Source organism: Bubalus kerabau, chromosome 18, assembly GCF_029407905.1.
Source record: "Bubalus kerabau isolate K-KA32 ecotype Philippines breed swamp buffalo chromosome 18, PCC_UOA_SB_1v2, whole genome shotgun sequence".
In the NCBI taxonomy this organism is placed as follows: Eukaryota; Metazoa; Chordata; class Mammalia; order Artiodactyla; family Bovidae; genus Bubalus; species Bubalus kerabau.
Window position 1 is genome coordinate 35,495,012 of NC_073641.1, and position 144,179 is coordinate 35,639,190.

General features: G+C 39.2%; 3 protein-coding genes across 8 annotated transcripts; 2 read left to right on the forward strand and 1 right to left on the reverse strand.

Annotated features, from left to right (window-relative positions):
* Window positions 1–256: 256 nt before the first annotated feature.
* Window positions 257–28,885, forward strand: PRKAA1 (protein kinase AMP-activated catalytic subunit alpha 1). Of its 4 annotated transcripts, XM_055555311.1 has the most exons (10): window positions 269–401; window positions 1,621–1,744; window positions 11,134–11,275; window positions 12,946–13,039; window positions 17,063–17,207; window positions 19,391–19,478; window positions 21,472–21,696; window positions 23,644–24,130; window positions 24,241–24,367; window positions 25,902–28,885. In XM_055555311.1, exons 4-10 carry the CDS (start codon window positions 12,980–12,982, stop codon window positions 26,144–26,146), a joined length of 1,377 nt encoding a protein of 458 aa, XP_055411286.1. In that variant the 5' UTR covers window positions 269–401; window positions 1,621–1,744; window positions 11,134–11,275; window positions 12,946–12,979; the 3' UTR covers window positions 26,147–28,885. The 4 variants fall into 4 exon arrangements, with proteins under 4 accessions (XP_055411285.1, XP_055411286.1, XP_055411287.1 ...); XM_055555310.1 differs by lacking the exon at window positions 1,621–1,744 and having other exon boundaries at window positions 257–401; XM_055555312.1 differs by lacking the exon at window positions 269–401 and having other exon boundaries at window positions 1,621–1,752.
* Window positions 28,886–34,067: 5,182 nt separating this feature from the next.
* On the forward strand, window positions 34,068–65,686 carry TTC33 (tetratricopeptide repeat domain 33). Of its 3 annotated transcripts, none has more exons than XM_055555275.1 (5): window positions 34,068–34,218; window positions 37,316–37,537; window positions 53,055–53,136; window positions 54,803–54,934; window positions 57,916–65,686. In XM_055555275.1, exons 2-5 carry the CDS (start codon window positions 37,317–37,319, stop codon window positions 58,267–58,269), a joined length of 789 nt encoding a protein of 262 aa, XP_055411250.1. In that variant the 5' UTR covers window positions 34,068–34,218; window position 37,316; the 3' UTR covers window positions 58,270–65,686. The 3 variants fall into 3 exon arrangements, with proteins under 3 accessions (XP_055411250.1, XP_055411252.1, XP_055411251.1); XM_055555277.1 differs by lacking the exon at window positions 34,068–34,218 and adding an exon at window positions 34,227–34,287; XM_055555276.1 differs by lacking the exon at window positions 34,068–34,218 and adding an exon at window positions 34,275–34,414.
* A 7,298-nt stretch (window positions 65,687–72,984) lies between these two features.
* Window positions 72,985–86,109, reverse strand: PTGER4 (prostaglandin E receptor 4). Its single transcript, XM_055555274.1, has 3 exons — window positions 85,545–86,109; window positions 84,160–85,087; window positions 72,985–74,908 (listed from the first exon to the last, which is right to left on the reverse strand). The coding sequence occupies exons 2-3, from the start codon at window positions 85,042–85,044 to the stop codon at window positions 74,315–74,317; spliced, it is 1,479 nt and encodes a 492-aa protein (XP_055411249.1). The 5' UTR covers window positions 85,045–85,087; window positions 85,545–86,109; the 3' UTR covers window positions 72,985–74,314.
* Between the last annotated feature and the right edge of the window lie 58,070 nt (window positions 86,110–144,179).

Consider the following 144,179-nt stretch of genomic DNA (forward strand, 5'->3'; position numbering starts at 1 on the left):
TCGGCAATCCAGGAAACCCCCTCCCGCGCGCAGGTGGGCGGGCGCCCCTGGCCACGCGGAGGCAGAGCGAGGAGAAGGGGTACCGGTGGCCCTCCCAGCGACCCCCGCCAGTCCCGCCAGGGGGAGCGTCTGCGCCCGACGGCCGGCGGCTGGGACCCGGCGGGCGGTGCAGGGCGGCGGCTCGGCGGCGCGGCTCCCCTCCCGCGTCCCCACCCCCTCCCCGCCCGCCCCCGGCGCGGCCCTGCCCGCCCCCTCCGCCCCCTCCCGCGGCGCCATGCGCAGACTCAGTTCCTGGAGAAAGATGGCGACAGCCGAGAAGCAGAAACACGACGGACGGGTGAAGATCGGTCACTACATCCTGGGGGATACGCTGGGGGTCGGGACCTTCGGCAAAGTGAAGGGTGAGGACCCCCGGGGCAAGGCTCGGCCCCCCGCCCAGGATCCAGGAGATTTCCGCCTTTCGCACCTCTTCATCCTCCCCCGCCCCTTGCGTTCCTGGTCTCCCGGGCTCCGCAGCCCCTGTCCTGCTCCGGCGCGAGCAGAACCCGAGGCCGCCGCGGGACTGCGGCGCAGCCCCCCGCCCGCTGTCCGCGGCGGGTGGGGGTGAGGTGCGGACTGGTCGCCATGGCGACGGTGCGGCGGCTGGAGGGGCTTGTACGTGAGAGGGGCGGGGATGCGGAGGTGCTAACTTTCCCAGGCCCGACAGTCGCGGGCAGCGCTGAGTGCTCCCTTTGCTGGGTCCGGGCGCTGGGGTCTCGGCGGGGAACCCGGGAGAGGCGGCCTCCTATTCGACCCGGCTGTGGTTCCTCGGATCAGGGCCAGCCCATCGCCTCCCTGGCCGTCCTCGGCACTGTCCGTATTTCTGTCCTCTTCAGGAGACTGTTGGCTTACCTGCCCTAGCTGGCTGACAGGTGTGAAATGTGTACGCCCCCGAAGTAAGGTTGCTTTGGAGGTAGTTCACAGAATTTATTAAAAAAAAAAAAAAAAAAAAGGCCGTCTCGTCGGAAAGAATCACTGATTCTTTTTTTCGCAGCGGTTAATGATTATAAATTGGTCCTATATGTATTTGCGATCTATGGTTTATGGTCTGAATGCACACCCGGTGTCCTCAGTGTTTCTTAATTACCAAACCCGGTAGGCAGATTTTTCCTCCGGATAGTGTTTATTCATTGATGCAATTCGCTTCCGTTTATTTTCACAAGATATTTATATTTTAATGAGTAGTTTAATGTTCATCTGAATTTTTTTTTTTTTTTTTCTTTTTTGAAGAAAAGTGGAATCGCTTTTTCTTGTGTTTCAGTACTGTATTCTGGAAATAACAAACTTGCCCTTCAAGTCACCAGTTCTGGCACAAAGAGTTTAATTGCAAATTTTGTGAGGCATAAATATTTTTTCTTTGAAATAGTTGACTCTGCTATTAGGAATGTAGAGGAAGGAAGTATGGAACTGATAAAAATTATTATTCATTGGCTTTGAATAAAGAATAGCCTGTGACTTGCATATAATAAGCTCTTGGTAAATATTTGAAAGAGAAAATAGTTTGTGAAAGTCTGTACAGTGAATTAACTAACCGAGCCTTGCTCTATCGGAGCTAAATAAACATTTTCTGATTTTATCTAGGGATGGAAGAGGAGAGCCCTTTCTTCTCTTGCTCTTCCTGAGTCATAGAACTGGAAAATTGCTGTATAGCCCACAGGGAAGCAACTGCCTAAACCTTCTTAAGAAAATCAGCAAGGCCAACAATGTAAGAAAGTAAGAAGCAAATGCCAGAATAGGGTAATTACAGCTATTAGGGTGGGTTTGTTTTGGGGGCCAGTAAGATGTTTCTGTGCTTTTGAAGTTACTTATTTTTGACGATGTTGTTTCTTTACTTGTTAGCCATTACAGACTGCTTTCAGTTTGTAAATACTGAAGTACTCACTATTGCCCCCCAAATAGTAATGACAGCTTTGTTGCCTTCACTCCACCCAGGGTTCTGCTTGGATTAGCGTGCTCATTGTTCTCCTAATTCAGACCTGAGTAGAGTCAGGTCTCACGTTCTTATGTGCTAGGTGGCTTTTGGCAAGGTAGATGGTAGATAGGAAAGCCAGAGGATATTCCTCATTTCCTGGGTTTGATCTGTGATGTGGTAGTGACATGAATCCCTCCAGTGACTGCTATTCCTTAACCTTCACTCCCCACACCTGCCTCTCTTGAAATAACACACGCTGTCAGAGTCAACCATCTCTCCAAATATAGAAAGGCCAGTGTTAGTCAGAGGATCATAGGTTTCATGGATCGGGTTCCTTTGTTCATAAATACATTAACTGATGGTGGTCAAAGTCTTCAATCACAGCCTTTTTAAAGTTGTTAAAACAGTTGAAATGCTTCCTGCCCCCAAATAATAGAAAATTCAACACAGCCCAGCCAAGAACATCTTTTCTGTGGTTGTGTCCAGGGCGAGGAAGCCCCAGCATCGCCCTCAAGAGTCTTACTGGCTCAGTCAGTCCGTCTGGCCAGGATTATTATGTGCTAATTGGTTTAGGCTTGTGTTCCTATAGGGCAGATGGCATTACCCTTGAAGGAAGAGCGCCCCCTCTCCGACGTATGGGTGGGAGGGCATCTTCTGAAGTACTTGACTAGTATGGGGAGATAGGGTAGACACCTGCACAGAAACGGGGTTTTTTTTTGGAAGAGAGAAAGGGGGACCTAGATGCTTGGTGAACATGCATAAATAACCACTATAGTGATGACATGTTAACTTACGGTAGCCAAGAATTTGACCGGAATTCTTACAAATTATATGATTAGCCACATATTTCAAAGGAGGCAGTTTGGAGGAGATAGAGCTTTTTAGTCATACACACTGGTAAATTTAACATAGAAAGAGAGTCTAATAAAAGATGTGATATCATATCATTCCCAATATGATATTCTTATAGGAAACTTATTGAGGGGATGGGGAGGACTGCAGATTCATAGGCATTATTTTGTTTCTTGTTAAGGTTTAAAAAATCCTTTGGTAACTTAATGGGAACATTTTGAGGGGAAACTTTAGACAACTAGGGTTAGTTTGGAATTATGCTTGAATTATTGTTTCCAAGATACCTTTTTTCCACCCCCTTGATTGTCGAGGGGTTGGTCTCCACTCCCTTGTGGGTCTACTCCCCTTTCCTCCCAGGAAGAACATTTATAAAAGCATGGATGAATAGAGTTATTATTGCAGTAAATATAAGTGGAAGTTTTTGCTCATTTTCTAAGAGAAGATACTTCTTCAGTAGGATGGGTAATCTTTCCCAAATGAGTTTTTATACATATAATCTGTTTATTAAGTTGATGAGTATTTTATACATGAAACTGAAAGTTTAGGTAAATAGGTGACTTCTCTTTGAAGTTATTAAAAAAAAAAGTTATTTAAAAACTTTTAAGTAAAAAAGTCTAGATATGAATTAGAGCTATATATACCAGTATGGGTGAATCTCAAGTATATAAGGTTAGGCCACAAAAACAGAAGAAGTTGAAGAATATGTCCAGTCATGTTATTCATATAAAATTTAAAAACATGAAAAAAGACTCATACATTGCTGACAGGAGTACAAATCGGTACCACCTCTACAGAATATGACAGTATTTCTAAAACTAACCCAGCAATTCAGCTTCTAGGAATTTATCCTGTAGGTATATGGAATAATGAGTTATTCATTGCCATATTGTTTGTCAGTACAAAAGACTGGAAGTAACCTTGCTAGCAGGACAATAGTTAAATTATGGTTTACCCATACAGTGGTATATACCTTGGAAACATTAAGAAAAAAAAAAAAAAAAAAGGAAGACTTCATATAATATAGGGAACAATTTCCAAGGTGTATTTTTAAGAGAGAAAAAAAATAAAGATAATCAACAAAGTGTATAGCATACCTGCCATTTGTGTATAAAGAGCAGGGGCAAATTAAAGTATCTGAGTGTAACCATGTGCATCTGTATACAGTGTTTCTTTAAAGACACACATGAAACTGTGTTTCAGTAGAAACAACATTACACATGTTCAGGGGAGGGGAACTAGGTTGTAGGAGGACATGTCACTGTATATCTTTTTATATTTTTGAATCTGCATGAATTCATTATGAATTCAAAAGAATATATAAATTGTTTGTGAAAATAAACATATGAAAAAATTGTTACTATATCATCATATATGTGGGAAAAACAAACCACATTCAAGATAATGGTAACCTCTAGGGAGAAGGAAAGGAGGAAGGAATCTGGGAGGAGTCAGACTGGGCTTCAGTTGCATCTTTAATGTTTATTGCTTAAGTGGCTATTGGGTGGAACATGGGTGTTTGCTTTGCCTTTTGGGATGCCTGAAATGTTTTGTTAAGAAAAGGTACCTTTCTCAAATTTCCACCTATAGTTTTAAAATTCATCCCTCTCCAGCCAGAATTCAGTTATTTCACTGATACTTTTAGCAGTGAGGGGTTTTTTTTTTTGTTTTTCAATTTTAGAGTGAAAATGAAATGGTTGGGTGATTAGAATATCTTTAGTAGACATTTCTATCTTTGTGGCAACTCTTTATCAGTGTTTAAAATTCTCTCTTTCAACGTATGATCTTACTTTACTTGAGGATTACATATCTGATTAGAAGAGCATGTTTACAGAGTTCTACAGTTAGACAAAGTTCCTTTTAGAAAGCAGTAACAGGTTGTTAGCTAATGTTTAGTTGACTCATCTGTTGCTGTTGTTGTGAGGGAGATAGTGTGAATTGTGGTAACCTTTGCTGTGAGTGACTCAGGTCTTCCATGGCAGAAATACCTGTCTTCCATTTCACCCAAAAGCCACATCTTGCTATTACTGTAAAACAGTGACGTCTGAAGAGTAAAGTTTTAAGCTTTGGACCAAGGGAGAAATATTTCAGAAGTGCATATATCCTTGACAAAGTCCATGTACTGTACTGATTGACTTATGGAGCAGCAGTTAATTTGGCTGCAACTGAGTTTAGTCACTGGAGAATCTTTAGCTTAGTTTTGAGGAAACAGTTCAGATTTTGATATTGTTGTCAAGGCTTCTTTCCCTTCACAGTGCACACTGATGGTGCTGTACAGTGGATAGGTCCCAGACTTGGAATTCTTCCAACTAGAAGACCTGTTCTGCCTTGATCACTTAATAACTTTATTTCAATGAGTTAATCTCTCAGAGCCTCATATTACCTGGATCATAGGTTTATTGTGAAAACCCACAGCCTTGACTAGATGGACCTTTGTTGACAAAGTAATATCTCTGCTTTTTTTATGTTGTCTAGGTTGGTCATAACTTTCCTTCTAAGGATTAAGTGCCTTTTTATTTCATGGCTGCAGTCACCATCTGCAGTGAGGCTCAAATGTGATCTTGTGTTTCCTAAGCTATAATAAAATAACTATATTTTCAAAAGTATTATGCTACTGAAATTCTAATATTGAACTATGTTGGCAGTGGGTTCAAGGCAGATATCGTTGTTCCTATAAGTAAGGAAAGCATAACATATTAATCATATGATGGCTGGAAAATTAGCGAGATTTTGCTGGGAAGAAAAAGGGAAAAAAATAATAGGAGATACTGCCTTCTCTTAAAAAGAAAACATTTGGAGTCCTCAGTGTTCAAGTTCAGTTCAGTCACTTAGTCGTATCCGACTATTTGTGACCCCATGGACTGCAGCATGTCAGGCCTCCCTGTCGATCACCAACTCCCAGAGTTCACCCAAACTCAAGTCCATGAGTCGGTGATGCCATCCAACCATCTTATCCTCTGTTGTCCCCTTCTCCTCCTGCCCTCAATCTTTCCCAGCATCAGGGTCTTTTCCAATGTGTGAGCTCTTCACATCAGATGGCCAAAGTATTGGAGTTTCAGCTTCAGCATCTGTCCTTCCAATGAACACCCAGGACTGATCTCCTTTAAGATGGACTGGTTGGATATCCTTGCAGTCCAAGGGACTCTCAAGAGTCTTCTCTAACACCACAGTTCAAAAGCATCAGTTCTTCGGCACTCAGCTTTCTTTACAGTCCAACTCTCGCATCCATACATGACTACTGGAAAAATCATAGCCTTGACTAGATGGACCTTTGTTGACAAAGTAATGTCTCTGCTTTTTTTATGCTGTCTAGGTTGGTCATAACTTTCCTTCTAAGGATTAAGTGCCTTTTTATTTCATGGCTGCAGTCACCATCTGCAGTGATTTTGCAGCTGCTGTTTCCACTATTTCCCCATTTATTTGCCATGTAGTGATGGGACCAGATGAGATGGCTGGATGGCATCACTGACTCGATGGACTTGAGTCTCAGTGAACTCCAGGAGTTGGTGATGGACAGGGAGGCCTGGCGTGCTGCAATTCATGTGGTCGCAAAGAGTCGGACACGACTGAGCGACTGATCTGATCTGATCTGATCTGATGGGACCAGATGCCACGATCTTAGTTTTCTGAATGTTGAACTTTAAGCCAACTTTTTCATTCTTCTCTTTCTCAGTGTTGGGACATTGTTTTCAAACCTTGGAGGAAAAAACCTGTATCCAGTTAAGACTGGGAAATACCAGATTAAACACTTGATGGGTTTCTTTCCAGTAGGGCTCTATCAGTGTTACTGTGTTAATATGCATAATAAGTTTCTAAAAAGGAGAGGAGACATCCTTTCCGAGACCACTTGATTTTGAAATCTTTTCCCATGAAGAGTCTCCAGTCCTAGTGTTTTGTAAAGCATACTTCAGAAAATTTATTCTAATAATTTTAGCTTTATGATTTTTCTAGCCCATTGAAAATTAGAATTCCTGAAATTAGAACATTGGAGAAGAGGCTGTGAATTGACTCCTGATAGACCGTGAAGGATGAAACACAACTTCAAAAAGTAGAAAACCCTAGGATCTGGCACATAATAGCCTGGAAGTAAGAAGTGCTATCTAGAGAAGTAACTCCCATGATGTCCCTGTGGTTCCCTGTCATCATGTGTTCCATTTAAGAATGCTTGGACACATGTAGTGCAGTTCAGAAAAATCTGTTTTCAAAAAAGATTACTTTTGTTAACTTGTTGATTTTGATGTGACTATCATAAACCTAGGGATTCCCATGTGGCTTGTGGTAGAGAATCTGCCTGAAATGCAAGAGACTCAGGGAATGCGGGTTTGATCCCTGGGTTGAGAAGATCCCTTAGAGGAGGAAATGGCAACCCACTCCATTTCTTGCCTAGAGAATCCCCATGGAGAGAGGAGCCTGGTGGGCTACAGTCCGTGGGGTTGCAAAGAGTCGGGCATGACTGAGCAACTAAACACAACAGAGCACACGTCCTAAACCTGTCAGTTTCTTAGGGCTGTGGTAACAGTACCACAAAGCTGGGTGACTTAAAACAAGTTATTTTGGAGTTCTGGAGGCCAGAAGTCCTGAAAGCAAGGGTTTAGTAGAGGCGCACTCCCTCTGAAGGCTTTAGGGGAGAAGCTTTCTTCCTCTTCCAGCCTCTGGTGACTCCTGGTGTTCCTTGGCACGTAGAAGCAAAACTCCAGTCTCTGCCTGTCTTCACGTGGTCACCTCTGTGTGTGCGTGCCTGTGTTCTCTCCTTTTCTTATAAGGACACCAGTCATTAGATATAGAGCCCACCCTAAATCTAGGATGATTTTATCCTGAGATCCTTAACTAACTATACCCCCCAAAACCCTGGTTTCAAATAAGATCCCATTCTGTGGTGATGGTAGATGTGAATTTGTGGGGAAGAGGGGACACTCTTTAACCCAGTACACTTGCATTATATTTTATGTGCTTTTATTTATTTATTTGGCTGCAGTGCATTGCTCGCAGGATCTTAATTCCCTGACCAGGGATCAAACCCAGGCCCAGCAGTGAAAGCCCTGAGTCCTAACAGCTGGATCGCTGGGGAATTCCCTATGTGCTTAGTTTTATGCTCTTCATTTCTGTCTTATGATGCAGTCACCCCTCAGAATACCTGAGGGGTTGTTTCTAGGAGCCCCCGAGGATCCCAAAAGGCCCAGATGTTCAAGTCCTTTTTATTAAGTGACATAGTATAGTGGGCCCTCCATACCCTCAGGTTCTACATCTAGGGATAAGGGGGCTAAATGTTTATCTGCTGAAAAAAATTCTAGTATTAGTGGACTCTTGCAGTTCAAACCCGAGTTGTTCAAGGATCAGTTGTAGATTTTTGAGTAACTTTTAAACAGATTTAATAGAATGAATAAAATATCTTTTTTGGTCTCTTGTTATAAAACATTAAAATTGATAAGCAGGTTTTTACTGCATGTGCATGTATTCTTAGTTGCTCTGCTGCTGCCACTAAGTCGCTTCAGTTGTGTCCGACCTGAACCCCGTGCGATCCCAGAGACAGCAGCCCACCAGGCTCCCCCATCCCTGGGATTCTCTAGGCAAGAACACTGGAGTGGGTTGCCATTTCCTTTTCCAATGCACGAAAGTGAAAAGTCAAAGTGAAGTCGCTCAGTTGTGTCCAACTCTTAGTGACCCCATGGACTGCAGCCCACCAGGTCCTCCGTCCATGGGATTTTCCTTAGTGGTGTCCAATTCTTTGTGACCCCATGAACTGTATCCTGTCAGCCTCCTCTGTCCAAGGAATTTTCCAGGCAAGAATACTGGAGTGGATTGCCAGTTTTCTACTTGAGGGGATCTTCCCAACCCAGGGATTGAACTTGCGTCTCCTGCATTAACAGACAGATTTTTTTTTTTTTTTACCTCTGAGCCACCTGCGAAGCCTATTAGAGTGGATTTATTTTCTCATACAGGAGAAAGGTCATAGTAGCAAGTGCCTGGCACATAGTGGGTGCAGGTACTCAATAACTATTTCTTAAATAAATGAATGAAGTTTTAGAGTAAGTCTTATTAGTTTGGAGAATTCAGTCTGTTATTCTTTTCAAAATTATAAGACTATGAATCAAGGGTTCCTCTTACATGTTCAACTTCTATATCTTTTATTAAAAGGATATTTATTTAGTATTATTATATATGTAATATTCTTTTGAAGATCATCTTTTAAAAAATAATCACATTTCACATACCATTTTTGGAAAAAGGACAAGTTTTTGAGACAGACATGGGTTCCTATTTTTGTTTTGTCAGTCACTAGCTATGTAACTTTGGGCAAGTTATTTCATCTTGGTTATTTCATCTTCCTGTACCTCAGTTACTTGTAAAGTGTTGCTAATAGTGCTAGTCTTCCAGGCTTGGGAGAGTTAGAGGCAGTATGTTTGGGTATAACGTGGGTATGTCATGAATATTAACTACTGAGTTGTATACTTAATTATGTTATGTATTATAAATCAACTAGATTTATATTTTTTTAAAATCGTAATCACTTAAAAAATATGATTTCAAATTAAGTCAGATAAACCTATTTTTACCTCTGTGCTCTTCTGTGACTGAATAAGTGTTTCTATAGTTTTTGGGTAGTAGGTGAAATCTTACTATGCGTATATACATCTAGCAATATCATGTTGAAAATTAACCAAAGTCAGGAAATGGGTTGAACTTTGGAAGCTAGGAATCTCTGGTGTTGACGGGAGGGGGGATGGAGCAGGTTAGTGAGATTGAAGCTTATGGGGATAGAAGCCAGGTGCATAGAAATTACAGCTATTTGAAAAACAAATGATAGTGTTAGTTGCTCAATTGTGTCTGACTCTGTGACCCCTTGGACTGTAGCCTGCCAGGCTCCTCTGTCCATGGAATTCTCCAGTCAAGAATACTAGGGTGGGGAGCGATTCCCTTCTCCAGGGGATCTTCCTGATCCCACCCAGGGATCGAACCCCAGGTCTCCTGCATTGCAGGCAGATGTCTCAGCCACCAGGGAAGCTATTGTTTAGTACTTATTGTGGACCTGGAAAAAGGCATTGTACTGAATCTAACTATAAAAGGGACAAATCAAAAAGCGGAGATAAAATTGGCTATACAGGGTTAATCAGAAACTTTAGGACTGGTTAGCTAGGAACGGGGGAGACATTTGGGAGCAATGGAAAATAACCTTAAATAGTAATAGTCATCGTTTTTTCATGAAGAAATTACTGTGCTGGGCATGATGGAAAGTGCTTTACAAGCCCTACTTCATGTCACCCTATGGGGTATGCGGTATTGTTATTTTGACTACAAAGTTGAAATAATTTAACTTGTTCAAGTCAAAGTTTAGTAACTAGAGAGCTTTCCACATGGCTGTTGCTTCAGACTTTGCTTCATTAACTTACTGGGAGTCATCTTTTTCTCCTATATTGGACCCCTTCTTAACTGAATACCATCTTGGCTTACTTCTTGATTTTGTTGGAATATAAATTCTCCACTGGACCCTTAGAAAAGACTTTGCCACTATTAAAAAATGTCTAAATTCTGTTATAACCATTGATTATCTGGGTATAATATTCAAAATTGAAAGGCAATTGCTTAAATTTTTTTCTTATTTTTAAAAATAGAAACTACATGCTCATGAACCAAAATTTAAAAGGTTCAAGGGTTTATAGAGAAAGTGTGTCTAACATGAGGGAGGTTTTTGGAATGAGGAAACTGTCCTGTATCTGATTATAACAGCGATGACACCAATTTCCACGTGTTACAATCCATAGAACTGCACACTGAAAGAGAAAAGCCCAGTTTGTATGTGTGACAGATTAAAAAGTGCAAAGTAAATTAAGAGAATTTAAAAGTATAAAAAGATAGAGAACAATAAAGAAGTTGCTTTCTTTCTCTCTGCCTTGGCCCTCCAACTTTCCTTTCTGGAAAAAACCACAGTAGTTTCTTATGTGTCTTCCCACTTGAAAGTGAAAGTATTAGTTATTCAGTCATGTCTGACTCTTTGCAACCCCATGGACTCTAATCTGCCAAACTCCTCTGACTATGGACTTCTCCAGGCAAGAATTCTGGAGTGGGTAGCCATTCCCTTCTCCAGGGGATCTTCCCAACCCAGGGATTGAGCCTGAGTCTCCTACATTGTGGGCAGATTCTTTACTATCTGAGCCACAAGGGAAGCCCATACTTAATCACTCTTAAACACTCAGGGGTAAATCAGGCAGAATTGGAAGGAACTTGGACTTGCTTAAGTATTTTTGGAGAATGCTAAGATTTCTACTCTTAGAATAGTTCTAAATATGTTATTAACCAAACCTGGCACTAATTTATTAAAATTATTTCTCCTACAGTTGGCAAACATGAATTGACTGGGCATAAAGTTGCTGTGAAGATACTGAATCGGCAGAAGATTCGAAGCCTTGATGTAGTAGGAAAAATCCGCAGAGAAATTCAGAACCTCAAGCTTTTCAGGCATCCTCATATAATTAAACTGTAAGATCTGATTATATTAAATATAGTCATATCATTTTTCCATCATTTTTGTTAACCTACTTAATCTGACAAGTGAGAAAAATGAGTGATATTTCTTCAGTTTATTCCTGAGAGTTTTAGAAGTTCTTCCTATTCATGTATTTATCTAACCCCATTCATGGTCACTTACGCCTGAGTCCACATTTTGTCCTTGTGTTTATCAGCTGTTATATTTCTTACTTTCTGAGCTGATGCCCTTTTGATAGATGACTTTCAGTGCCCCCCTAATGCTATAGAACCAACAATGATTCACAAAACAAAAACTCCTGACCTCCAAATTTCCATGTGATATCAGTTAGCCTCACTAGAGACAACACAGTAGAAATTGTCCCTCACTCCCCTACACTGGTTCTATCTGATAAAACAAATAATAAATAGAATTTTAGAAATCCAGATTTCAAAAGGCAGTAGTACTACTGTTGTTTTACAGTTGCCAGTTGTAGGGTCTACAGATAACTTATTTACTGCTCGGCTTTATTATGCAGACTATAAATTAAAACCGTGTAGGCTTTTGTATTGAACTGGCTGACTCAAAATTTGTTTCACTCTCACCTCTTCTAATCTGTTGAAGTACCATAGTTTTAAATACCATCTTTGTGCCGACAGCCCTTAAGTATACATCTCCTGCTTTGAAACCCATTCCCTGGATTTCAGACTCCTATTCCTGCTATATTTTACATCTCCATTTGGGTGTCCACGAGGCACGTGAAACTCGGTATGGGTAAACCTGAACTCTTTATTACCCTCTTACATCTTCCACAGTTTTTACCATCTCAGGTGATAATCTGGTTTCTGAGGGCAGAAACTTAGGAACTATCCTTAACTTTACTATTTCTCTCACTTCCCAACCTCCATTCCATCTCTTCCTGCAAAAGTATATCTAGGATCTGATTCCAGTTCCTTCACTGTCATCAACCCGGTGTGGGCCCCTTCATTTCTCTCATGGACTACTGCAGTAGCCACCTGCTTCTACCCTACTGCCCAGTCAGTTCTTCACATTGCCACCGTCAGCCAAAGTTATTACCCTTCTAACCGGCCAGGCCACTTGACTGCTTTGCTTAAAACCTTCATTAGCTGTCTCTCTGCCAGAGAATAAAAGCCACAGCCTCATCATGGCTTTGTAAGGTTCTGTGTCCTCTGGTACCAGTTGCCTCTTTGACCCCACATCCTGTCTTCTCTCTCCCAGCTTACTCAGCTCTAGCCTTCCTACTATTGCTCAGCCATGCCAGGCAGGCTTCCCCCTGCGGGCCTTTGCACTTGCTCTTCCCTCTGCTTGGTTCACCTTCTTGGTAATGGCATAGTTTGTTCCCTGATTTGCATTAGGCTCTGTTACATGTTACTTTATCAGAGAGGCCTTCCTTGAACACCCTGTATGAAAGATTTCCTTCCCTTAGTTTGCTTTATTTCTCTTCATAACATGTTCTACCACCTGAGATATTGCTTTTTTATTTAGTGTCTGTTTCCTGGCTCCTGGAAAATAAACTCCGTGAGAGCAGAGAATCTGTTTTGTTCACTGCAGTTTTCCCAGCTTCTAGCACAGTGCCTGGTGTATTATAGACACTTAGTAGATATTTATTGAGTGAATGAATATACATGTTTTAATACTGGTAGATAATGTTTTCTCTCACCAGGTACCAGGTCATCAGTACACCATCTGATATTTTCATGGTGATGGAATATGTCTCAGGAGGAGAGCTATTTGATTATATCTGTAAAAATGGAAGGGTAAGCAGTTCTGATTTAATCCTGTATATATTTTGTAACTCCCCTTATCCTTTATGAGCATCAGAATATTAGAAAGCAATTCTGTTAAGAGTTCTATTTAATAACCAGTCCCCTTAGTCACATATTTGCCTAGAATCATAGACTTGTTAGAGCTAGGAAGGATCTTAAAGGTTATATCCTTAGCCTACTTACACATATATGGAAACTGAGACAGATTTTTTTTTTTGCTCAAGGTCACTTGATTTATCAGTAATAGGATTAGATTGAGACCCTAGAACTCAGGATCTTCAGACTTAGCTTCTGGGGAATATGAATACTTGTAATATATATCTTAAAGTATGTATTTAATCCTTAAAAAACATATTATTTAATACTTAGAAATCTGGGCCTTGCTAGTCAACCCCTGCTGCTGCTGCTAAGTCGCTTCAGTTGTGTCCGACTCTGTGCAACCCCAGAGACGGCAGCCCACCAGGCTCCTCTGTCCCTGGGATTCTCCAGGCAAGAACACTGGAGTGGGTTCCCATTTCCTTCTCCAATAGTCAACCCCTAGCCACATTTAAATTGCATTCATTTTTGGTTTCAGAAATCTAATGTACCTGGAGTAGTAAAAACAGGCTCCATTAAGGAGGTAGGAATTAGACTTAAAGAATTTAGAGTTGGAAGGAACTTTAGAAGACATTTTGAACAGTATCTTAAGTTACAGATACAAAAACAGAACATTGCCCCTACCATACTTTTTCTCATACCCAGAGTATGTGGTATGCAAAAACCTCTTCTGGAGGAGCCTCATCAAGCACTGAGAAGCCAATTGTTTTCCCTCCCAATCTAAAGTTCTTTATATCATTCATTCATTTGTTCTGCGTAGCATATCTGTTCACTTTCATCAAAATCAAAATCATTAACCAAGTTAATTTTGATTTTACCATTTCTTAACATGATTCATTTCAATTTCAAGTCTTTCACTTGTCTTTTTCACCCCCTGCTTCCTCCACCAACCCCCTGCCCCCATCCCTGGCACCAATGTTCTGCCTAAAAAATGGGAAAAGACACAAGTTGAATTGGTGTCTTGCCTTCTTATCTTTTCCATTTTTCATGTCCTGATCATTTTGCTTTACATTATGGGAACTGTGCTCAATTTTACCCATTGCATATTAAAATTCCAGCTGTCATTTTTTATTTCTTGTTTTCTGAAGTCATCTTTCTTTAAATAGCCTATTTTTTTGTTCCACAGAGATAATAAACATCTGTTTGAGGATGCCAATTTCCTTAAAATTTTTTTTCTTTTCTTTCCTTCATTGCTTCTGTACCTTCTGTGTTCCCTGCTTTTTTCTGTTCATTTTATTGGTGTTTGTCTTTTGTGCATGACCCTTGCTTAGATATCTGGTGATTGTGGGTTGTCCACTCATATTTGAGAGTGAAATTCTAAATGCCAAGGTCTGGAGGGTGGAATTTATTAATTGATGGATCTTCCCATCGGTTGAATGGGTAGGGACCTGTCATTTACTAGGGAACACCAAATGTCAATAATAAACAATATTTTTTCCTTGCTGAGATAGTTGCTCCAGAAGAAATCTTCCAGTTGCCTTGAGGGTGTGAGCTTAGCTGCCAGGGCTTTGTGAGCTAAATGGGGAAAGGTCCAGAAGGCTCACTGATTCCTATGCTGACTTTCATTTAAGCCCCATATTCTCCATGTGGTGCCTCATTCCTGCTCTAGTGTCCTTGAGGAGCAGGGCTGGTTTAGCCTTCAGTTCAGTTGAGTTCAGTTCAGTCGCTCAGTCGTGTCCGACTCTTTGTGACCCCATGAATTGCAGCACTCCAGGCCTCCCTGTCCATTACCAACTCCCTGAGTTCACTCAAACTCATGTCCATTGAGGCAGTGATGCCATCCAGCCATACATCATCCTCTGGCATCCCCTTCTCCTCCTGTGCCCAATCCCTCCAAGCATCAGAGTCTTTTCCAGTGAGTCAACTCTTCGCATGAGGTGGCCAAAGTATTGGAGTTTCAGCTTTAGCATCAGTCCTTCCAAAGAACACCCAGGACTGATCTCCTTTAGAATGGACTGGTTGGATCTCCTTGCAGTCCCAGGGACTCTCAAGAGTCTTCTCCAACACCACAGTTCAAAAGCATCAATTCTTCAGCACTCAGCTTTCCTTACTAAAGAGTAAATCATGGCTCTTATTCCCCAGTAAGGGTGGCGAGCTTAAAATTTCTTTCTTCAATCAGCTGTCCTGTTTTCAGTCCATTTCTCACTTATACCATCAGAAATTCCCAACACTTCTAATATCTAAGCCCTTCAAGAAGTCTGTGTGCAGATGAGTTTATCATTGAGTTCCACCCCTAGAGGCTTAGGTTTCAGCTTTCTATGGTTAGCCAAATCTTTATCGCTGTTCATCTACCGTCTTGCTTAGTGACTCCCCTCAATTATTGCCGTCTCTTCTCTTGCTCTTTTGTCTTTATATGCTGTCATCTTAGTGATGTTCCATCATGTTTAAATGGAAATATGCTTTCACTTTTCTAGTCTTTCTTTATAGACTTCCCCTCCTTGATCCTTTGTACTGTATTTATTAATATAGTATTGAATACAATTTTCATTTTTGTAGCCTAGTTATTTTACTGCTTGTATTTTGTTTACTCCGTTAATTTTCTTCTCTTTCACATTTAGAACACATTGTTCTTTTCATTTAGTATATTTATATATGGAGTTGTATTAGAAAATGAACTTATATTTCTTCTAGAAGTAAATTAGATTGCTAATCATTATTACCTGCTCTTGAGGAAGGGTATCTCTTATCTCTTTGATAGTTTTGGTTTTGCTTTCAAAAGAATTTACTGGTTCATCTTCCAGATTATCTATTACCATTTAAGGTATAGGAACCTGGTTTTAGAATGCTAATTTGTGACCTGTGTTAAAGAACTGCATGTTAGTGTCCTTTACCTAGAGGATTAATAGCTTATTTATTAAATATGACTTCTTGGGAGCAGGCATATCCAAGTAATGGTTTTCACTTATGGAAAAAAAATCATAAAATAAGAAAATGTGGATAAATGGAAAGAGAAGTTTTTAAAAAATATTTTTAAAAATGTAGTACAGCATAAGATATAATTTTTTCAGTAAGTGGAGTAAAGATAAATGCTATTATATTTTATAAAGGCTTCCCTGCTGGCTCAGCTAGTAAAGAATCTGCCTGCGATGCAGGAGACCTGGGTTTGATCCCTGGGTTGGGAGGATGTCCTAGAGAGGGAACAGCTACCCGCTCCACTATTCTGGCCTGGAGAATTCCAGGGACTGTATATGGTCCATGGGGTCGCAAAGAGGCAGACACTGAGCAACCTTCACTTTCACTCTATTTTATAAAACAAACGAATTAGGGTTTTTCTTTTTTTTTTTTAATTAAAATACCTTTTATTTCAGAAGCTAGGATAACATGGTTGCTTGCTAATTCATTAACGATGCTTAAATGTTGCTTTCTCATATGGTTCAAACCAGTATTCCCCACCCCAACATAATTCTCTGTGCCTTTGTCCTGCTTTGTTTTTCTCCAGAACACTCTTATTCTTTTTATTTATGTGTCTATTGTCTTTAACTAGATTAGGGCCTCTTTTTATCATTGCTATATCACGAATGTCTAAAACAGTGCATGGCACATTGAAGGTATTCAAAAAATATTTTTTTAAAGAATCAGAGTAAGTATTTGTAATTTATAGGAGAAAACATGCCTAGTTTCAAGTAAAAATTGAAATTATTCGCAATAGCACATGATATTTAGATGAGAACAAGCTATTAGAGTATAGTCATGAGAGTGATAATATGAGAAAATTGAGTTACCAATTTGAGTTCTAAGATCCTCCTAGCATTTCTGTTTTGTGCGGCCTGTACCAGCTCCCCATTTGAAAAGCATCTCATGAGTGAGGTTCATTGGGAAGGTTCTTGCATTTTCACAGTTTTATAGGCTAGAGAATTATAGATAGACTACTTTCTTTTGAAAGATACACCTTTAAGTTGCCTCTCTGCTTTTTCTTAGCTGGATGAAAAAGAAAGTCGACGACTGTTCCAACAAATCCTTTCTGGTGTGGATTACTGTCACAGGCATATGGTGGTCCACAGAGATTTGAAACCTGAAAACGTCCTGCTTGATGCACACATGAATGCAAAGATAGCTGATTTTGGTAAGGAGATTTTTATGGTTTCATATATTCATTTAACAGACATCAGTAGGTTTCTTCAGGTAACTTGAATATAATCAATTGAATATCCCAAAGTAGTATATCCTCACTGTTAGTCTAGGAGCATATGAAAAGGAGTAAAAATAAGGAATTCTCTTTTCATAGCTTTATGTCTTTAAAACTGACTTTTATTACATTAGGCAGACAATTTAAATTGGCAGCATTAGCGACATCATCTGAAAAAAGACCATTATTTGTGAAGGAGAAGTTAGCAACCTATTTCCATGTGTTCTTTTGATCAACTATGGAGCAAGAGGAAAGAGACTGGGATGAAGTTACTCGGACTTTGAAAGCCAGAAGGCAAACTATGTGAACAAAATTATTTTTAAAAAATGAAAGTAAAGTATTTAAATGATAGAAAAGCATAATTTCAGCTTGAGGAAAATGTAATAAATTTGTTTTCCTATATAAATTGCCATTGATATTAAACCTAAGATAAAAATGAATCTCTGCAACTTTCTCTTGCTTAGTTTCAGTTCAGATCAGAGGAGATGCTTATAAATTTTATTTTCTTCAGTTTTGTATATATGATCTATTTTAGAGATTCACTAAATAGTTCGCAACAGCTCTGAGCTACTGAGATTTTTTTAAATAACTGGCTAAATTATTTGACTTCCTTATTCTTTAGTTGTCATTATTTTTATTCATTGTATTTTTGAGGAAGCAGAGTTTTCTTTTTTTGGCTGCACCTGTGATTTCCAAAATCACTGCAGATGGTGACTGCAGCCATGAAATTAAAAGATGCTTACTCCTTGGAAGGAAAGTTATGACCAACCTAGACAGCATATTAAAAAGCAGAGACATTACTTTGCCAACAAAGGTCCATCTAGTCAAGGCTATGGTTTTTCCAGTAGTCATGTATGGATGTGAGAGTTGGACTATAAAGAAAGCTGAGCGCCGAAGAATTGATGCTTTTGAACTGTGGTGTTGGAGAAGACTCTTGAGAGTCCCTTGGACTGCAAGGAGATCCAACCAGCCCATCCTAAAGGAGATCAGTCCTGGGTGTTCATTGGAAGGACTGATGTTGAAGCTGAAACTCCAATATTTTGGCCACCTAATGTGAAGAGCTGACTCATTTGAAAAGACCCTGATGTTGGGAAAGATTGAAGGCAGGAGGAGAAGGGATGATAGAGGATAAGATGGTTAGATGGCATCACCAACTCAATGGACATGAATTTGGGTAAACTCCGGGAGTTGGTGATGGACAGAGAGGCCTGGTGTGCTGTGGTTCATGGGGTCGCAAATAGTCGGACACGACTGAGCAACTGAACTGAGCTGAACTGAACTGTGACTTGTGGGATCTTAGTTTCCTGACCAGGAATTGAACCTGAGCCATAGCAGTGAAAGCGCTGAGTCCTAACTACTGGACTGCCAGGGAATTCCTGAGTTTTTTATTTTTGTAGTAGAACTATGAAGGAACTTGGATATTAAAAATTACTATTTTTTTTTTTTAAGAATCAGATCAGGGGTTAATAGAAACTTTGAATTTTAATTCTAGTCTACATTTTTTTCCCTAGTAATTTCTTTATTAATAAAACATGTCATTTTTTTTAAAAGTTTTTTATTTTATATTAGAGTATAGCCAATTGACAATATTGTGATAGTTTCAAGTGGACAGCAAAGGGACTCAGCCACACATATACATGTATCCATTCTACCCCAAACTCCCTTCTCATTCAGCTACCACATGACACTGAGCAGAGTTCCCTATGCTGCAGTAGGATCTGTTGGTTATCCATTATAAATATAGCAAGAGCATACATGTTGCTCTCAAACTCCCTATCTCTACCCGCTCTTCTACCCCACCTGGCAACCATAAGTTTGTTGTCTAAGTCTGTGAATCTCAAACTTGCCCAGTTTATTCTAATAAGCAAAATCACTAATAGCTTAATATGTATTCACTGAACTCCTGACCTTGCACTAACTTAACTGTTGAAACAGATTACAAGTTTTATGGCATAAAGGCACAATATTTGGGAACAATAAAGGATGTAGGATTCTGTTGAAAGAAAGAACAAAATGATGATTTATCACTTTAATGCAAACTCAGTTTTATTGTTTAATGGAATTTTGTTTTTATTTTTGTCCTTGGGAAATCTTGAGCGGTGAATTTTGTGCATTTTCAGGTCTTTCAAACATGATGTCAGATGGTGAATTTTTAAGAACAAGTTGTGGCTCACCCAACTATGCTGCACCAGAAGTAATTTCAGGAAGGTAGTGTTTGACACCTCCTCCCTGCCCAGTATATCTGTAATCATATTTTTCTCCTGGACTTCGTTAGTCTATAGTATAATACTCAATTCTAGTGAAAGAAATTTAAAGCTTATTCTTTTCTCATCCAAAAAGTGTTCTATTATAAGAATAAAACATTATAAGTGAATAAGGATTAAGAACTCCATTTATAAAGGGGGATATTGGTTTGCAAGTTAATATAATATTAGTTAAATGAGAGTACTCTCATTTTTTTCCCTGGTGGAAGAAATTGAAGGCTTAAAAACTAGCAAGTTTAAAAGTAAGACATTAAAAACTTGACTAATGCAGAAATATCTAGTAGTAAGAAATGGTTTACTATTTGCTTAGATGAGGAATTAAAAGTGTAATGTGTAGCTTTAATTTTTCAAATTAGCTTTAGCTTTTATGATAAGGTACTTTGGGGAATTGGACTGAAATATTGATAAAATCTTCACATTTCATTTATTTTTAATTTTCATTCTTTAAATCTTCTAGAGACTGAAATAAGAATTCTAGTCTCTCAGTTTATTTATACTAACTACCAGCATTAAGAACACGAAGATCTTAGTATAAGGCAGCTTTTTGAATAGTTTAGATGACAGTAAAATTTACTTTTTTGAAGAGGAATTGTTCTTCATTATACTACTGAAATAGAAAACAGAAGCTAAAGTTTGTTTACTAGTTTTTATAATTAACTTTTAATAACTTTTCATTCAAACCTCATTTCTTTGTTTGAATGTCTTACATCCTGATTTAGAATGCAGAAATGTTGTAGTATTTTCTTTCTATTTTCATAAGCCAGATAGCCTAGCCTACTCAGAGAAATTATGTTTGTGTTAAGGCATGGATATGAGTAAGGCAAAAATATCTAATTTTAGATTTATCAAGGTTCATCATTATCTTTTTATATTAGCAGGTAAATGTTAAAATTATTTCATGTGGGCTGTGTAAATTATTTGGGGAAGAAGACAAGTCAGGACCTGGATACTGGGGGCGTTGTTAATTAACTAAACAAAAAGATATGTAATTGTGCATATATATATAATGGGCCGTTACTGAAGTCTGTTTTCCCAGTTTGGATAAGGTCTTTCTGTGTGGTCTAGATGTATGGAAACCTTTACTTTCAAAACAGTATTTATTAGTCAGTTCAATAATTTATTTGACCAATTTAAAGAAACCCTTTCACTGAAGCCAGACTTTGAATGGGTTACCTAATTAGTCTGCAGCTAGTTATGTCAGTAGGGCTTCTCTACTGGCTCAGCGGTAAAGAATCCACCTGCTATGCAGGAGACCTGAGTTCGATCTTTGGGTCAGAAGATCCCTTGGAGTAGGAAATGGTAACCCAGTCCAGTATTCTTGCCTGGGGAATTCCATGGACAGAGGAGCCTGACGGGCTACAGTCCATTGGGTCGCAGAAGAGTTGGACACGACTTAGTGACTAAATAACAACAACAGTTAAGTCAGCAGGCTATAGAACAATGCAAATAAGAGTTTAAAGTCCTCTGCAAATCAGTTAGCTGGGCTTCATTCCACAGCTTCAGGCCCCTTTTACCTTGGTATAAGGTCTTGGGTAATTGGGGAGAGTGGGTTTATAGTCCATCACTATAGAACATTCCCAGTTTAGGAAAGATCACTTAATCTGTAACCAAAAAACAGTGGTTTTAAATTCCGTAATGATATGTTTGTTCAAAGTTTGGCCCTATTAGTTGGATATCATGAGGACAATTGTAAGGTAGTAAGGAGAAAATTTTAGCTATAGTCTGTAACTTTAAAAAAATTCTTAATTTTTGTTTCCCAAGATACTACTGATAGAATTAGTGCAGAATCTCTATGTGTAGTACATAGCAGTGACTTATAGAAACCATATTCTGACTAATAATTCTTTATAAAATACCTGTATTTAAAATGTATGATTAATTAATTGACTCTTAAGTTACTAATGATTGTTTAACCCAGTTGGTATTTCCTGTTGCAGATTGTATGCTGGTCCAGAGGTAGATATATGGAGCAGTGGGGTTATTCTGTATGCTTTATTATGTGGAACCCTTCCGTTTGATGATGATCACGTGCCAACTCTTTTTAAGAAGATATGTGATGGGATCTTTTATACCCCTCAATATTTAAATCCTTCTGTGATTAGCCTTTTGAAACATATGCTGCAGGTGGATCCCATGAAGAGAGCCACAATCAAAGATATCAGGTGATAAAGCAATCTGATTGTCAGATCTAACATTATCAGTCATATAAGTCAAGTGAAAGAGAAATTTGCAGAACAGTTTGTACAATGCAATCCCGTTTTTATATTAAAAATAGTGTATAGACTCAAACTTATTTTATCTTGATATTTAAAAATACTAAACTGGCTACCATTGGAAGTAAGATTAGGAGGAGGAAAGGCTTTCACTTTTTGCTTATGCTTCTTTATTTGTTTTGAAATTGTAACTGTGAACATTATATTACTTTTTAAATTAAAAAAAAAAAAGATGTAATGAAAAATAAAAAGGACCCTAGTTGGGTATTAGATTTGGTAGTGATTCTTTAAGATTTTCTGTACTATGCTTCATGTTTGACTATTACACATTCTCATACTTTTTCATAATAAATTTGGATGTTGCTGTTTGAGTTCTCATCTTACAAGTTACTGTATTTTTTCCTTTTGTACATCTCAAGGAATGAGAAAATTTTAATTCAGTCAATGACATGTTTGTTTTTGTAGTAGTATACATTGAATTACATATGAAATTACTGTTTTATAAGTAGAAAAGTCTACCAATATTGCCAGTTTCATGTGGTTCAACCTAATAGTTTGAATAAGGCAAAAGTGATGATGACAGATCTCAAATTTTAGCGGGTCACTTCTGATGACTATAACACTGCAAACTTTGCTTCTTCTACCATTGTTTTTCTTTCCTTTTTTCGTTAATGGAAATTTCTCTTTTGGTCTTCTAATGGCTATATAGAACATTTCTCTGAGATGGAAGGAGAAGGATGAAAGAAATCAGATGTGTATCTGGGACTAGTAAAGAAAAAAATATTACGGCAATGAAGAAGAAAGTGCATATGTAGAACTTAAAGTTTGATTGCTAAAATAGATAAACAATAAGGACCTACGTTATAAGCACAGGGGACCCTATTCAATACTGTGTAATGACCTATATGGGGAAGGAGTCTAAGAAAGAGTGGATATATGTGTAACTGACTCACTGTGCTGTACAGCAGGAAGTAACACAGCGTTGTAAACCAACTATACTCCAGTAAAAATAAAGCTTAATTCCTTTCCATTTAGTCCATATTCTGCAGACTGAAAAAGAGAATGAATGGCAGGTCATGACTTTACTACTAGAGAAGGACTGATCCATCTCTAAAATTTATATTTTAGAATATCTTAGTTAGAGGTGGTTTTTCTTGTGTTTTACATATTTTTTTCCAATTTAAATGAAATATGTGACAATTGGAAAAGATTTAGAAAACACCAAAAACATTAGAGAATTTAAATGATCTTTAATTCCAATATCCAGAAGATAATCTTTGTTCTTTGGGGTGTTTCCTCTCAATATTTTTAGTTTTAGCATATTTTTATATAATTCAAGTCAAAAAAATCCCTTTATATATATGAAATTAGGAAATCCTCAGTTCCTTCATTAATATAAGGGGATATTATTATTATCTTATTGGAGTTGTTTGAAAATGAGGTGAGATAACAGATATGAAGCGTTCAGCCTAAAATCTACCACATAGTAAGCATTCGATGAGTGAAAGCTGTCTATTTTTGTTATATATTTTTTTCACTTAACATTATATCCCAAGAGGAAGCCACAGACTAATTTTGTTCTTTTCTGAGCTGGAAATAAGATGGTCTTTACCATTAGCATGTCATTGCCATTTGTTCCAAAAATTTAAAGTTTAGGCACTTCTTCCTGGTTGCTTCAGCAGTGTTGTCTCCCTTTTACTATCAAAGTAAGGCTGGAGCATTTCTGTTATACAGTGAAACATGAGCCAAAAGAGAAAAATCTGTTTAAAAAAAATGATGACACAGTATGAATATAAATATAAATGATAAAACTGTATGAGTATAAATTCCCCCAAACAGTTACTTTCAGTCTCATCTCTCCTCCAAACCCTTCTGACAGCTACCATTTTCTCTCAGGGAACATGAATGGTTTAAACAGGACCTTCCAAAATATCTCTTTCCTGAGGATCCATCATATAGCTCAACCATGATTGATGATGAAGCCTTAAAAGAAGTATGTGAAAAATTTGAATGCTCAGAGGAGGAGGTTCTCAGCTGCCTTTATAACAGAAATCACCAGGACCCTTTGGCAGTTGCCTACCACCTTATAATAGATAACAGGAGGATAATGAACGAGGCCAAAGATTTTTACTTGGCAACAAGCCCACCAGATTCATTTCTCGACGATCACCACTTGACCCGGCCCCATCCTGAAAGAGTACCATTCTTGGTTGCTGAAACTCCCAGGGCGCGCCATACCCTCGATGAATTAAATCCACAGAAATCCAAACACCAAGGTGTAAGGAAAGCAAAATGGCATTTGGGAATTAGAAGTCAAAGTCGGCCAAATGATATCATGGCAGAAGTTTGTAGAGCAATTAAACAACTGGATTATGAATGGAAGGTAAGAAAGAAAGAGCATTCTGAATATTAGCACATTTGACAAACCTGTAGTCTATCATGTTTTATAGAAGAATTCCTTTTCACTTTGTTTTTGTCCATACCACGCGCTAGGTTGTAAACCCGTATTATTTGCGTGTTCGGAGGAAGAATCCTGTGACAAGTACATACTCCAAAATGAGTCTGCAGTTATACCAAGTGGATAGTAGAACGTATTTATTGGATTTCCGAAGTATTGATGGTATGTACACACAGAACAACGTAGATAACATATTAGACCTTGTTACTTAATTTGGCATTTTAGTAAATCTTTGAGTCTTTTGAAGCTTCTTGAATTGTACCTTGTAATTCAATAGCAAAAGAACATAAAAGCACCTTTTAGATTTGAATATTTGAGAATCTAGGAAATAGTTTATTGTCCTTTTAAGACTATCTTCTAAAATCCTTAAAGCCTTATACAGCTTTATCCTAAAGTGATAGTTTGTTACATTTTTGTTTCTTGTAGTTCATTTTGGTAAGATGAAATGCTTTATTTAGAATAAATGTTGACTTTGCTGTTAAAGTCAATAGCATTAAACTTAAAAAATATCTGATATTTAATAAAATTAAGTACAGCACAGTGCTTCCCTGGTGGCTCAGAGGTAAAGAATCCACCTGCCAATGCAGGGTTATTTCCCTGGGTCAGGAAGATCCCTTGGAGAAGGAAATGGCAACCCCCTCCAGCATTCTTGCCTGGGAAATCCCATGGACAGAGAAGCCTGCTGGGCTACAGTCCATGGGGTCACAAAGAGTTGGATGTGACTAAGCATGCATGCACACAGCTGTGTATATATAAATGTTCTCTCACAAACAGAATCTTTACCTAAGTAGACGTATTTATGGCTATTCTTCATTGGCCAAGTCAATTAAGATATGTTGCCACTTTTGTTCACTTATGAGATTTACCCATGGCTTTGTCTTTATAAACTCAAAGATAGTACCTATAGTATCAGAAAAGACACAGCTTTAAGCTATGATATGTTGGCCAAACCTGTTTGTCTGTTTATGTCCAGATGGTAGTAACAATGCAGTTTGAGATACAGAATGGGTTTAACTTTTTTCCATTGTATTTGGATTAAATTTGTCACCTTAGGTTTATTAGTACCAGGGTTTACCAACTGAATGACCACTTACTGTTTTTATGTTGTATTCCTAATTTTAGTTTTTCCTTGATTTTTTTCATTGGAATTGTTGCTCTTTTATAAGATCTTAAATATGAAGACAAAGTAAGAGCACTGAGATGAGCGTTAGTAGACTTAATTTCAAGATTTACCTCTCTGTTCACTTGTTACCTTAAGTCACTTGTTAAGCAAGCCACTTAACTGTTAGGGCTTTATGCTTTCTTATCAATAAAGCAATGAGTTAGATGAGATGATTTCCAAGATTCAAATTTTAAGTGCATTTATTTTATTATTGTAATATAGAAAGGTTGACTTTTGTTGCTAGTGAATGATGTTTATTAAGCCTCATTATTAGTTCATTGAGCTCTTAATCCTGGATTGCAAGACTGATGAGTAGCCAAATATGTACGCAATCTTAATAAGTCATCAGGGGACTACATTACTGTGTGTAAAAGAGGCAAGTGGCATAACACAGATTCATTGCCTCTGTTATAGGGAGTATTCAAAACAAACATGCTCTTGATAGCTGGTCTCACTTAAGCAAATTGAATACTGTTAAAATTTTGGGAAGAGTGTCATGGATTAGAATAAATTGAATTTTTTTTTTTTACCCAGATGAAATTACTGAAGCCAAATCAGGGACTGCTACGCCACAGAGATCGGGCTCAGTTAGCAACTATCGAGCTTGCCAAAGGAATGATTCAGATGCTGAGGCTCAAGGAAAATCCTCAGAAGCTTCTCTTACCTCATCTGTAACCTCACTTGACTCTTCTCCTGTTGAATTAACTCCAAGACCTGGAAGTCACACAATAGAATTTTTTGAGATGTGCGCGAATCTAATTAAAATTCTTGCACAGTAAACCTAAAACTTTGCTTATTTCTTTGATAGCAATAAGCATGCATAATAAATCATAGCCAAATGCTTCCATGTATAATCAAGTTATACGTAATTATAACTGAGGGTTGGCCTTTTGGAATGCAGTTTGCACAGAGGTTGAAACATGATTAATAGTTAAAAGCATAATGTGCAAAAATGAATTAAGACAATTTTGTTCATTGTTCAGTAGGCATATAGAATAATATACTATGCGCAATGAATTATAGGTCTCTCAGGCTCACTTGATTTTTTTGGCTATTTTATATTTAGTGTATACAGGGCTTTGTAGAATATTAATTTACCATAAAGGCCTTCATATGTTAATTACATGTTGATGTGTTATATATTTGCTTCAAAGATTTATTCAATAAATATTTGCCTAGAGACTTCCCTGGCAGTCCAGTGGTTAAGACTCTGTGCTTCCAACATAGGGAGGTGCAGGTTCGATCCCTGGTGGGGGAACTCAGATCCCTCATGCCGTGTGGTACGGCCAAAAAGGGAATAAAGAAATAAATATTTGACTAGAATCCCCAGAGACTTTTAGAGGTGATTTTGTTTTCTGGGCTCCTTAATTTAGCAAGTATTTTCAACATTAGGGACAGCCTGGATGATTCTTCCATATCCTCTCCTTAATATTCTATAGTATATGGTAAGTCACATTAAAGATACCTGACACAGTTAAATTTTTTTCTTTTAGTTTGGTAAGTGCAAAAACATACAGAACTTATATATTCAGATACTCCAGGCACTAATTTTAATTCTGCAATTTGCCCCACTATATTCTGTATATAAATTGCTCTTTTTGTCACAAGAGCTGCATTGCATATACTGTAAATAAATCATTGGTTGGTTTGACATTTGACAGAGTCCTCCTAATCATGTCGGTCAGTATTAAATGTATGCAGGAATGTCTGGTCATTCAATCATGTACCTTTTAAATTGATTCAGTGCATAGGACATGTCTTACAAACTATTAACTGCTTAAACAGGATTTTTTTCTCCTAAATTTCAATATGGCCATTTTTTAGAAGAAAAATTGAAAGGCTGTAAGATGATCACGTGTGTTATCTACCACTTAGATTCAATACTTGTTAACATTTTGCCATATTTATCTATATATCTGTATGTAGATACAGTTATATATATATGTGTGTATATGTATGTGTGTATATATGCTTTTTTCCCCTGAACAATTTGGACATTGCAGATAGACTCATCACTCCTCAAAACTTAAAGCATCTCCTAAAAAATAATGACATTCTCCTAAAAAACCATAATACTATTCTCTAATGCCATCTAATCATGCATATTTAGATTTCCCTTATTGTCATACAAATTTATTTCAAACCAGGCTCCAACTAAAGTTTACACATTGCATTTGGTTGTCTCTTAGCTATCACCTTATTGTTTTGATAAAATATGGAACAAATCAGTTCTAACTAGTCACATTTGCTTTGGATTTTCATTACTTAAAGTAGCATTATGGGAACTTCCCAAAGTTGCTTAATCCTCCTAAGAACTCAGATTTATAATTTCTTTTTCTTGCTCTTAGTGTAATGCATTACATACTAGGTGTAAGAAAAAATTTAGCCAACTCAGATAAAATTTGTGTCATGTGTATGCTAATAAAAAAATACTGTGTCATTCATAATTGCCTTATATTTTAACTTGAAAGTTTTTTTGGTATTCTCTTTCCATTGCAACAGAACTCTTCCCCCCCACCCCCCACCCCCCTTTTAAGACTCTTGGTATTATAGTATTGTTTTTGGCACCTATGTAACTTGATAATAATGCTCTCAAATGTCATGATAGCTTGTATAGTTGTAGATGTAGCTCCAGCATCCCTAGAAACATGCACTGAATTCAGGAGAAAACCTTGCTTCCTTCTGTCCAGGGCTTATTCTATTCAACTTAGAATCGGAAAGCTGTATAAAATTATAGGAGTTCCATTTAAATATAAGTTCAAACTGTATTTATAACTTGTATGTGGCCCTCTGTTTTGGAGATACTGACTTCACGTAGGCTCTCTTAAGTGCAGCATTATGTTCCTAATGTTAAGAACAGAAGACTGTATTTTTAAAGCTACCGATTTGTATATAGAGCTAAGACGTAATGTCTCTGACCTGTTGTGGGGAGTGGGGAACAAAAAGAGGAACCAATTAAATAGGACCTTCTAAAAATTGTTAATTTTGTAAACGGCTTCTTTTTAAGTTATTGTGATTTAAGTTACTGAGTTTTATTTTGGATACTTAAATATTGCACTTGTACAAATAACATGATAAATACACAGACTATTGCAAGTAGGTTCTTTTTAAGCTGGGATATTTGAAATGACAACTTTTGGTTGAGAATGTCAAGGTTTCATCACAGTTTCCACAAATTTACTGTTGTTTGCAAATTCATACTAATTGAAGATGTAAGAGAGTCAATGCAAATGATTTTTAATCTTTTTTTATTATCTTTTCAGCAATTTATATTTTTTGTGATTTTATGCAACCACATTTTTACTTTGTCTTGACAACTGAAAGATGTAAGGCTTTTGCCAGAAATGTACTGTACACAGTTTTAAATAACAGATTTTACTGATATGTAAAATTTTTGCCATTAAAATAAATGATTTCTCACTGAGAGGAACTTTTCTACCAGGTTGGGGGACTGGGGAGCTTAATATATCTAATTTAAGGTAATGTCACTGAAATAAACTCGGTTGCTTTTACTTTGATTATATTTTTTCTTTGGATGGCTTTGTAGTTTTTCAGAGTTTTCAATCATTTTATACAGAAAATCCTGACCTCTCACCCTGCCACCTACCCCCACCTCCCCTTTTGGCCTTTCAGTGATACCATTCACACTGACTATGGGTGGACTATGGGTGGATGGAGAACTCCATGCACCTTTGGAATGAAAGAAAAAAATATGCTTTAAATCTTTTCCCCTTAACTCCTTCTGAGTCCCCCCATCCGTAACAGAAATCCTATTTTCATTGTGAGTTTTCTTCACTAGATGAATCAAAGCCTACATACAACATAACTATAAATTGGTAGTATGGTAGAAATCAATCTTTGTGGTACAAGATTTTTGAGGCTTGTTCACGTTTGTCTTGACCAGGGTATACTTAAGGATACAATTTCAAATACTTTGACTTGGAAAATGGATAATAAAAAATATGATTTTTCATTGGTTTACAATGTGGTTAACTTCTGAGAAAACTATGTGGGAAAAAAAAAAGTTACTTGTTATGGCCAACCATCTGTGTACCTTTTAAACAGTGTGCCTAAATATAAAGTATAGTGCTTGAGCAGATTTTGGCACTTGAATGTTATAATTTTTGTTTCATCTAAATTAGTGAGCTTTTGTTTAATCTAAAAATTAAACACCTGAACAAAATATTAAGTTATATATAACGGAAGAGCAGTTACCTTTGGCTGCTAACATTGGATTTGGTTAGAATTCCACTACTGTTAGAATTCAATCAGTAAAAAATCTTATATCCCATATAGCATTGTTGGCTTGTGTTAGATTGTCGACATTCTGAATCTTTAAAATAACTTGATAATTGAACAACAGAAAACAGTCCTAAAGAGTGTTATGAACAATACATGGGTTGTTCTTTTAGGGAACTTATAAATTAGATGTTTACCCTGACTGAACAAAATTGTACGAGAAATTCTCTTGCCTGAAAAATCAATATTTATTGAACTGTTCTATTGTAAAAAGATTGTTCATTTATTGTGAATGACAATAAATGTTAACTATGACAAATTTAGAGGATTTCCAACAACTTGGAAGATGATCATGTTGTCTATATAGGCAGCATGGGAAATTATTAAATATATCAATAGATGCATTATCATAGAGCAAAGTAAGTAGGGAAGTGGTGGGGGTTTTGAGAGGTTTGATATAGACTCCTAGAAAGGTGTACAGCTTCAAGCACCATTGACTTATTCACTCTGCAAACTATATCTTCTTGTATATCTTCTACTATGAACCAAGCACTATGAATGTGACCATAAGGCATAAATCCTGCTCTGAGTCCCTAGATACATACATTTTAAAGATATTTATAGAGGTCTACCATATGCAGAAAAGTGCTCAAATCAAGTATTTCCCTTGATGAATTTTCAGTGTTTTAGGTTTGCAATGAACATGGCCATGTAAACCTCTACCCAGATGAAGAAACACTGCCACCTCTATGCTATGCTATGCTAAGTCACTTCAGTCGTGTCCGACTCTGTGTGACCCCATACACGGCAGCCACCAAGCTCCCCCGTCCCTGGGGTTCTCCAGGCAAGAACACTGGAGTGGGTTGCCATTTCCTTCTCCAATGCATGAAAGTGAAAAGTGAAGTGAAGTCGCTCAGTCGTGTCCGACTCTTAGCGACCCCATGCACTGCAGCCCACCAGGCTCCTCCGTCCATGGGATTTTCCAGGCAAGAGCACTGGAGCGGGGAGCCATTGCCACCACTATAGTAGTATCTTTTTATTAATACCAGAAGTGATATAATAAGTGATATACTATCACTTCTGCTATATCCTTGAGGCAACAGAGAACAATCCTGGTATGATGTGGGAAGTAACTACACAAGAGTGTGAGTGCAAGGGGTAGGGCTCATAGGTGGCTATCTTGGAGGTTGGCTACCACGATTGCGTACTGATTATTTTGAAAAAAACTGGTTCACTTCCGCAGTTCTCATAAATGTTGGAAACATCTAATCCAACAATAAAAAAGAAAATCACATTTGATACCACCACTGGTCTCATCAGAAAAGTCTGGGGACTTCCCTGACAGTCTAGAGGAAAAGACTGTGCTTCCACTGCAGGGATTGTGGGTGCATTCCTTGGTTGGGAACTAAGACCCCACATGCCCTGCAGTGTGGCCAAAAAAAAAAAAAAAAGTCTGGAAGCACCAGGAAGCTGGCAAGATAATTATGGCAAATACAAGTATTCCAAAATGGTTTGTTGTTGTTTAGTCACTAAGTTGTGTCTGACTCTGTGACTCCATGGATATAAAATTTTGCAATAACGAGCTCATGGAAAACCACTCCAGGTTTTCTTTTTGCCGACTGTATAGAGCTTCTCCATTGTCCACTGCAAACAATACAATCAATCTGATTTCGGTATTGACCATTTGGTGTTGTCCACACATAGAGTCATCTCTTGTGCAAAGGAGTGTGTGCTATGACCAGTGTGCTCTCTTGAAAAAACGGTTAGCCTTTGCCCTGCTTCATTTTGTACTCCAAGGTCAAACTTGGCTGTTACTCCAGCTATCTCTTGCTTAAATTCTTGAATTTTATTTTTGGCAACACTGTCAATTGTTTTCCTTGATGTAGCAGGTGCCTTTCCTTCATTTTCAAACTGTTTGTCAGACCCAAGCCTGGATAATCAGCAGGTGTGTCAGTTCTTCTAAGTAAAAGTTGTATTCCACAAAAAAGTTTGTTTATAATGTAATCTCACAGAGCTTTTATCTTGAGACATCATACTTCAATATAGAGTAAAAGTACTTTGTACCTCCCATTTTTGTCACACAGAATACTAAAAAGAAATGTGTATACTCAGGGTTAATAAATTGATTTTTACTGCTTCTTCAAGGACACTCAGTGACTGAATCTTCTTTTTCTTACAATGAATGTGTACTGAGGAGAGAATACAATGACCACTAGTACAGCTTGGTATCACCACCTTGATTTGTACTGAGGTCCCAGTGGTTTTAGCCACCATTGCTTTTCTATTCTTACTGCAAATGTCGACATTATGAAAAAGGTAAATGATGTCATGATAGTATGAAAATATAGATTTGTTTTTAAATTTACTTATTTGGCTGCATTGGGGTCTCTGTTGCAGCAAGTAAGATCTTCATTTCCTCATGTGGTATCTGTCGTCGTCACGCTTGCACTCCAGAGCAGGCAGGCTTCAGTCGTGCAGTGCACAGACTCTGTGGTGTGCGGGTTTAGTTGCTTTGTGGCATGACAGATTTTTAGTTTCCCAATCAGGTATGGAACCTGTGTCCCCTACATTTCAAGGCGTATTCTAACCCATAGAGAAGTCCCCCAAATACTTCTGACTCTGAAAGGATCTTGAGGACCCTCAGGGGTCTGAGGCTCATCTTTGGAGAATCATTGTTTCCCATCAGTGGTTCTCAATGAAGCAGAGGAGGGGGACCCATCTTCCTTCCAGCGACTTTGGGCAACTTCTGGAGACATTTTTGGTTGTCACCACTGGTGGGGTGGTTCAGTTCAGTTCAGTTCAGTCGCTCAGTCGTGTCCGACTCTTTGCGACCCCATGAATCGCAGCACGCCAGGCCTCCCTGTCCATCCCCAACTCCCGGAGTTCACTCAAACTCACGTCCATCGAGTCAGTGATGCCATCCAGCCATCTCATCCTCTGTCGTCCCCTTCTCCTCCTGCCCCCAATCCCTCCCAGCATCAGAGTCTTTTCCAATGAGTCAACTTTTTGCATGAGGTGGCCAAAGTATTGGAGTTTCAGCTTTAGCATCATTCCTTCCAAAGAAATTCCAGGGTTGATCTCCTTTAGAATGGACTGGTTGGATCTCCTTGCAGTCCAAGGGACTCTCAACAGTCTTCTCCAACACCACAGTTAAAAGGCACCAATTCTTCGGTGCTCAGCTTTCTTCACAGTCCAACTCTCATATCCATACATGACCACTGGAAAAACCATAGCCTTGACTAGACGGACCTTTGTTGGCAAAGTAATGTCTCTGCTTTTGAGTATGCTATCTAGGTTGGTCATAACTTTCCTTTCAAGCAGTAAGCGTCTTTTAAATTTCATGGCTGCAGTCATCATCTGCAGTGATTTTGGAGCCCAAAAAGATAAAGTCTGACACTGTTTCCACTGTTTCCCCATCTATTTCCCATGAAGTGATGGGACCGGATGCCATGATTTTCGTTTTCTGAATGTTGAGCTTTAAGTCAACCTTTTCCCTCTCCTTTTCCACTTTCATCAAGAGGCTTTTCAGTTCCTCTTCACTTTCTGCCATAAGGGTGGTGTCATCTGCATATCTAAGGTTATTGATATTTCTCCCGGAAATCTTGATTCCAGCTTGTGCTTCTTCCAGCCCAGCGTTTCTCATGATGTCCTCTGCATATAAGTTAAATAAGAGGGGGACAATATACAGCCTTGACGGACTCCTTTTCCTATTTGAAACCAGTTTGTGGGGTGGTAGTGGATGCTAATGGCATCTAGTGCTCAGGGATACTGCTGAACACCCTGCTGCGCACAGGGGAGTCACCCCCCACCCCCACCCTCCCGCTGCCTCAAAGAATGATCCAGTTGGAAACGTTACACCCTTGAGGTTGAGAGAACTTGGTCTACAAAAATGAAACCACAACAACACTGAAAACAATCTCAATTTTTCAATTTCCTACACACTTCCCTGTGTTACACGTTCCCACTTTATTTTTCAAAACAGCTACTTTCGGGTCATAGTTCTTTCTTCTTTAGAAACGCTGCATCCAACTTTTTTGCCCCCTAGGCCGCCCTCGCCCGCCGACCCATCCCCCCGAGCTGCGCTAGGGCCCTCCCCACCCTCATACACTTTTATAGTCGGGTTTGCCTCTGTCCTCAGCGCCTGGCTGATCTCAACTAGAGTGTAAATTCCTTCAGGGAGGGCCGCGTGTCAATGCCCTCGATTTCCCCCTATGTCGTTTTCCGCCCTCTACCTGCTGACTGGATTGGCCTCGCGATACCACCAGCGAAGTCCTCTCCACGCGCACTCAGCCTGCGCAGACGTAGTTTCCCTCGCTCCCGAGCTGTGGGCACCAGCGCTCAGATGCTCTCGTCTGCCGCTAGAGGGCGTGCCCGGTGCGAGCGGCCCGGACTACCAGCCTCGGAGGGTAATAATGGGGTGGGGGCGGCCGCAATGACTTCTGGGACTTGTAGTCCCAGGCAAAGGATTGCGGATGAAAGGCACTGAGTCGCCTCTTCCCAGCTCGCTGCTCCGGACGGTTCGGACGCCCTAGGTCGACCACCCCACTATCTTGGAAGACCCGGCACCTACGGCAAGCGGGAAGGAGGTGGCGCACGATAATTTCCGTTTCCGGTGGGTAAAGGGCAAGCGGAATGTAAACAGGGGACCCGGGGAGTGGTCTTCGGGTAACACAGGCTACCGGTCAGTGGTGGAAGTCGGCGGAAGTGGGAGAAAACGAGGCTGGTGGGTCTTGGGGTGACGGGAGTTAAGGAGCCTCAGAAGTCGGAGTTGAGGCCCACCGCGGGTGTGGCAGAGCCGGGACGCTAAGGTTGGTCTCTAGGGACCAGCAGTTTTGGGGTTCAGGCCCTCCTTGGTGCTCGCACCCCGGGCGGGAGGAGCAGAAGGTAGCTGATTTTGCACCCCGGGGACGGGGCCCGTGTCTGGGGCGGGACTCTGAACTCGCGGGTGACGTCCTGGGCAGCCCTTGTGAACTTCGCGGTTTGTGTGTGTGTGTGTTTTCAAAATGAGGGGAAGTCGCTAGTACTGGTTTCTCTCTTGCGGTAACGTGTTCTGGTAAATCGTTTCTTGCGGAATCCCTCACCTCCGAATACATCCATATACGCAGAAGGATGCTGTTTTGCTTCCTTGTTTGTGTTCTTCGGTTTCCTCGCCATCGTTGCTTCATTTTCCGACGCAGTGAAGAGAAACATTCTCTAGCTTGTGGCAGGGTAAAATGCCTGTGTTATTCGGGTTCCCACACTATGTTGGCTTCCCTGGTGGCTCAGTGGTAAAGAATCTGCCTGCAATGAAGGAGACCAGGGTTCGATCCCGGCGTCGGGAAGATCCCCTGGAGAAGGGAATGGCAACCCACTCCAGTATTTTGCCTGGTGAACCCCCAGGGACAGAGGAGCCTGGCGGGCTGCAGTCTATGGGGTCGCAAAGAGTCGGACACGACTGAATGGCTAACACACACTGTTTCGTCCCTCACATTGCCGATTTGGAAACTTGAACCCAGAAAACTTAATCATCCTAATTCTTGTCACGTTTAGGGACAGTGGTAAATGCAAGACTTTTTGACATGACTTATTCTAATACCTTGTGAGACCTTTCTAACGATCCCTTCTTATGTTCTCTTTCTGTACTTCTGGACTTCCGTTCCATAGTAAACACACTTACATTTTCAGGCTTTTTGTTGTTGTTCTTTCCCTATGTTACTTGCAGTAATCTTCAAACATAGGAAACTCATTCTCCCCTATTATCATGGGTCTGGGAAGAGGATTTGGCTTTGTCCTCATTCCCTAGTATAGTTTATAATCCATTACTCCTGCAGGCTTTTCTAAAAATCTCTGCTCCTGTGGGAAGTGTGTGGTTTACCCCTGTCAGCCTATCCATTCTTTTTTGGTTTGTTTTGGGGTTGTTGTTGTTTTCTGGCCTCCCTTCTCAGCATGTGAGATCCTAGTTCCCCAACTAGGGATGGATCCCATGCCCCCTGCAGTGGAAGCATGCAGTCCCAACCACTGGACCCCCAGGGAAGTCCCACCCAGTACATTTCTTGATTGCTGTAGTTTATTGACACTTCATTAAGGACTTAGGCACATGAACCACAATTTTCTTACCTCTCCAAAATCTGCCATTGTCTTGGGCCTTTCCATGTTAGTGACCTCATAGCCACCCACACTTTTTTTTTGGTCTCTTTCATCCTAGTGGTTACTTATACTTTATTTCAGTGTGCATTGGTGTTGAAGAGCTTGGTATGTGCTGGAACTTATTATTTCATTTCTCTCCCTCTGGTACTCCCACAGTGCCCGTTCTCTGATAATTGTGTGTAGACCTCTGGTCCATTGCTTTTCCTTATCCCAATAGTTGATCCGTCAGTTGATACTCTCTTTGGGGTTGTAGGCTCCTTTAAGAATGGAATGAAAGCTTAGAGACTCTTGTGCAGGGTGCATACAAACATATAAAAATTCATTTACAATTCCAAAGGTATCTCAGTATCTATAAACCTTTCCATGTAACTAGCAAGAGATCTTGCTCCCTCAGTAAATCCCTCCTCCAAATAAATATTTGTTGAATTCTTCCAGGGTTTTCTTTAACTTTGTTCCATCAGTTATGCTTGCTCACTCAGCCCTTGTATTTTGTATTATTATTGCAGATTTACAAAGCAGTTTAACATTTGTTATCATTCTGATTAACCGTATAGTTCTGTGAATTAAATCATTTACCAATTTTGAATCTTTCAAAAACTTTTTATGATGGAAAATTTCAAACATATATGCAAAGAGAGAAGAAAGTACAAAGACTCCATGTACTTATCACCTAACTTGATCACCTATCAACCCATAGCAATCCTTTAATCTGCATGTCTTATATCACACTCATCATGCCTGCTATTACTTTGAAACAATGTGTAATTTCATGTAAAATATTTTAATATGTATTCCCAAAAGATGAGCATACTTTTTGTCAACATAATACTATTATACCTGAAAAAGCAGGAATTTCTTAATGTCATCAAATATGAAGGCATTGTTCTGATCCCCCCTATTATTTCATAAATTTTTCCTCCCCATTGGCTTGTTTGATTCTGTAACTAAACAAGATCCACACGTTGTGTTTGGTTTGTTTTTTAAGTCTCTCTTAATCTAGGGGATACCTTCCAACTTTTCCTTTTTTCTTGAAGAAACCAGTTTTATTTTTCCTTAGTTTCTGTTTCTTTTCTGTCTTGTCAGACATGTTATTTAGCAGTCTCCTCTGTATCCCTTATTTCTTATAAACTGGTAGAGATATGAGGTGATTTAGTGTTAATTTTGGCAGGAATACTTCATGGCTGCTGTGTCACTTCCATCAAGAGGTACATATTGTGAACTTGTCTTTCTTTACTGTGTTGGGCTTCCCTGGTGGCTCAGGCAGTAAAGAATCTGCCTGCAATCCAGGAGACCTGGGTTCAATCCCTGAGTTAGGAAGATCCCCTGGAGAAGGAAATGGCTACCCACCCCAGTATTCTTGCCTGGAGAATCCCACGGACAGAGGAAACTGGCAGGCTGTAGTCCATGGGGTCACAGAGTCAGACACGATGAGTGACTAACACTTGCACTTTAGGATGTTAGCAGCCATAGATGATTATCGCCTAGATCCGCTATTTTAATTAGGGGCCAAAAAATGGTGACAGCTTTATCCTTTTAAAGGGCCAAGTATGAAGTTTAAAGCTCTCTCTTTGTAATTTTTCCAGAATGGCTTCCTTTGGATGGAAAAGGAAGATTGGCGAGAAGGTCTCAAAGGTCACATCCCAGCAGTTTGAAGCTGAAGCTGCTGATGAGAAGGATGCAGTCGGGAAAGATGAAGGCAACTGGCTTCACGCTGCTAAACGGAGGAAAGAAAGTCTCCTGGAAGGCTGTGCCGAAAAAAGCAAACAGCTTAAGGATGAAGGAGCCACTCTGGCTGAAAATAAAAGGTATGTTTTTAGAGTTTTCTTTTAGAGGATGGCTTTGGTCTTGGGTAGGATGGAATGCTCTTCAGATCATCCAGAGGTCTGCAGTTGGGCCTGTGTGGCGCTGACTGATATCCTTTGTGGTGCTGAAGCGTTGGAGACATTAGAAGTAGCAGTGCTGACAAGAAGCACTTTTAAAAAATGCTTTTCTTTATTCTTTTTCTTCTTGTTTTCCCACTGTTGGTAAGGATGATTATAAAAGATTCCTTCTTTATCATTTTTGTCTTAATTGAGTCAAAGTTGAGGAACCAGCCTTTTTGTTTCTAGGAATGTTATTTTGATTCTGGAAGTAATCTTATTGAATTTTAATGTAAAACATGAAGTAATGCTTAAACTATAAAATATTAGCACCTCAAATTGGAAGTGAAGGGAAGACAGTCAACAGCAACTGACAGCTTTGTGTCCTAATGTTAGATTGTGAATTCTCATTTGTAGCGTTTAAGCACAAAGATTTTTCTCTTGTAGGACTTCTCAAGATTGGCTATTCTATCTTAGAAGAAAATCAACTATAAATTTTCCACATTTATGAAATCATTTTGAGAACATCCATAAAACATCTTTAGAAATTCCTGTAAATGCCTGTTAAAGGTTCATTAATTTTGTCGTTTTTATCTTTTTCTCTAGACCACACTAGTGTGTAGAAGGGAAGAGCTATTCAATTATTGCCATGAGATTCCCTCTGAATTTCCTGTGGTAAATGAGAGATATCAACTTTGTGGATAAACAAATAGCTTTTATTTTTTCTTGCATGTCAAAACATTGAGTCATTTCACTGAAATTAGCTGGATAGGATGCTTTATTTTGAATGGAGAATACTGTGAGATAATTAAGTATTTTAGCTCTTTAGCATATGTTTTTGGATTACTGTATACACAGCTTTGAAGGATCACTAAACAGAATTAAAGGAATCTGAGTTCTGTGAGTCATCTGGCTACTCTAAGCCAAAAAAATAGAAATAATGGTTTAAAAATATCTAAGAGAATATTCAACATGATTGAAAGTAATATGAGGAGTAGGAAATAATATAAGGAAGAATAGTAAAGACTAGAACTCAATCCTTTCCCTGTCAACTTTATCTTAAATCACTATGATTTTCGGTACATTTTAAGCCACAGTGTCCTTCAGTGTGTTTTTGAAGACAGTTCTTGATGCACCTTTGTCTCATGACTCTTATCTGAAAACCTGTTAGTTCCTGTGTTCTGATGTTTATCGTCTTGTCCTTCAGATCTCTGCTCATCAGTCCTCTTCTCAGCAAACCACTCCCTGACTACACAGCATCCTGTACTTCCTTGTTTTCCATCACATCAGCTTTTTTTTAAAGAAAGAATTTTAAATGTCTATTTTGTGATTAGGTGAAAGCATGCTAATTGAATAAACCTTACAAAAGATCGAAAAACTTCTTTACTCATGACTTATATTTCTAAATCTGTGTTTCAGAGAAAATCATTAAATTGATCTTTACAAAGGTAAGAGATCAGAAAGTGAATTAGTTGTTAGGGTGGCAGTTATTTCAAGTGCTGTAAGGCTTGTTGATGTACCAAGGTGTAGGAATAGTGTTAGACATTTATTGATGTACTAATTTCTTTAAAATGTGTTCAGTTTTAAGAAATGTGTAACGTCATCATTAAAATCTAACATCAAATAGCCATTTTCATCCATTCATCCTTCTTTTAAAAAACATTCAAAGAGAGGTAAGATATATTAATAAATTTTAAGGAGCTCAGCTTTTGATAAGATGCTGCTGCTGCTGCTGCTGCTAAGTTGCTTCAATCGTGTCCGACTCTGTGCGACCCCATAGACGGCAGCCCACCAGGTTCCCCCATCCCTGGGATTCTCCAGGCAAGAACACTGGACTGGGTTGCCATTTCCTTCTCCAATGGATGAAAGTGAAAAGTAAAAGTGAAGTCGCTCAGTCGTGTCCGACTCTTAGTGACCCCATGGACTGCAGCCCACCAGGCTGCTCCGTCTGTGGGATTTTCCAGGCAAGAGTACTGGAGTGGGGTGCCATTGCCTTCTGCACAAGAATACAAATAATTAGAGTAGTGTGTGCAGTAAGACAGGTCCATAGAAAATATTTTAGAATCACAGGAAATCACAACCACCAATTCTACCTGTGTATATCAAGGAAGTTCTGACAGATAAATTCAATCTTCAGTTGGGTTTCAAAGAAGGAGTAGTATTTGCCAAACCAATAGTGGTGGGAAGTATTTCAGCAAAGTGGGAACAGAACATGGAAGTAGAAAGAGTCATGAAATTGTTTTACCTGTTTAGGAAAATTCTACCAAGTTGGTATTGCTGGAGCAAAGAAATACAAAAAAGTTTGCAGTACACACTCCTGAAGAGAGAAAACTAGGTTGTGATCTCTCTGTATGCAACAATAAGACCCTTTTCATTGTATTTTGTTAACAGTGGTGAGAAGTAATTTTATGACTTAAAGTAAGAAAAACCACAATCACATCAGCTTTTTAAATTTTCTTTTAGTATTTCTCCCTTTTTGAAGTTACATTTTTCACTTATTTAGTGCTTTATATTTCTTTGCCTTCTATAGAAATGTAAGCTCCAGGAATGTAGGGACTTTGTCTAAAGAGACTTTTGTACCCTACCTTTAGCTCTTAGAACAATTTGTGTCATTTACAAGGCCAGTCAGTAGATATTTACTGAATATTTGTAAGGCTGTTGTGTTATGGTATATTGTGGCTAAATAGGTTTTTGTGGATTAACTACCATATATTACCTTGTACCTATAGGAATATATATTTTTAAACTCCAGATTGGAACACCATTCTGAGAACATATTTTATTTCATATTCCAACCACAGAGGGCCTTTGGGAATAGAATTTTCCTGTCTTCCTCCTGCCTGAGAATATGACACTTGAGAATTATTGTTCTTTTCTGAGTCCAATTCCTTTCCCCAAAAGCTATGATGGTAAGGATTAAGTAACAAAATATGAAACAGCTTTGAACTTGGAATGAGTAATAATCCTAAGAGTGTAGAGAAGTAGGGGTGCCGCTGGAGGCATTGCTAGAGAAGGAGGGAGGGAAGGTTGATGGAAAGGAGGGAGCTCCTTCAATTTCCTGGGATACATTGTTTTGCCTCCTTGAGATTTTTTTTACCCTGCAGGTTTTCTCATTTCGTTTTATTTAGCACTTAGGGAATTGTCTGAGTACATTGAATATGTATGATCCAAGTGTGTTAATGTCATTCTTCCTCCAAAGGAGGCACAGTTCTTGAGCATCACAGACTCTACCCTGTCCAGTTTACTTCATTAGTAACAAACTATTAACTACTCTCAGGAAAATGTGGTTTGCAGCAGAATAGCTTTTAAATTTTGAAGTTCGACCTTGTAGTCTTCATGATTCTGTCTAACAGAAAACTGGTTTACTTTTCTACTGAAGCCCTAAATAATGTTAGTGCCTTATGGTTGGGTGTGCTCAGTCCCTCAGTCTTTGCGACCCCTCTGTCTATGGAATTTTCCAGACAAGAATACTGGAGTGGGTTGCCATTTCCTACTCCAGGGGATCTTTCCAACTCAGGAATTGAACCTGTGTCTCTTGCATCTCCTGCACTGGCAGGCAGATTCTTTACCACTGTGCCACCTGGGAAGCCCCTGATGCCTTACAGAGACAGTATAGTAAGTCTGGTGGTTTTGAGTGTGGATTTTGAAGTCATTTTAATTCCATTCAGATGCTAGCTTTATCATTTTTACTGTAAAAATTTTGGGCAGATTCTTAATCCTTTAAGTGTCAATTTATAGTTTCCTTATATGTAAAATGAAGATGACATTTATCTCATTAACTATTGGGGGATTAAAGAGCAAGTCCATGTATAAACACTTAGCATGCTACATAGCACCTAGTACGCACTGGTGAATATACTTTAGATAATGTAAGATTTTATATGTGATTGATACATTTCATGAAGTATTAAATTTTTTTTTATCAATTATTTTGTTCAAGCATCTTTTTCTCGAATTAATACTAACCAGGACATACCGTAGACTTCCAAGGTGGTTCAGCAGTGAAGAATCTGCCTGCAATGCAGGAGATGTGGAGTCAGTCCTTGGGTCAGGAAGATCCCCTGGAGGAGGAAATGGCAATCCACCCAGTATTCTTTTTTTTTTTTTTAAAACTACTCCGGTATTCTTGCCTGGAAAATTCCATGGACAGAGGAGCCTGGCGGGCTACAGAAGTCGGGCATGACTTAGCACGCACACACTTGCACAGGCCACACGCATGCACAGGCCATGCATACTTTTTTAAGAATCACAGTATGGGTTCAAACTTTTATACACTGGCTTTTAAGGTTTCAGCCACTAGATGGTGATATTTAATTGTGTAGCTAAATGGTCCCATTTTTCCTTGTATTAGTGTGTATATTTGGAAAGCTGGAATAATTTATAATTTGCCATGAATTTTGTTCCTTGTCTAGAAAAGCATACTACCAAAGTGAACTTGAGGGTGACCTGGCTGTGTGAAATGCATTCTGTTGAGTGCCAGCCTGGATGTATTTAATGATAGTGATCTTGCCTCTTATTCTGTAGAAGAGAATAGATGCAGTCAGTGTAGAATGCCTTTTATTTTCTCACCCCATGTCTTCCAGTCTGAATGTGTCTGCATCCAGGCCACTTAACTTTCACTGTGTTGTAATGAAGTGCCCCTGCTTTTATCAAAGGCCTATCTCATCCCTTTTTGCCTTATCAGGAATCTTGTTCCTAAAACCACCCTCATTTTTTAAAAAGGTTTTTTATTTTTTTAATCTATTTAATGAATTTTTGGCTTCGCCAGGTCTTAGTTATGGCATATGGGATCTTAGTTCCCTGACTAGGGATTGAACTCAGGCGCCCTGCATTGGGAGCATGGAGTCTTAGCCACTAGACTACCAGGGAAGTCTCCCCTCCTTTTGTTTTGATATCATCTGTTCTTCTCTCTCTCTTTTTTACCCTTTTTAAAATTTAACTATAGTTGATGTATAATATTATATAAGTTATAGGTATACAATATAGTGATTCACAATTTTTGACGGTAAAGAACTCACCTGCAATGTAGGAGATGTGGGTTCGATCCCTGGGTGGGGAAGGTCCCATGGAGGAGGAAATGAAAACCCACTCCAGTACGCTTGCCGGAAAAATTATGTGGACAGAGGAGCCTGATGGGCTATCATCCATGGGGTCACAGAGTTGAGCACGACTTAGCAACTACAACAAACAAACTGGAAGCGTGAAGTCATCTCTGCTGGTTGATGTGCCATTCCAGAACTAATCAGCCCCCCTCACCCTCAGATCCCTGCCCTTGAGAAAGCTCATGATATTCTTTTTTTTTTTTATAGTTTTTTTAAAATTGATGTGTAGTTGATTTACAGTATTGTGTCAGTTTTAGGTATACAGCAAAGTGATTCAGTTACATATATATATTTTTTCAGATTATTTTTCATAATAGGTTATTACAGCTATTCTTATTACCATAAGGTCCCGGCAGACGCTGCTGTCAGAACAGACTAGAGAGCCGCCATGTATGGTGCTGATAATGCAAAGACCATCACACCTTGATGCTGGCTAGGTTGGACCTTATGGGTGCTTCAGAGGGACTGGGTGACATACCCAGAAGCGTGAATGGGTTAAAGCCTTGTGGGACTGACTTTGATCAATGGGAGGCAGGATATGGGAGGGAGACTGCAAATAAATTCTTTTTCCTCCATTCCCCACTGGACTGTTTCCAGTACAAAGAGGTTTCACACTGTGTCTGAAGAAGTTCTCCAAGGTTAACAATCATCTGTGTTTGTTTTTGAAGCTGTTGTCAGCTTAACATATGCCTTGTGTTTATTCTCCCAAACTGCCTCACTTTTCTCTTTTTTCCTCAGTCTTTCCTTGGATCCTATCTGTCACAAAGAGTTAGCCTGTAAGCTTAGGCTTCATATCATCAGGCTAACATATCATCCTGGATTCCTTTCTTTTTTCACTGCTCTTATCTGGCCCACGTTGAGACGATTTCACTTCTTCATGTATTCTGAGTCACTTTTATCCCCCCTTCTATCTTCATTGCTGTCATCCTAGTCTAATTTATTGTCATCTTACCTAAATTACTCTGGTAGTCTCCTAACAGGCCTCCCTGTGCTCACTCTTACACCCTTACAGTTAATTTTCCTCCACTGGGCCCAACTGATGTTTTCAAAATGCAAAGCGATTCATGACTGTATTGCTTGGAAACTGTGGATTCCCCATCCCTCACACAAGAAAATCTACACTCATAACCATGGCCTACTAGTTCCATAACCATGGCTTCAGACTACTTCTCTTACCTGTCAGTTCCCTTCTTTCCTCCTCCTCTTACCAGCCATGCTGGTTTTCTTTTCTTGCCTCAAAAAAAAAAAAAAAAAAAAAAAATAGGGTGTTTAAGCCTCGCTTGGCCTTTTCCTTTGTCTGGAATGAACCTCTCCAGATTTTCCATTGGCTGGCCGCTTTCTGTCACTGAGCTCTCAGCTCAGATGCCTTCCCAGAGAGACTTTTCCTCACCCCTGTCATAGCCCTCCGTGTGTCTGTCATCATGGTACTTAACCATGTTTTAATTTATATTTGTTGTCTTTTTGTGCCGACTTCCCACACACATACATTCTAGAATGTAAATTCGAGAAGAATGGTAGGTCCTTTTATATTTTGTTGAATGCTGCATCCTCAGTATGTAGAATACTACCTGGCCCAGTAGTTTTCTGCTCTGGTGCTCAGTAAATGCTTACTAAATGAATAAGCTGGTAACTATATAGCTCATTAAACTTGATGCTATAGCAAATTACAAATCTAATTGGGAGCAAAGTAGCTAAACCCTGTGACATTTCTATCTGGTAATAAGTGTGCTGATTTGCTTGGCTTGGTCACCAGCTGTTCCTATACCTCAGTGTCAGGTCGTATCTTACCCAGCCCTTGGGCAGTCCCTGGAACTATTCACTCTGCTTCCTTCTTTGTGCTAGTTCAGTGGCATACTGTTAAGGTTGTCTTTAAACTGGCTGAATCAGACTTTGGACACTTATTAACCATAGTGACTTTAAAGCAAGTTTTTATCTTTTAATGCTTCCTATCCAGCAGCTGCAGTAGGGCCATGTCTGTTCAATCTGTTCCAAACCAAAGTTGAATTAAGAGATATGCTGTAGAGTTTATGAGTGACCATTGATTTATTAGGTGCCAAGTTTCCTGTGATCCAAAAATGGAGGAGCTTGGTGGTACCACCTTTTATTCATAGGCCAAGAGAAGGGGAGAAATGAGAAAAAGCAAAAGGAGAAATGAGAAATGAGGTAGGGGAGGGAATTCCACAAGCTGATGGTAGGGAAGTGAATGCCCACCAGTTCTTGGCTCTCTTCAGCCAGTGGAAAGCAGTTGTTCCTTTAAACCTATGTGTGCCTTTAGCAACAGTGCACATTTCATTTAGCGGTGCCTCTGCTGACAGGAGTGGCTGTTTTCCAAATCAAAGCAATGCAGCTGGGGAAGAGGACATTTTTCTTTCTGCCTCAAATCTGCATGCCTTTGTTTGCATGTGTGCGTTTTTGTACGTGTGGGCATGTTTGCGTGCCTGCCTTAATGAAAGGAGAAAACAGAACTAGTGATGATCAGTATCATCTTAAACTTCTTGGTTTATTTTGTACTTTGGGAGGACTTAAACTTTAGTGCATAAGCAGCTTTGTGGGGGTGGATGGGAAGAGCCATCCTGACTTTTTAGGAATAATGCTGTTGGCATTTTGGGCAGGAGAGTCTCTTGTGCATGATTGCCCTTTGCTTTGCAGGCTGCTAATCCTTGATCCTCTTGCCACTAGTGTCTCCAAGTCTTAGTGACAACCAAAAAGTCCTCCATAAATGCCCTCCATGGGGTGATGACTGCCCTTGCTTGAGTTAGGAAGAAACTAGGACTGAAAGTAAAAAGGACACGTGACAAAGTTTATCAGTGGTTGGATCAAGTTGGGGCTTTCCAGGTGGCGCTCATGGGAAAGAACCCACCTGCCAGTGCAGGAGACATAAGAGACACGGGTTTTTTCCCCTGGGTTGGGAAGATCCCCTCGAGGGAAGACATGGCAGCCCTCTCCGGTATTCTTGCCGAGAGAATCCAATGGACAGAGGAGCCTGTCAGGCTGCAGTCCATAGGGTTGCAAAGAGTTGGACATGACTGAAATGACTTGGCATGCACGGGCCAACTAGAGTAGGGGTTGGCACACCAAAGTCTGCTTTTATAAATAAACGTACTGGGACACAAGCAGGTACTTTTCTTTGTGTATTGCCTGTGACTGATTTTGTGCTACAGCAGACTGAGTAGTTGTGTCAGAGACTGTGGCTCACCAAGCCCGAAATATTCACTGTATGGACCATTACTACGCTGACCTTGGCCTCCAGACCCTTCCCCAAAGCCACAATGGCTCTTCCCAGAGTCTTAAGATACCCCTACTTCTAATCTCTTGATTCTTTCTACCCATATTTCCATTCACCTGGTCTTGGGAATTTCTTGTAATTTCTGTACCTGGAATGGTGAGATGAAACAAAAAAGAATTAAGGTGTCTGCTACTTTTGTCTTAGGGTAGAATTTTTTTTTTACTTCTTTCCTTTTTTTTTTTAAATGTTTTGGAAGCATGCTAGCTCCTGTCCCTTCTTGCTATCTTCCATGCTTCTCTCTGCTGCTTTCCAAGACTTCTCTTGGAGAAGGAAAGGACAAATTAGTTAGGCAGAATCAGTGATGTTAGCACCTTTTCTGTGCCCAGCCATGTTCTGGGTGTTGTAGAGAATATAAGCAAACCCAGCCTTTGGTCCTTGAATTCATTAGTAAAGAGAAGAGAAAAATACATGGAAGAATTAGAGAAAAATTAAATGAAAACAACATTGGGGTCATCGGAGAAAGCATTGGTCATGTAGTTCTAAGAGTGTGCTTCAAGTCCTGGTTTCTCATGTGTTTTTGGACTACTTCTGTAACTACTCTCTGGTCAATGGTCTCAGTAAAATGAGAACAAATAATGCCAGTCTTATAGAACTTGGTGAGTATTAAGTGAATTAACTTTCTATGAAAATAATGGTGTGTTAAGTAATTATATGGAAAGTGTTTAGTAAAACATAAAGTCCTTAGAAGTGTGACTTTGTGGCCAATTAAATGGTACTCATGGTTTTCATGAGAAAAGAGGATTTTTACTTGGTCTCAGAGGACAGAGAGCCTTTGACTAGGTGAGGAGGGGGAGGAATGGGAACCGTAATGTGCACATTTGTACACTAAGGGTAGACATGTGGGTAGAGACGAGGCAGAGATGCAGCTTAGGAACTTCTCTGGTGGTCCAGTGGTTAAGACTTTGCACTTCCACTGCAGCGGGTGTGGGTTTGATCCCTGGTCTGGGAAGATGCCACACGGCATGGCCAAAAAGTAAAAAAAAAAAAAGAAAAAAGACACAGCTGAGGGAAGCAGAGGTGTGGTGGTGAGTAGGAGAAAAAAGATTGGACAGATAGGCTAAGACTGGGAGAGATCAACTTGCTACAGTTAAATCCTGTGGAATTTACTACTATACTATAAATTAGAAAATTATGAGTATAAGAATTATTAAGAAGGAATAATTTAACTTTCAAGAGAAAGATGATAGAACATAGCATACTTCCAAAGTTTTTCATATTGTGTCTATAATAACATTTGGAAATGTTAGAGAAAAGCTTATAATCAATCACTCATGCCACTTTTTTGGGGTGTTGTAGTTAATGCTTTTAGAGATAATGTCAGTATGATTAATATTTAGTGTATAATAGCACCAAGGAGGAGAAGGAAATGGCAACCTACTCCAGTATTCTTGCCTAGAGAATCCTGTGGACAGAGGAGCCTGGTGGGCTGCTCTCCATAGAGTCGCACAGAGTTGGACACAACTGAAGTGGCTTAGGATGCATGCATGCATTGGAGAAGGAAATGGCAGCCCACTCCAGTGTTCTTGCCTGGAGAATCCCAGGGACAGAGGAGCCTGGCAGGCCACAGTCCACGAGGTTGTGAAGAATCAGACATGGCACTGAAATTCATTAGGACCCATTTTGTTTTTGGTCATTAGGACTCTTAAGACTACGTTTCTAATTACGCCATTTACAGTTTTGAATCAGGCAGTGGCTGATATTTTCTGGTCAGACCCCTTCCATAGAGTTCCAGTTCATCCTATAGTTGATACAGCTGCATATACTTTGGTGAGCAAAATACCTATTACACTGTCTACATAGAGCTTTTAGTTTAAATAAACACGGAAATAAATGTAAAGTTTCAAATAGGTTTTTTTTTTTAAGTTATTTATTTATTTTTGGCTGGATGAGCTTTTCTCTAGTTGCTTCAAGCAGAGGCTACTCTAGTCGCTGTGCATGGACTTCTCACTGAGGTGGCTTCTCTTATTGCGGATCACAGGCAGGTTCTGGAGAACAGTCTTGACAGTTGTGGCGCACAGGCTTAAATGCCCCAAGGCATGTGGGGTCTCCGGATCAGGGATCGAATTCTTGTCTCCTGCTTTGGTAGACGGATTCTTTACTACTGAGCCATCAGGGAAGCACCCGTCAAATAGTTTTACAAAGACACCGTGAGCCAGTATTCAGCAGAAGGCTTCTCCAAGAAAGCAAGAAGACAAGTGATTGAGTTCATCCAGGTGAAGAGAATTACTGTTTATTGTTGTCTTTATTATGATTTTATCATGTTTATCATTTAAGTATGCTGCTGCTGCTAAGTCGCTTCAGTCGTGTCTGACTCTGTGTGACCCCAGAGACGGCAGCCCACCAGGCTTCCCCGTCCCTGGGATTCTCCAGGCAAGAACACTGGAGTGGGTTGCCATTTCCTTCTCCAATGCATGAAAGTGAAAAGTGAAAGTGAAGTCGCTCAGTCGGGTCCAACTCTTAGCGACGCCGTGAACTGCAGCCTACCAGGCTCCTCCACCCATGGGATTTTCCAGGCAAGAGTACTGGAGTGGGTTGCCATTGCCCTCTCCATCATTTAAGTATAGAAACTTACTATAGTCCAGCCCATTTATTTGTGAATGTTTTTATTGGATCCAAATTGTACTGGAATTAATTGCCAGTGAATTTTACTTTGTGACATGTATGTGTAAGCTAAATGAATGGAGTAATAGAGATAGTAAAATATTTTAAGTGATTTTTATATCTGAAGTAAAACACTGATATTAAAGGAAGAACCTGATATTAAAATCATGACTTTTTAGAAGTTTTTCAGAAAATTCTCATCATCTAGTGTTACAATGGGTAGAATAGAGCGACTGCGTTCAATACAATAACTAAGAAATGTCCTTTACTAATAGAAGTTGGCATTATTGTTTTTATATGCTTTTGAAAATGATCTTTATTCAATGTGTTTGCACCTCTAAGTAATTTCAGAGCTCCTTCCTGTTTCCAGAGTGAATTGATCCTTTATAAATTGTTAGTTCTTATCTCTAATAAATTAGAAACTTTTAAAGACCTGTTTCTTCTTTTGTGTAAGTAGATAGTTTAAATTATTACTGAAAGTAGACTTTATGACCTAATCCTTGTCCACATAGTTTCAATAAAGAATGGTGACTAAAATTCAGAGCCGTTTAGTATTGGATTGGCCAAAAAGTTCATTTGGGTTTTCCCATGAGATTTTATGGGAAAAAAGGAAGGAACTTTTTGGCCAACCCAGCGTTTCTAATTATTAAAAAAATTTTTTTTAATTTATTTTTAGCTTAATTTAATTTTACTTTATGTTATTTATTTTTGACCGTGCTAGGTCTTTGTTGCTGCAAGCGGCCTTTCTCTAGTTGCAGTGAGTAGAGGCGATTCTTGAGTTGTGGTGTGCTTTGCATTGCGGGGGCTTCTCTCCGTGCAGAGCATAGACTCCAGGGTGCGTGGGCTGAGAAACTGCAGCTCGCTTCAGAACACGAGGCTCTAGAGCACAGGCCCAATAGCTGTGGTGCGTGGGTTTAGTTCTCTGCGGCTTGTGGATCTTCCTAGACCAGGGATTTTCAAATCTGTGTCGCCTGCCTTGGTGGGTGGATTCTTAACCACTGGACCACCAGGGAAGGTCCCTCAACATTTCTTTTTAAAGTATATTTATATTGTATCTCTATACAGTATATACTGTAGTCTGAGCATCATTTCAGTACTTCTTCCTGTTCCAGATCCCCTCTCCTTCAGTATGACTGTCTTGAGAGAATATGTAGTTAGGAAGTATACTTTTTCTCTTCCATTGTTTTTACTCCTTTTTTTTCTTTCTCTCTGAGCCTTCCTGAAGTTTTGGGAAGTTAGGTTCCTTACTATGAGTGCTCATTATATGGAACTATACATTATTTTTTCCTTGATTTCTTCAGATTGTTATTCTAAATTCTAGACAGGAAAACTCAAAATAATTTATAGAATTTTTTTGTTTTGGCTTAATTTAGTGTATTGAGCATTATCTAAAACTTGAAATCTGATCTACCAGCATTGGAAATCACACACGTTTCAGTCAAATCAGTCTAAAGCTACTTTTAACATTTTTATAATTTCTCTGTAAAAGCTCTCCCAAAATCAAGGAAGCAAACTCTAATTTCAAAAATTATATACTTAACAGTGGTAAGCCACTTCTGATAAACTAAGCTGGAAAAGTTACTTCTATCATTAAGCACTTTGGGAAAACAATGATTCTAAATATTAGGAACACAATATAAAACAAGGTGAAAACTTTAATGTTTTTGATAATAGAGTTTTAAAAGGAAATAAAGTGATAAATCCTGCATTAGCTACTGATGTACTAAAATGTGCCTGTATAGGAGGGACTTCCCAGGTGGCACTAGTGGTAAAGAATCCGCCTGTCAATGCAAGACTCACAAGAGATGCGGGTTTGATCCCTGGGTTGGGAAGATCCCCTGGAGAAGGAAATGGCACCCCACTCCAGTATTCTTGCCTGGAAAATTCTGTGGGCAGAGGAGCCTGGAGGGCCGTAGTCCATGGGGCTGCAAAGAGTCAGACATGACTAAACACATGAAGCGCAGAGCTGTATAGGAGTAGCTTTTATATTTGTTTTGGTATTTCCGCATGAGCACATAAAATTGTATGATAGAAATCTACCATAATTTTAGTGAAAAGTAATTACCATTTGTATTTAGTGACATTTTATTTGACATTGACAAAATGCTGTAACATTGCTTCTTAAATACAGTCTTCATTCATGGATTCTGTATTTGTGAGCTCACTTACTCATTTTAAATATATTTGTAAGCCCCAAATCAGTTTCCAGGTGCTTTCCCAGCTGAGTTCTCAGCTGAGTCAAAAGACTCCTTCTGCCTTTGTGTTTTAGCTCTCACAGTGAAAACAAGCATCCTCTCTGTGGTCTCTTTTGTATTATGTTTTCCACATTTTTTGCTTTTTCTTGGTGGTTTTGCTGTTTTAAAAGGCCCCCAAGTGTAGTGCAGAGGAGCTTTGTAGTGTTTGTGTTAAGTCCAAGAAGGCTGTGACGTGCCTTACAGAGAAAATACTCAGGCAGAGGCAGGGGAGCAGAGCACTGGAGGCGCATCATAAAACGAGGTGAACAATGGTCTGTCTTCAAATCATTAGTAGTTCCTAAAATCGAGTGGTCTTCCTCCCAGAGTTAAACAGTCTTCAAACAGATATCTTCTCAGAGCTCAACAGGGGACCCTGTAAGTATAGAAGATATTAATAGTAGTTCTGATCATCATTTCTGCATATTCAGATGTGGTTTGCCTAGAAACAAAGACTGCTAGCCATTGTGGGGTGAATCTTCAGCTTATCCTTGTATGTAGACTGCTGCTACGAAGTAATAGTAGCCATTGATACAACCCATATGGCAGTTAAGGCAGACTTTCTAAAGTTCCTTGCCACCCTGTCCACCCTCGCGCCTGCTGCCAGGCATGGAGTTGGCTATGTGGCAGATGTAGTCTAGGATTTGCCACACTGGCATGAGACCTTGGAAATGGTATTGCCATTTGTATTATTGACTAGTAAAGGGATGCTATAGCATGGTGAAAATGTTTTTACTTTTTTAATGTTATTTAACTTTGTATTTTCTACCTAATTCTGTCTTTAGTTTTCTGCTCCCTGCTTAAATCAGTGTGCAGGTCAGCCCACATTTTTGGTTGTTACGATTGGCCTGGATGTTCACGTAGTAGGTAGGAAATTATGTGCAAGAATACGCAGAGGAAATGAAGGGTAGCTGGAAGTGATTGAGAAGGCAGCACGTGATAGGGCTTAATATACCAAGAGAGAGATTATCAGTGGTTCACAACCCTGGTTTTTACTAGTATAACCTAGGGAACTTTTTAAAAATACAGATGCTTGGGCCCTACTCCAGAAATGTCTCATTGATCTGAGGCAGGGACCAGTGTGTGTGTGTGCGCGTGTGCATGCATTTTTTTCTCCTCCAAAACCTCCCTAGATCACCCACCATCCACCATCAAAACTGGTGGATTATATATTTTCTGTTTAGCTCTAGAAGAGAGGATGAGTAGCATTGATGGAAAGGTACAGAAAGTTTCAGCTTGTTATAATGAAGAATATTCTGGTAATTTGAACTTTGTCCTCCTAGAAATATTAAAGTATACATGAGTTAACTGCTTGGGAAGAATGCTGTGAGGATGACTGCTTTGGATAATGTGTAGGACTTAATCTTTGCTTAATTTTATTTAAAAAAGAAAGTGCTGCTGTATTTCTGCAGATTTATAAAATTGGAGGATAATTGTTTTACAGTATTGTATTGGCTTCTGCTGTACAACAGTGTAAATCAGCCATAAGGATATATGTATATACATACGCTTCTGCAGATTTAGTGTGGAGTATGCTAAGATCAGTTTGGGGCATATTGAGTCTGAGGTGTCTATAGGGAATCTAGGTGGAGATGTTGACTCAGAAGAGAGTCATGACTGGGAGAACATCAGTGAAAAGATGATGGTGGAAATCACTGTCTCCGTACTGGTTTTCATTCATATGGCCCACGTCTTATAAACTTACCGTATATTGATAGTGATAAATAAAATATGATCCCTGGACTCATGGAGCTTATAGACAGAGAAACTAAATACTGAAGAATGTTTACAGAATGACCTGGCAGCATCTAAATTGTCATCTCTGTCAGCTAGATTGCTGCAGTAGGGTCGGGGGTTGCAACTGAATTATAAATTCTTGAGAGAAGTCCTTTGTAATCCATTTGAAATGAGTGACAACATATGCAGACACTGAGATTGGAGGAAAAAAGAAATTCTGTGGTGCTTTCTTAGCCCAGAAAATAAATTTTCAGGGAAAATTTCCAGTCTTTTTTAATTTATATTTTGCTTTTGCTGTCCTTTTTTAAAAAAAATATTTTGTTATTTGCTGTCCTTTCCCTTCATCTCTTAAATTTTTCTGCTTGTGTAACATCATCATTATCAATTATTGAATAGAGATATTTTTTGGTAAACAGTTATTTCTTATTTTCTGACTTTTAAATTTGGTCTTGTATTCTCAAAGACTTACTGAAAATAGAATACTAATGTAACTTTAACAACTATAGATACCGAGAGGCCATTCAGAAGTGGGATGAAGCACTACAGTTAACCCCAAATGATGCTACCCTGTATGAGATGAAATCACAGGTAATGGTTATGAAGAATTTCCCTTTGATTGTGAAATTGCACTGTTTGTGATGTGAGCAGTGATGAGCCAAAAGAATATTTCCTCCCATTTTCTTTTGTTAAGTACAATTTGTTTATTTGGGGAAAACATATGTCACCTTATTATTTATGGCTCTTTCCTCATGCATCAAATTAGAAATTTGTTTACCTTAATATTGAAACTGATTTTTATTTCAACCTAACTATGCTTAAGATATGAGTGATGGGTATCTTTTAAAAAGTTACTGGTGATCTCTTAAATAGATGAAATGTGTTAGTTAGCTTTCCTTGGAAATTAATTGTAGTGGACTTAACAGTAACTCAGTCTCTTCAGAATGAGGATGAATTGGACTCTGGATGAAGTTATTTCTCTTAGAACAGCCTGGTCCATAGCAAAAGGTCAGAATAGACTCTGTTTATTAATAGTGTAAAAATAACATTTGTACTTATAAATACATTTTTAATGTTTTGTGGGAAAGTTCATAAAGAAAACCTCTGGAGTACTTCTATTAGATTATTCAAGAGACTTTTAAAATCTCAGACAGAGCACTAACATACTTCTGGCATGGAATAGTTGCAATTCAGCCTGATGCGCCCACCTAGCATGTCTTTTAGATGATGATCCAAAACATAGGGCACATCCTTTTTCAGATCTGATTTTAATTTATCCAGGAAAAACCCAAATTGTTTTCTACTGAATGAAATGCTATGAGGACCTTCATTTGGATAAGCCTTTAATTTTTAATCTTAAACATGTATATATTAAAGGTAGGGTTTGTGGCAAGCTGTATGAAATGAGTTGTTTTATTTGGAACTTGATAATGGTAGTGTCGTAAATCTTGTGAAATGCAAATGGTCAAAATTTTATAGATAAAAGCCAGCACTTCCCCATAAATTGAAATAGAGGGTCCTGAAACGCCTTGATTTTTCTGGTGTGTATGATTTGGAGAACCTAATTGTGGGCGGGCTGGTGGTGTGTTTAAATGATTTTTATAGCAGGAAGATGTTCACGTAGGACAAGATGGGTGGTTGAACCAAAATTTAAATTTACCTAGTTTGACAGAAGGACCTGGGGTTCCCTAAAAAACACAGTGTAAGTTGAGTAAATAGAAGGGGAGTTGGAATTCAAATAGCTGTGAGCCATCATGGCCAGAATATGGCTATCTGGTTTAGTTGGGGCTTTCCAGGTGGCGCTATTGTTAAAGAACTTGCCTGTGAATGCAGGAAACATGAGAGACATGGGTTTGATCCCTGGGTTGGAAAGAACCCCTGGAGGAGGAAGTGGCAACCCTCTCCAGTGTTGTTGCCTGGAGAATTTCATGGACAGAGAAGCCTGGTGGGCTATAGTCCATAGGGTTGCAGAGAGTTGGACACAACTGAAGCAGCTTAGCATGTATGCATGCAGTAGGGTTCAACAGTTGCAAAGAGAATATATTTTTCATAATTATTTCAGGAATAGGAAGAATATAACTTTTAACCCTGAGTAGCAGAGGAGGGGGTTAAAACCACTAAAATGTTATATTTTCCAGACTAAAAATATATTTTCAAAAATGGAGAGTTGTTTATATATGATTGTCTATTTTTTTTTGGCTAGTTTTTAGTTTGCTAATTTATGAATGTTACTGATGGGTTTCTTTTTTGGCCATAGGTCCTAATGTCTCTTCATGAAATGTTCCCAGCAGTTCATGCTGCAGAAATGGCTGTCCAGAGAAATCCACATTCATGGGAATCTTGGCAGACTTTGGGGCGTGCTCAACTTGGATTAGGAGAGATAGTCTTGGTAAGGAAGTCAGATTATTACAGTGATGACATTTTATTTTGACATGTTTTTCATCCGTTGAACCAAAAATAAATAGTCATTTATCAGATCTACACAAAAGGTAAATAGCAAATAACCTTTTAAAGGTATTAACCCATAAACACTGCTCGCTTATTACTGATCATCTTTTTTCCATTACAAACGTCAATTACAATATATCAGGATCAGAATATTTTTCAGGTATTTGGCATCATGGGAATTTAAAAAAAAATAACAATAAATGTTGGCATTTGGTAAACCTTATTTAAATATAAAATAACTTTTAGATTAGTTCATTGCATCAGTTTACTCCCATTATAAAGTGATATCAGTAGCACTATGGAGACAAAACCACTAAAAGATTGTGTTGAAGAAGGAAGAAAGTAGAATACGGAAGAATAATGGTGATAAATACTTTAGACTGAAAAGTTGCTAAGATTGGTGAGCAGAGAAATGGAAAAGGGTAGAAGCTTATGAAATTGAAGTATTCATTGTGTAAAGTTTACTATAAACTGGTACTTAATGAATTTCTCACCTTATCTGGACTATACCTTGTATGTAGCAAAGGCTCAGTAGGTCAGAGTTGGCTGTGAGCATTGTCTTCTTTTCATTTTTGTTTTGACTGAACTACATATACCTAACAGCTAATTTCCTAACAGGTGTTTGCAAATCTAATATAGTGGTGCCAGATTTCCTCTGTGTCATCAAGTAAATTAAAATTTTTCATACTTTTATTAGACTTTTATAGTTGAAAACAAAACAAGCAAAAAATCCCAAAGAAGTTACTTCTAAAATTCTTGGTAAATCTTGAGTTTTAACATTACTAGTAATAGTTTTAGTAAGTTGTGGATAACTTAGATTTTTCTGGTACTCTTGTAAATATATGATTATTTCTAATTACCAAATAGGGTATTTATCAAATTCTCAAAAATCGTATAGAATCTTGATGAGAAAAGGATTGAAATAATTTCAAAATTATAGTCTGAAGGAAGATTCATAGCGATGGAAACAAGTTTAACCAGAGATTGCTTTTTTTCCTTGCCATTTGACATAGTCATCTTTTCTCTCTTTTGTCTGAAGACTTAAATCATATCACAGTTGGAAAAAGAAATTAAAGGAATTTAGTTTTCTAACAGGTTAATTGCAAAACAAACAGAAGTCTAGCTTATAATACTTTTTACCCATTTCTCTTTTAATAAAACCTTACATCATTTTACGTATAAGTTTTTATGTGTTTTACGTATAAGTGTTTACGGTAATGGAGAAAATCTCTAGGACATATAGCAAAGATTGTCCTATAAAGAAAGAAAATAAAGTGCAGATGAAACAACAGAGCTATTTTGAACCAGCTAATGAAAGTAAAATTATTCCGTATTTTAAGTTTTCAAAATAAGAGTACCAGTGGTTCAACTGTTACATTTTTCCCCTTGGTAAATTTCTTTCTTATTTATATTGTGAAATTATTGGAGGAATCAAAAGTGGTTTTTTCCCCCCCATTTAGTATGATTTTAGGACTCTATTTGGAAAAAATCTAAATTTTTGATTTTTAGGTAAGCTTAAGCTGTTATTTTGAAACATTGGAATAGAAAAAATAACTTTATTCATTGTCATAATGAAGGGAATACTGTAAAAAATACATTGAAAACAAGCTAAAATTTTTAACATCTAACAGTTCTTAATATATCCATATGGACAAAAACATAAGAAAATACATAGGTAAATTAAACAGGGAGTAAGTTAAAAGTCAATAGTTGGATATATATCTATGAGTAATATTTAGATTTTTATGTGGAGCTGAGTGTGTATGTTAGAAAATGGTCACAGGCTTACTTTGTTTTTCATTTTCTAATTCTTTGAGGTGTAAAGTTAGGTTTTTGCTTGAGATCTTTTCTGTTTTAAACATAACATTTATCACTATAAACTTATAGTAAGTTTTGCTTTTGCAAATATACCATCCTGTAGTGTCAGGATGTTATAGTTTGATTTTCATTTCAAGATACATTTTAATTTCTCTTTTGAGTTCTTCTTTGACTCACTGGTTGTTCAAGAGTGTGCTGCTTAATTTCCACGTATTTGTGAGTTTTTCCAGTTCTATTGATTTCTAACTTTATTCTCTTGTAGTTCAGAAAAGATACTTGGTATGTCTTTTCAAATTTAAGACTTGTTTTGTGACCTGAGATGTGATCTGTCCTGGAAAACGTTCTGTGTGTTCTTGAGAATAATGTGTATTCTGCTGCTGTTGGATGAGTCTTTCTATATTTGTCTGTTAGGTCCCTTTGGTCTGTAGTGTTATTCAGGTCTTCTGTTTCCTTATTGATCTTATGTTGGAATGTTCTATCCATTATTGAAAGTAGGACATTGAAGTCTCCTACTAATACTTTATTGCTATATGTTTCTCCCTTCAGTTCTGTCAGTGTTTACTTTATATACTTAAATGTTCTGATGTTGGGTATGTATATATTTATAATTATTATATTTTTCTGGTGAATTGATTCTTTTATCATTATATATAATGTTCTTTGCCCTCTTGTGACACTTAAGACATGTTATCATTATTATGATCTAAACTTTTGGCTTCAAAGACAGGCATTCCTGACGCCTTTCTGATCATGAGCTGGCCCAAGAAATCCCCAGATTTACATGTTTGCTGATTTCCAGAAGCTGAACAATGCATTTGACTTGTTTTGAGCCATCATATCAATACCTCTATTTTAATGGACTTTTTGGTCCTTATCAACAGTTTTGTCAGCTACTTTCTTTTATACTATTTGACTGTTTTTTAAATCATTCCAATACATTTACCATTTTTTTAAACCATAACCATCATATCCAGCACAGCTCTAACTTCCATCTTTACATTGTAATACGGTGAGAAAAAGAGAGAGAGAGACATATTGTGGATTATATTAAATACATTCCTTATTAAAACTAAGCAAAGAAGTCTGACCTTTTCTCCCCTGTAGGCAATTCGAAGTTTTCAAGTAGCCCTTCACATCTATCCAATGAACCCTGAGATATGGAAAGAAGACCTTTCTTGGGCAAGAACACTCCAGGAGCAGCAGAAAGTAGCAGAGAGGATTAAAAAGAGTGAAGTACCAGCAGAAGTAACACATTTCTCACCCAAGTCAATTCCTGACTATGACTTTGAAAGTGATGAGATTGTTGCTGTTTGTGCAGCTATTGCTGAAAAACAGAAGACAGTTGCAGCAAATAAAACAATGGTTATTGTGTCAGCTTCTGGGACTGTAGAGACGGTGACCGAGAAGGAAGATGGTGCTGCACCACCGGATGGCTCTGTTTTTATCAAAGCCCGATGAAGCTTAGCAAGAGTCATATGAATCCATCTTTGATTACCACTTAAATTTTAGGCGTGGGGGCATTTAGTCTGGAGAAACAGGGTAAAATTCCTGCTTGTTAAATAAGTTTTTCAGATGAGACATATAAAACTTAAGTGAAAGAATTATTGTATAGTTTTTGGACTGTACTTTGATAAGGCATGATTTCAGCTCAAGATTAAAATTGAGTACATGGTTTTTTGCTTAAGAAGCTTAATTTAATAAAAATATACAAGTGAATGCATTTTCAAGATACCACTTGAAAAGCAAGTTCTCAAATAGTGAATAACTTGATGGCCAGTGTTATTAAAATATTGACTTGTTGATTTTTGTTTTATAATAAAGGAAGTAGGATTCTTTCCCTGCTAGAAATACACTGCTATTCCTATTCACTCTGCTTTTTCTCTTGTTTCATTAGAGTAAGTCTGTCACGAAGCTTGAATCTTTTTGATACTCATTTTGATTCAGAGTTGTCATTTGGTCCTATGTAGGATCTTGAAAGTTTGAAAATGCATGCAAATGTGTATGCTGAACATTTTCTGAAGTTTCTCTTAATTTTGATTTGTGCTTTTAACTTTATAATTATTATAACAATGATAGTTGCCACTTTCAGTATTTGTTAGATGTGTGAGATACTGACAAATGTCAGAATCATGGTTTATTTTTTAAATTATTAAGGTAGATAGAGTAATCCTTAGCACCAAGTGAGTCATTTTAAAGATGTGCATTTTTTAAAAAAATCAGTGGCTCTTATAGATACATCATAACAAATTACACTACTGTTTTCCCAGTCAAAAGCAGTATTTTCTTTTCCTTATTTTTAAAAGATTAAAAACATTAAAAACAATTTATTTCTTGCTGTAATTTCCTAGCTGATGGTTTAGAATTCCTTTTCTAGTTAACTTTTATGGAACTGCTCAGTGAAATGAGAAACAATCACAGTTTTAAATGACTCAATTATACTTTTCTAAAAATTGAGGGGGAAAAGTAGATATGTTATTGAAATAAAGGAGTGAATAGCATTAGGCGCAACATACACAGAAATTGAAGTGTGATTTATGGTTTAATCCCATGAGTAGAAAGGATATATTGAAGGATATATTTTATTGAAAGGTCACCATCACATCCACAAATCAATACTGACATTGCTAATGTTAATTATTATTTTAGTACAGTTATATAGAACTACTGGGTACTGTTACTTCTGAAACTCAGGAAGCTAGTATTGGTATTTTATCCTTGTTAGAGAGGAAGTAAGTTACTTTTTATTTTAAGGAATTTTATCTTGCCCACTGGGAGCATGTACGCGTAATGGTCTGAGATGACTGAAAAACATTTTTTTTAGTGGAATGCTTCTTTTTTTCAGAGTTGGAGAAGCCAGGATTTGCCTTGAAAAGTACTATTTTTTCCCCCCAAAGTTGTATCAGGTAGTTAGCTCTGGTTAGAAAAGTTTGTTTTAGAAAGATCCAAAAAAAAAAAAAAATTTAATTATATTTTATTTTGTTAAATAATGCATATTCTTCAAGGGCAGGTAGATGGATGTGTAGAGAAATGTGCACTTACTGTTTCATATGTTGCTTTGAGTAATGGATATTGATTGTATAGTTTGTGAATAAATAGGTTTTTTTGCTTTTAAAGGTTTGCCTATTTGTGTTGTTAGCTTTTGAAAAAATTAGATTGATTAATTTATTTCTTATGTGAAGATAAAATATATAAGCACCTTGTATGGTGTCTTGTGTATGAAGTACTCAGTAAATGCTGTTTCTATGAAGCACTTGAATTGGTTTTATTTAACCTCACTTTCTTCTGATTTTAAGAAAGGAGGAAAACGTCTTTGTAATTTTTTCCATACTTGGAAGTGAGAAGTCACTACTTCTTATACTATAGGACAGATGGCTTTCAGTTGGGGAATGTTGTTGGTATAAGGTTTATGAAGTGAAGTGAAGTGAAGTGAAGTGAAGTGAAGTCGCTCAGTCGTGTCCGACTCTTTGCGACCCCATGGACTGTAGCCCACCAGGCTCCTCCGTCCATGGGATTCTCCATGCAAGAATACTGGAGTGGGTTGCCATTTCCTTCTCCAGGGGATCTTCCCAACCCAGGGATCAAACCCTGGTCTCCCACATTGCAGGCAGATGCTTTAACCTCTGAGCCACCATACCTCAACCCAAAAGAAACAAGATCCAGGATGGGAGTGCGTGTAGCTACTAGATTCTGTTTATGAACCTACCGTTGCCTCTGTACTGACATCAGTAGGCCAGGTTAGTCTCTTTCTTACACAGAAATAAGACATAAGATGGTTTAGATACAAGATGGAGGAGAGAACGAAATAGTGAATTATGGAGGAGAAAGGGATCCCATTTCTTCAGGCCCCCAAAACTGCTTAGCACTCTTTTGTGTACGAAGGGAAAAATGCATACATTATTTTATAAGGATGTGAATACTGATATCTGTACTAAGCTTGGTAACTGTAATAGCAAATTCTTTCAATCTGAGGGAAATAATTGATGTTCATGATAATGATATAATTAAAGATATTTAATATACTTTCTGAAACAACACTAAACACTAATACTATATTGAACATAATTTGTAGTATTCTTATCTGAAAATGTGTGTGGCATAGATACTCATTAGTCAGAACACTATACAATCCAGACCATGTCTGATAATTTGAGAATCATTATTCTCTAGACAACAGGTTCTTAGATTATAAAGTATTTATCTTAAATGTGCTAACAAATACTACATAAACACATGCAAAGTTTAGACCACGAAACCTGGATCTATTTTATTTTCTTGTAATTCTTTTTTTCTTAAAAAAAATTTTTTTTTATATATTTTTAAATAGGATAATAATTGCTTCAAATATTGTTTCTGCCATACATCAACATGAATCAGCCACAGGTATACATGTTTCCTCTCTCTTGAACCAAGATCTACTTTAATTGGAGCCTATGTGAAGGGTTTTATGGTACACTTCAGTATGAAATTAGCTTTTAAATTGATGTTATATGTCAAAACTGTAAAGAAGAGTTTAAATTAAAAAAGCTTTGGCTCAGAAAGCTAGTGTTTTCATGATTATAACTGACCAAGATAGCCTTTTTCAGTTTGAAAATTGTGCTTTGTGTAATGACGTCAAAAGCTCGTTTCCCTGCCTTTCTCAGCAGCAGGAAATTGTTAATAATTTCTTTAATCTCAGACTTCATGAGTCAGAAGCCTTTTAAAATTGATTTGGACTTTGATTTCATGACATACATATATCTAAATGAGTTGTACATTGACACAAGAACCATAGTTCTATAATTATCTTCAAATCAATAGGTATATTAAGTGTGTTTTTCCTTAGGGATTATTATGAAACTGATGTTGTGTTTTGTAATTGATGACATTTTAGGATTGAAAAAATAATGTTTTTTTTAAGCCAATAATAAAAATACACAAGTTTGTAAATGATTCACTCATTACTAAAGTAAAATGAAATATGTCACTTTACCTGCGTGCAATTAAATACGCCTACTTGAGTGGAAGAGGGGATGGCCCTATAGCCAGTGTACCACAAACTGTGCCTTAATGTGTGTTATGTGTGAACCTCACTTGCTGTGTGTGCCAGAGTGGAAGAAAGGGTGAGAAATAATAGTCTATACTTGGCTGAGAAGGCAGAAGGATGGGGAAGGGGATGGCTTTTTTTCCATGGTGCTTTGACATCCATCAACCAAGGAATTCTGGTCTCTCTCTTTGTTCCTCCCTGCCATCTCCCCAGTAAAGGGAGTTTAAGATAGAAAACTGGACATGCAAACCTCTTTCTGCGTTTGTTTTTTTGAAATGTGTCATACCTACAGACAGCCTGTGTTGTGGTCTCTTGCTGGAAATGTATGTTTTGCAGCGAAGACTGTCTGTCCCTGCAAGAGGAAACCTGTAGTTGTTCAGGACTGCCAATGCCTTGGTGAGCAGATCTGTCTAATTCTGGGTTTGATACTAGGTGGCCATTGTTGACACAAACCTCAATCATATCCTTTAACCTAGACTTTTTCATCAATAAATCTGACTTAAATCTCTGCATCACATTTTGTCTCTGAAGTGGTTCAGAAGTCAGGAAGGGAAAATGGGTGTTATTTTGAGTCCCTCATAACAAAGATTACTGTAGATTGTTTCAATGTAAGCATGAGACAAAAACCAAATTTCTTTCTAATTTTAGATTTTTTTTTTAAATCATGGAAATTCTATTGAAAATGGGCAGTGTTTAATTACAAGGCAGTATGCAAACATTTGTTTGGCATATTTAAAAGGTCTACTGACTTAGCGTTGTGCTAGACCACAATATTGATTCTAGATTTAATTTGAAGGAGAGGATATAAAAACAGTATCTCTGCCCATCCTGTCAACTTTCTTGAGTGTAATTTTACATATGATAAAATGCACTTACGGTAAGTGTAAGAGTTTTGACACTATGGTAAGTTGAAGAGTTTTGACAGTACCATCAAGATGGAGAATATTTCTATCACCCAGAAAGTTCTCTAAAGTTTATTTATATTCAGTTCCCTTCCACCCCACAAACACTGTTCAACTAGTGATTTGCTTTCTGTGACTACACACTGATTTGACTTTTCTAGAATTTCAAATAAATAGATCATACAATATATACTCTTTCTGATCTTCTTCACTTAGCATAATACTTTTGAAATCCATCCATGTTGAGATTCACCCATGCTGTTGTGTAGTGTGTTCCTTTTTGTTGCTGAGCACTAGTCTGTTGTATGGATATATCACAATTTGCTCTTCATATCTGTTGACAGACATCTAGGTTGTAGATGAACATCTAAGTTTTGATCTGCTGTGAATAAAGTTGCTGTATGCATATGTCACAAGTCTGTGTATGAATATATATGTTTACCTGGGGATTGAATTGCTGTATTTTATGGTAAGTATATGTGTAGCTTTAGAGGAAACTGAATCTTCTAAAGTACTTGTACTGTTTTGCATTCTGACCAGCAATGTATTAATTTTCTGTTGTGCCATATCCTTGCCAATGCTTGGTACTGCTGTTGGTTTTCATTTTAGTGACTTTAGGGCTTCTCTGGTAACTCAATTGGTAAAGATTCCACCTGCAATACAGGAGACCCCATTTGATTCCTGGGTCAGCCAGATCCGCTGGAGAAGGGATCCGCTACCCACTCCAATTTCTTGGCCTGAAGAATTCCATGGACTGTATAGTCCATGGAGTCACAAAGAGTCAGACATGACTGAGCAACTTTCACTTCAGTGATTTTAGTGGATGTGTAATGGTATCTCATTGTGGTTTTAATATGTATTTTCCTGATGATGTTGAGCATCTTTTATATGCTTATTTGACATTTGTATATCTTTTGGGAAGTACCTTTCAAAATATTTTGTCCATTTTTTATTTGGGTTATCTTATTTTTGAGTAATAAAAGTTTTTATATATTCTGGCTAAAAATCTTGAGATATATGTATTGTGTATACTTTGTTCCCATGGTGTGGCTTCCTTTTTTGGTTTTCATTTTAAAAAAATTATCTATTTATTTATAACCATTGAGTTTTAGTTGTAGCACACAGGCTCTTTGCTGCAGTGCTAGGGGTTTTCTCTAGTTGTGGTATGTAGGCTACAGACAGCATGTGCTTGGTAGCTGTGGTGCATAGGCTTAGTTGCCCCTCCACATGTGGGATCTTAGTTCCCTGAACAGGGATCGAACCTGTGTGTGTCCTACATTGGAAAGTGGATTCTTAACCACTGGACCACCAAGTCCCTGCTTTTTTGTCTTCTCAGTGATATCTTTTGAAGAGTGGAAGTTTCTAATTTTGATGAAGTCTGTTATATTTCCCTTATGGTTGTATTTTTTGTGTACTTACAAGATCAGAAAGAATTTCTCCTTTCTCATAGAAGTTTTACAGTTTTAGCTTTTATACTTAGGTCTGATTCAAGTTAATTTTTATGAAAGGTATGAGGTAAAGGGCTAGGTTTCTTTTTTGGTTTTCAGTTATTCAGGTACTATTAATTAAAAAAAGACAATTACCCTTTCCAATTAAAATACCTTCACCATGTATTTGAGGGTCTGAGTTCTGTATTCTGTTACGCCGATCTATATGTCTATTACTTGTTTTTTTTGGCTGTGTCTTGTAGCTTGTGTTATCTTATGCTGTTCTACATATACCATCAAGTTGTGAATGAAGACAGTTTTCCTTCTTTTCAAACTGAATGCTTTTTATTTCCATTTCTCACCTTATTACACTGGCTAGAACCTCTAGTACAAAAGTTCCCCAATCAGGGATTGATCCTGGGCCCTCAGTAGTGAAAAAGTACCAAGTCCTAATCACTGGACTACCAGGAAATTTCCCTGTTCTTAAAAATCAGCATGATTTTTCTAACTTTGTTCTTTATTTCCTAAAGAATTCTTGAGCTGTTCTGATTTCTTCCATGTACATTTTAGAATCATTTGTCTTAATCTACATGTAAATCTGCTGGAATTTTGATTGGAATTGTATTGAGTCTGTAAATCAGTTTGGGAAGAACTGCCGTCTTAACCACCCACTCCAGTGTTCTTGCCTTGAGAATCCCAGGGACAGGGGAGCCTGGTGGGCTGCCGTCTATGGGGTCGCACAGAGTTGGACACGACTGAAGCGACTTAGCAGCAGCAGCCATCTTAACCATGTCACATCTTTGAATCCATGGTCATGGCATAATTGTCATTGTTTTAGATCTTTAATTTCTTCATCGTGATTTTTAGTTTTCTGTGAATGAATCTTGCCTATATTTTTGTTGTTTATCCCTAGGTATTTCATATTTTTCTAATGCTGTAAGTATGTTTAAAATTTCATTTTCCAGTTTGATACTATTACATAGAAATACCTATTTTTGTATACTGACCTCGTAGCCTACAACCTTGATAACACATTTATTAGTTGCATTAGCTTTTTTACAGATTCTTTAGGCTGTTCATATATATTATCAAGCTGTGAATGAAGACAGTTTTCCTTCTTTTCAAACTGAATGCTTTTTATTTCCATTTCTCACCTTAGGTACTGGCTAGAACTTATAATACAGTGTTAAATAGAAGCTGTGAGACTGGACATTCTTGCCTTATTTATAATCTTTTGGTCTTTCACTGTTAAGTATGGTGGTATCTGTAGTTTTTATATACATCCTTTATTAAATTGAGGAAGTTCTTTCCCTAGTCTGCTAACTATTTGATAAATATATTTCCTGCATCCATCTGAAGATCATATGATTTTTGTTTTTTATTCTCTTAATATGATGAATTACATGTATTTTTCAGATGTCAATTGCATTTTGGGGATAAACCCTATTATGATGGAATATCCTTTTTAGATCTTTTTTTATTCAATTTGGAATAAGGATTTATATGACTGTGTTCATGAAAAATATTGGTCTGTAGTTTTCTTTTTGTTGTTTTTTTGGTCTGTAGTTTTCTTGTACTATATTTTTTTTTTTAGTTCTTGAGTCAGAGTAATGCTGACCTCTTTAAAAATAGAGGTTGAAAAGTATTTCCACCTATTCTTTTCTCAAAGAATTCCTATAGATTCGGTATCTTGTTCAATAGTGTTTATTAGAACTAACAAATGTTGTCACTTAGACCTAACAGTATCCTTTTTGGGAAGGTTTAAAATGACAAATTAAGTTTCAAAAGTAGGTACAACATAGACTTTTGTCTGTTGTGTCACATTGAGTGATAGTATCGTTAGATTAAATTAGAATCCCCCCCCCAAAAAAGCCCATTCATTGCATTCTTGATGTCTTAGACTTTTATAATCTATAGATTCCCTTTCATTTTTTTCTTTGCAATTTATTTATTTTTTAACTGAGTTGCCTGTCCTTTAGAATTTTCTACTTTTTGTGCCCTGTCTCTTGCATCCCACCTAATGTCATTAATGTTCCTCTTGACCTACATTTCTTATAAAATGACTTGTTGTTCAGTCACTCAGTCATGTCCAACGACTCCATGGACTGCAGCACACCAGGCTTCCCTGTCCTTCACCATCTCCCCCAGAGCTTGCTCCAACTCATGTCCATTGAGTCGGTGATGCCATCCAACCATCTCGTCCACTGTAGTCCCCTTTTCCTCCTGTCTTCAATCTTTCCCAGCATTAGGGTCTTTTCCAGTGAGTCAGCTATTTGCATCAGGTGGCCAAGCTATTGGAGCTTGAGCTTTAACATCAGTTTTCTGGTAAGAATATATTACGGGTGGTTTTGGATACTTAGACCGAAAGTTAAATATTTCTGGCTATCTGTTTGTAATGTCAGCAGACATTGATTATTATTGCCTAGATTTATTGTTTCATTAGAGGCCAAAAAATGGTGATAATTGTTAGAATTTTGGTGCTAGAAAACATCTTTAAAGAAAAACTTCTCATCAATTATTTTATACCATAGAAGTGATTTATGTAGTACAGGCAGTTTATGTATTGGAGGCTTTGTTCTCCCCCTTTATTTAGTACTTTTCAAAATAATAGGTTGGTTGTACAATATCCTCCAGAGATGACTAGTAAGTGTTCTGTTCTATTTTTGTATCATTATGAAGTCATGCATTGAGATATATATATATGCTGTGTTTCAGTCCTTGCAGTTGTTGTTCATATTGACGAATATTATCCCGAACTTCAGTAGATCGTGCCAAGTTCATTTTTTTCAATGGTTCTAATTTTGTATCAGAGTTTCTAAAACATACTTGGTATTTTCAGGCTGTAAAATTTTTATGAATATGATCGGTATATAAGGATATATATATACATATATATACATTCAGTGAAATTACAATAATTGTGATTTCAGTGTTTAACTCATTTTTTAAAATTTGCAGTATTAAATATTGATTTTTTTATTATGGAGGAATATGATTTGGCTCTCTTTCATTTCCTCGATATATTTACTTACTACTCCTGCATCCATTTCCAATACAGTTGATTGTAATTTTGGCCTCAATCTATATTCATTGTTAATATGACTATGTAATTATTACACATAGTGGATCTCACTGGGTCAATTATTTTCATTTTACTTTTCGAGTACGTCTCTGTCTTTCATGGAGTCAATAACTGCCTTGTTTTTACATTTCTTAGTTTTCTATGTAGTATATATTACAAACATCCCCTCTGACTAATAGAAATAGAATACTCCCCTCAATATTCCAAATATAAAACAATCCATTAATTTTCTTCTCTTTCTTTCTTGGTTTTAATCTAGAGACATCCTGAGCCCCCTCTACTGCCTTTTACACAGTTTTACTGTGTTTCTCTGTGGATCTGTTGCCTTGAGTTCTCTTTCATCATTATTCTTGGAATTCTCTTGGCTTCCTCCTTGTATTGAACTCAAGACAGAGAAATACTTACCCAGTTGTTCAGATTTCAGTGTAGGGACTTGCTGTGGCTGAAAGTTGTTATGACACAGGTATGTTTGCCGTGCCCTGCCCTTCTCTTCTGTGGTGGAATGGGGTAGATGACCTAAAAGGGTAAATACAAGGTTATGGATGAATGGTAGAGATACTGATGTGAATACAAGGACAAGAAGCCCAACTATATTTCTCTCTTTTCTTCCAAAGTCCTTCCAGCTTAGAGTTAAAGCCCCATGTGTGACCCAGGGCAGCTCCAGGTTAAACAGTAGGGTCAAATGTTCTCTCTTGCTCTGAGTCTCTCTTTTTCCTGATTCCATTTTTGGTGTACCTGGAGAGCAATCATGAGATAATACTTACAGCATCCTAGACTCAGGTTCAGTTGTAGTGGGAAAGTGAAAGTGAAAGTCATTCAGTCGTGTCCGACTCTTTGTGATCCTATGGACTATACAATCCATGGAATTCTCCAGGCCAGCATACTGGAGTGGGTAGCCTTTTCCTTCTCCAGGGGATCCTCCCAACCAGTGGATCAAACCCAGGTCTCCCACATTGCAGGTGGATTCTTTACCAACTGAGCCACAAGGGAAGCCCAAGAATACTGGAGTGAGTAGCCTATCCCTTCTCCAGCAGATTTTCCCCACCCAGGAATTGAACCAGGGTCTCCTGCATTGCAGGCAGATTCTTTACCAACTGAGCTATGAGGGAAGTTATGAGGGTGGTGGGAAGGGGGAACTATGAAAGCAGCAAAGTTCATGGCTTGTTTTATTTTGAAACTGACAAGCACTTTAGGAAAAAAAATCACTGTTTTGTGTAGTGCAGATATTCTGCACTCAGTCCAAGGCCAAAGGTATAGTTCACAGGGAATACTACTGTGCCTTGAGTTTTCCATGGCCCCCTGTGGCTATGGCTCCAATAAGGAACTTGTGGAGACAAGTGGCTGTAATTTGGGAAATGATTCTTGCATTCCATGGTTTTCTAGTCAAGGTACCATTTGAATTGCTGTATCAGTATCACAGTTTTTTCTGACTTGACCTGGTTGGTTAGATTATGAGATTGTCTTAAAGATTATGAAAGTAAAAACAAAAAAAGGGAAAGTTAGTTGTTGCTCAGTCATGTCCGACTCTTTGTGACCCCATGGACTGTAGCCTACCAGGTTTCTCAGTTCATGGAGTTCTCCAGGCAAGAATACTAGAGCAGGTAGCCATTCCCTTCTCTAGGGGATCTTCCTGACCCAGATAATGAAGCTGGGTCTCCTGCACTTCAGGTGGATTCTTTACTGTTTGAGCCACCAGGGAAGCCAGTGGTTGTTACAGTTATGTTCCTGTCTACTGTATCCTATTGGAACCAGATAGGGTTTAATACTAACCGTTTAGATAATGAGAACTGACCTACAGAAAAAGTTAGGGACTCTGAATGGTCAGAAACAAGTTTACCACCAAAAACTGTCTTTGCACAGCATAGTTGGTAAAGCTTATAAATAAACATGGAATAGATGGTGAACAGTGCTGAATGTTCTTTTTAGAATAAGCCAGACTCAACAATAAAAAGACATTTTTTTGGACTGAACTGTATCCTCTGAAATTCACATGGTAAAGCCCTAACTCCCAGTGTGACAGTATTTAGAGGTGGGCCTTTAAGGAGGTAATTAAGGTTGAATGAGGTCGTAAGAGTGGGCCTTAATCCAGTGTGACCAGTGTCCTCTTAAGAGACACCAGGGATGCATGTGTACAGAGAAGCCCATGTGGTAAGACAGGAAAAAGGTAGCCATTGCAAGCCAAGGGGAGAGGCCTTTGGAGAAACCACATCTGCCAGTGCCTTGATCTTGGACTTTGAATTTCCAGAACTGTGAGAAAATAAATTTCTGTTATTGAAGTTAGCAATTCATGGTATTTTGTTATGGCAGCACTAGCAAACTAATACGGACATATAAACCAATTTAAAAATGCATAGATGATTTGAATGGCCATTTCTCCAGAGAAAATCTACAAATGGCCAGTATGTATATGAAAAGATTCTCAACATTATTTGTCACTGCTGCTACTGCGGCTGCTAAGTCGCTTCAGTCGTGTCCGACTCGGTGCGACCCCATAGACGGCAGCCCACCAGGCTCCCCCGTCCCTGGGATTCTCCAGGCAAGAACACTGGAGTGGGTTGCCATTTCCTTTTCCAGTGCATAAAAGTGAAAAGTGAAAGTGAAGTCGCTCAGTCGTGTCTGACTCTTAGCGACCCCATGGACTGCAGCCAACCAGGCTCCTCCGCCCATGGGATTCTCCAGGCAAGAGTACTGGAGTGGGGTGCCATTGCCTTCTATTTGTCACTAGGTAAATGCAAATCAAAACCTCAGTGAGACACCGCTTCATACCCATCGTGTGCTCAGTCATCATCATGTTTGACTCTCTTGTGATCCCATAGACTGTAGCTCATTAGGCTCCTCTGTCCATGGGATTTTCCAGGCAAGAATACTGGAGTGGGTTGCCGTTTCCTCCTCCAGGGGATTCTCCCTGATGCAGGGGTAGAGGCCCATCTTGTACCTCGGCAAGCAGGTTGTTTACCATTGCGCCACCTGGGACAGTGACATTCAGATGGGTGGATTTGCTTGCATCAAATGCATCTGACAGAAATATATGGATCACAGACTTTGAGCGTGAACAAGGGGTGACTCTTGAGGGCCCAACTGAGTTATACTTCATTAATCCAAGAGAGTGAGGAAGTGAATGGATCAGGATCATGGGGAAAGGAAACCCTTCTGGGGTACTGACCTGATCAGGATGGACCCTCTGTGTGCATCATACCCATTAGGATGACTATAATTTAGAAGACAATAACAAGTATTGAGGATGTGGAGAACTTGACATTGCTGGTGGGAATATAAAATGTTGCAGTCACTTGGGAAAACCTGTGGCAGTTCCTCAAAAAATTAAATGTGTAGTTAATTTATGACTCAGCACTTTCACTCCCAGATATATAGAGAAATATCTCTCCCAGATATAAAGCAGTATCTACCCCCTCCCAAAAAAAAGTTGTACACAACTGTGCTATCAGCATTATTAATAACAGCCAAATTAGGGAATCAGTTCAAATGCCCATCAACTGATGCATGGATAAACAAAATGTGGTATATTCACACAAATGAAATATTCAGTTCAGTTCAGTCGCTTAGTCGTGTCCAACTCTTTGCCACCCCATGAACCGCAGCATGCCAGGCTTCCCTGTCCATCACCAACTCCCGGAGTTTACAGCTATAAATCAGAAAGTACTTATTCATGCTATGTGAGTGAAACTTGAAAATATTATGCAGACAGTAAAGGCCACATATTGTATGATTTCATTTATGTCCAGAATAGGCAAATCCATAGAGATGTAGTGGTTGCCCTGGTCTAGGGGGAAAGATGAATTGGGAGTGACTGCAAATGGGTCTGTGCTTTCTTTTATTCTGGAATTAGGAATGATGGTTGCACTCTGTGAAAATGCTACAATACTTTACAAGGAAAATTTTATTGTGTGTGAGATTTATTTCAATTAAAAAAAAGAATCAGCTAGAATCAGCATTCTGGGTGGTGAATCTGAAGTAAAGGATGAGTGAGTATACCTTGACTAGTATTGCAAACTTCTGAATAAGCCTTTGTTTCTCCTCCCATGAACATGGATGATGAATATATTCATTTATATGTAAATCTCCATGTCGTCTTTGCCGACAAAGGTCTGTCTAGTCAAAGCTATGGTTTTTCCAGTAGTCATGTATAGATGTGAGTTGGACCATAAAGAAATCTGAGTGCCAAAGAATTGATGTTTTTGAACTGTGGTGTTGGAGAAGACTCTTGAGAGTCCTTTGGACTACAAGGAGGTCAAACCAGTCCGTCCTAAAGGAAAGCAGTCCTAAATATTCATTGGAAGGACTGATGCTGAAGCTGAAACTCCAGTACTTTGGCCACCTGATGTGAAGAACTGACTCATTGGAAAAGACCCTGATTTGGGGAAAGAGTGAAGGCAGGAGGAGAAGGGGATGACAAAGGATGAGACGGTTGGGTGACATCACCAACTCAACGGACATGAGTTTGAGTAAGCTCCGGGAGTTAGTGATGGACAGGGAAGACTGGCGTGCTACAGTCCATGGAGTCGGACATGAGTGAGCAACTGAACTGAACTGAAATGTTGTTTCATTGTCCATATACATGGAAGAAAAATAACAAGTAAAATAGTCTCTGAAAACATTGTGTTTAGTCTTTGGTTGCTGTTCAGTTGCACAGTCGTGTCTGACTCTTTGCCACCCCATGGACTGCAGCACACCAGGCCTCCCTGTCCCTGACCATCTTCTAAAGTCTTTGGTTAGCATGGTAAAATAGAACACTTTAGAAGGTTTTGTTTTGTTTTTTCCTTTTCCATTATGGTTGATTACAGGATATTTTTTTTAAGGTATTTATTTTTTAATTGAAGGATAATTGCTTTATAGAATTTTGTTGTTTTCTGTTAAATCTCAACATGAATCAGCCATAGGTATACATATATCCCTTCCCTTTTGAACCTCCCTCCCATCTCCCCTCCCCAACCTACCCCTCTAGGTTGATACAGAGCCCTTGTTTGAGTTTCTTGAGCCATACAGCAAATTTCCGTTGGCTATCTATTTTACATATGGTAATGTAAGTTTCTGTGTTACTCTCTCCGTACATCTCACCCTGTCCTTCCCTCTCCCCACTGTCTCCATACATCTCACCCTGTTCTTCCCTCTCCCCATGTCCAACAGATCTTCTTTTCTAAGCTAGCTGAAAATCACTAAGCTGTCAGGTCTGTGAAAATGACAGTCTTGATTTTCTGGTATTATTCAAAAATATCTTTTAAAAATTGCAAAAAAAAAATTATAACCCCACTCCTGGAGATTATTGCTGCTCAAAGTATGTTCTCATACTGGCAGCATCACTATACCTAGGATACAGCGCAGAGCTACTGAATCAGAAAGTTAGTGTTTCCACGAGCTTTCCAGATGACTGATGCATGGTAAAGTTTGAAAAGCAGACTAGAGAATTTACAAGTAGGAAAGGCCACAAGTCTATGCTAATGTTTCAATAATAAATATTTAGATTCTTTACATGTAGCAGGTTAAGCATAATACTGTCTCCGCCACCATCCATACAGACTGGTAATTTCGAGCACACTTTGCACCCAGATCTTGGTTTCTAAATGCCATTCTTTATTAAGTGGCTCCAAGGCTTTGTGCTATTCTTGCAACTTTGCATTGGACATTATTTGTAAAATAAAGAAGTTAAAATATTTCAATTTCAAAAGATGGAAGATGACCTGAAACACACAAAAATCACACAAGTTTCCAAAACTGATTGGAACTCCAATTGAGTGTATTTATTTATTATAATCTCCAAAATAATTTCAGTTGGCACAACTGCTTCTTAAAACCACATTACTATCAGGCTCAATTTAATTACAACCAAGCAATTCACAAAGACATTGTAAGCAACAAAACATGCTCAATATTTCTTTGAGAAAGGTGCTTCAGATATGTGTACAGCATGCCTGGGCATTACACAAAACTTTTAGAAGATGATTCTTACATGCCCAAGTTTTGTACCTCTTCTGTTGTGACATCTGTGAAAGGCTAATCCTTCCACACCTCCCGTAAAACCCTTCATGGTGCAATCTGCCTTTCTCTTAAATTTTAAAGAATATTCTAAGTCATTCCTTAGGAAAGTAAAACTATACACATTTCCAAGGGGGAAAACAAGCTGCTTACTTTTTATACTATACACTTCAATTATGGGTTACTAACACTTTTTAAAAGCTTTGTTACATTTTAAAAAGTACCAGCTAATGAAGACAAAAGTACAAAATATTTATCAGCACATTAGGTTCTCCTGAAATCACAGTTTTCTGGATAGATACATGCAGCATCACTAAACATTTTTCACTATGTATTACACATAGCTTGGAAAGAATTTTAATATTTCAGCCTGTAATGTCCATGTCTTAAATAGCATTTTGCTTTATTCCTTTAATAGTGCTAAACTCTTTTAAAAATTTGTATTTATTTTATAGATCTGACTCACTGAATTTTCAACACCATGGTCTCACCTTGGTTATGAAAAAATATCTTAACATCTGCAACTTCAGCTGGTTATACTAGGGGGAGAGGGATTACCACAACTTTATTATACCTCGTATTAACAATAAACCTTCTCACAGAGAAGAAAATACTTTAAATATCTTGAATCATATTTACAACAATAAAATTCACATTTCATGCTTTAGTGAGACCCTTAAATCATCCACAAGACAGTCCTTTATAGTTTATTGGAATAGAGCCCTTCTGTACATGGACTTCTGCTGTGTGCCACATATCAAGCTCTTGATTTTATGAAAACAGCAAAACTTATGTTGTCCTCCTGTCAAGTAGAAAAACTGAGGGTACATCTTCCCAGCCATCAGGTTGTCACCGAAACGCTATTATCACAGCGAGGTGGCAGCCAAGGCTTCGGACCTCAGGACCCAGAAGGAGCAACTCGTCTGTCCGCAAAGTGCTCAGAAGCCCGGGTGTTCTCTAATGTGCGTGATAGGATGAAAAGAGCCCTCTCAGCACTGGCCAAACAGCTCACTGATGTGTCTATTGCACGGGATCTTCGAAGCTTCCAGAAATAGTGCTGTATGTCTTCCCTTTACTACTATATACATTTTTCTGATAAGTTCAGCGTTTCACTGGGAAACGTGACTTGCAGGGAGCTCCCCTTGGGGGCGGGCCCAGCCCTGCAGCTCCCGCCAACCTCGTCCACCAGTAAGAAGCTCTCCGAGTCCTGCCCCTGTGAGGAGTCTGAGGTCTCCGATATCCGCAGAGTCCTAAGCGACGTGCTGTCTATTTGGTTCAGGCCCACGCCGGGCACACCTGGCAGCAGATTCCTGCCTCCCCCGAGGCCGTTTTCACTGAGTTCTGGCGTGTACAGGAGGGTCTGCGACGTGCTGCTGATCTCCTTCAGCTCCCGGGAAAGGAAGGAGCGGGAGTGGCCGGACACGGCGGAGGACGTCCTTCTGCTGTCTGAGCAGTGCGGTCCCGAACGCTCCCTGCGCGACCCGCCGATGCGGCAGAAGAGGCATTTGATCTTCTCTATGGCTTTACTGAGCACTGTCTTCCGCAGGAGGATGTATATCCAGGGGTCCAGGATGGGGTTCACGGAAGCAATTCGGATGGCCTGCAAATCCGGGTTTTTGCTGATGACTGGCTCCAGTTGTGGCCGGTATAACTGGTTGACGAACACCCGCACCTGCGAAAAGGAGATGTCCACGTTTAGTGTTTAGCATTCATTCATCAACTGGGAAAAAATTTGCATGCAACGTCTAACTTAGTAACCTTGCTGTGAGTGCTTAGTCGCTGTCTATCCGACTCTTTGCGACCCCATGGACGGTAGCCCGCCAAGCTCCTCTGTCCAGGGGATTCTCCAGACAAGAATACTGGAGTGGGTTGCTACGACCTCCTCCAGGGGATCTTCCCGCCCCAGGGATCTAACCCAGGTCTCCCGCATTGCGGGTGGATTCTTTACCGACTGAGCCATTAGTAACATTAGCTGCCCTCTTTTCTGTTAGTAAGTGCCAAGAGGGGACTTCCCTGGTGGTTCAGTGGTTAAGACTGGTATTTACAATGGAGAGGCCTGGGTTCAATCTTTGGATGGGGGAACTAAGATCCCACATGCCTTGGAGCACGGTCAAAAAAATTTAAAAAGTTTAAAAAAGTGCCAAGAGCAGCATATATAGAACCAGGAAGACCACCGATTACCATTTATCGAGTTAGTATAACTTTAATATATCAGTAACCACCTTATGAATATCTTCTCTGGGTCAAAGATGGATAAAAGAATGCAATGTGTGTATAGGTGACATAGGCATAAAGAATTTTATTAACTTCATTTCTGTGCTTTCTCACAGAATAGTGAGAAACTTTTAAACTTGGAAATTTAAACCAATATTTGAATCTATTATTATCTAGAATGGCCAGAGAATAGTTTTTATTTAATCTAGTGTTATCAACTCTTACTTCAAAAACCTTTTCCATAAACCAATTATGTGTCAATAGTTTTTTCCCCCTCTAACTGCATTCCTCACCTAGATTATTGCATCAACCACCAAACTAGCTTTCCCATCTCCACTTCCTGTTCTCTCCAAACCATCCTCCAAACTGCCACCAGAAGATTATTTCTCAAATGCAGATTTGATTATGCTACTCGGCTGCTAAACCTTCAATGGCTTCCTGCTGCTTGGGAACCATAGTTCTGTTCAACATCTGTCACTGTGAATCCATCCTGAAGCCTCCACTGGAATCCACCCCTCCTTTGTATCTCTGGAGCATTTTAGAATAAACAGCCAGGAGCACTCTGGAGAGACCAGACTCACTGAAGAGAGTATAAATTTGTAAATTTGAGGAAAACTATCATTTTATTCCTTAGTGGAAAGGCACTTCTTATTTTCTCTGTTTTTAAAAATTAAAGTACAGTATTATGTAAATGACAGGTGTACAGTATAGTGATTCACAATTATTAAAGGTAATACTCCATTTATAGTTATTATATAATACTGGCTATATTCTCTGTGTTGTACAATATATCCTTGTATCTTATTTAATACCTAATAGTTTTACCTCTTAATTCCCTACCTCTATATTGTACCCCCTTCTCTTTCCCCACTGGCAACCACTTGTTTGTTGTCTATATCTGTGAGTCTATTTCAAAAAGGCACTTGTAAAACATACACTTCCATATTTACTCCTAAAGAGTAGATCTTAAAAGCTCTCGTCATGAGAAAGACATCTTGTAACTAAGTGTGGGGATGGATGTTAATTAGACTTATAGTAGTGATTATTTTGCAATATATACAAATATCAAATCATTATGCTATGCACTTGAAATAAATATAATGTTACATGTCAATTATATCTAAATAAATATATGTGTATATAAATACACACACACACAAGACACACACCAAAAAACCCAAAATTTTACTGTTAAAGGATGATGATGCTATCTGAGTCTTACTTCTAATTCCACCAGGATCATTATATAATAATCTCACAATAATTCATATAAAAACAGTGGTTTTTAAGATAATATAATTATTTGATAATTATTACTTGCCATTAGTAATTATTTTAGGTCAGGGAGAAGTAAGAGGTGAGTCTCACGGCCAAGAAAGATGCATTAAAAACCATAAAAAGAAGAAAGAACTATAGAAGCATAGCTGGAGCCATTTAACCAAGGGCAAATATGTCTAATATTAAGAAGAGTTGATGACACCGCCACTTTGTCAAACAGGATAATAATATTTATGGGGTATGAATCACTAAGAAAGAATAGGGATATTTTAGATTTATAACAGACTGGATAAAAAGAAGTCTAAAACATGTAAATAATTCTCATTAATCTGCAAAAGTCAACTTATATGAAACATTTCTAAATGATGCTAGATCAGTGGGGTGTAACTGTATTTCTACTTCTTCCTATACTGGAAGACCTCAATCAACTACAGGTATATAATCCTTTATCAAGAAGTTGCTGTTGTTTTGATATTCATTTGTTTTGTTTTCAGTTGCAAAACCTGAACTCACTAGACCATGATGCTATTTATAATTTTATTTATTCCTCTTGATGTGAATATTCCCATGTTTTGCTCCAGAGGTCCCTTTCCAGTTTCTGATGGGGATATTACATATTATATGTGGATTACTAAATTACTTTTCTAAAAGCCAAGAAATTCTGAATTTAAAACACACTTGGTCCTAAATATTTTGGATAAGCAATTACATACAGCCCTGTAACTCTCATAGAATAAAATGGTGAAATGGCTCTAAGATGAAATTATTCCCTTGATCTCTGGAAGACAGCTAAATAAAAAGTGTACTAGAATGAACAACAGTATATGATGGCTACTCTTTTTTTTTTTTTTTTTGCCCAAACCACACAGCATGTGAGATCTTAAGTTCCCTGACTAGGGACAGAACTCACACCCCCCTTCAGTGAAGTTCCTATGATAACTCTTAAAATATTTTTAGAAACTATGTTTGTATAAATGATTCTACCAAGACGAAGGATGACTGACCTTCTGTCCTTTCAAAAACCAATGGAACAAAGCATCTTGATTTCTTCCTACCATACTCTTCATTGAGGTTCTCAGCGGTGCCTGGGTACAGAGATTCCCTCAGGTCTACGGACCTTTTCTCAGATGAAGTGTTACTGAAACCAGGAAGTTTTGAGAACCTTATTTAGATCCACCACCCTGTTGGTGGCTGATTCTGGCCTGGGCCTCAGGTCTCCAAATTACTTTCATGTTGCTTTTTCTGTTTTACCAGGCTAGCTAGCTTTCTACTTAAGAATTATCTCCTGACAATGGAAATATTGGTAAAATACAAAGCATGAGGTCTATATTTTACTCACATCACACAGTAGGTTCTTAAGGGTAAAAGAAATGATGGATTTAAATCTGGACTTAGTATCATGCCCTCCCCTGAGTGTGCTGCAGCTAACTTGCTTCAGTGGTGTCCGACTCTGTGCGACCCCATAGACGGCAGCCCACCAGGCTTCTCCATCCCTGGGACTCTCCAAGCAAGAATACTGGAGTGGGTTGCCATTTCCTTCTCCCCTCTGAGTGTAGCCTCTAGAAAAAACCCAAGGCAGGATTTGGGTGAATTTGAGACTTTTAGCCAGTAGGTGGCAGTGTTGCTCTACTTGGGAGCTGGTCCCACAGCTCTCCCTAAGAGGTTTGCCCAGCCACTTCAAGACCCTCTTTCAGAACAGAATTTTAAATCTAAAGTTTGCATTTCTTAAAACTTTAACATTGAAATACTTCATTGGTAGTTGTTTCTCCCACCGCTTCCTCGAGGGAAACACATTTACTACTGAAAGGAGTAAATTTTTTTAACACCTGAAATGGCTATAGAAGGAATGAAATTTGTAGCTATTTAAGGGAATAAACTAGGAGTTACCATTTATTTTTTTTAATTCCTATGACCCTTCAGAAAAGTCAGTGTTGTAAAAAAAAATTAATAGTGAAGTTTCATAATCAAGGTGACAAGAGGCAAGGAAAGAATTATTTTGTGGCTCACTTCATGCTCAGTGGTAATTGAAACTATAAGGGCATGAAAAGGAGCCTTATTTCAGTGTTCCATGGTGTGTGTGGGCGGGGTGGGCATACAATTAATATAAGCTAGTGAACCTGGTCATTTCATGTCTTCTCAGGAAAGCAGAGCTCATGGGGTAGCAACAAAGATGAGTATGAAAAGCAATGTTCCAAATTTAGATGAAAACACTCTAAAAAGCTGGTAAAATGATTTGAAAAAAATGAAGACGGAGCTTTCCTTTGCAGCATGATCTCAATGGAGACTGACTTGAATAGAGAAAAAGAAGACAAAAGTGAGCAAAAGCTCCACGCACTTGACTAGATTTCAAAATAACCACAGCCATCTCTGCCTCACTTTAAAGGCTGTACTTGATTTGCTTCCCCAAGGGGGCAGACCCCAGATTAGGATGGGACCATCCACAGCAGGACTCCAGCGTCACGAAGGGAGGAGAGAGCACTTTTCTGCAATTCTTGTCCAACAGGCTCTGTATGTTACACCAATAAACGTGTTCAGGCAGTTTTCAGTGTTGGAAGAGCGTGCTGCTAAGAAAACCGAACCTCTGAGGCGGGTGGGGAAACACCTTAAAAGAATTCACTGAATACAAACAACGTATATAGTCTCTTGCAATTTTATTAGTCTATTTCTTCAGTAGCTGCTGATTTGCACATGTGGCTTATTGTTAGCACTGGCATACATGACAATATTCTAAACTTGTTGAGGACGGCTAGAGATTAGGATTCAGGAACATACCTTGGAAAAAATATGATAAACCCAAAATTAAATGTGATGACGGGAAAGCTATAAGGAAGGCTACATGTTGTAAAGATAAATGCCCAGTTCTGTTCAAATCCTGGCTCTCTGCTCCATATAATTTATGAGCAAAATCATGAAAGGGCTTAGTACAAATATGTGGAAGCTTGGCTACGGTGGAATTTATCAATAATATGAAAACCACAGCTTAGAGGTCGCTTTGGGGTATAGTTAATGACGCGCATGGTCTCTAAAACACATACTTCCTGTTTAATGAATTAACCTGTTGGCAGGGAATGTCTAATTGAAAAGGAATGTTGAAATTTTGATTAGACTGATTTGGGAGTTGACTGTCGACATAGAAATGCTTTCCAATAAATGACGAGAACCCGTGATTGGATTTGTATGTGCTCCTTGTTCTGTTCCGAGCACATGAAAGGAATGTTCTATGTGTGATCAGTTATCTAACTGCCCTGTGAAGGGTCTAAAATTGACACAGCTGTTACTAGAAATTCTTCCCACCTCCTTTTTTTTTTTTTTTTTTAGTGACAAAAATCTCTAAGTAAAGGAGAGGGGAGAGAGTTCTTGGGTGGGTGGTGGAATGAGAGCTCGGTTTTCCTTCCCTCTGCATTACTGACCGGCCATTTAACTGCAGAGCAACTGCTTTACCTCTACGGGTCAGTGTGTACACTGAAAATTTACTTCTGAAGTGTTTAGTTTCTTTGAATCCTTAACTTTGAACATTCTAACAAGAACCTTCAAGAATCACTTCAGCTCTGGGAGGAAGAGATCTTGTTAGCAGATATTCCATAAAATCAAGCCTTGACAGGTCAGCAAAGCATGGTGAAAAGAGCCTTAGACTAGGACTCACTCCCAGCCACCCAGTAAATAGCATGAAATAAAGTCATTATCTGCAGTTGAGGAATCTGAGGTGCAGAGACAGAGAAAATATTGGTCAGCCCTCCTTTCTTCCTAGAGCTTTTTTAAAGACTCAGAGGAGAAGCAGGGAAAAACAACCTTACTTTTATGTGCTGCTCCAGTCTTCAAGGTACTACTCCTGCGTCTGCAGTTTTATGTTCTGGTTAAAATTCTGCTTTTGGGAATTGCTACTTTTTAAAAATTTAGCCAAATTTATTTGGAAAAAAAAAATCCTTCAGGTTCTGCTGTAATAGTGCCTGGATTTATGGCATTCTTCATGTACCTATGTGATTTTTAACTCATCTGGAACCCCATCAGTTTCTTTTAGTTTCCACTTCCAGTCTGCCCGCAGTAAACAAAAGTTTATCTATTTACACAGTTTTCCTCTGCTCTAATAAACCTTTGGCGATCAAATGCTGATGAAGGCTTATACAGACAACTAGTTTATAGTAAGGAACCAAATAAACACTTAAAGGAAGCTATTTTCCTAAGTTTCACTCCTCCCAGGCAGAAGATGAATCAAACTGGCCATTCTACTTTTAATAGAGGTGAAGGCTTGCTACTTCAGAGTAAGAAGAAAGAAAATAAAAGAAACAAGTAAGCAATAAATACTGCCATAGCATGCCTGTGCATGGGGGAAAATGCCTTTCAAATCCTGTAGTGTAACTGTTTAGCCCTGAGGCCAAAGACTGGATTACAATAATGTCTAACATTAGTAACAAAATTAGGTACCAGACATTGATCCAGCTGCAGCATTTAACACCAGGACCTTAGGCTGTCTCACTTGCATATTTCTAAAGAATTCATTCCCTTTTATTTATTTTGAGCATAAACTCTTTCATTTCTTTAGCTTCTCTTGTATTTCAAAAACCAGAGACTGCTTATAAACAGAACAGACAAAATGACATTAACCTTGTCCCACTAAACCTTGTCATGCAATGTTCCCTGTTGATTGTATTTACATCTTTTCTCTTCATTGCTTATGACTCACTTTAGAAAATTTTGCAACTTCAGCACAGTTCCTTATATAACTGCAATTAATTTTTCCAACCTTTCTCAAATTTCCATTCCAAAATCTATTTTATGAGATATATATATTTTGGAGAACAAATTAAAATTGACTTTTATACTAAATTCAATACCAACTGCCTTCTAAGAGCCACTGTCGTTTTTCTTTCTCTGATATCCGAAAGTCAAAAATGTGGCCGCTTTGCAGTGATGCTTGTTTTCCTTATGTATTGTAAGTCAAGGTTTGTGAAACTGCACATCAAGTGTATTTGCTCTGTTATTTCCAAGGCATTTTAAGTGTTTGGAAGGGTTTGATTTGCCTCCAATAGGATTACCAACCAACTTGATTTGATAAAGTTAAAAGAGATTCTTCATTAGTTTCCTTGAAACTGAAGATAGATCTGACTGTTTTAAAAGTCAGAGTTCAGAAATTTTCAACTCAAATTACAATATGAATGTGAGAAATGTGGAAAAAAAAAACAAAACAAACAAACCAAGAAAGTTGTAAAAGTGATCCAAGGAAGGCTACAGCTGTGAATGCTTCCCTTTTAATTCTTTCAGTCATTGCTAAACTGTGGGCGGGTGAGTAATATAATGACATCATTCTTATCATTAATTTACAATTAGATCTATTCTGAAGCTACCATTACTTGTATGATTTCTTATTACTTCCAAAGGTATGTCTATGTGATTATTTCTCAGCTGAGCCATTTTCAATTTGCAGGGTAAAAAGGTTAATATCACTACACAACACTGACTTTTCAAAGAGTAGACAATCCTTGTTAGTTTAGATGTGGTCAGTCTGCAAACCACAAATATAACTCCTATAATTTCTTGCCTCTTGTTCCTTAAATAATGTCAAAGGCTTTGTGATAAATGGCTTTGCCATCAGATCTACCATTTCAGCCCGTAAGAGGCTTTGAAGAGAACAGTTCATCTGCGACTGTGTGGTCATCAACAGCTTCGCATGCTTGCCTCCAACCAAAACACAGTTTAAAAGTTATGTGCATGTTGCTAAACCTCTAGCTCTGATTCCTCAGTTCTTTAAAGTGGATGTTCTGTAAATAACAACCACTCACTCTGGCATTTACTGTTCTGTAAAACATAAGGCAGAGGCCACAGAAGGAGGCCCCAGCCAGAGCTGTTTCTTCTAAAATCTCCCTCTATTCTAAAGGTGCCATTACAGACAGTAAAATATGTTTATGTGGCTCAATTAACTCTGTAAATTATCCTGGGTCCTGGGAGGGTTTAAAGGCCCTTCTGGCCAATTATATTTACTTCTGTTTATACAAATTGGCAAGAAGCTACTGTACACCGGCTCTCCGCCACCTTGGAGTTCCATTTACAGATGGAAGGAGTTTTATCCATCTGTAATTTTATATAATATTTTATATTAAAATATTTTATTAGATATAACATCAATTTTATGATATAATATTTTTATCTTAAAATCTCTGAATAGTATTAGTAAAGGAAAAGATGGAATAATAGCCTATAACATTTATTTTCTCATGCTCCCAATCAGCATTCAAGAAAAACAAAACCAACTTTTTCAAGTTGATAGTTTAGAATTTCCAGGAATGTGGTGTTTTGAGATATAGAAAACTCAGGACTAGTTGCTTTCATGAGAAACTCTACATGAAGTATTATGTGCATCTGCCCATGGGTTTCTAGTGCAAAGAGAGGAGAGCTAGGCAGACTTTCAAACTTTCTGCTTGTAACATTTTAAAACATTTGAAAAGTTAATGCACAGGCAATGTTAAAGAAGATGGTGTCCTTAAAATAAAGTGTACCAAAACGCAAACTCACACACACTGTTTCGAAGGCCAAAATTAGAAGTGTTCTAGGAGGGAGACATGACGTCATATTACAGAAGCAGCCTTGGGGTTAGATTGGTCTGAGGTTCATCTCAAGTTGCAAAGCTTTGGCTTGGCAATAAATAAGGTGACCATCTGTAAAGCCCCATCTCTCTAGAAAGGCACTCTATCTCTCACAGTTGAGAATGTGAATTCAATACCCCAGGTGCATCAGCCTATCCTCAACAGGTCCCCTGAAACACCTTGCTTTCCTGGCCCCTAGAAAGAATGAAGCTCTGGGCCTTGCCCATGGAGGGCCACATGTGTACCGAGATGTTTTCCTGAGGGACTCACTGCATGGCAAAAAGCAAGGAATTTAGCTTGACAGTCTAGTTCTGCGGGATTATTTTAAGCAAGTAATTCCCAGTGTAAAGTGAAGGAGTTAGACCAAAATGCATCCAATATCCCTTCAAGCTCTAAAATTCGACATAAGCTACCAAAAGAAAAATTTAAAAAAAAGACATAAATCAGAACACTAAAAACCCTACTACTGTAAGGAGTGGACACCAAAGAAATCACCGGCCCCGACGGTTCGGATTCTGCCTGAGGATGGGGCTCAGTCATACTACAGCGGTTTCCTCTCTACATCCGACGGAGAGCGCGCGTGTTCTCGGAAGGCTCAAGGCCACTGTCAGGCAGCCTGAAGTAGGGGCTGTCCCGGGAGGGAAAGGAAACTAGGCTTTCGGGGAAAGAAACTCGGCGATGTAGGGGAAAAGCACCTGCTGCACCTAGCTAGCGACGGGGCCTAAAAAGAGCCTGGGCGTGGGGACCCCACGGTGGCCTGTGGCCGAGGAGAGGGAGAGCAGGGAGCGGGCGATGGAGGAGGGAGGTGGACGCAGGAAAAGGGCCGAGTAGGGCCCTGGCCCCTGCCACTCACCACAAGCGGGATGGAGCAGATGAGCACCACCAGAGAGGTGGCGATGAGTAAGATGACCATCTGGATCTCGGCGCCCGCGATGCGGCGGAAGCTCCGGCGGCGGCGAAAGTCGCTGAGGCGCGGCAGGGCTGGGGAGGAGGCGGCCGGGGGAGCCCGGCAGGCTGTTGGGGCCAAGGCGACGGCGGCGGCGGCCGCGTGGTGCTGCTGCTCGGTGCCCAGCGAGGTGCGGCGCATGAACTGGCGGTGCATGCGGAGCAGCGCGCCGCACACGAGCACGTTGCAGAGCACGGTGGCGAGGATGAGGAAGGAACTGAAGCCCGCATACATGTAGGAGAAGGCGGCGTGCGCTGTCACGTTGGTGGTCCAGTCGATGAAGCACCAGGTGGCCGGGTACTGCAGCCGCGAACTGCCCAGGCCCATGCTGGGCAGCGCGCAGAAGAGCACGTTGGACGCGTAGACCGCGAAGAGCGTGAGCCCCGCCAGCCGCTTGTCCACGTAGTGGCTGTAGAAGTAGGCGTGGTTGATGGCCAGGTAGCGCTCAATACTCATCGCACAGATGATGCTGAGCCCCGACAGGCCAAAGAAGAGGAGGATGAAGGTGCTGTACTCGCACAGCGCGTGGCCCCCGGGCCACTGGCCCTTCAAGTAGGTGGCGATGGTCACCGGGCTCACCAGCAACGTGCCCAGCAGGTCGGTGACCGCCAGCCCGCATACCAGTGTGTAGAAAGTCGTCTCCTTCTGCTCTTTGCGCGACTTACAGAGCACCACGATGGCCACCAGGTTGCCCACCACCCCGAAGATGAACATCACCGCCGGGATGGTCACTGGGCTGTTCAGTGGGTTGGAGGCCTGGGAGGATGATGCATTGGTCCCAGGGGCGGTCATGGTGGTGGCCGACGGTACACTGCCTTGGAGTGCAAGGCTGGGTCTGTGGAGAATAGGAGAGAGACGAAGAAGCGATGAGGAGAAATTGCCACCTGCAAAAAGGTGTCAGACCCGCTCCCAAGAAACAATATGCTGATGAGAGATCGGGGGAGCAACTCGATCCAACATCGTGGACTGTAGCCACTTATCAACTCAGCTACCTAAATCTCCAGGCTCCGGATAAGTCCTGCCGGCAGCACCACTCTACGGGCATTAATATTTATACGTTGATACGGTCTTTCTCTCCTCTCACCAACCCAACTCATTCCATTGCCAAGATGAACAAGACCTATCTCAAGGGAAAAGTGGCTTGCTCGTTTTCCCGACAGATTCTGAGTCAATAAAAGTCTCGCTGAAAACAAGTTATAGAAGATAATTTGAAGAGAGCACTCTTCATTTCCTGGCTACGCTCAAGGGGCGCCCGCACCGCTCTCTGCCCAGTGCCCCCAACCCTGTCTCACCTGTGGAAGCCGCGGAGGTTGCAATTACGTAAGCCCCCAGGGTCAAGACTCAGATGTCCTGGACAAGCCTTCAACCTGCCCTCAGCCGTGCCCTGTTCAATGTGGAGCTTGCCAAGCCTCTGCCTTCTCAGAGCCTGCTCTCGGTGGCAGCCAGTTTTCCGGAACTGGGGTCAGTGGTCAGCTTTCAAAAACTTGGAGAAACAGAAGGGCAGCGAAATGGGTCAGTGAAGCCTGATCATGGATTGCTTTTTTCCTTCGTCTTTTCCTTCGTTTCTTCAAAGACGATCCAAGCTTTGCGGAGCCCGCAGGAATCGTCCGTGGGCGGACAGCTCTCAGGTGTGCGGCGGCACGCGCTGGTGGCACCGAGCCTGGGTACCGGGCTCGGGCCGCCCTCCTCCCCAGCCCAGGGCAGCGCGGGCGGCTACCGGGGCTGGTGGCTACAGCTGAGGGCGCTTCTGACGCCCTGGGGGTGGCTTGAGGTCCCCTCGGCCCGAGGCTCTGACCTGGGGCGGTTCATCTTCCTCTCGGGCTGCCGGGTTTCCAGCTCCGCTCTTGCCAGTCCAGCCTCTGTACAAACTTTCCTGCAGCTTCAAGTTTCCCTGGCGGGGGCGGGGCCACACAGCGCGCGGCCTGGGCGCCCATTGGCCAGATGTGAAGTGGGTGGGGCGCTCGCTCGCTCCTGTGCGCGGCGAGGAAGCGCTGAGGGCCGGAGGGCGGGGCCCCGGGCGGCGCGGGTCCCACCACGCCTCTGCCCGCTGCTTGTATGCGGCTTTCCAGCCCACCGCGGGGCTGGGATGGTGGAGGCTTGGCCTCCCTGCTCCAGGCAGGTGGTGCTGAAAGGTCGCGGTCCGCGGGGACCCTGGGGGAATCCCGGTATTCTCCTGTGCACCCTCTTAGCTACTTTGAACTCGGCATCCAGGGCGGACAGCTCTGAAACCCTCATCTTTTCTTCCTCGCTGCCTCCTTCTCCAAGTGGGCTATTTCTCTCACCTTCTTCAGCCGAGTTGCAACATCTGGGTGCTGGGAAGGGAGGTCAGCGGCTTAGGACTCTACCTAGGAGCTATCGAGGTGTGTGTGTGTGTGCGCGCGCGCGGCTCTGGGAGGAGAACGTGTGGGTGCGTGCGCGAGTGGCCCCGGATCAGAAGTAAGGGTGTGCGTGACTGTCGTGGTGGCTGGATGGAAGAGTGGGCATCAGGATTAGGCGGAGAAACGACGAGGAATCCATCCTCTCACCACGAAAGGAGTTCGTTGGCAGTGCCTAGACAAAAAAAAAAAAAAAAAAAAAAGGTGAGGGGGTGGGGGGAAGCCGGGACAGCAACGTCTTCCGTCGCAAGTGGCAGAGACCTGCGGCTGCGGAGAGCCGGCGCGCGGCCCTCCAGGGGACGGACAGTGACTGCGGAGGGCTGCTTGTCGAACCGCGGAGACCTTTGTCCTCCTTCGGGGAACTTCTCCGGCCCGTGAGAACGGTTAGACTGAGTTTCGTGTCTGGGCTCGGTTAACAGTCGGATTTAGACACCTTCACCATGAATTCTTGGAAAGGCTGATACTGGGATTGTTTTCAAGTAAAGGAATTGTCCAGTCACTACCTCACTGGTCAACTCTTGGAAAAGCCTATTTGCTCTACCTTTTAACCTTTGAATTACAATTTGGCTTCTCGTTATCCCCTTCTTTCTATTTTACTTGCTACAGTCAGAACTGTTCTATTAATATTTTACTTGCTAAAGTCAAAACTGAAAACTAAAAAAAAAAAAAAAAGATTGTAAAACTTTATGGCATAATTATAACCGCTTCACCATTTTTTTTAAACCGTAAAGTGAGATTGTGTGAGCCTTCATAATTTCAGTTCCTAGGATCTCTTTCCAGAGGTCGATACATGCATTTTAAAATAATGCATCTCCTCACAGGATAAATAACTTGATCCTTTTATATGCTAAAGCGGGCACTCATGCCTTTATTATTTCGTGAATGTACAAAACTAAGAATTTATCTGGTGCTCCAGTTATTCTCAAGTGACACAGTAACAAATGAGTAATAGGAGAAACAAAGCATTCCAGTTTTCAGCTAATTACAGGACATAATTGTATAAGACACCATGTGGATATATTGATATAACATCAATCTGTTGTTTGTATTGTTTCCACATGAATATCAGGGGTTCGGAAAGAAACACATTTGGTAGCAGATACAAAAAGAACTGATGAAGATCCATCAGTTTCTCAGAGCCCGAATCCAGTATAACCACTTCTGTTGTCTGTGCTTCCTGTTAAGTAGTAAGCTCTAGGATTGTGTCAGCATTGAAAAAGGAAACTGCACGTTCTACCCCCAGTCTTTTGTGACCACATTGCATCACAGTCACCCTGTCAGGTGGATGTTAGTAAGAGTTTGAAGGGGAGGTGGGAAGTTCCACTTACAATCACCCTCTGCTAATAAAATTTTTTTTCCAGTTCTCTTTGCATTTGAAGTTCCTAAAATGGAGAACAATTTTAGTTGGTCCTTGTTAACTTTTCATGATGAAGAGTATTTTATATAAAAGTTGAGGCACTCTGTTGAGAGAATTAGGATTAGAGATTTTAGCACATTGCTGATAAATTGGACTTGTTACCAATAGAGCTGTTTTTCTTACTACGCATTTGCACTTACTTTCCAAAGTAGCTTTATGAAAATGAAAATAAATAAGAATCCAGAACATTAGACTGAAAAAATGTTAGGAGGTTTACCTCTACCGTCTCTTGGTACATGATTCTTAAAACTTAAGTTTAAGCCTTCAAAAGTAGAAGTTGAAAATTTGGAAACAAATATTTTATTTTCTTTATTTGAAAAACTGGGACACTGTTGTTCAGTGTCCCTCACGCTGTCCTGGGAAGGTACATTGCAAAAGAAAACAAAGAATCACCATGATTCTTTGTCATTTGATTCTTTGACAATTCTTGTCATTGTTTGTGTATTTTATGAAAAAAATTTATTCTAAGCATTGATTTATTTCCTCTCTTGCAATTTCTGCCTCAATCCCTACTCTACACTGCAAGTCCCTGTTTCAATTCTGTCATCAAATCCTCCCTGAAGGTTTGCACTAGTCCAAGAATGGCCTCATGATCCTTTTGATTGCTCTCTGCTAGCTAATTACTGGACTATTCTTGTAGATCAACATCATAAGGCAGGAACTCTTAAAAGCAGAGTCCACTTGGAGGCTACCAACTACATTCCCTTTGACTAGGTTGAATCTTCCTTGGGTCAAAAGAATGGGTAACAAAGGGGCTAGTCCTGGGAGGAAGGTAGCAGGATGAATCAGATCTGGCCTGGACCATATACTGAGGCAAAGCTGGCCAGATCTTAGAGCATTCCTAAACAGCTAATATTCACGTATCAAAGCCCACACAAAACCTGCTCTGTGTCATTCAGGACTGGCCATATAGATACTCAAAAAGGTGAAAAAGGTGTTGATCTGGTGCAGATAACCCAGTGCCCATGGCCACATCTGTCTTCCATGTGCTCACCCAACTGGTTTAGTAAATTACAAGCATGACATTAACCTGATGTTGGGCATGAAAAAAGGTCCATGATTGTGGCTTTGGTCCCTCCCTTTTTAGCAGTGCATTTTAAATGTGCACCTAATTATTTTCATTTTCCAAGCATAAGTTTTGTGCTGATTCTGCTGCTTAGGGCTGTTATACATGTTAATACTGTGATTGACTCCTCAGCATCTTCATGTGGGCCTAAATTACCACTGTGGAGGCTGGTCACCACCAAGTGATTGCTTCAGGCTTGCTTCTTCTCTGACAGTTTCACTCATCAAAGTGACAGCTTTCTACCTTTTTATTCTTCCCCTCTTCTTTCTCCAGACAGATATTTCCACTGCACTCCCATTGTAAACTGGGCTAATGGACAAAGAAAGAAGATTATTTAATTAATATTGATCATTTTGAAAAAGAAACTTTTTATTTTGTATTGGAGTATAGCCAATTAACAAACAATGTTGTGATTGTTTCAGGTGAACAGTGAAGGGACTCAGCCATACATATATTAGTGTCCATTCTCCCCCTCAAACTCCTCTCCCATCCAGGCTGCCATACCACATTGAGCAGAGTTCCATGTACTATTCAGTAGGTCCTTGCTGGTTATCCATTTTAAATATAGCAGTGTGTACATGTCAATCCCAAACTCCCTAACTATCTTGCTCATTTTGGAAGGTACAGGTGGAGAGATAAAGTCTTATAAGTCCAGGTGTCTCTTCTACAGGAAGATGGACATGCTGATTATATTTTAGTTTCTTCTCACTTCCCCCAAATTGCTGTATATTTTAGCACTTCAGAAAATACACAGAGACTCCCTGGTTTAGTCATCAACACCCTCATTTTCTATAGCTTGTTGACTGCTTTCCACGGAACTTTCACAATTGCATTCAAAAGTGAAAGAAGAAAATGAAAAAGTTCGCTTAAAGCTCAACACTCAGAAAACTAAGATCATGGCATCTAGTCCCATCACTTCATGGAAAATAGATGGAGAAACAGTGGAAACAGTGGATGACTTTATTTTTTGGGGCTCCAAAATCACTGCAGATGGTGACTTCAGCCATGAAATAAAAAAGACGCTTTCTCCTTGGAAGAAAAGTTATGACCAACAGCATATTAAAAAGCAGAGACATTACTTTGCCAACAAAGGTCCGTCTAGTCAAGGCTATGGTTTTTCCAGCAGTCATGTACGGATCTGAGAGTTGGAGTATAAAGAAAGCTGAGCGCCGTAGAGATGCTTTTGAACTGTGGTATTGGAGAAGACTCTTGAGAGTCTCTTGGACTGCAAGGAGATCCAACATAAAGAAAATCAGTCCTGAATATTCATTGGAAGGACTGATGCTGAAGCTGAAACTCCAGTACTTTGGCCACCTGATGCAAAGAGCTGACTCATTGGAAAAGACCTTGATGCTGGGAAAGATTGAAGGCAGGAGGAGAAGGGGACAGCAGAAGATGAGATGGTTGGATGGTATCACCGACTCAATGGACATGAGTTTGAGTAAACTCCAGGAGTTGGTGATGGACAGGGAGGCCTGGTGTGCTGCAGTCCATGGGGTCACAAAGAGTCAGACACGAATGAGCAACTGAACTGAACTGTGCTCATCTTAGTAACCCCCTTGAAGGTGTTAGGTGGGTGTGATGGAGACCCATGCTTTACCAAATCCTGTTTTCATTTTTTTCCTGAACACATAGCTGGATGGCATTTCCCAGACTTCTTGTGACTAGCTGAGGCTCATGTGGCTGTATTCTGGCCAGTGGAAATAGGAGGAAGTGATGTGTGTCACTTTCAGGCCTGGTCCCTAAAGGACCCTGATCCTCTGTGCTCTCTATCTTCCCTTTTCTGCCAACAGGATACAAGGCCCTGGTGTATGGCAGAACAACTAGGTAGAAGGTAACTGGGTCCCTGTATACCTGCATGGAGTGAGGACCTCATTCTAATCCCAGTGACCTTCACTGGACAATGAAATGAAGAGAAATAATCCCCTGAGATTTGAGGGGCTGCTTGGTTGGGCAGTTACCCTGTGCTGACAAAACAGTATGATTGGAATCATCGGTCTTCAGTAATGAGACTATGGACACAGAAAAGCTATGTGACTTGCTCAAAGGCACAAAAATTAGGCCAGCTGAAATTTATCCAGTGCTTAGCTTGTGTGAGACAGTGTGCTGAATGATTTATGCATATGTCATCTAACCACACAAGAAACCTATGAAGAAGGTACTACATAGTAGTAGGCCATTTACAGGTGAGCTAACTGATATTTGGTTGAGGAATGTGGAGGAGGACATTGTCATTTCTTAAAAGACTACAAAGCATTTGGGGATGGCAATGTGAAGGGTCCCACTGGCTGCTGGTTGAGGCTTTCTGACCATCTTGATTCAGTGTGACCCTGGCTGTTTGCTCTGCCTGTCTTCCAGTTGATACCTTGTCTGTTGATTGTCTTTCCAATAAATTATTTTCCTACTTAAATTGATCGTGCTCAGTTTCTATTGCTTGCAAATAATCACCCCACCTAGCACAGAGAGGTTGAGTAAATTACAGATCACAGTATTGATAAATGGCAGAACAAAGATTTAAATCTAGGTCTGTCTAATCCCCAAACCTCTATCTCTAACCTCTGTATTTCTTAGCCCAGGAACTACAGCCACATGACTGTTAGTCTTCTTTTTTTCTTTCTCAGTATCATTGGCTTTGGGATAAAGAAAGTCTGGATTCAAGGTCATAGTAAATAAGTGAAGTTGCCTAAACCTTACTGAAAAGGAGTTTTTACTACATTGATTCTTTTGAAGTTTAAGTAATATAGTAATCCACATGAAGAAAATTTCTGGCACATATTAAAAATAATTATTTTTACATAGTTATGTTCCCCAAATTTATGCATATAGCATTTATCCTCCCTGATGTTTTAGAGGGCATCATAATATATTAAGTATATATTACTTTGATAGAACTTATTTTTGCCTCTGCCTTGCCCAAAATATCTAAAGACTGGTTGTATATATAATCACAGAAAGAGAATTAAGGTATTTATTAGATAATTTTGGGCTTTCCTGGTGGCTCAGTGGTAAAGAATCCACCTGTTAATCAATGGAGGAGATGTGAGTTCAATCCCTGGGTCAGGAAGCTCCCCTGGAGGAGGAATGGCAACCCACTCCAGTATTCTTGCCTGGGAAATCCCATGGACAGAGGAGCCTGGTGGGGCTATAGTCCATGGGGTCACAAAAGAGTTGGACATGACTTAGCAACTAAGCAATAACAATAACAAATAAGATAGTTTAGTCAATCCCCTTTCCTTCCCTTCGTGAGAATGAAAGAATTACTTTCAAAGTGATGATTCCTATTGCCTACTTATGTTAACTTTATTAGATAATTTCTCAAGAGTACACCTAATATTGACTGTAATCACAGTATAGCTATTGAGCTGATATTAGTAAATTTTACTCAGACACAGAATTTACCTGGTTTTCTTCCAAAATAAGTTTCCTTTTTTTTTTTTAAATTTTGAGATATATTTTCTTTTTTTCTTCTTTTTCTTCCTTCTTTTTTTGGTGTGCTTATTATTATTATTATTTACTTTACAATAAAAAAATAAAATATGTGCACACAGTGCATTTGTTTATTGACTTTAACAAAAAAGAAAAAAGTTGATTTGTGTTTGGAGAGACTTTATTCTTTGGAAGATCAGAAATGTAACATTTTACTGGAACTAATATCCTTTCTAAAAACCATCTTCTGATGGATAAATGCTTTAGAAAATGATGATCTATGTATCTTAAAAAATATTAATATATATGTATATATATACATATATATGAAAAATGTATATAGATAATTTAGAAACTAAAGGACAGTATAAAGAAGAAAGTAAAAAAACCTGTAATCCCACAACTTAGAAATAATCAATGTTAATATTTTCTTGAATTTTGATTATCTTTTTTCTAAACATATGTAAGTTTTTATTGCTCTATTGAAAACTTGGAACTGTATTGTATATATAAGTTCTGTATTCTCTACTCTATAACCTAAAATTACATCAGAAGAATTTTCCAATTTAATGAAATCATTTCCTTTTAAATGGCTTAATTAATTTCTAGTAATGTTTGTAATTTATTTAATAGTTCCTTTAATGTTCAACTTTTAGGATGTTTCCAATTTTTGCTGTTACAGATAATAAACATGCTTAAACATAAAAAAAAATTTTTTTTGAGATATTTATAAGAAGAACCAAGGCACTTTTATTTGGAAGAAATGAATGCAACTCTCCCTGGAAGCAGGGAGCCAATGTGGGGAACTTGCAGAGGGGAGGAAGACTGGGAGGGGGACATTTTCAATCAAAAATGGATAGAAAAAAAGCAAGCATCTTTGTGAGCAAAGATATGATGGGGAAAGTAGCTGTTCTTGGACAGGGCTCAGCCTGTTCTGCCAAGTACTGTTTATAGCTATGAGGTCCCTTGACTTGCATCAGCTTATCCAGGGCGCCACTGGAACCCTGTCCTGCAAAAACTGCTAGTCTGCTAGCACAATGCATGGCATATCCAGAGTAACATGAGTGTTCAGAACTTACCCTCTTGACCTTTGTCATCCATACAAATTCCACTCTGCATCTAGTCTCACAGTAGTCTCTTCATTTCCGATACTTATATGCAGACACATCCAACCTAAAGAGATATACACACAAGTTGCTGCCCCCAGCCTACCAATAAACGCATCCCTGTGTGCATCCTCAGACACAGATCTCTCAGTTGACCCAGGACGTGGACAAACATGATGCTTTCATTCTTCTGTGAGTGAGGTGCTTTACCTGGTGAACTCATTGCACTTGAACTGCCCAGTCACAAACATTTCTTCCTCCTTTCAGCCTGCCATTCATTCATCCATTGAACAAGTACTTGTGTAAAGGACTAGGATAAACTCTGAGTGCATCCTTTGAACAAAATAAACAGTTCCTGCCCTTATGTAACTTTGTGTAATGGGAAAAAGCTTACTGTCCAGAAAGGGAAACATTCAAATAAGCACATACACTTAGATATTTACAACCTGGCATCAATGCTTCATTTAGATTTGAGAGCAGGAATGGCCATTCTGAAGAGGTGGTATCTTCTAACCAGAGTCTAGTTTGTTTCCCTTCAAGATGGCTCTTTAGTTAACAACAGGTTATCTTCCACTCACAGTACAGGAAGCTTTAAGCATATTCTGGCTCAGAGCTTCTCAAGCACTCTGTTTGATGCTTCAGAAAAGATAGCTGCACACTCTATAGGCCAATGGCTAGATCAGGGAAGGTTTCTGAGAATTCAGAGAATGGATCTTGAGGAAACTGTTGTTGTTCAGTTGCTAAATTGTGTCTGACTCTTTGCGACCCCATGCGCTACAACACACCAGGCTTCACCGTCTTTCACTAAGTCCCAGAGTTTGCTCAAACTCATGTCCGTTGTGTCGATTATGCCATCCAATCAGCTCATCCTCTGTCGCCCCTTTCTCCTCCTGCCCTGAATCTTTCGCATCATCAGCTTCTTTTCCAATGAGTTGGTTCTGTGAATATTCAGGCTTAATTTACTTTAGGACTGAGAAAACTAGGAGCTGAATAAACCCAACTGAGGTGCATTGAAGTAAAGGAAATCATTGAAATTTGAAAAGAGGAACCTATGACCTGAGAAAATCTACCACTTTACTGGGAACTTCTGCAACAGAAGTTCAAAGCTCTTTGTTGTGGAGGGTGAGGTAGAGGAGAAGTGAAGCGGGATTGCTCTCTGAGGATAGTAATACCAACTTCTCCGACTATTAAAATTCAAGTCAAAATTAGTATCAGGCCTGCCCAGCTCCGTGCATTTCATGTTAAAAAGTATTGGTCACAAAGGAAACTAAAGGTATAACCAAGACTTTGCTATAGTTTAAGAAGGTCTAAGAGTATGAAAGTCAAAGTCAATGAATAAGGCTGTTTGTTTTATAGGAAAACTTAAAAAAAGCTGTAGTACTTAATTTAACAAGAAATGAGATTTGATTGTATAAATAGCAGTTTTAAAAATATGACTTTCTGATGCTAAATTGTTTTGTGTTTTCTATAAACTACATTTTCTATAATCTATTAAATAATAGATTATATATTAAAAGAGCTATATAATTTGCCTAAGGTGTTTCTGCAGCAAGATTCAATCATTTAATCTAGCAGAAGAAAAGCAAGTACATCTTTTTAAATTGAAACATAGTTGACATACAATTTTATGTCAGTATCAGGTGTACAACAATGATTTGACACTTGTGTACATTATAAAATGACGACAGATCTAGTAACCATCTGTCTCCAGAGTTATTACAATATTACTGACCATATTTCTTTTACTGTATATTATATCCCATGGCTTATTTATTTTCTTTTTTTTAGCATGTCTTAATTTATTTATTTTTAATTGGAACTTTACAGTGTTGTACCAGTTTCTGCCATACATCAACATGAATTAGTGTATGTATGTTCCCTCCCTCCTGAACCTCCTTCCCACCTCCCACCCCATCCCACCCCTCTAGGTTGTCAGAGAGCACTGGGTTGAGCTGTCTGCATTGTAGAGCAAATTCCCACTGGCTATGTGGTAATATATATGCTTCAATGCTACTCTCTTAATTCATCCCAATCTCTCCTTCCCCTTGCTATGACCACAAGTCTGTTCTGTATGTCTGTGTCTCTATTCCTGCTCTGCAAATAGGTTCATCAGTATCAGTACCGTTTTTCTAAATTCCATATATATGCATTAATATATGATATTTGTTTTTCTCTTTGTGACTTACTTCACTCTGTATAACAGGCTCTAGGTTCATCCAACTCACTAGAACTGACTCAAATGCATTCTTTTTTGTGGCTGAGTAATAATCCATTGTATATATGTACCACAAGCTCCTTTATCCATTCATCTGTTGATGGACATCCAGATTGCTTCCATGTCCTAGCTATTTTAAATAGCACTGCAATGAATATTGGGGTACCTGTGTCTTTTTCAATTATGGTTTCCTTAGGGTATATGCCTAGTAGTGGGATTGCTGGGTAATATGGTAGTTTTATTCCTAATATTTTAGGAATCTCCATATTGTTCTCCATAGTGGCTGTTACTAATTTACATTGCTACCAGCAGTGCAAGAGGGTTCCCATTTCTCCACATCCTCTCCAGCATTTATGGTTTGTAGATTTTTTGATGATGGCCATTCTCAATGCTGTAAGGTGATACCTCGCTGTGGTTTTGATTTGCATTTCTCTAATAATAAGCAATGTTGAGTATTTTTTCATGTGTTTATTAGCCACCTGTATGGAGGTAGAGAAATGTCTGTTTAGGTCTTCTGCCAACTTTTTGATTGGGTTGTTTGTTTTGGGTATTGAGCTGCTTGTGTATTTTGAAGATGAATCCTTTATCATTTGCTTCATTTGCTATTATTTTCTTCCTTTTTGAGGGTTGTCTTTTCATCTTGTTTGTGGCTTCCTTTGCTGTGCGAAAGCTTTTAAGTTTAATCAGATCCATTTCTTTTTTTTTCTTTCTTATTTTCATTACTCTAGGAGGTGGGTCATAGAGGATCTTGCTGTCATTTTTGTCAGAGTGTTCTTCCTACGTGTTCTTCTAAGAGTTTTATAGTTTCTGGCTTTATATTTAGGTCTTTAATCCATTTTGAATATATCTTTATGTATGGTGTTAGGAAGTATTCTAATTTCATTCTTTTACACATAGCTGTTTAGTTTCCCAGCATCACTTACTGAAGAGACTGTCTTTTCTCCACTGTATATTCTTGCCTCCTTTGTCAAAGATAAGGTGCCCAAAGGTGCTTCGGTTTATCTCTGGGCTTTCTATCTTGTTCCATTGGTCTATATTCTGTTTTTGTGCCACTACCATACTATCTTGATGACTGTAGCTTTGTAGTATAGTCTGAAGTCAGAAAGGTTTATTTTTCCGGCCCCATTCTTCTTTCTCAAGATTGCTTTGGCCATTTGGGGTCTTTTGTGTTTCCATATAAATTGGAAAAGTTTTTGTTCTAGGGAAAATGCCATTGGTAATTTGATAGAGATTGCATTGAATCAGTAGATTGCTTTGGGTACTCTAGTCATTTTCACAAAATTGATTTTTCCAATCCAGGAACATGATATATCTCTCCATCTGTTTATATCATCCTTGATTTATATCATCAGTGTCTTATAGTTTTATGTATACAACTCTTTTGTCTCTGTAGGTAGTTTTATTTCTAGGTATTTTATTCTTTTTGTTGCAATTGTGAATGAGATTAATTCCTTAACTTTCTGATTTTTCATTGTTCGTGTAAAGAAATGCAAAAGATTTCTGTGTATTGACTTTATATTCTATGACTTTACTAAATTCACTGATTAGCTCTAGTAATTTTCTGAGAGTATCTTTAGAGTTTTTTATGTATAGTATCATGTTGTCTGCAAACAGTGAGAGTTTTACTTCTTTTTTGCCAATCTGGATTCCTTTTCTTTTTCTTCTCTGATTGCTGTGGCTAGGACTTCCAAAACTATGTTGAATATATATATCACACCTTTTTTTTTTAATCTATTCATCTATCAATGGACAGTTGAAGAAGCAAGTACCTTTTGAAGATATTGAATGTGAGGACTGTGAATTGAATATATATTCGTTTTCTCTCAAATCGTGAATTAGTATAAAAGTGTCAGTTGCTGAGAAGTAAAATTTTGTGAATTTTTTGTGACTGAAAAATAACATACACTTATCAAAAGTGTCTTGCTGTGTTAATGATTTGACTTTATCTCTGATCCTATTCCATTAGTGCTGAAGGGACTTTAAAAGAGCTGCTGACAGTCTAAAGTTTAGGGTAATTCACTCTAAACTATGTATGTTCAATTTAAGCTTTGATAGCAGTCAGTTCTTACTTTAGTATTCTACCTATGGATTGCTGCTGCTGCTAAGTTGCTTCAGTCGTGTCCGACTCTGTGCGACCCCAGAGATGGCAGCCCACCAGGCTCCCCCATCCCTGGGACTCTCCAGGCAAGAACACTGGAGTGGGTTGCCATTTCCTTCTCCAATGCATGAAAGTGAAAAGTGAAAGTGAAGTCGCTCAGTCGTGTCCGACTCTTAGCGACCCCATGGACTGCAGCCCACCAGGCTCCTCCGTCCTTGGGATTTTCCAGGCAGGAGTACTGGAGTGGGGTGCCATTGCCTTCTCTGACCTATGGATTAAAACGTTTTTTTTGGATGCATTGTAAGGCATGCAGGATTTTAGTTCCCTGACCAGGACTGAAAGGAAGCACAGAATCTTAACCACTGGACCACCAGGGAAGTTCCAAAACACTTTTTAATAGCCAAACAAACCATAAAAGAAAAAGTATTATTTAGTTTTGTTTTCCTTTTCCTGACTTGAATCTCATTTAAAATTTTGTTTTCCAAATTGAACATTAACAAAAATACTACCAAATATAGAAATAAAATACATTTCCCTCTTGAAGAAGAGGCCATCCTCCAGATGAGGTTTTACCTGGACTTATATAATTTTGGAGATCCTGTTTACAGACTTCTTTGGGTTCTTACACACCACACAGTCACCTGGGCTTGAAGGTGTGGCACTAGAAATGCCCAGTTTATGAAGTGTCCATAAGTCTTAGACTGTTAAAGGAAGTCCAAAGTTCTCTCTTTTTGGCCCAAATGACAGACCAGTCAGCTTTGAACACCAAATCGAATCTTTTAGACCTTGCCAAGGACTGGTCTTACGAAAGATTTAAAAATACATTTTTAAACAATTCAGTACCCTCTATATTTTTTTTTGAAGACTTCCCTTTCTTGTTTTTAAAAGGTTAGTTTATTCTCTTTGAATTTTGACAGAATGTGCTTTTGCATTTGACTTTTTTCCGAGATTCAGTTTGTGCAGGAGAATTGGAGAATTGGATGTGCTGTTTTACAGATCTGCATAAGCATTCACTTTTAGAGAAAGACACCTGAGATCTCTGTTGCTTTTAAAAGCTCTATTTATTAGAAAGTGGTCAGTTCTGTCCAGGTGATCCCTTCATCGATCTGTAGGGGTTAGTGGCACACTTTTGTTGGGCTTTTGTTTGTTTGTTTTTTAGGAGTTTGAGGAAATCATTTCTCTTGCAAAGCCGGTATGGAGCTTATGATCCCTGTACTAACGTGTTAATTGTGGCATTTTAAGCTTGGGCAAATCCTGACTTCTCTTTTCTCATTTACATCCATAATAATGATAAAAGCTTTCCTATAATTCAAATTAAGACTGTCTTGGGAGCTTCCTTTAAATTTTTTTTTTTTTTTAATTTATTTACTTTTGGCTATGCTGGGTCTTCATTGCCTTGTGGACTTTTCTCTAGTTGCAGAGAGTGGAGGCTGCTCTCTAGTTGCTGTGAGAGGGCTTCTCACTGTGGTGGCTTCTCATTGCAGAGCACAGGCTCTAGGGCACGCAGGCTTCAGTAGTTGTGGCTTCTGGGCTCCAGAGCACAGGCTCAGTAGTTGTGATGCTGGGTTTAGTCGCTCTGTGGCATGTGGGGTGGAACCCATATCTCCTACATTGGCAGGCGAATTCTTTACCACTGAGCCTCAAGGGAAGCCCAGGAGATTCCTTTTTATACCTCTTTCTGTTCTGCAAACCAGGGTTCCCTGGTAGCTCAGTTGGTAAAAAATCTACCTGCAATGCAGGAGACCCCAGTATGATTCCTGAGTCGGGAAGATTCCCCTGGAGAAGGGATAAGCTACCCACTCCAGTGTTTTTGGGCTTCCCTGGTGGCTCAGACTGTAAAGAATCTGCCTGCAAAGTGGGAGACCTGGGTTTGATCCCTGGGTTGGAAAGATCCCCTGGAGAAGGAAATGGCAACCCACTCCAATATTCTTGCCTGGAGAATCCCTATGGACTGAGAAGCCTGCTGGGCTATAGTCTGACATGAGTTGGACATGACTGAATGACTAAGCACAGTGCTCCTTAACACTTCCCTCCACCCATTAAAACACAAAAGAAGAGGTCACCACACTTCAAAAGGACAGAGGTAAAACTTCTCTGAGCAATAATAGTAAATTTAGATTAGCCACTTACCACCCACCCTTGGGTGCTCAGGAAGCAGATACAAAAAGCAGAAAGTAGAAAATTCTTCACAGTATTTCTGATTGGAACTTCTTGCCACTTATTTTAAGTTTCTATTTTATGCAGAGTAGTTTTCCATTTCTGGAACTACCAAGGGTATATATAATAGCTTCTATGACATTTAAATGATCATATACTTCCTTATTTGTCTTATTCTGTTCACAAGCACCCAGCCAAAATCAAATTTCCCGCTTAAGTTGATTCTGCTGCTGCTGCTGCTGCTAAGTCGCTTCAGTTGTGTCCGACTCTGTGCGACCCCAAAGACGGCAGCCCACCAGGCTCCCCCGTCCCTGGTATTCTCCAGGCAAGAATTCTGGAGTGGGCTGCCATTTTCTTATGCACAGATAAAATGGAGAGTGAAGTCAATAACATGAAAAAGCATCGACTGAGTATAAACCTCGTGCCAGGGATTAGGCTAAACCCTTTGTATTTATCTTAGATAAGCCTATAGTAAACCTACAGAAGAGATAGCATTATTGCTTCTGCAGCTCTATCAGGATGTAAAGTCAGGTAAAAAATCCGCAGTCATTTGGTCCCTCTCTTTTCTGGAAGATGGGGCAGGAGTGGACATATACAAGAACGATTAGCATAAGCTGAGATAAAAATGGGGGGAGTGGGAGACACATAGCTACTTTTTTTGTCTCTCAGTTCTCATCACAGACATTGCTAAACCACAACATCATTCTTCCTTCAAGGGCTCACCACCATCTGCTAATGCTGATGCAAGAAATGGAAATTATTTGCTATGCTTGGTTTAGCATATGCTATGTATAGAACTGATTCGAAGAGATACTAATACAAGGAGGTTTTGTAAACTTGCAAGGTATGTTGGTAAGGTTGTCCTTGTCTAGGTGATTATGGAAGGGCTCTGAAGATCCTTCTTCAGGATTTTTTTGCTTTGGAGGGCAAACTTTTTGCCAAGAGAGTAGGAAAGGGGTACAGTAGACAAGAGATCATGATCATTAAATATGTGACTAGAAAAAAAGTTTCACCTAGGACAGAGGGTCCTGCTTTTAAAGCATATTCACCTACTTTAAAAAAGTACTTCAAGAATGTCTAGAATGTATCTAACAGTATCATACATGCCTTTCTGCAAAACACCCTTATTTGCAATTCAGGGAGAATCCATGGAATTCTTCAGGTCCAAATACTGGAACGGGTAGCCTTTCCCTTCTCCAGGGGGTCTTCCCAACCCAGGGATTGAACCCAGTTCTCCCACATTGCAGGCAGATTCTTCACCAGCTGAGCCACAAGGGAAGCCCAAGAATACTGGAGTTGGTAGCCTATCCCTTCTCCAGGGGATCTTCCTGACCCAGGAATCAAACCAGGGTCGCCTGCATTACAGGCAGATTCTTTACCAACTAAGCTATCAGGGAAGCCCTATTCAGGGAGCAGCAGGACAGAAATTAGAGGTAGGAACAGATTGTATTTGGGTCCAACCATGACATTTAAGTTTTCAACTCTTATGAACCATTTAAATCTTCTAGTACCTTAAATGGAATTTTGGAAGCCAAGTAAGGGGCAAGTAATTGAAGAAAAAAAGATTAATTGCAATCATTAAAACCTAACTTTAGTGAACTTTATGATGTTTAAACATACACAAAAATGAGTATTTGAATTGAGTTATTTGAAACCTATGGCTATAATAACAGAGCCCTTTGGGGAATATTTCCCTAAAGGATCAAATATTTATTTATTTTCTCTACTTTATCTTTTGTTCTTTGTGCTTGTGTATTTTAATAATTCTGACTCATATAAAAAAAAAATAGGAGAAGGCAATGGCACCCCACTCCAGTATTCTTGCCTGGAAAATCCCATGGACGGAAGAGCCTGGTGGGCTGCAGTCCATGGGGTCTCTGTCGGACACGACTGAGCGACTTCACTTTCACTTTTCACTTTCATGGATTGGAGGAGGAAATGGTAACCCACTCCAGTGTTCTTCCCTGGAGAATCCCAGGGGTGGGAGAGCCTGGTGGGCTGCCGTCTATGGGATCACACAGAGTCGGACAGGAACTGAAGCAGCAGTAGCTGCAGAAGCAGCAGTAGCAGCAGCATATAAAATAGGAGGCATTTTAAATTGCATTTATACACTTTGAACTCTTTTTTTAATCTCCTTTACTGAAAAAGTGAAACACTATTTCTTTATTATGAGTGCAGTGCAGAACTGACTCTAGAACCAGAGAAAAGAGGAAACTCAATTTTTAGTCTCTTTGTATCTGCCTTAACTATTTCAGAGAATTGACTTTATTCAGGCCAGTTCTGTTACAATGCACTAGTATTTAATGTGGACACTCACAAGAGCTGAGTCATTTTTCTGAATGTTTTCCTGGCCTCCAGCATTCAGTGAGGAATCTCAGTACACAATTTTCTAGTTAATACATATTTTCAAATGAGAACATAGAAAGCATTCTATAGAATAAAAATTCACTGGATAATTTGATTACCTCCATGGGGTGTGGAGAAAGAATATATTGAGATTTTGGTTGTTGGGGGAAAAAAGTATTTAAGAATAATATATTCAAGCTAGTGTGTGACTTGGTGCATGGTTGGATGAAGGAATATCTTATCATAATAAATCAGCATTCTTCCTTACTAATGTTTAATTTCATTGACAGGAAGACTGAAGAAGGGGCATTACAGCATTTTCTCTGTCTTGAATGTTAGTTTTAATTTTATTTGAAAATGCAGGAAAAGAAATATTTGTAAACTTTGGCTTTATAGCATTAGTTTAGTAACTGTGGTATGTTTTCCCCAATGATAACAAAAATACTTAAAAATGCCTAAAGATGAAAAATCCTTTTTAGTTGTTTATCAAAGCATTTGAAAGGGAGGAGAGTGGGGAAGAGAAAAAGGAAGGAGGAAAGGAAGGAAGGGCCAGGAGACAGAGAGAGAAAGAAAATGCCTGTGTGGTAAATCAGGTACACATTTTCTCATGGTCACACCCACAGACTTATGTGATGTTATGGATCTGTCACTCTTTAAGTTCCACCTAGAAGTCCCCAACGCAGCTAAAACAAATCTTCATAAAGAGCCTATATGTCATCGACTACAATCAATAATGTAGGCGATTTGGATGACTTATTAGAAGTGATAAATATATTTTTAGAATGCCCAACGTTATTGCATGGTTTCATTATCAGCAAGGTAAGTTAGCTTTACCCAAGAGACTGAACTTTTAAAAATGACAAGAGGAAATAAGATTTTCTACCCACTCTTTTTCTGACCATAAAAATGTTCTAAATGTTCTAATAGGGATACAGGGTAAATTATTATGTGCAATATCTATTTTTTATAACATGAGCTCAAAAATGCTGTTGCCTTTTGAAAATTAATACAAGCTTAGAATATGTTTTCAATACTGATTCTGCCTAGGAAAAAAGATTTCACGATCAGGCAAATTTTGGAAATATAGCACCATATTCTCTCTTTGTAAAGTTTCATTCTATATTTTATGAAAAGCTCTGAGGTGTCTAACCATTAATAAAACTCAAAGCTCTTTAATTTCATTTTAGTTAGCATCCCTTAAGTTTATTTGATCATGCACACTAGTAACCTGATACAGATTAGAATTCCTTGGAACACATGTGGGAGATTTCTCCAGATGCAGCAAAAGATGCTTTACTCTTCTGAGGAATAGTTGAGAGACAAATGTTGTAATTCCAGTAGATACATATTTATTTCAATGTGTTAGGGAAAATGCACATTTCTTTCATGACTGAGTGGATATTGTTGCTCAGAATGAAGCTAAATTAACGTATGAAAAAGGAACATATTCAAAGAATATATAAAATAAATAATAGTAAAGATAATATATAGTGTAGCAAAATCATGAAGCTGGTAGGTGAATGTCTGAAGTTTGGGAAATGCTACTTTCATCCATAGACAGATTGGATCTGCAGACTCAGACTGGTCATCAGGAAACTTGGGGGAAGAGGGGAGTTAACATTCTGGTTCTAGTTTAAAATAATTTTGTTACCTGGGAGGAGAAGTCCGTTCTAGACCTCAGTTTCTTTATCTATAAGTAGGGAGAGCTGGATTGGAGATCCATGGTTGACTTCAACTTAACTGTCGTTGTGACAGAAGATTGTGGTGGTTTGATCTGCTAGCCCCTTTCATGCACTCTGGGACTCAGGAGGGTTCTTTTATCCCTGTCTAGCTGGAAAATTACAACCTGCATTGCTGTCTTTACCAGGAAAACGGTGGCCAAATGTTGCCCTGACCATGCCTTGGTGAATGCATGTTGACCAAGCTGTCTGGCTGATGCCTCGGATCCTGGATGGCAGTGGAGCCGAATGCTTCATTCTATGGCATGCTGTTGAGACCTCCTTGTGCCTTTTTCTCAAAGTAGCCAAACCAGACCTGCTGGATTTGAGATACCTTTGTGTGAATAGAGAACTTTGGAGTTCAAGCTTCAGAGAGTTCCTTAAGTGACTGGCTAGAGAACTAAGATAAGGTTTAACACTTTTTTTCTTTTAATGCCCCTTGCCTCCCAGTTTTTTGTTATTTTGGAATCACATTTTAAAATGACATCCATTTAATTTATTGAGTCTTTTCTGTCTGGTCTTGTTTTAAATTTTTTAAATGTGACTTTTTGGTTAGATTTATTGCTAGGATTTTGTTTTGATTTTTGTTTGTGTTTGTAATGATCTTTTCTTGTTTTATGAATGAGATCCTGTGATCCATTACATTTTCTAACTGCTTATTGTTAGTGCAATATAATATATTGGTTATATGATCAAACTCTGCCAGGCTCCGTCACTTATTAGCTGTGTGACCTCACATAGTTACTTATCTTTTCCTTAGGATTTTTTTTTAATCTTTAAAATCAGGATAATAATGCTAATCTCCTTCAGGATTAAAGGAGTTAATATACTAAACAGTATTTAGTGTAGTGCTCAGTACATAGTCCTCAAAAATTGTTAGTTGTTATTACCACTGGTGTCTAGCACAATCTTGTCCCCTCTCACATCAATTCTGTGCTTGTTGTTATCCTAAAGGACATCAGTCCTGGGTGTTCATTGGAAGGACTGATGTTGAAGCTGAAACTCCAATCCTTTGGCCGCCTGATGTGAAGAGCTGACTCATTTGAAAAGACTCTGATGATGGGAAAGATTGAGGGCAGGAGGAGAAGGGGACAACAGAGGATGAGATGGTGGGATGGCATCACCGACTCAGTGGACGTGGGTTTGGGTAAACTCCAGTAGTTGGTGATGGACATTGAGGCCTGGCGTGCTGTGGTTCATGGGGTCAAAGAGTGGTTCAAAGAGTCAGCCACAACTGAGCGACTGAACTGAACTGAACTGAACTGAACTGTTATTGTTCAGTCATTAAGTTGCGTCCAACTTTTTGCTACTCCGTGGATGGAAGCGTGCAAGGTTTCTATGCCCTCCGTTATCTCTTGGAGTTTGCTCAAGTTCATGTCCATTGAGTTGGTGATGTTTTCTGACATCTCATCCTCTGCTGCCCTCTTATCCTCTTGCTTTCAATCTTTCCCAGCAACACGGTTTTTTTCAGTGAGTTGGCTCTTCGCATCAGGTGGCCAAAGTATTGAAGCTTCAGCTTCAGCATCGGTCCTTCCAATGAATATTCAGGGTTGATTTCCTTTAGATTGACTGGTTTGATCTCCTTGCTAATTCTGTGCTGACTGAACACTAATCAACCAGAGTTAGGTGACTAAAACTGCTGGTATAGTCATCATCATTAATGAACACATTCAGGTAGTTGCTCCAGGGCAAGATGAACCAACGCATCCCCAAGCCATGATGAGATGATTTAGTCACTAAGTCATGTCCAACTCTTGCGACCCCATGGACAGTAGCCTGCCAGGTTCCTCTGTCCTTGGGATTCTCCAGGCAAGAATGCTGGATGCTGGAGTGGGTTGCCATTTCCTTCTCCAGCGGATCGTCCCAACCCGGGTCCCCTGAATTGCAGGCAAATTCTTTACCAAGAACCATAGACATACTGACTCTTGAAACTACAATGAAGAAATGTCAGAAATGTCACAAAATGACGCTAATCCCAGTCTCTCTTTTCATCCCCTTTTAAACACCTAACACAAAGCAAGTTGGAGTGAATGTGAGACCTGTCTCCCACTCCATTGCTTGATGGTGGTGGTGGTGGTTTAGTTGCTAAGTCATGTCCAATTCTTGCGATCCCAAGGACTGTAGCCTGTCAGGCTCCTCTGTCCATGGGATTCTCCAGGCAAGAATACTGGAGTAGGTTGCCATTTCCTTCTCCACTCCCTTGCTTGATGCCCTGCAATAAATGCTACCCTTTCCTTTGCCACAACCTGGCTTTTCTGGGTGTCAGGCAAGCAGACCCCAGTTTGGTTCTATAACATTGTCAGTTGACTGTTTTGAAAGTTCTAGGTATGTCATTATATCACATGAAAAAAATATCAGTTTAGGTGCATTCTTCCCTTCTTTTGTTTTGAGATGATTTCAACTTACCATTATACCTGAACATGTTTCATATGGATAAACTTTAGGTAAATATGATTTGTTATGAATTTTATAAAAATGTGTATATTGTTAAGTATAACATATATTTGTGTATATTAGTGTATAAAGTCAATGTGACAGTTAAATAATGATGATAATTGGACTATCTATATATGTATCAAACGTGGATATTAATAGGCACTTAGGAGTCCCTTGTGCCTTTTTCCAGCTGCATCAAAAATTTTGTATCAGATGCAAACTATTATATATAGTATGGATAAACAACAAGATCCTACTATATAACACAGGTAACTATATCCAGTATCCTGTGATAAACCTAATGGAAAAGAATATGAAATATGTATATATATATATGAGTCACTTTATAGCAGAAATTAATACAATATTTTAAATCAACTATACATCAATAAAATTGAAGAAGGAATTTTGTATTAATTATTTACTTGCTTTTCTTTTTACTTTTATCACCAGTGTATACTTACCCCCGTATAGATATATTAAGATTTGAATAAAAGTTCCTCTATTGTGATTATTTTGTTGGGTTTATATTTTGGAATTTGGGAATAGAGCTTTTCTTATGCTGAAGACTTGCTTCCTTGGGATATATTCTAGAAGTAGAATTACTAGGTCAATGGATTTGCTTTAAAGTTTTGGACAAATATTGATTGTCAAAATGCTTTCCAGGAGGCTTACATCAATTTGTATTTCCAAAAGTCATGTATATGAGAATGACCATTTCAGTTTTATAGCTAAGGGTTATTAGCTTGAAAGACAAGAATATCATGTTAAAGTATTTTCATATAATTTGGATTAATTATTTTTAAAGACTGGTTACGTTTTTTGAAGAAAACTTTGTATAGAGAAGTGTCCACATATCAAGTGGTTAGCTTGAAGAGCTTTTATAAAGGGAACACAGCTTTGTAACTAACATCTAGATCAAAATACAGAACGTTGTCTGCAGATAAAAAAGAGCATTAACTGTCCTTGTGCTCACTTTCAGTTTGAAGACCATTTTGTATGCAAAAACCTCTAAAGAAAGAAAATTGATGTTGCTTTGACCCATTTAGTTTTGACAGCCAACAGTAAGTTTTCAAATTATGAAGAATGGAGGATTTTGAAAGATTTAAATGTGCTTAACACTGTTACTGTCCTCAAAGTAAAAAGTGGATTTATATTTCTGACCGAAAATCTCTCTTTCTGTTGAAATGGTTTAATGCCATTTGGCTATTAAACCAGACATCTCTGGATATACTTAGAGTTTTTATCAAGCCATGATAGTGTATCCTGTAGTGGAGGTACATAAATTCTAGTGTATATAAATCAGGTTTCCCTGAATGCTTGTTTAAGACACAGGTTCAAGGGCTTAGCTCATACTCAGTTGTGTTCAGCTCTTTGAGACCCCATGGACTGTAGCCCACCAGGTTCCTTCGTCCGTGGGATTTCCTAGGCAAGAACACTGGAGTGGGTTGCCATTTCCTCCTCCAGGGAATTTTCTAGACCCAGGGATGGAACTCACGTAGCTTCTGTATAGGCAGGCAGTTTCCTTACTGCTGAGCCACTTGGGAAGCCTCTCAAGGACTCAGCTAAGACTCACTAAATTAGCACTTGTATTTTCATGAGCATTCTGGTGGTGCTGATGCACTCACATGGCCCCTGGACCACACTTTGAGGAATGTTGTTCTAGAGGATTGTGCTGTACTCAGTTATGTCCAACTCTTTGCGACCCTTTGGACTTTAGTCCTCCAGTCTCCTCTGTTCACAGGATTTTTCAAACATGAATACTGAAGTGAATTGTGATTTCCTTCTCCAGGGGATCTTCCCAACCTCGGGATGGAACCCACGTCTCCACGTCTCCTGCATCTCCTGCTTTGCAGGTGGATTCTTTACCATTGGGCCATCAGGGAAGCCCTGCAGCAGAGGATAAACATCTCTAATTGAAGAAAGGCATTTCTGGAGTAGTTACCATCTAAGAAAATCCTTCTACATTGCATGACCTCAGTTTTAAAAATATGCAGTCAAGTGTGTTTCGTCCTTTTTTCCATTCTAGCCTCTCCTAGTGTAGATGTCGACAACGTGGTATTTAACATAGGGGTGGTGCAGTTTATGTAACCACAACAGGAAACATCCCACTCAAAACACACCCCTTGATTGCAACATCTTTGAAACTGACCTGATAGAATAGGCCTAGCTTTTGAAAGAATTACCCTTAGTTTATTTACCTTGGCAATCTTATGGGCATATTATCAGTATAATTGTGGTAGCTAGGTGAAAACACTATAACTTAAGATTTTTACATGACTATACAAGTAACAATAAAATGGAAACAAATCAACAACAGACTCCCTCCCATATAGTATTTTATCACACCTCAGTTCACCTCTTTGATGCTATAGTTATGTAAGGGAAGTGAAGAAGTGTTAGTCACTCAGTCGTGTCCGATTCTTTGTGACCCCATGGACTGTAGCCTGCCAGGCTCCTCTATTCATGACATTTTTCTGGCAAGAATACTGGAGTGGGTTGCCATTCTCTTCTCCAGGGGATCTTCCCGACCCAGAAATTGAACCCAGGTTTCCCACACTGTAGGCAGATTCTTTGCCATCTGAGCTACCAGGGAAGCCTCCGTAGTTATATAAGGGATTGTTTTATAAAAAGCTTGATAATTCACACATTTAGTCAAAAGAAAAGTTCAGAAAATTGTTCCTCTGTTTTCTTTCTCTGGACACTGAGAAACAGTAGGGTTCATATGTTTGTGGAGAGTCATTTTAGAAAAAGTGAAATGGTTATTAAGCAGTAAGTGTGTGTGCTCTGCTGCTGCTGCTGCTGCTGCTAAGTCGCTTCAGTCGTGTCCAACTCTGTGCGACCCTATAGACGGCAGCCCACCAGGCTCCCCTGTCCCTGGGATTCTCCAGGCAAGAACACTGGAGTGGGTTGCCATTTCCTTCTCCAATGCATGAAAGTGAAAAGTGAAAGTGAAGTCGCTCAGTCGTGTCCGACTCTAGCAACTCCATGGACTGCAGCCTACCAGGCTCCTCCATCCATGGGATTTTCAAGGCAAGAGTACTGGAGTGGGGTGCCATTGCCTTCTCCGGTGTGCTCAGTCATATCCAACTCTTTGCAACCCCATGGACTGTACCCCGCCAAGCTCCTCTGTCCATGGAATTTTCCAGGCAAGAATACTGGAGCAGGTTGCCATATCTTCTTCCAGGGGATTTTTCTGACCCAGAGATCGAAACTGTGTCTCTTGCATCTCCTGCATTGGCAGGCAGATTCTTTACCACTGGGTTGCTTGGGAAGCACATATTAAGCAGTCAAATATTAGGTAATAACTCATAGAAGAATTTATGTGGGATTTGACTTTTGCTTTAAATTTATTAATTTGAATTTCTGCTGGACTTGATGGATGAAAGTCATATTGATTCTGACTCCATTGGCTTTGCTTGAATCCCTTTATTTCTCCCCATCTCCACTACCTAAGCTGACCCACTTTCTTCCCCTCCTCATCTACATTCAGAGTCTCCTAACAGTTCTCCATTCTATTCATGTCCCTTTCCAATCAATTCTGCATATGAATTTCAGAGTAGTCATTTTAATAAAATACATTGAGTCATGTTATTCTTCTGCCTCAGTGGCTTTCCTCAGCTAAAAAGTCCTCAGAATGGCCACAGCTTTCTGCATGATCTACTTCTGGCCTCCCTTTACAGCCTCAACTCAATCCCAACTCCCTCTTGCTCATGACACTGGAGTCACACTGCCTGTTTCCCTCACACCCTCACGGTTCTTTGACCCACCCATGTCCTTCCCTAACTCTAAGGCACTAACAAGCTTTAGTGCAAACTGTTTGCTCTGCCTTGAAGTTTCTTCCCACAGTTTCAGCTGGTTAAAGCCTGCCTTTCTTTCAGATCTGTTCTTTAATACCACTTGCTTAGATGGTGGTGTTTTAGTCACTCAGTCATGTTCCACTCTTGCGACCCCATGGACTATAGCCTTCCAGGCTTCTCTGTCCATGGGATTTCCCAGGCAAGAATACTGGAGTGGGCTGCTGCCTCCTTCTCCAGAGACTTGCTTAGGGAGAGCCTCTAAAACTAAATTGTATCTCTCAGTTTTCCCCTCATGGCATACTCTTTTCTCTCAGTACTTACTGCAGTCGGTATATATAGATGCATGTGTTTGTTAATATCTGCCTTTCCCACTATCTTAAGAGAAAAATTACACTCATGTTCAGTTCAGTTGCTCAGTCGTGTCTGATTCTTTGCGTTCCCATGAATTGCAGCATGCCAGGCCTCCCTGTTCATCACCAACTCCCGGAGTTCACCCAAACTTATGTGCATCGAGTTGGTGATGCCATCCAGCCATCTCATCCTCACTCATGTTATTCATTACTATATCCAAGTGCCAACCGGGTCAGTCGTGTCCGACTCTGTGCGATCCCATAGATGGCAGCCCACCAGGCTTCCCCATCCCTGGGATTCTCCAGGCAAGAACACTGGAGTGGCTTGCCATTTCCTTCTCCAATGTGTGAAAGTGAAAAGCGAAAGGGAAGTCGCTCAGTCGTGTCCGACTCCTAGCGACCCCATGGACTGCAGCCCACCAGGCTCCTCCGTCCATGGGATTTTCCAGGCAAGAGTACTGGCGTGGCTTGCCATTGCCTTCTCCGTCTTCACATGCAAAATATACTAAACTCTTCCCCTTTCCCTAAAAGTCCCTCTAAGGGTCTCATTCACTTATTTTATCAGTTTAAAATCCATGACTTTGGCTTCCAAATCAGATCCAAGTGTGAAGAGACTCCTTTAAGTGTACTTCTTTAATACCATTTATCAGAAGACCTAGAAACTGAGGAGCCATGTTATCTACTCCTCCAGCAGCCAATATGCAGTGGTGAGATGGGCCTGGCATAACCACTGTAGAGCTTCCCGTTAAGAAAGGGGAACATGTAGTGTGCACAGAAGTCCCTGGTCCATGGCAGTTCTGAAACCCAGCTGAGCACAGGTTGAAGTTCTTGATTAAGAAGCAAGGACTGGAAATGATTTTTCATGACTCTTGGCTCCACCCTCTGCTCTTATTTCCAACCTGTGACTGTTGGTTTTGTTTGTTTAGTTAAAGTTTAGTGTATGTCTGTAGCTGAGTAGTTTTTTGCAGCTTGCTTCCTGCTCATAGAAGTTTGGGGGTGTCTAATGATCTCTTTTCATTTTTCACAATCTTTGTCCCTCTCAGTCCAGGCGGGTTGTGTCTCTGCCAATGTGTTACACATAGAAACATAAGTATTTATAAGGTATAGGAATTATCTGGAGGAAGAGATAAATTCTGTTTGGGCAAGGAGGGACTGGGAAGGCTCCAGGATGGATGAGGTCTAAGTAGCATTTAGAAATTCATTAGGAAGACCACATAGAGAGGAACAATCTAAGTATAAGGAAGAATATGTGCAGAAGTACAGTGGACTCAAAATGCATATCTACAGGGACATGAACATAACATTATTAATAGAACATATGATATAGCAAGACCTTGGATTTATCCTATAACAAATTATTTCTCAAAATATGGTCTATCAATCTCCTACATGTAAATCATTTGGGCACTTTTCCCCCCCAAACTTTAAACTTTTTCTTTTGCATTAGGGTATAGCTGATTAACAGTGATAGTTTCAGGCAGACAGCAAAGGGACTCAGCCATACATATACATGTATCCATATTCCCCCAGACTCCCTACGCATCCAGACAGACTGCCACATAACACTCAGCAGAACTCCATTCATTTGGGCACTTATTAAAACCATAGCTTTTTGATGCTACTCTAGACTTGCAGCATGAAACCCTCTGGAGAAGAGAGAACCTCTGGAGGAGGGACTCAGGGATCCCTGTGTTTTAAGATCTGCTCTGCAGGCCATGGGAGAAGGTAATGGCAACCCACTCCAGTACTCTTGCCTGGAAAATCCCATGGATGGAGGAGCCTGATAGGCTGCAGCCATGGGGTCACCAAGAGTCAGACACGACTGAGCGACTTTTTCACTTTCATGCATTGGAGAAGGAAATGGCAACCCACTCCAGTGTTCTTGCCTGGAGAATCCCAGGGATGGGGGAGCCTGGTGGGCTGCCGTCTATGGGGTCTCACAGAGTCGGACACGACTGAAGTGACTTAGCAGCAGCTGCAGGCCATGGGTCTTACGAGGTTCTCAGTAGGAGGTGGCATCCACAGAATGATTTGCGTTTCAATGAATTACGCATTCAGGGTGGTATGGTCATAAAGGGTAAATTACTTCAGGTACGGTGTGGAGGGTGGAAGATGGTCAGAAAGGGAGATCAGTATGGAGGCTTTTATGATGGTCCAATAAGACATATTAAAGGCCTGTAGAGATGAAAAAAAGGAACACTGAGATTTTTAAATATAATGAAGAGGAACTCTGGTGGTATAATGGTTAAGACTCTGTTCTTCCATTTCAGGGGGCACAGGTTTGATCCATGGTTGGTGAACTAAGATTCCACATGCTGCATGGCGCAACTGAAAGATAAGAAAATAATAATGAAGATAATGACAAGAACATGAATATGAGTATATGTGCTGCCAAAGTGAGCACTGAACATGAGTATAATACAATGGATTTTTTATGTATACACATATAGGTATGTAAAATTTTACAATGCGTGTTTCAAGTTTTGTGAGAAGACAGCAGAGTTGGAAAATAACACTAGTTGTCAGGGGAATGAAAGATGAGGAAGTGTAGGGAGAGACATTTGAACTAGGATTTGAAGTAGAAATAGGATTTTACAAAACAAAGAAGGGAACTTAGATACAGCAAAGAAGCATACATAAAGCAAAGAGAGGACCTATCATGCTTTAGAATAATAGGAAGTGGAGATGGATTTAAATATAGTTGCTTGAGGGAAAGTGGTGGTGCATGAGGCAAAGAGAAGGCACGGTCTCCAGAGAGTGGTCAGCTGCTCACCAGGCTGTTTCTTCCTCTTCCTGAGTGAACACATTTCCTTTGCACTTTAAATGAAGCCGTGTGGTAGAGTCCTCGCAATTACCATGTGGGTGGAAGTTATCTGCACCTTTCTAGGTCTACAAGTCCTACGTGCTAATCTCCATTTACAGCATGGCCACCTTAGAAGCCACTTGTTGAAGACGGACAAAGCCCAGTAAATAATAAAGAGACGTCTCAAGGGGTAATGTGAGAGTCTTCCACAAACGTTCAAAAGCTGACTTGGGCATGTGCCCACTGCTGCTGCTGCTGCTGCTAAGTCACTTCAGTCGTGTCCGACTCCGTGAGACCCCGTAGACGGCAGCCCACCAGGCTTCCCCGTCCCTGGGATTCTCCAGGCAAGAACACTGGAGTGGGTTGCCATTTCCTTCTCCAATGTGTGAAAGTGAAAAGTGAAAGTGAAGTCGCTCAGTCGTGTCCGACTCTAGCGACCCCATGGACTGCAGTCTACCAGGCTCCTCCGTCCATGGGATTTTCCAGGCAAGAGTACTGGAGTGGGGTGCCATTGCCTTCTCCGATGTTCCCACTACAGTATTTAAAATAGATAACCAACAAGAGCCTACAGCACAGGGAATTTGGTTCAATGTTCTGTAATAACCTAAATGGGAAAAGAATTTGAAAAAGAATGGATATGTGTATTCATTATAATTGGATACTGAATCCCTTTGCTATATACCTGTAACTAACTCCAGTACTTTGGCCACCTCATGCGAAGAGTTGACTCATTGGAAAAGACTCTGATGCTGGGAGGGATTGGGGGCAGGAGGAGAAGGGGACGACAGAGGATGAGATGGCTGGATGGCATCACCGACTCGATGGACATGAGTCTGAGTGAACTCCAGGAGTTGGTGATGGACAGGGAGGCCTGGCGAGCTGCGATTCATGGGGTCACAAAGAGTAAGACACGACTGAGCGACTGATCTGATCTAATCTGAACACATCATTGTTAATTAACTATACTCCAAAAAAAAAAAAAAAAAAAGCTGTCTTGTGAATGAAGGGATTCACTCTGCTAGGGGTAGGGCTCAAAGCAGACACTAAAGGAATAAGTAAAAGTTGCAAGGGAAACAAGTACAACTCAAACTAGAGGGAAGAAATTTCTAAGAGAGCTGCTTTTACAGGGCTTTCCTCAGTGAACTTCCTCTTTCTGAAGAGCTGTCTCACAGGAGGCTGGGGGACTTCCTGTTCAAGTTTTTGGTGGAGGACTGAAGAATACTTTTAAGATGTTTTTCAATTTGGGGATTTCAAGACCTGAAGATAAATTGAAACTTGGTATCAAATGGCCAGCTCACCAACTGAATCCACACTTGTTAATAGTGTCTTGGGACAAGTCACAGCCTTTCTGGCCTTGATATTCTCATCAGTAAAATGGGGACAATAATAGAATCTACCTAACAGGGCTATTATGGGAGTTAAATAGTTAATAATACCTGGTGTATAATGATCACTTAATAAATATTAGCTGTTATTGCTATAGTCTTTAAGGGTGTGTCCTCCCCACCCCACATGAGGCACGTAAGTGATCTCTTCCTTATGTATATCATTATCCATGTTTTCCCATTAATTATATAAACGTTGACTTTGAATTCTGTTTCATTTTGTGTGTATGGCCACAGTCACCCTTTCCATGTACATAAGTTTGAATCTGCAAACAAAATTTAGCAGTTACAAAATTTGCATTAATTTCTTATCTACTTATTAATACTTTCTATTTCCTCAGGGTCATCTCCAATAACTTGTTAAACAGGCTCAGCTACCACATGATTATGAAAATGAACACAGAAAATTTAAACACTTAATTACACACAGTCACAATATATATGCAATTCTCAGGAAAAATAACCCTTAAGTTAACTTTAAGGAAAAGGGAACTTAATTTTCTTAATGACTTTGTATCTTTTCCTGAAACCTGTCTTTCTTTTAGTTCCTGGGAGTATGGCCTATATCAACTTGCATAATTATGTGAAATATTATTAGAGAGCTTTAGAGAACCCAACCAGATTATAATGCCATAGTCTCTCGATTCCCAGGAATATAACTCTTGACTATTAAAAAAAAAAAAGGTGATTAACATGATATCTATTACTTCCTATTTTCTGTGATCTGGCTGGCCGCCTTGGCTTTAATGAGAAGGCTGGACTTGACCTTACATGGCTGGGAAAGTTTATTAGCTTTGCCTTAATTAAACTGGTGCCGTATAGTAGGAGCGAGGCTATCACTGCCCCTTTGTTACTTTTGGCGATCCTCCTGTTTCTCTTTTGTGATAAATTACCCACCCTTTGGCCCCTGATTATCCACCAGGGAAACAGGTTATTGCTTTGTAGAACCGAGGGGGAAGTATATTATCATTTAATTTTCAACTGCAAGGGTTGGTATACTGTGTCAGGAACAAATAAATCTGAACAATTACTCATCTAATGTTTAAGCAATTCTGGGCTCCTTTCATTAGGACTTTATGGAAGCCTGTCTGCAAAGGTTCACAGTCTGCTCTTGTTGGCAGATATCCAGGTGGTGAGGCCCTGACTGGTTCTCCAGCCCCAGAAACAAAGATGGTCTCTTGTCTTCTAGGGAGTCAGACATTTGCTGGAGTGGTGCTCACAAAATAAGAAGGTAGCTTTTACAAGTACTACAGATGTGTTTAAAGGAGAATCCTCCATTCAAAGCAGGGGTTTTTACACATCAAATTATCAACAGTGAATATTTCGTTGGAGAAGGATTTGGTGGATGGTCAGCGATTAGGGACAGCTTCCTTTTTTACCTTTATATATACTTACATTGTTTGATTAAAAAAATCAAATTGGTGCAAATTACATTCACAATAAAAATGAGAACAAGAACTTGTGGCTCTTAAAATTAAAAATGTTTTTAATTTTGGGGAGATACTCTGACCCCATATACTGTCCTTGCTAAAAATCAAGAAGTTGTCAGTTTTTGCATGTATTTCGGAAATCACCCTCTCACCAGGGCTAGAGTGTGTATTTTAGAATTAGGCTTGATTGAATAGAGAAAAAGAGAAGAAATATGACATGGGGAGGAAGGTAGAAAATGAGGTAATATGTGCAAACCAGGGTTCTCGAGTCACTAATTCTAAGAAAATGACTTTGTGGGAGAGGAAAGTAAACCTCTCAAAATGAGTATATTAATTTGCTAGGGTGGCCATAACGAAATACCACAGACTGGGTGGCTTAAACAAGGGAAATTTATTTTCTCATGGTTCTAGGTGCCAGCCAATTCAAGTCCTCGTGAGGGCCCTCTTCCTGGCTTGCGGACGGCTGCCTTCTTTCTCACACTGTCCTCGCATAACGAAATACCACAGACTGGGTGGCTTAAACAAGGGAAATTTATTTTCTCATGGTTCTAGGTGCCAGCCAATTCAAGTCCTCGTGAGGGCCCTCTTCCTGGCTTGCGGACGGCTGCCTTCTTTCTCACACTGTCCTCGCGTGGTCTTTTCTCTGTTGGCGCACATCCTGGTGTGTTCTAATCTCTTCTTATAAGGCTACCAATCACACTGGATTAGGGCATGCCTTAATGGCCTCACTTTAACCTAATTACCTCTTTAAAGAGTCTTATCTACCTCTTTAAAGTCGCATTCTGAGGTTCAGGCTTCAACATACGAATTTAGTGGGGAGGACACAATTCAGTCCATAACAATCAATAGATTCTCCCAGCTTTTTGTTATTCTTACAGATTTCAGTGAGAATGAGTTGGGAATAAAATGACTATAACTATTCAAACTAATTGTAGTTTTTTGAAGAACAATGGATAATCGCTAACCCATAGTGCAAAATAAAGACAATTAAAACTGAAAATCACATTGAGATGTACACAAAGTTAGTCTACACATTTAATGAATGAAAAGCAATTAAGAAATTGTTCATTTACAGGGAAGGGAAATTAACTTACTGGTATTTCTGATATTTTTATGGTTGAAAACTTGTTACCATTATAGGCAAGGGACTTATGTTGCTTTGTTATTTTTTAAAGAAAAGCAGACATGGAAAGAAGCTATAAACATTAAACATACTGAAGCTTTAATAGAAGATGTTATTCAATAATAGAGAAAATATTCACCTGGTATCAATTCAATGTCCTTTAAAATCCTATTAACTTATATTAACGAATATATATTTAGTAGTCTTCCCTGGTGGCTAAGTAGGTAAAGAATCTGCCTGCGATGCGGGAGACCCAGGTTCAATCCCTGGGTCAGGAAAATCCCCTGGAGAGGGAAATGGCAACCCACTCTGGTATTCTTGCCTGGAGAATTCCATGGACAGAGGAACCTGGTGGGCTACAGTCCATGGGGTCACAAAGAGCTGGACATGACTGAGTGACTAACTCTTTCACACTTCATATTTAGTAAAATGCTTATTTGATTATACCAAGATTTGAAAAGCAATAGCACCACAAGTTATAATAGAAAATAAAACGCTTTTCACAATTTTCTTTTTTAAAAATTAATTAATTAAAAAAATTTGGCTGTACTTTGTTGCTGCGAGCAGACTTTATCTAAACTTCTCTCTTTGTTCAGTAAGCAGGGGCTCCGCTCTAGTGGCAGTGCTCGGGCTTCTCATCGCTGTGGTTTCTTTCGTTGTGGAGCATGGGCTCCAGGACACGTGGTCTCAGCAGTTGTGGCATGCAGGCTCAGGTGCTCTGTGGCATGTTGAATCCTCCCAGACTAGGGCTCGAACCCACGTCCCCTGCACTGGCAGGTGGATTCTTAACCACTGGACCACCAGAGAAGTCCTCACAATTTTCTAACTTTGAGTTAGTCCAGGAGGCTTTTATATTCTTTAGTGTTTAAAATGCTGAATGTTCAAATTATTTCTAGAGGGATTTTTTTTTTTTTTTGCACTTGCCGTCAGCCTCCCAGTTTGACACATACCATGTACTGCCGATGTTGTTGCATTTTTCTATGTTCAAATAATGTCTTTGCCAAGAAGATAGTAAGCATCTTGAAAAGAACTGTGATTAATTCATGGTTATTGCACTAAAGCCTTGCACATAGTAGGTAGCTAGTGAAATGTTTTATTTATCAAGGTCAAGTAGTATAGAAATGTTTTAACACGTTTGTCTATATTTTGTAAAACTGTGAAAATGTAAACTGAATTATGATAAAAATGATCAGATGATTTGTATGGTAGTGTCTTTAGCTCTTGGGTCAGTTGTCCAAATAATTATCTCAGATACCTAAATAATTTAACCTGAAATGCTTAAAAAATGGAGGTTAAAAGGTTGTTTTAATTTCCTTTCTCAAGTTTCTTGTGTTAGGTATAACATAGTGGTGAAACATGAATTGCTGAGTTCATAATCCTGGCCTTGCCACTTACTAGCTGAGTAACAATGTGCAAATTACTGTATCTGTGCTGAGTTTCTCTTCTATACAATGGGAGAATATTAACACCTACCTCTTAAGAGTTTTTCTGGAAAAAAAAAAAAGATTAAATGAGTCGAAAGGGTAAAGCTCTTAGAAGAGTGCCTGGGGCATTCTAAGTGCTATAACTGTTTGCATTTTGAGTTGTTGCTATTCAGTTCAGTTCAGTCGCTCATTCATGTCCAACTCTTTGCGACCCCATGAATCATAGTACACCAGGCCTCCCTGTCCATCACCAACTCCTGCAGTTCACTCAAACTCATGTCCATCGAGTCGGTGATGCCATCAAGCTATCTCATCCTCTGTCGTCCCCTCCTCTTCCTGCTCCTAATCCCTCCCAGCATCAGGGTCTTTTTCAATGAGTCAACTCTTCGCATGAGGTGACCAAAGTATTGGAGCTTCAGCTTCAGCATCAGTCCTTCCAATGAACACCCAGGACTGATCTCCTTTAGGATGGGCTGGTTGGATCTCCTTGCAGTCCAAGGGACTCTCAAGGGTCTTCTCCAACACCACAGTTCAAAAGCATCAATTCTTCGGTGCTCAGCTTTCTTCACAGTCCAACCCTCACATCCATACATGACCACTGGAAAAACCATAGCTTTGACTAAATGGACCTTTGTTGGCAAAGTAATGTCTCTGCTTTTCAATATACTGTCTAGGTTGGTCATGAGTTTCCTTCCAAGGAGTAAGCGTCTTTAATTTCATGGCTGCAGTCACCATCTGCAGTGATTTTGGAGCCCCCCAAAATAAAGTCTGACACTGTTTCCCCATCTATTTGCCATGAAGTGATGGGACCAGATGCCATGATCTTCTTTTTCTGAATGTTGAGCTTTAAGCCAACTTTTTCACTCTCCTCTTTCACTTTCATCAAGAGGCATTTTAGATCTTCTTCACTTTCTGCCATAAGGGTGGTGTCATCTGCATATCTGAGGTTATTGATATTTCTCCTGGCAATCTTGATTCCAGCTTGTGCTTCTTCCAGCCCAGTGTTTCTCATGCAAAGAAGTTAAATAAGCAGGGTGACAATATACAGTCTTGATGTGCCCTTTTCCTATTTGGAACCAGTCTGTTGTTCCATGTCCAGTTCTAACTGTTGCTTCCTGACCTGCATACAGGTTTCTCAAGAGGCAGGTCAGGTGGTCTGGTGTTCCCATCTCTTTCAGAATTTTCCACAGTTTATTGTGATCCACACAGTCAAAGGCTTTGGCATAGTCAATAAAGCAGAAATAGATGTTTTTTCTATTTCTAACTCTCTTGCTTTTTTGATGATCCAGCAAATGTTGGCAATTTGATCTCTGGTTCCTCTGCGTTTTCTAAAACCAGCTTGAACATCTGGAAGTTCACAGTTCACGTACTGCTGAAGCCTGGCTTGGAGAATTTTGAGCATTACTTTACTAGCATGTGAGATGAGTGCAATTGTGCAGTAGTTTGAGCATTCTTTGGCATTGCCTTTCTTTGGGATTGTAGACACTTTCTCCACCTCCAACCCAACTAATTTGTTTGTCTTCTGCACTTGTGATGTTACTCAGTTAAACAGACAAAATAAAATTCTTCCATTGATACATGCACTTTACAAGTAAGGTAAAATTTTAACCTAGGATGTTAAATGTATGCTTCCCAGACCAAATTTGAGAGAGTTTACCAGTGTAGCAAACACCACATCCATTCATTCAGAAACCATGTTTCCCTTGGTCTTTACAGTTTGTGTTACATGTTATGAATGCTCAGAAAATATGAGTGGATTAAAGTGAAATCCAGAAAGGATTGATCAGAATTCCTTAGTAAGGAATCTAGTCAGAAATTGTATTAGGGTACAGAATCAGCTTTTTCAGGTGTGGCTTCCATGCTATGGGTCACTTACAGAAAGGATGGAGGACTTGGCACAACTTCAGGAGCCCTCACTTAGCAACCATTCTAGGGCCAATGGGGCAATGTCCAGCAATTAAGGAGAATATTCTCAACAATAGCTCTATGGAATCACAGGGATGTTATGTGTGTGGTTCTGGATTTATAGCAACTGAGAGATACTGGAGTGTGTGGGAAGTTGCATCCGCTAGCAACTAGAATGCCTTTGGTTACAGTCCTGAAGTTAACACCAGGATTTTGTAAGAGGTCCTACCACTAACTGGTTGTATAGCTTTGGGTTTGTCACTCAGCTTTTTTGGATCTCCATTACTTCTTGGGGATAGGGCAAGGTGTTCTTTAAATTCTCTTCCAAATCCAAGGTTTTATGATTCTGCATTGGAAATAGAAGCATAGTCAATAAGGATTTACTTACTAACACCTCTTCATAAAGGCAAAATCAGAGTTTCTGCAATGATATAGTTAATTAATATTTAAAAAAAACAGCCCTGTCTGGTGATTATAAAATGAGAACTAGAAATGATCTAATTTGGCCTTCTAATTTAGTGATTTTTCAATTTATTTTTTTTAGCATTTGACTTTTAGGAGAAAAAAGTAAATTCAAAGAAAACAATTTGTTCTAAAAACCAGTATCACCAAATCCATTGTCAGAGCCTAGCAAGTTCTTGCTCCTATAATTTTCACATCTTTAATGTGGTACAGTTAGAGTTGGTGCTCAGTAATATGTATGTCCTTGAAATATCAAAGGGAGACTCAGTTATTTAAACTACACTGTACTTAGAAGTAAGATGTTCCAATATACTGTGTATCTTTGCAGATATACTCTAGAAAGCATTTTGGTCATACCTATAAATCAAAATGTTCAATTTACCAGATCAGATTTTGATGAGCAGTGTTGCATTGTACTTTCACTAATAATGTGTGTATGTTTTTGCAAGCCACTTCACTTGGATTATCCTCAATTTTCTCAGACAAACAAGGGGTAAGAGACAATGTCTAAGATGATTTTTTTAATCTCCGAATTCTATTTTATATTCTACCTCTGTAAATTCTAATTCTGTTCAATCTCTGAAATTTGAATTTAAGTCCTCTAAGACTTCTTTCTCCTTTTTGAGAGCTCCTTCCAGGTATTTTTATTCTGTTTCTCCCCACAAAACTCTGCCCCCTTTAGTCTGTCTATTACCTGCAGAGACGATTACATGCTTTCATGGACAGTGACTGGCACAGGAAAATGTTGACTGCTCTTCTCCTTTGCTGCCTGCAGAGATGTATCTTGGGTGCTTTGTTTAGAAAGCTCTGTTTAGAGAATAGATTTAGAGATTAGATGATAAGAGGTGCAGATGACTAAAATCTGAGTTATTTTCCTAACCCAAGGCTGACACTTTCCATCAATTCAATCAAATACCTAGCAAATGTATGATAGACTAGGCATAGCCCTTGACTCTAAGAAATGTATATTCTCTATTTAAATAGTTGATGCTGATATATATGGAATATTCAGAGCATTCTTAAATGCCAAACCCTCTAGCCCTAACTATAATTGTGTTAGAAGTGCATGGAAGGGAGATTTGGGTTTGGAGGAGTCAGCAGAATCTGATGGAGGAGCTCTTATTTGCAGAGCATATTTAAGGAAGAATAATATGTATGATTCTTTAATGCATTAACTCAATCAACAAAGATTTATTTAGTGGCTACGATGCATTGAACTTCTCTAAATGCTGGGAATACAGCAGTGAACAAGATGGGAAAAAACTTTGCCCACACAGAGATTTCATTCTAATAGATGTAGGTAAGAAAAAATAAATAAGTAAAAATGCATATTCTATTCCTTGGACAGCAAGGAGATCAAACCAGTTAATCCTAAAGGAAATCAACCCTGAATATACATTGGAAGGACTGAGGCTGAAGCTGAAGCTCCAATACTTTGGCCACCTGATGTGAAGAACTAACTCACTGGGAAAGACCTTGATGCTGGGAAAGATTGAAGGCAGGAGAAGTGGGCGGCAGAGGATGAGATGGTTAGATAACATCACTGATTCAGTGGACATGAGTTTGAGCAAACTCCAGGAGATAATAAAGATAGGGAAGCCTGACTTGCTGTAGTCCAAGGGGTGGCAAAGAACTGGACACAACTTAGTGACTGAACAACAGCGAATAGTATATCAAATGATGATAAGAACTATAGAATTAAAAGCATACTTTGGTTGTAAGATAGCTATAGAGAATGATCTAAGGAGTGATATAATCTGACCATATCAAGCTAGCACTCTCATTTTATAAATGAACAAACTAGCACTCAGAGGGGTTAAGTAGCATAACTAAGGTCACCCAGTTTATTAGGAAGAAAGGAATAAAATCCAGGCTCACCAGTTCCCGCGTAACGTTCTTTGCAATTATGCACATATGTTTCAGATGGTCAGACCACACAGTTCAAGAGGTGGGAGTGAGCAGAACTTGTGTGGGAGCCAAGGGGGTAGATGCTTTGTATTGGTGGGAAGAGGAAGATATGATTAGATGAAAAAGAAAGAAAAGTGAAGCCACTCAGTCGTGTCTGACTCTTTGTGACCCCATGGACTGTAGCCTACCAGGTTCCTCCGTCCATGGGATTTTCAATGCAAGAGTACTGGAGTGGGTTGCCATTTACTTCTCTAGGGGATCTTCCCGACCCAGGGATTGAATCCCCGTCTCCTGCATTGCAGGCAGACGCTTTATCGTCTGAGCCACCAGGGAAGCTAAGATAAAAAATGATAATGGCAAATTTGGAAAGCCATACAGGGAAGCTGAGATTTGATGTGGGATAAGAAATAAATGGGGTTTCCCCAGTGGCTCAGCTGGTAAAGAATCCGTCTTTAAGGCAAGAGACTTGGGCTTAATCCCTTGGTTGGAAAGATATCCTGGAGAAGGAAATGGCACCCATTCCAGTATGCTTGCCTGGAAAATCTCGTGGACAGAGGAGTCTGGCAGGCTATAGTCCATGGGGTCACAAGAAGTCAGGCACGACTGAACAGCTTCATTTTCTTTCTTTTTAAGAAAGAAATGAATAAAGTGTCCTTTAAAAAAGTTTGACAATACTTAGTTGATTATTTGGAGAAGGCGATGGCACCCCACTCCAGTACTCTTGCTTGGAAAATCCCATGGACGGAGGGGCCTGGTAGGCTGCAGTCCATGGAGTCACTAAGAGTCAGGCATGACTGAGCGACTTCACTTTCACTTTTCACTTTCATGCATTGGAGAAGGAAATGGCAACCTACTCCAGTGTTCTTGCCTGGAGAATCCCAGGGACAGGAGAGCCTGATGGGCTGCCGTCTATGGGGTCGCACAGAGTCAGACACGACTGAAGTGACTTAGCAGCAGCAGCAGCAGTTGATTATTAATACATCAGGTTAACAAATACCTGTCTACATGACTGCCCTCTTTTCCCTTTCCTTTTCTCCCTCATAATACCTTGCAAAATAATTCCTATGTCTAATGTTATTTTCCAGCAGGTAGAGCAGTTATGTGTTCTGAGAATATCAAAGACACCATGCTATGGTTTATCCTGAAACTAGAAAGAAGGCATTTTGGGTAAACACAAATATTTGATTGCAATTCCACATTTAGAGATTAAACTGCAGGTGAAATGAAAATATAATGAGAACTAAATCTAGACATCAGATTTGGATAAAATGAGCAAGTTGAATCAGATGTAAATTGAGACATGCCGTTACTCATATTTTCATCACAAATTGGGAGTTAAGCACTTAAGTTCCTTTAGGAGCTAATTCATAAATTATGAAGCAGATCATACATTTCCTTAAGTGCGACAGTCATTGTTGCTGATTCATTTTCATTTCAAGTTTCCAATAATTAAGACAGAAAAAGAGAGAGAGAAGCCACCAACAGAATGTACAAATGAGGATTTATTTACAGATCTGAAGATACCATAACAGAAGTGTAGGTTCAGAAATAGTTTTAGTTTTAACTTTTCTTTGAGAAGGAACAGGAGCTTCAAGTAGGAAGAAAATACATGCATTAAAATATCACAAATTCAACAATCAGAAAATTATCAAATAGGGCAAATAAATCTTTTATGGTTGTAGCTGATGATATCATGTTAGATGTGAGTGCTTACTTTGGCCTAAATCTAAGGCATGTCTTGTTTTGGATGGTATGGATATTTTGGAAAGACTCCAGGAGTTCTTATATAAAGTTATAACTAGAGAATTGTGAGCCTTTATCATATGAGGGTCACCAAATACATTCGAGGATCTAGTTATGCATTTTGTGGGACAAATTTTTAGGAAATGACCTAAGCCCATAGCTCTCTAATTCCAAGCTGATCTCCAATACAATACAAAGGCTATTTAGATTTTTTTTTTTTATTTTTAAGGCTATTTAGATTATTATGTCTTATGATTGGGGTGGAGGTGGAGACGTTAGCTCCAATACTCACTTGCAGGTCTCTGACTATTGAAATTTTCCCACCAAAAGACCAGAATTATTTACACAATTAATGCAAAGTAACGGTTATGCAAGAGGGTCCCTCCTACGCACTGACTGTATTTCCACCTTCTAGCCATTTTGGGGTTAATGATTCATAAAACAAAAAAGGCTCTAAGCAGTGAGAAAAGTATCTGTCACTGAATGTAAGCCTGCTATTGGGGATCAAAGGGGGGTTACCCTCAGGCTTTCATCCATAATGCATAGAAAATGCACATTCAGTGACAGGCACTTGATCAAAGGTACAGAAAGTTTTAGGTACAAGTTAAATGGTCATTACTTATTTTACTTCATTTCAGTTATTCATGACAGGTGTTGATGTCTGAGATCATTGAATATATATGGGAGGAAAAGTTTCAAAACCTTAAAAACCCTTTCAGGAATCTGTATAATGCTACATAGCTCTCCTGCTGGTTTATAATAATGGTTCTGAGTGGTCAAGAAATTCTTTCTTATTTGGTCATGCTTCATGCCTTGTGGGATTTTAGTTTCCTAACCATGGATTGAACCCAGACTCTGGGCAGTGAGAGCACAGAATCCTAAGCTCTGAACCCCCAGAATTCCTCTAAGAAATTATTTCAGTCCATTTACTCTTTCAGTAAGGTAAGTAAGAAGATAATGTTCAACTAGATTTCTGTCAAAATGGTTAACACAAAAAAATTGTGTCTTCTAAGAGGTAAACTTAAGTTATTTAGAAAATTCATTTGTTACTTTCTGCTGTACAGCAAAGTGAATCAGTTACACACATACATGAAGTGAAGTGAAGTGAAAGTCACTCAATCATGTCCAACTCTTTGCAACCCCATGGACTACAATCCACAGAATTCTCCAGGCCAGAATACTGCAGTGGGTAGCCTTTCCCTTCTCCAGGAGATCTTCCCAACCTAGGGACTGAACCCAGTTTTCTCCACTGCAGGTGGATTCTTAACCAGCTGAGCCACAAGGGAAGCTCATACATATACATATATCCACTCTTTTTTTAGATTCTATTCCCACATAGGTCATTACAGAGTACTGAGTAGAGTTCCCAGGCTGTACAATGGTTTCTTTTTAGTTGTCTATTTTATATATATATTTGTGTCAAAGCTGTGATTTTTAACCTCTGTGTTATTCTGCCTCTGTCAGATGATTAAATATATAAGAGCTTGGGAACAAGAGCACAACTGTAAGAAGACTGAAAGGAGGGGATATAAGAGAAATAATGGGGGAGTTTTAGGGATTCGAAGATTTTTAAATATGAAAGAATCTTAAAGTTAATGAAGCCCAAGCTCTTCATGGCACAAGTGAAGGAAATTGGTCCGAGAGGTTGAATGCCTGTGTCAAGGCCGCACAGTATTGTTTCGAGCGTGCTGGATCCTAGGGTCCCCAGTTCTGGTCTGGGCCCTCTCTATAGGCAGGGTGGATGGGAGCAAGTTGTTTGGGGCTCAAGGCAAATCCCTTTGGCTCCAAACTCAATTTGAAGACAAAGAGAAAAGAATCTAGGGAGGAATTGCAGTGACTACTGCTGGTATATGAAGGGCTTTATAGACCTTGCTATAGCTCTAATACACCATAACCATCCTTTGTTGTAGCAATCAAATTAGCTTGCCTTTGATGTTGGTGCCTTAGATTCCTTTCACTGTGGTCACTTTGCCAGGGTGATTGGTAGGGAGATAATAGCCATGCCTTTATTCATGAAAACATATGGGACTATTCTAATACTCTGTGTTGTTGTTTCCTAAATGTAGTCCCTACTCCATTCCAAATTGTCCTGGCAATTTTGCCAATGAGGAAATTAAAATAGAGCTTAAGTGACTCATTGTGCCCATCCTTGCATGAGATGCTCTCTTGATATCTCCAATTTTCTTGAAAAGACCTCTAGTCTTTCTCATATTGTTTTCCTTTACTTTTTTGCATTGTTCATTTAAGAAGGACTTATTATCTCTTCTTGCTATTCTATGGAACTCTGCATTCATTTGGGTATATCTCTTGAGAATCCCTAGGATTACTAGGAAATCAAACCAGCCAATAGTAAAGGAAATCAACCCTAATATTCATTGGAAGGACTACTGCTGAAGCTGAAGCTCCAATACTTTGGCCACCTGATGCGAAGAGTCGTCTCATTGAAAAAGGCCCTGATGATGGGAAAATATTGAGAGCAGGAGGAGAAAGGGGTGGCAGAGGATAAGATGGTTAGATAGCATCACTGACTCAATGGACATGATCTGAGCAAACTCTGGGAGTTAGAGGAGGACAGCCTGCAGTCCACGGGGTCACAGAGTCTGACATAATTTACATGACCCAGTGACTGAACAACAACAAGTGACTCATCAATTTTGGGTAAGAAAGTAGGGATAGCTAGGAAGTAGTGAAGAGGAAAAGGGAGTTAAGTATTTTAACCTGTTACCAGAATGAAATTTAGGATATATGTTATATATTATATAGGCCCAGGGTGAATATTCATTGGAAGTACGATGCTGAAGCTGAAACTCCAGTACTTTGACCACCTGATGCGAAGAACTGACTCATTAGAAAAGACCCTGATGCTGGGAAATATTGAAGGCAGGAGAAGGGGACAACAGAGGATGAGATAGTTGGATGGCATCACTGACTCGATGGACATGAGTTTGAGCAAACTCCAGGAGTTGGTGATGGACAAGGAAGCCTGGCTTGCTGCAGTCCATGAGGTCACAAAGAGTAGGACAGGACTGAGCGACTGAACTGAACAGAGGGGGACGTAAACCCATTGATAGGACATAAATTTACAAATTTCTTAAGAGTGGGGCATCCAGCTTCAGACTTTCCCTAGGGTCAGAGGAATGCCTCCAGAAATCTTTAACCTAATTTTAGACTTCTAAAACTGGGTAGGAATTAACTTCACCTTGGGAAGAAGAGAGGTGGTACTTCCTTTCTGGGACCTCCTTCTTAGGGCATCTAGTACATGATTTGGGCTGCTTACATCACTGCTACACCCAGATCAAAAGGAGGATTAGAAATCAGAAGTATATGGTTCAGTGCCCTGACATGAACTTTATTTAGTGCAGTTGCTAGTCGCTCAGTCGTGTCCAACTCTTTGTGACCCCATGCACTGTAGCCCTCCAGGCTCCTCTGTCCATGGGCTTCTCCAGGCAAGAACAGTGGAATGGGTTCCCTTTCCTTTCTTCAGGAGGTATTCCCAACCCAGGGAATGAACCTGGGTCTCCTGCATTGCAGGCAGATTCTTTACCATGTGAGCTACCAGGGAATATCGATACAAATGATGTGTACTCTTCTTACTTTATTTCTCATCAAACTTATTCTCTATGTTCACAACTTGGCTACTCAGGCTGGCCCATCCCTGATGTAATGTTGTAGGCCACCATTTTCTCTGAGGTATTGTCTCCTTATCCACTTTCACGGTGTTGGTGTGAGAGAGCAGATGATTAAAAATCAGGTGGTGCTACTGTGTTATTATCATCATGTGTGTTTCATGGAACCTGAAGTCTAGGATAATTTCCCAGACGTTATGACTAGTGAGAAATTCTCCTACAGTCTGGTTTTTGCAACATTCCTTAAACAAAGCCGGGAATTTATCTGGCATCTGTTTTCCATGGAACTCAAAGTAATTAACAGATGTGATCTAATTATTTTCCTAAATCCCTGGATGTAGCAGGCAGTGGGCCATATCCGCCTCATAGAAAGGTTGGATCACCAGGATTGAGGTGAAAGGTTCCCTCCAGATCATGTCTTTCTGGTAGAAGCTTGAGACTTCTTGCCTTTCATGCAAGTTTCTTGGTGAACTTGACTTCACAGGGCAAGGTGTGGTTGTGGCATATCTCAGTCTCCCAAAGATAAACTTTCCCTCAGGGGATTGTCACTGTATATAATACTATAAAGACAGTGGAACAGGAATGGATTTCTCAAGGTATACACTATTTGCTCACAGAGTAAAATAAAATTGGAAAGTGGAGCCAAATAGTCTAGAATTTCTTACATACACATGTCATTTTAAGTATTGAAAACAGTAGTGGATAAGCAACAAGGTCTTGGTGTATAGCACAGGGAACTATATTCAGTACTTTTTGATAAATCACAATGAAAGAATATGAAAAAGAATATATATGTATAACTGAATCACTTTGCTGTACAGTAGAAATTAACATTGTAAATCAACTATATGTCAATAAAATACATAAATTAAAAAAAAGCAGCTGAGAGGCAGGATGATGTGACTGAGGCTTATAGTTAGGGCAAGCATGTGATTTAACTTGTAAAACCTGACTCTCTGAGGATGGAAAAGGGTCCTATTACCCTATGGAAGGCTTAAAGTGGGACTGCCCTGGGTAAACCAGAGTGGGGTAATCTCTCTGCTTTACGTGGTGGGGGCAGTGGGGTATTGTCTCCCGGAGTTGAGTGTTCAGCAATTTCGTTCATTAAGCTAATAAGGAACGAAGTCCTATTGTAGATGCTGTTGAGAGAAACAAACATATAGTAGTTTTATATCTCTCCTGTCCTCAAGCAGCTGTGAAAGAGTCAGCTGTTACTAAAAGTCAAAATAATACTGGTATATTCTTATTTATTTCACTCTATTCTCATGGTTTTAATCTCTATCAGCACTTCCTTATCTGAAAGGAAATGCTGTAGCAATGTTGTTAAGCTGATTTAGTGAGATATAGTTTACAGAAAGTCAGTCCTCTTTATACCATATTCTTATATTCCACTTGATTATACAAATGATTTCAATGATATTCTTATGGACTATAACAATCCTATGTCTGATAGAAATATTTTAATGGTAAAATAAGTTTTTTTCAAAATTATCTTCATTCAATATGTTAGCATATTACTTTGTGTAGTGCTTTCAAGTTTACAAATTAAATAACATAAATACTCTCTCAAATATCCACCAGGGCAGGGACCTTCTCTGTCTTATTTATAAGAAGAGCTCTAGGACCTAGAACAGTGTCTGGCACATAGAAGCTACTCAGAAAATGTTTGGATACATTTCCTATATTTATTTATTTTGTTCACAGAATCATTCATTCAAATGAAACCTTACACATGTTGAACAAACAAAACTGATTATAGTAGAATTTTCATGGCTAAAAGGAAGGCTTGGTCTTGAGTCCATACTTCCTATTCTTTTAACCCCCGTCTTTTGGAGCAGATATGAAAACGACTCATCAAAGACATGGAATTATGTAGATAGAAAGAATATCAGACCACACAAAGTCAGAGAGCTCATTTCATCTGTAGATGAAGACATTGGAGCCCAATGTGTCTAAATATTGGGTTGGCCAAAAAGTTCATTTGGATTTCTCTGTAAGCTGATACAGAAAAACCAATAAAATGTCAGAAGTCACTTGTTGTGTGACATGGCCAGGATAGGCATTCATGTCTCTTGGCTCCAGGATAGAGGCTTTCCTATTAAAGCCAGAGCTATATTAAGGGCAGTGAGAGGTAAGTTAGCCAGACGGCTCTGGAGCAATCTAATTGATCAGTACATTACTGAAAAAGTAACTCAGATGGAAGAAATCATATGTACCAGAATTCTTCCTAGAGTACTATCACATTTAGTTGGAAGAAGGAGGTGGGGAGATAACAGCTATTTTGATAAGTTATGTGTGTGAAAGTTATGTGCTTAGTCACTCAGTTGTGTCCAACTCTATGCGACCTCATGGACTGTAGCCCACCAGGCTCCTCTGTTCATGGGATTCTCCAGGCAAGTATACTGGAGTGGGTAGCCATTCCCTTCTCCAGGCAATCTACCTGAAACTGGGATCAAACCTGCATCTCCTGAACTGCAGGCTAATTCTTTACTGTCTGAGCCACCAGGGAAGCCCAAATGGTGTGTTTGAAAAACTGCCAACAAATAGTCCTGGAACTGTTTTCAAGAGTGCACTGGGATGACCCAGAGGGATGGTATGGGGAGGGAGGTGGGAGCGGGGTTCAGGATGGGGAACACATGTACACCCGTGGTGGATGCATGTTGATGTATGGCAAAACCAATACAATATTGTAAAGTAAAAAAAAAAATAATAATAATAATAAAAAGATAATAGAAGAAAAATTAAGAGTGATGGATCAGGGTTTTTGTGTCATTGGTTTGAGTTTGCAGATTTGGGGACAGACTTACTGATTGAGGAATTGAGGAGAGAGATTTCTTTCAAATAAATGTTAAATAATTGTTTAAAGAATTTTAGTTTAGAAAGGGTGCTAAATAATTAACCACCTAGGACTTAAAAATCTGGGTCCAGTCTAGAAGACTGAACTCTGATTATCTCATTTGTGAATCAGAAATTGAAACTCTTCCCCTTAGAAACAGAAGTATGTCAGATTGTGATACTATAATCATATAAACTGACAAGAATTTAAGGTTTTTTTTTTTTTTCCCCAATATCACCCTCACTGAAAGAAGGTAAAAATATACAAACCTGGTAATAACTTTAAAAGAATTGGACCAACAATTTGGGCCATTCAAAAAAGTTTAAAATTGACTTCTGTTTGAAAAAATCAATCAATATTACTGTATGCTTCTCATGCTATTATGGTAGTGCTTTTCAACATTATTGATTACAGCAGGCTTTAAGAAATACATTAGCTATCACAACCAGTACTCAAGTATGTACTGGGCCAAAACAAACATTTGACCAAAACAAACTTTTCAAATGAAACCTTTGAAAATTTATGAAGTGGCCCTTACCTTTACTATGTATTACAATTTTATGGTTCTTATTCTATTCTATTTTGTTTAAAAACTGCTGGTCATGACCCACTAAAGTGATTTTATGACTCTCTAATGGATCATTACATAAAATTTGAGAAACAATAGTGTAAACAATGCGAGAGGAATCAAAGGTAAATTTCCTGAAGAAGAGGGACTTGTGGTCTATTTGTGGAGAGAAAACTAACTTACAAAACTTGGAGTGTATTTTAAGACTATGATTAATTAGTTGCTAAACTGCATGATGCAGTTTAAGAATGATGGATGTTCAGTTTTTATCAGTATGTTCTCTGTATTGAAATAAACAGATCTAAGATAAAGAAGACAATTTTTTAAAAAGTATGCTTATTTGAAACTGTGTTTCATGTTTAAAAGATTCATCTTTTTATATAGTCTTACATCTCTGAGGCTGGGATGTTATCTTACATTGATGACATTTTACAATTACTACCTTTGGGCAGCTCATTCATTTATCATTGCCTGGGCATGTACAATATTGGTTATCTTTGCTGGTAGTATGATTGGACAACTGAAACCTTTTGCCAGTTTAATCTATAAGCCATTTGAAGAAGGAATATTAATCTTTTCTGGTAAGGAATTCAGTCTGGTAAAATCAAGTAAGTGTCAGCATCAAAATTTGCAGAATGTTGTTAGTGACTTGGAGAAAAATCTCAGAAGCCACAATGGTGCAGACTTCCAAAATAAAAGGCTTCCTTTCCAGCACCGTGGTTAACACAAATGTCAATGTAATATGGAAAACACTAACATCAATAACGGAACCAAAGATTATTTAGAAGAGCTGGAGTCTAAATTTGAAGAAGTTTTAGGGTTTTCTTCACCAATTAATTTTGCTTATATATCCTTTTATTTATGTGTGAAGGATTTATAATAAAAAGACTACGCTTAAATAAGTCTAAAAGAGCTTTTCAGGGAGACTTACAAAATACAATTTCTAAGTGATATGAAAGCGTGTCATTGTTTAATTGCAGCATTCTTTCTTATTAGCACATTAAATACCAATTTCATCTTACACTTACCAACAGTCATAAGAAAATACAATTCAAAACCACAGTGTGAAACCACTACCTACCTACTAGAATAGCTAAAATTAAAAGATTGACAAGTCAGTTTTTGGTGTGGGTACAGCACAACTGGAGCATTGCTGGAATGCAAAAATATACAGCCACTTTGGAAAACAGTTTGCTGCTTTCTTAAAAAGTTTAACACACACTTAGCATGTGTCTCAGCAATTATATTTATGGGTACTTAACAAAGAGAAATGAAAACATGTCATCACAAAGACTTGCATGCAGATGTTCATCGTAGCCTGGAACTGGAAATAACCCAAATGTTGTTGCTTTTGAACTGTGGTGTTGGAGAAGACTCTGGAGATCAAACCAGTCAATCCTAAAGGAAATCAGTCCTAAATATTCATTGGAAGGACTGATACTGAAACTCCAGTACTTTGACCACCTGATAGGAAGAACTGACCCATTGGAAAAGACCCTGATGCTGGGAAAAATTGAAGGAGGAGGAAAAGGGGGATGACAGAGGATGAGATGGTTGGATGACATCATTGACTCAATGGACATGAGGTAGAGCAAGCTCCAAGAGTGGGTGATGGATAGGGAAGCCTGGCTTGCTGCAGTCCATGGGGTCGCAAAGAGTCAGACATGACTGAGCAACTGAACTGAATTGTGGTTATGAGCTCAGGGCTATGAAGGGTTGGGGTAAGGAGGTCCACACCTTGGAATAGAAAGCTATTTTGACACTGAATTTTTGATGCATGTTGTTTTGTGTAATGAACTGTATTTACAGATGTCCCAATGGCCATGAATGGGGTGAAGAGGAGGCCCTCTTGGGATCAGGTGACTTGTTCCTAAGAGACAGGTAGGGGCAAGAGTGCCTTGGGACTGAGTCAAGGTGGGAGAGAGTGGGTTCGTAGGAACCCCTTCCTGGTATTGACAGAGGCCAGTAGCTTCTGAATGTGGAAATGGAATTATTCCGAGGCTAATGGCTTCCGAACTCTAGTTCCTGAGTGCAGGGGCTTTATCTTTTCCCTTGAGGGTTTAGTAGAAGTTTCTTTCTTGAGTGATTACTACATACTAAGGGCTTTTTATATTTTATCCCACTTAGTTTTCACAACCACCTCAAGGGACTAGTCTTTCTCATTTCTGTTTCAGAGATAAGGAAGCTGAAACCCAAGAAGGCTGAGGCTCTTGCCCAAAGCCACACATCTAGCTGGTTAGTGAAAACTTGGGCTATTTTAACTGTCACATGGGGAATTTACTTTTGTTTGATTTGAGAAAAAGAGACAGTATCTTCAACTGGAATAAGAGAAAGGAATCTGTTCTCATCATCCATGGTTCCTTGTAAATTAATTTTTTCAGCTTCATTTTCCTCAAAATTGTAAAGGGTCCCAATCTTCTCTCTCTTATTGTGATGTAAGACCTTGGACAAGTCTTCCTTTTCCTATAAGAAGAAAAAAGTTACCTGGAGAACTTGAGCAACAGGACTGATCTCATAAAGCTCTTGAAGAAGTCAAATGGAGAGAATGTGGGTAAAGCTTTGAACAAAGTTGAGACCTCAGATTGTTTATACTGTTACTACTCTATTTAGAGAATTTTTTCACATGCAAAGGGAGGTGGGGACGGAAGTTTGTATGTGGAAATATTTCCTCTTACTTCTTGTACTTAACCTAGCTGACCAGAGAGATGGAGGTATTGTATTTTTGACTTGAAAAAATTCTTCCAACTTCCTTAATTTCTGTTTTGTGAGTAGAGAGATGAATTTAGAGAAAATTTAGTAGCCATGAAGATTATCAACTAAAGTCCTCTGGAAATTATGTTGCTTTCTTTTGATCCGGTTTGGTTAAAAACAGTTGGAAGATTGACATATAGACATTGCATACCTGCAAAGTCACTTCCAACCCTATGTGTCCAACTCTTTGCAGCCCTATGGACTGTAGCCCTCCAGGCTCCTCTGTCCATGGGATTCTCCAGGCAAGAATATTGGAGTGGCTTGCCATGCCCTTCTCCAAGGGATTGGTGATGTTCCCAACCCAGGGATCGAACCCGCATCTTCTGTGGCTCCTGCTTTGCACTCGGATTCTTTTCTACTGAGCCACCAGGGAAACCCCATATACACACTACTATATGTTAAATAGATAACTAATGAACTGTGCTGTATAGCACAGAAGAACCTGCTGTATAGCACAGGGGACTCTACTCAATACTCTGTAATGGCCTATATGGGAAAAGAATCTTAAAAAAAAGAATGGATATATATATGTATGTGTGTATATATATATATATATATATATATATATATATATAACTGATTCACTTTGCTGTACACCTCACCTGAAACTAACACAACATTGTAAATCAACTATGCTCCAATAAAATTAAAAAAAATTAAAGAATATCCTTTTGGTGTCATTCAGTGTTGAAACAGAAACCATAACTAGAGTTTTGAAACATGAAATGTGTTAGTATTTGTGTATTTAAATTCGTAACTTTTTTTTGTTGTGCAGAAGAGGCACAATCAATCTCCCTTTGCTCCACTTTTAATTTTGGTATTGAAATAAAAAGGAAAGACTATAATAGTTAAATATCATCTAATAAAATAATTAGATGATATCATCTAATATCATCTAATAAAATAACAACTTTGAAGACTAACATTCAAGTTGTTGACAAATAGCATTTGAATGCAATATTTAAAACATTCTTAAAACATGACATCTTACAGATCAATTTGCTGCAAGAAATTCCTGCGTGGTAGACCTGTAGAACAGGTCTGCTATAGAAATAGATTGGTTTACTTGCAGTTAAAAGACCTATGTTAATAGTACAACCTCCATTTAGAATTTTGAATCCCACAAGCATTTACTGCAAAGCATTATGTTGCAGTGAAAGAAAGATGACTAAAAATTTAGTCTTTGTGCAAAGTAGTAATTTAAGGAAGGGAAAAGGAGAAGAAGACCACCATATCTACATACTGATGGAAAAAGGAAAAAGGAAAAATCTGGGCTGTATGCTGGTCAAAGAGTTCTATTATATAGGCTGATGATGGCAACAGCTTTGCCTAAGGCTTTTCTAGGTGTTAGGCATGTGGGCCACTGGGACCTCATGTGGAATCACCTTCTGGCCGGGCTTACCTTCGCAAAACATTGTCCTTTTAGTTGAACCAAGTTTAGGCAGAAAACTTTGCCTCTCTTGGTGATGTTTTTATCCAATTGGGGTTCATGGTTTTACTGTAGCAATTTGTTTTATGGTTTGAGTTCTGCCCTTGATTACGTAATTTTTGAACTATTGTACCATGTTCACTTCCCTTTTCTTTTCTTTTTGAAATGAAGATAAAGTGTGTATAGTGGTGAGAGGTGTACAGAGCAAAAATGGAAAGAAATGGAATTTACAGTTATATAAAGTGAAGGAAGAAAGCATGGCAACGCACTCCAGTATTCTTTCCTGGAGAATCCCATGGACAAATGAGCCTGGTGGGCTACAGTCCATGGGGTTGCGAAGAGTCGGACATGACTAAAGCAACTTAGCACGCACACATACGTATAAGGTGATAGCCCATATCCCCCAGTGGGCAAGACTTCAGTGTTTTCCTCTGGGCAATCCTGACCAAGGAAGACCTTTATCTTTTTCAGAGCAGCCCTCCTAGACTGGTCTATGGAGAAGTCCCAGTCTCATATCTAATAAATTAGAAAGATCCTTCCACTCCCTCTAAGTATCTTCCCAGGTAATTCAGGAGATCCAGAGGGTAAGTTTTTCTGCAAGAAGGCATCAGATTACTCCTAAAGATAGCTCAAGGAAATTTCTAGATAATGCTATTTTCTTACTTTCAGAGCAATTTGGAGACTGTCACAAGAGATTTGTTGAGTATCTCCAGTGCACGGTCTGAGCCAACCACAAAGCTCCCAATTAGAACATTGAAGCTTTGATGCCAATTAAAAATAAATGATGTTGATAGGATAGAGTTATATATGGATCCAAGAGAGGAGGAACAGACCAGAAAGACAATAAAGCTTGATATTTAAAAAACATGAGCTAATTTCATTAATGAACAAATAAATATTTCAGAGAGCAGTTGCTGAGTTTGAGCCGAAAACTATAATTGGGAATTCAAAGTTTCAAGTGATAAGATAATTAGTATAAAAAGGAGGGAGAATGGAAAAATGGGTACAGGTTAAATAATTTTTGTGGTTGAAATTGCAAAGTTAAAGTATTTTAAGGAGAGAAGAACTCAGCTGTTTACAATTGACAATATATTGAAAATTATTGTTCAAGTAAATTGGCTTTGGTTATACCCAAACACATAGATTCTCAAAAAATCCAGTTTCCGGTTTTCCAAAGAATCACAAAGAAATTAATGTGCTTATGTTTATATCAATATTGCTAATGCTGATAGGGTGGTTTTTTATTTTCTCCCTTGGGATGGATGGCTAAATTGTTCCTTTTTAAATTGAAGTCTTCTATTTATCCTTGAGTAAGAAGGTAACATTCGGAGAAGGCAATGGCACCCCACTCCAATACTCTTGCCTGGAGAATCCCATGGACGGAGGAGCCTGCTAGGCTGCAGTCCATGGGGTCTCTAAGAGTTGGGCATGACTGAGTGACTTCACTTTCACTTTTCACTTTCATGCATTGGAGAAGGAAATGGCAACCCACTCCAGTATTCTTGCCTGGAGAATCCCAGGGACTGAGGAACCTAGTGAGCTGCCGTCTATGGGATCACACAGAGTTGGACACGCCTCTGTGAAGCAACTTAGCAACAGCAGCAGCAGCAGCACAGTCTTTAACACATGAATGTGAGAACCTTCTTTAATTTATTGATTTCTGATTTCTATTTGCATATAATCATGCTACTCTAGATAATACATGGCATCAGGAAAAATGGAGACATTTCTTTTCAGACAAGCTCTGAAAAGATGAAAGGAAAAATTTTCTTAAATGTGAACAAAGAAACAATGAATGGTGAACAATTTCTCCTCAATTATAAAGCAATTATATTTCCTATTTTAAAACAGAGTGCACTAAGATATGTTTTCTTTTCTATTAGATTGCCAATAAAAATCTTATCTGAGACAAGACAAGGCAATAGAAATGATTTTCCAGAAACACAGGTGGATGTTGACCCACCTGTCTGATTACTGTTAAGAGGGCTAATCTTGTGGTTAGGTAAATATCTTAAGTAAGTCACATGCCATTTGCATCATTAGAAAATGGAAATTCATTGAGAAATTTGAGCCTGTGTTGGTTTGTGTACTGTTTGCTCATATATACATAGGAATCTGCCAAGAGGAATTACTATGTCATTTTTGCAAAGCCAGACTGCAGCTTTGCTGCTGATCACCACTGAGTGATGATGGGTCTCAATTCCCTAACTTGGGATAATATCATCTATGTAATAGACTGCTTGTGAGTATGCAGTGATGCACTGCATGCAAAGTGCTTGGCCCATTGGAAATACCCCGTGAATGTTAGCTGTTATATATTTCTGCTCCCTTCTGCTGTTATCTTGAAGTAACCACCCTTAAACAATAGTATCGTCTTATTTATTAGCTGAAGTATAATGATGTTTTAAAAATTATTGTATTCATTCATTTATTCAACCATTCATTCAAAAATATTAATTTAGCATTATGTTCACACAGAAATGAAGAAACTCATGATCCCTGCTTTCAAGATGTTCACAGTCTACTGTTTCCCATTTCAAGTACCTTGTCTCCCTTTGTTTAGTTTAATATACCCCTTACCCAAGCATTTTCAAGACTGACTGAACATTAGAATCATTTGGGGAATTTTCTTAAGAATGCTAATATCTGGGTCCTAGCCAGATCAGTGAGGACAGAACCTCTGGGTGTGGGTGTGTTTAAAAGTTTCCAGATAATTAGCCTCCAATTAAAATAGATAAATTAATTTTAAAAAAAGTTCCCAGGTACCTGACTTATTTCACTTAGCATAAGGCCCTTCAAATCCATTCATGTTACTGCAAATGTAAAATTTCTTTCTGTTTTTATATACCACATCTTTATCCATTTATCTATTGATGGACACCTAAGTTGCTTCCATATCTTGACAAGTGTAAATAATGCTGCTATGAATATTGGGGTGCAAGTGTCTTTTTGAATTAGCATTTTTGTTTTTGGGTGTATACCTAGAAGTGGCATTGCTAAGTCATATGGTAGTTTTTGGAGAAACCTTCATACTTTTTCCCACAGTAGTTGCCCCAATTGGCAATTCCCGCCAACCACGTATGAAGGTTCCCTTTAATTTACATCTTCATCAACATTTATTTGTAGTCTTTTTGATGATAGACATTCTGACTGGTGGGAGGTGATATCTCATGGAGGTTTTCATTTCCATTTCTCTGATGATTAGCAATGTTGAGCATCCCTCCATGTGCCTGTTGGCAATCTGCATGTCCTTTTTGGAAAAATATCTGTTTGGTTCAAGTACTATATGATATCACTTATATGTGCAATCTAAAAAATACAACAAACTAGTGATTATAACAACAAAAAAAGCCAACTCACAGATACAGAAAACAAACTGGTAGTGACCAGGGGGAAGCAGGGAAGGGCAATGGGGGGGGTAGGGGATAAAAAGGTACAAATTATTAGGTATAAAGTAAGCTACAAGGATATATTGTATAACATGGGGAATATAGGAAGTACTTTACAATAACTATAAATGGAATATAGTCTTTATGTTTGTGAATCTTTATATTGTATAATTGTAACATGTAAGATTCCTTATCAACTATGCTTCAATTAAGAAGAAAAACTCCCAGGTGCAATCAGAATTGAGAATCACTGGGCTAGAGTCAAGCCAAACTCCACCTTCAGACCTTATTCTGCATGTTACTTTTTTGTTCCCCTTCCATTGAGTGAGCCATTTCTCGATGTAGAAATGCACAGAATGTAGCTTCAAATACCTCTTTCAATGGAATGGTCTAAGATTCCTTCACTAGACTAGGCTTCCTGTTCTGTGTGGTGCCTTCTTCACTTCCATGTATTACTCTTTCAATTGGTTTTATTGACAAGTGCAATTTAGAAGTTTTCTTTCTCTGGTTCTTTTGTGTGTGTGTGTGTTTGTATTTGTATTTGTTTTTTTTTTTTAATGAGGATTAAACATTTTATTTAAAGATTTTACAATAAAAATGTTACAAAAATACAGAGTACATTATACCAAGGCAATATTCTACAGGACAAAAATAAAAACAAAACAAAAATTTAAAGTAAATGTACAGGTATCAGTATCAGTTCAGTTGCTCAGTCACGTCCGACTCTTTGAGACTCCATGGACTGCAGCACGCCAGGCTTCCCTGTCCATCAGCAGCTCCCAGAGTTTATTCAAACTCATGTCCATGGTGTCAGTGATGCCATCCAACCATCTCATTCTCTGTCGTCCCCTTCTCTTGCCTTCAATCTTTCCCAGCATCAGGATCTTTTCAGTGAGTCAGTTATTCACATCAGGTGGCCAAAGTATTGGAGTTTCAGCTTCAGTATCAGTCCTTCCAATGAATATTCAGGACTCATTTCCTTTAGGATGGACTAGTTGGATCTCCTTGCAGTCCAAGGGACTCTCAAGAGTCTTCTCCAACACCACAGTTCAAAAGCATCAATTCTTCAGCACTCAGGTTTCTTTATAGTCCAGCTCTCATATCCATACATGACTACTGGAAAAACCATAGCTTTGACTAGACAGACCTATGTTAGCAAACTAATGTCTCTGCTTTTTAATATATTGTCTAGGTTGGTCATAGCTTTTCTTCCAAGGAGCAAGTGTCTTTTAGTTTCATGGTTGCAGTCACCATCTCCAGTGATTTTGGAACTCCTCAGAATAAAGTCTCTCACTGTTTCCATTGTTTCCCCATCTATTTCCCATGAAGTGATGGGACCAGATGCCATGATCTCAGCTTTCTGAATGTTGAGTTTTAAACCAACTTTTTCACTCTCCTCTTTCACTTTCATCAAGAGGCTCTTTAGTACTTCTTCACTTTCTGCCATAAGGGTGGTGTCATCTGCATATCTGAGGTTATTGATATTTCTCCTGGAAAACTTGATTCCAGCTTGTGCTTCATCCAGCCCAGCATTTTGCACAATGTACTCTGCATATAAGTTAAATAAGCAGGCTGACAATATACAGCCTTTATGTACCCCTTTCCCGATTTGGAACCAGTCTGTTGTTCCATATCCAGTTCTAACTGTTGCTTCTTGACCTGCATATAGCTTTCTCAGGAGACAGGTCAGGTGGTCTGGTATTCCCATCTCTTTCAGAATTTTCCACAGTTTGTTGTGATCCATGCAGTCAAAGGCTTTGGTGTAGTCAATAAAACAAAAGTAGATGTTTTTCTGAGACTCTCTTGCTTTTTTGATGATCCAACAGATGTTGGCAGTTTGATCTCTGGTTCGTCTGCCTTTTCTAAATCCAGCTTGAACATCTGGAAGTTCACGGTTCACATACTGTTGAAGCCTGGCTTGGAGAATTTTGAGCATTACTTTGCTAGTGTAAAGGTAGCAAGGTACTAAACAAGTACTGGTACTAAACCTGTACTAAACTTAACAAGTATTATTATAATACCTGCTGCTGCTGCTGCTAAGTTGCTTCAGTCGTGTCCGACTCTGTGCGACCCCATAGACAGCAGTCCACCAGGCTCCCCTGTCCCTGGGATTCTCCAGGCAAGAACACTGGAGTGGGTTGCCATTTCCTTCTGCAATGCATGAAAGTGAAAAGTGAAAGTGAAGTTGCTCAGTCGTGTCCGACTCTGGTGACCCCATGGACTCCATCCATGGGATTTTCCAGGCAAGAGTACTGGAGTGGGATGCCATTACCTGATACCTGTTTTAGGCTACATACACATGAAATGATTAGACCACATACACGCCCATGCAATCTAAATTTTTTCTTAGAACACAAGAATTCTTTAACTATTTCTTCTGTGTGTTTTGTTGCCCAAATCAGTGTGAAAGCTTCTTGTGGAAGAGGTCAATGTTGTATTTTTTGTGCACTGTTTTGCAGTGCCTTTCTTTACACTACTTCTGGTTGCAATAGGCTCTCAACAAATGGTCAAAGTCAACTGACTCACTTCCAGTAGGCCGACTCCTTCCTCTTGCCTATCTTGGTGTTAGCATCTGTGGGAGAGTAAATGAATTATTGAACTTTTAATTTACATTCTAACTCCAAAGGTTAATCTCTTTCATCATTCAGTTTTTTAGAATTTAATCTTTCTTCCTTCCCACCAGTTCAAATGAAATATTTTAAAATTTCTTATCTTTAGGCAATTTGGGAGAAGATACCTGCATTCATTAAATCCAGCTGTACTAACAGCCATAGCACTGAACCATACTCTGCTAAGGTTCTTGAAGGCAGAGACAAGGTCATATTTATCTTTGTGTCCCAAACACATTGACAGCACACAGCAAGCTTTCAATAAAGATTTGTTGAATTAATCAGTGCTTAGGTTAAATTAGGATTCATTAGCAGAGACAGCCTGAATTCATCTATCACACAAACTGTTCAGAAAATCAGATGCATTTCTAATAGCATTCCTCCCCCCCTGCATTTATCTTCTTCTTACTCATAAGTTCTGGGAATCTAACTTTTCTGTTTTATATCACTGTGTCTCTCTTAGCTTTCTAGTTCACTGACATCTTTTTTGGATTTTGGGTTGGCTTATGTTGGTCGTTGATCTGTCTGACTGCCTGTGAACCTATTAATCGCTTACACCATTCCTAAAAAGGGCCATTCTGAGTCATTGAATTCAAGGCACTAAATTTCATTTCCTAATATCACTAGGAAAAACTTGGAAAATATTAAAAAGTGAAATAATGTAAGTGGAAGTCAATTTATTTCACTCAAATACAATTACTGGGAACTTTTTGATATATTTCCTGTCAATCTTCTTTTCTATGCATTTTTAAAGTATGGTTGTGATTACAAATCCAGCAATTTATTCCATTTTATATTTTGGTTTATTCCTTTAATATTGTAAACTAAGTGTTTTTCAAGAGTTTAAGTTGTACTTAATGGATCTATTGTATACTAATATATAGGTGTACCGGAGAAGGCGATGGCACCCCACTCCAGTACTCTTGCCTGGAAAACCCCATGTACAGAGGAGCCTGGTAGGCTGCAGTCCATGGGTTCTCGAAGAGTTGGACACGACTGAGCGACTTCACTTTCACTTTTCACTTTCATGTATTGGAGAAGGAAATGGCAACCCACTCCAGTGTTCTTGCCTGGAGAATCCAGGTATGGGGGAGCCTGGTGGGCTGCTGTCTATGGGGTTTCACAGAGTCGGACATGACTGAAGTGACTTAGCAGCAGCAGCATATAGGTGTACAATAATTTTAATAAATCATTCTATTATTGTTGAACTTCTGGATTGTACTGGGCTTTTTATTACCATAAGCAATCCTAGGATGAACATCTTCATGCATAAAGATTTTTCTGTAAATAGGTTTATGTCCAGAAGCTTGTCTAAGAGTACAAACATTTTCAAGTTCTGATATAGGTGAATAAATTACTTTCCAAAGGATTGGAATTTGGCACTACTGGTAAATAATCCACTTGCCAATGCAGGAGATGCAGGAGACTTGGGTTTGATCCCTGGATAGGGAAGATTCCCTGGAGAAGGAAATGGCACCCCACTCCAGTATTCTTGCTTTGAGAATCCCATGGACTGAGGAACCTGGCAGGCTATAGTCCATGGGGTCACAAAGAGTAGACACGACTGAGCTCACACACACACACACACACAACCCTGACAACAGTGCATCCATATTCCCTCTTTCAATGAACTCTTGTCTGATGTGAGAACTTACTTTTAATATAAAAAGGGCAATTTTATCTAAGATCCATTTAGAGGGTCCCATTTTGCACGTATCTCTGAGGTTTTACTCTATTCACTTTTGCATATTGCCACACCAACTTATGAATCTTTCTGACCAATATTACCCTGATGCAGTTATTGATATGAAGAAAATTGGTTACTTGGCTTGGTTCAAATGCATTGCTGTGAGTGTGTGAGAGAGGCTGGTTAGAGTGTGCTGCTGTGGATGTCCTATTAGAGATGCCTGAGCCCCCATGGTGCATGTATTTCTGCGTATGTCCTTATTGGTTGAGAATATCCCTAAAAAGAAGTTGAAGCTTAATTCTTTAGCTAGAATTTCTTATCTAGAAGTTTGGGTCTCTA

What these genes read in the sequence shown, in the direction of transcription:
- TTC33 (XM_055555275.1), top strand. Translation starts at nt 37,317, where the DNA reads ATGGCTTCCTTTGGATGGAAAAGGAAGATTGGCGAGAAGGTCTCAAAG. An exon ending in TGTATGAGATGAAATCACAG is followed by an intron (nt 53,137 to 54,802) that starts GTAATGGTTATG and finishes TTTTGGCCATAG; the next exon opens with GTCCTAATGTCTCTTCATGA. An exon ending in GATTAGGAGAGATAGTCTTG is followed by an intron (nt 54,935 to 57,915) that starts GTAAGGAAGTCA and finishes TCTCCCCTGTAG; the next exon opens with GCAATTCGAAGTTTTCAAGT.
- PRKAA1 (XM_055555310.1), top strand. Translation starts at nt 275, where the DNA reads ATGCGCAGACTCAGTTCCTGGAGAAAGATGGCGACAGCCGAGAAGCAG. An exon ending in GACCTTCGGCAAAGTGAAGG is followed by an intron (nt 402 to 11,133) that starts GTGAGGACCCCC and finishes TTTCTCCTACAG; the next exon opens with TTGGCAAACATGAATTGACT. An exon ending in GGATTTCCGAAGTATTGATG is followed by an intron (nt 24,368 to 25,901) that starts GTATGTACACAC and finishes TTTTTTACCCAG; the next exon opens with ATGAAATTACTGAAGCCAAA.
- PTGER4 (XM_055555274.1), bottom strand. Translation starts at nt 85,044, where the DNA reads ATGACCGCCCCTGGGACCAATGCATCATCCTCCCAGGCCTCCAACCCA. An exon ending in TCTGCTCCATCCCGCTTGTG is followed by an intron (nt 74,909 to 84,159) that starts GTGAGTGGCAGG and finishes TCCTTTTCGCAG; the next exon opens with GTGCGGGTGTTCGTCAACCA.